Consider the following 110,354-nt stretch of genomic DNA (forward strand, 5'->3'; position numbering starts at 1 on the left):
TAATCGCAAATATCTCCGTTTGGCAAATATGGACTTATCGGTTTTTGCAAACAAACTCTTCATATATATATATATATATATATATATATATATATATATTTATTTATACCGCGTATAGCTTGTTTTGGTGTCACACACTTTGAAGCAATCCAATGCATTGTTCAATGGTATTATTTCTGGGAAGTAATAATTGCCTGATGATTGCACCTCATGGAGGTTGCATGAAACTCAAGAGTTGCAATAAATACGGATGAACCTGCAGTCAACCGCGTGAACTTGTTTCATTACTTATATATATATATATATATATATATATATATATATATATATATATATATATATATATATATCAAGAGTAAAAACAGTCGTATAAACACTGCAGACCTTTATCAAAGTAAGTCTGAACATAAACAATTTGACACAAAAAACTAAGAAGACGCATAAGTTGCCAAGATGCAAATAATAATAACAAAAGGCTTACGCTTCTCATCTTTTACCTTTCCATTTTCCTATTTCTTTTGTGACAGCATGCATTTTATTTTCAATTTTTTTTTGTCTATTTGTTTTTTTAAAAATATTTTTGAAAGGCATCAATCCATACTTTCTTTTATTGCGTCATGAGCTTACTTTAATACGCGCCTAGGTTTCCTTGCGTCATAATAACATTCGCACTTTATTGCTTTAGATTGCGCATCCATTCTTTCTTTCCTTTGTGGCATCAATCCCTAGCGTCTTCTTGGTTTCTTGCATCAAATTGTTTATGTTCAGACTTACTTTGATAAAGGTCTTTGACCGAAACGTCGGTCCAATTTTTTGGCTCCTGCGGTGTTTATACGACTGTTTTTACTCTTGATATCTATTTATTACACACCGACGCAGAACTTTCATATGAAGAGTTTGTTTGCAAAAACCGATAAGTCTATTTTTGAAGATTTTGAAGTAGGGTCTCTATCAAAAAGTACAAAATAATACCTTTAAAATGATGTATTGGTCACCACATATAAAGGTACATTTTTGAAGTTATGGTCAAAAGAAGCAAAAAATTTCTTATTATTCTCTTTATTTTTCTTGACGTTTAATCGCAAATATCTCCATTTGACAAATATGGATTTATCGGTTTTTGCAAACAAACTCTTCATATTTTGATGTTATATATATTACACTTGGTGTATATATATATATATATATATATATAGAAAAGATGAAGAAGTAGAGTGGTAATGCATTTTGACAGTCCAACAGTGCTATTTATTCAGACCAAATTTTCGACGAATACATTCGTCTTCCTCAGAGTCGACAATGACAATTTGGTCTGAATAAATAGCACTGTTGGACTGTCAAAATGCATTACCACTCTACTTCTTCAACTTTTCTATACTGGTACCAACACGCAGACTATATGTATATATAGGGAGAGAGAGGGAGAGAGAGAGTGCGAGAAGGGGTCTCCACCCTGTACAGAACCAGTGTAGCTCCTTCATTATTTTATTCAGTGTTAATGGGTGCAGATATGTTGTTCTATGTATACCAGTGAGTCATCTTATGTGTACTTCTTTACAGCCCTGATGAAGGTCTACAGAAAAGATCAAAATCTTGCAACTTGCTACATCCGTTGTATGCTTCATCTTCTTGCACTGTATGTTATATACCTATACATCATTTATGTGGTATATATTATATGTATGTATATATATATATATATATATAATATATATATATATAATATATATAATATATAATATATAATATATACCACATATATGATATATGGATAATAAGAAAGATAGATAGATAGAAGGGTCTATAGTAAATTGTGTATCAGTAACAATACTCATGATTTGTGATTGGTTGAGTTGGTACCACCTTATTGATAAGGGGAATATTCCTAGCCAATACGAATCTACGTTTTCAATACATTTTATTTCCCACGATAAATGATACATGCTCCTTTTTTTTTCACTATTTTAGCCAAAATACACTAAAAATGCACTATTCACCATCATGCAATTCCATTTCACCGAGGCCAAAGGCCAAGGTGAAATAGAACTGCAGGAGGGCTAATTTGTGTATTTTTCGTGCATGTAATCTAGTACAGGGGATTCAAGATTATGTGCTGTTTATATACAATATAACTGCACGGCTGTTTCTATGTATCTGCCTATCCACCAGTCCTCTTATATATCCCAATTGAATAAAATATGATTAATATGCGACACCTACCCACAACATAACATGCACACACACACACATTATACCATGCAGTATATACATACATTCATACACACAAATGCTTACATAAAACACATTGTCTGCTGAATTACATAGGGAGCTATCCTATTGTTGTTCTGTTTGCTCTGTGATATGAGAGCCAAAAGCATCTCTGCAAAATCAATTCTGCTAAAAAACTCAAGACATCTCATGTCTTATGTACTGTATATGTAACAAGCTTACTGTTCAAGAAATTACACAAATCATACACGAGACAAAACTGTTTACTCTGAATATCAAGTTATTTTTTCTTTTTGCACACACAGTAAGGCAGACATTAGGAACTTTCTCAAAAATTCCTTTCAGTACAGACACAGTTTTGATTCTCCTGTGAGTGCAGTTACCAGGGTTATTCATATTTTCAATAAATAATATTTCTTGCAAATCTGCCGAGACCAGAAATGTGATACATCTGTACTTCTATGATGCATCATTGACTGCTATGAGCAGGATGGGTAATGTCCGACCATCAGATCTTCTCACAAGAACAGACAAAGGGAACAAATTTCCCATAAAACTTACAAGGGAGGAATTAAAGAGAAGAATTCCTGCATATCTCCATACACCAATAAATTGCTTACTCTGAAATTGTCAGACATCATTTTATTGGTACTTCAAATTGCATCACTGTACACGAAGTTCTGAAGACATCACAGTTAGCTCTATCTTTTTAGAGTTGAAATAACTAAGATTCTACCTGAACTAAAACTTGATAAAATAAAATTTGCACAGCAAAATTACTTTTGCTAAATCAGTGGGTATGGTTTTCTATTCCAGTAGTGCATTCTAATGTAAAAAAAAAAAAAAAAAAAAAAAAAATTCCTACACTGCAGACTTTGAGAAGTTTGCAATAAGGGCCAATGCCAACAGTCCACTGTTGTACAAAAATTATTGAGAGAAATACAATTACGGCCCTCAAAGCAAGCAAGAAACTGATGTGAAGCTTCATATCAATGGAAGTGGGTGACTTTGAGAGCTACATAGGAAGAGGGGAAAAAAATAGGGGGTACAGTTTTCCTACCACTCTCTCACAAAATAACAATCAAACCTTCAATTCAAGTTCTTGTTTATTCTTTCTGTTAACCCTCACAGTAACTTTGTTCATATTTTAGCAAAGAGCTTAGAATCTTGCTGTTAGTGAATGAGTGCTAAAAAAAAAAGACACCTTTGGCTCTATAATCCTTGGGAATTGTTACATCTGAATTAGTTGGTACAACTCACACCACAGCTAGGGCATTTTGAATTAAATGCAAGTACAAAAGCTTGGGTAGTCACTGCCATATGCATCCAAGTAAAGGGTGTATTCAGAGTGTGTGATATAACAGGTACACTAGTTGTGTACCCCAGGAATATTGCCCCAGGAGTAGTGCAGAGCTACCCTTTCCAGTGCCATCTGGTATCCATTCACTTTTAGGCAACTCACACCGACAGAGGAAGCTAAGGGAGGGGAGGAAAACTATGTACGGTGAGAGAAAACTTTGGTGACAATTGATCCCTCCTTCAATGAAGTAACACCTCCAGCCCTTAAAAACAGTTCTTGTCTATTTAATGCTTCTTGTTGATATCATCTCCGACCCCCAAAGGGTCGCTTTCCACTCCCCGTAGACATCCTCTGCAGTGGGGCACTGAGTTCGATAAAGAGAGCCTTCTGGGCAAGGCCCTTGGACATCGGGGTGGTTGCGAGATCATAGTCGTCATCGTCATCATCATCGGGATCCTTCTTGATTCGTTTCTTTCTCTTCAGCTGAGCCGGCGAAGCCACAGTTTGGGTAACAGTTCTGCATCCAATAGCTCTGGCATGAGTGATCAATCTAGGTACAATGCATTGTAAACAAAGGGGGAAGGTGTGAAAACTTATTCTGGTGGGACAAAAATTATCCCCATCAGCCTACAGATTCATTCATTCTCCATCCATCAGCCCCTGAATAGCGGATATCATATCACATACAGTGCATTTCCATTATAACGAATATGGTTATAACAAAATTCCGGTTACAACGCAGTAAAAATTCAAGCCCAACATTATCTGCTCTTTTTTGTTCCGTTATATCAAAATTTCAATATAACGAAAGAAAACTGCCGGTCCCAAGGACTTTGTTATAACAGGAGTCGACTGTATTTGTTACAAAAAGGAATTACATGAACATAATTAATGCACAGCAATACTTAGAAAATCAAAAATGAAAGAAAGGGACCACAAAAAAAAAAAAAAACTATTTGGTCATCATGAACACAAAATATCAATTTTATGAAGATGTCATCAGTGTTATTGAAATTGCATCATCTGAAACCCATTCTGCACTGAAAGTGATTTAAAAAAAGTAAATTTGAGTAGAAAAAGAGCAGGACAAGCATCAGCTTATCATGCCTATCCTCTCTTGGCTGCTAGGGGTGTCTAACAAATTCATCAGAACTAAATGTGAAATGGCTGTGCAGTCAAAGGCATGCAAATCTACCAACTATTGTGCAAACAGGTACCCTGCAAAGATATAAATACAGTCAGACAACATGCTATCTGGGGAGAGATGCACACTTGTATATTAAAAGGAGCACTATTTGGTTTCAATTTTCTCTCCCACTCCCTGTTGTGAGATGTCAATAATATATCAAACGGGTAACTTCTGTACTTCTGCAAACCGATATGAAATGTATTCCTCTTCAAAATTGTACTTCAAAGCTACACAGGGAGAATTTCACTTCAGCTTTCTCATCAAAAGATGAGAGCTGTATCTAAGGTCACAAAGATTAACAGTGAAAATAAAACACATCCAAAGACAAGGAATGCAAATGGCTGGAATAAAATGAAACACTGGCATGGCTTTCTCTCAGTGATTGTGGAATCAGAAGTAAAAAGTTGTATCCAAACTAAAGCAGATTTCACTAGAAAACAACAAATACTGTATACGTCAAATACTTCACGAAGTTTTTATTTTCGCAAATTTCGCGAGTCAGGTGCTATTTGTGAAATTAAAGACACGTGAAAATAATGACTCTGATACTGATATGAATGTGACATGCACGTATACATTTCTCCGTTCAGTACAGTATTCCACAATCGCAAAAACTCAAACAAAACCAAATCAATCTAGCTGCCCATACTTCTTGACAGGGATGCCAAGGTCCTCGCTAAGGGTCGTGACCTCTGTGTGGAAGCTGTCAATTAGCTGGGCAAGTACCAGGATGTAAGAGAGGAGTTTGTCCTTTAGTCTCTTGGGCAGGAACCTATGATAAAATGGAACAAAGAAAATGTACATGCAGTCAGTCGCTTTCCCCATTCTACTTTTAAAACTCATATCACAATACTTGATACTAGGGACTTATTTCTTGATGTTTTAATGTCTTGATATGTGTGACTGTACTGTAAAATGAGGAATATTCGCATGCATCTTAATATCGCGAATTTTGCGAGAGCCAAGATTTGCAAAATTAAAATGCACACGAAGGCTTTTGTCTACACTATATGCATTGAATGCCATAGGCACTTCGCCAAAATTTCATGCCGTGAAAAAGGCTGTCAGCTCCAATTTGTGGAAATTTCATGCCACTAAAATATATTTTTTTATTTTTATTTTTTATTTATGTTTTATTGAAAAATTATACAGAATCACACTATTTACAACAATTAACTTGATTAGAATAACACAATCACTGAACAATGTAGAGGAAATGTAAAAAAGAACAAAAAAAGGCAGAACATTAGGTTACCATATACAAATCAGATCTTGTTCAAGAGCGATATTCCGAGATGGGGAAGGAGAATAAAACAAACAAACACGCAAATAAACTAATGAGTGACCAATTAACAGTTTCATCCTCCCTTCCAACTGAAAAAAAAAGTGCGTTCACTGCAGGGACTGGAACAAGCCAAACCAGGGGGCGAGAAGATCTACATTACCCAAACATAACTTGAACTTCCACAACAACTACACCTCCCCCCCTCCCCCCCCCCCCACACACACACCCCACACATCCTTGTCTCAACACATATACACTCACGCCCCACACACATACCCTTAAATGTAGATGTAGATCACCCCACCACCCGACCTGGCCCAATCCAGCCACAATGTACTCTGTAAGATGTCCTGCAAACCCTACATCCGATGGTAAAGTTTAAAAACGATCATTATCAATTCACGGGAGGTCAGGTCACGTCAATGCCAAAGAAGGCTACCATCTCAGAAATCGCCCCTGAAGAGCCCGAATTGACAACAAATGGCAGCCTTACTAGTACAGTGTATATTGTACTACATGCACTACATGCGGCTACAAATGAATAACGCAATATGGCTTTCTATATACAAAAAAAAAAACAAAACAAAAACGAACAAACAAACTAACTAAAATATCTTGTTTTACAGTATATTATGCTACGATTTTCGTGGTGGTTTATCTTCTTGAATTTGCTCACAGGCTCTTTATTGGGAAAATAGCAACATGTGAAAGGTATTAACAAAAACGAAAACAAATATTGCCCTAGATGCACTGTCCCAGGCCAGCACATTAGCAGTGCAATATCAAGTGACTGCTTGTAGTGGAGCACTGATACCATTGATTTGTTAATAGCAGTCCCTGTTATGGTCTAAATACTTGCAGTAAAATCTGGCTTATGTTATGCTTTTTTCAAACGAAATTGTTCGTTTGAGAAATCACACCTTCTGAAATTTTTTCTTATGCTGTTGTTGTAGTTTCAATTATTGTAATAATGAAAAGACCACAAAGTGTGAAATCAAGAACTCTTAAAAATTTCTGTATGTGAAATATAAGTGTGTACAGTACTTGATAGAGTGCTCCCTTAGCAGGTTAGTTGCTAGGTAACTACAAGTGGTACGGCGAATCACATCCAATCACCTGTCTTCTCGTTTGCCGTCTGGTGTCGGTACCATCTGTGTAAATGACTCAAAGAGGTGTATCCTGATGTCTCGTGGGACGCCCGGTAGGCATTTCTCTGGGGATGGACATTCGATTGACAGACAATAAGAAGAATACATGTATGTATATATGTACAAAAACATTGCAAATCTCTCTCATATCAGTTGTGTGATTTCTTGATCAATATTGTCATAAGCAAAGTCAAAACTACATTCTCAAAACTTGACGGTGATCATGTACATGAAAAGCATAAGACAGGGGATGAAATCAAGAGAGACTTGTTTGATTTTTTTCAGTATTAATAGAATGGCACATTGTCAAAATGTCATATTACTGGCCGTCAGACATTCCCTTGCCTAGATTTTACCTGCATACATGGGATACATTGTTTCCTATCATGAGTGTATGAAAGATATGCACAATTTCCCAATTTTGCATTTCTGACAGTACTATAAAAGTGGAAATTTTGTGCATTTTGCACGACCAGAAACTAGGTCGGGCAAAAATAAAAGCATTGTTACTTGATATAAATAACCCTATTGATTTCTTTTTTTTTTTTAATTCCACAGATGTAAAACATGTGAAATTCATCTCACCCAGCCGTGTGAAAAGTTACTTGCACAAACATTTTTATTTTTATGGTACATCATAGACTATGCTGGGACTAGATTATGCTCACTAAGTTGAAAAGCATTTCACTCCAGTGAATGCAGTCATGAGAATTTTCCCTGGCTCTCGGAGCAGAATATACAAGGGAGACATTCTGATCTAATGCTTACTGCCTTTCATGTCCTTTGGGTGTGTCTTGTGGAGCTGCATGAGGAAGGAGACATACACCAGACATACAGCTTGGGTGGTCTGGCGATCCTCCTGCAGGTGTCTAAGGCCAGTTAGGTGGTTCAATACATAATGGGGGTACCTGGAATATAGGTGGGTGAACATCATCCTGTTAATCCATCATGTCTTCTACACTGGTTTCACAACTTACACAATTTGTACTGGAATAAGTTTTCTATGTACCTGCATTGCAGAGGCTGTTTCTGGAGACTACAACGCTTGTCCTGTTAATCCATCATGTCTTCTACACTGGTTTCCTAACTTACACAATTTGTACTTGAATAAGTTTTCTATGTACCTGCATTGCAGAGGCTGTTTCTGGAGACTACAATGCTTGCAAATGGCTTTGCCCAACATAGCAGCACCTAACATGTGCAAACTGGATTCTAATCACTGATCTGCTGCATAGAAGAGCCTATTACAATGTCCTCTAAGGGTAGTAAAGTACTCATCCTTTATCATGCAGTATATTTTGCAGTGTATTCTAATTTTCGACCAATTATTCAGAGTTGACTAATGATTGCACAAATTTACCACTAAAACAAATTTTGCATCCTGTGATGCAAATTAGCTGTATATTTGTCTCACTAGGGTTAAATCTGTAACTTCTGTAAGGGGTATGAATTCTGCAGTTCTCTATTGCTATACAACCTCTGCAGTAATTGTCTTCCGACTCCCAATTTGCAAAATACTACCATAAAACCAGAAAGTTTTGTGTGCATTCTAATTTTGTGAATTTAACGAGAGGCAAAATTCAGGAAATTACAATGCATTCAAAAGTTTTTGTCTGCACTATAATGCATTGGACACCAGTGGCAATTAGCAAAATTTCAGGCTGTGGAAAAAGCTGTTGGCTCCAACTCATGAAAATTTCATGCTGCAAATATTTCTTACTTTACAGTATACTCATTAAACACATGGCATAATGTAGTATCAAACCAGGATGTCGACTAAAACTTGCCATGCTAGTTTACTGGTATCCTTAAATCCCTCCCCCACTTCATGAAAAAAGCATGATACACTGACTGTAATGTAAGCGAGACAAGTCCATTTTTAGGTAATAATCTGACACTCCATGCAAAGGTCATTGTGACACAAAACTGATAAGGAGGATTATGATTAGAATAAGCCCAAATGAATGATAAATGTGAATTTTGATCAATATTGGGTCAAATACAAGATTTCAAGTGTTAGATTCTACTCAAATGATGCATCCATCACTTTGCTATAAAAGGCTCTTGTTCTAAGGAAAATGAAGTATGTCAGTTTTGTTAGCCTTCACAGAGGGAAGGATCTGGAATGAAGGAAATGGAAACTATCTAGCAGTGTGAGCACAACTTACTTCTTGGAGGTTTTCCATTGAGATGCATTCTTCGTGGCACCATCGATTAATTCCTCCGCCAGAGGTTTGAGGACATCCCAATGTGTTGGTGATATCACTGGAAGATTTTATCATCAAGGAAAGCATCACTATTGCATAAAAAGACACAGCAAAGAACAGGCATCCAACTATCCACATTTTACAGCTACTGATTCGAGCAAGAGGCTAACAAAGCGTCTGATGCTCATGGAGACTGCAGCAGAATTTTGACAGTAAAACTGTAGTCCCGCCACACTTCAGAATTTCTTGGTACAATCCAAAGCCGAGGCCTGCAACAACTCACAAATTTACATCAATTCTGTAAGCATGAGGAAAAGACCACTTTAGATTAATCATACCATTAACAAAGAATTGTTCTACATGATTCTGATTACAAAAATTTGACAGGAAGTCAGGGGATAAGATGGAAAGAAATTTGTCACATTCAGGCAACAAATAAAACTTAAGGAATATGACCTAGTCTTTCTTTTTCAGTAACAAGATCTCAAACTAAAACCAAAATTCTGAAAAGATAACAACACGCTGGTCTCATCTAATCTAGGACATAAATAATTAATATATTCTAAATAGCTCTGCAATTACTGTATAAGCTCTTAATTTTGCCAAGATTTAAATTTTTGCAAAGTTTGAGACTCATAGTTGGACCGCGAATTTAACAACACATGAAAATGTCTTGATGCGCTAGGGTAATAAGGCATTTAGGTTTGAATACCGTCGGTAGACACTTGTCTGCGTATACTCGGGACTCGTGTTCAACGGGTTAAAAATTGCCAGCTGCCTTCAATTTTAGGTAAAGGATACAATCGCGAAGCTTGAAGACATCTTGGAGCAATGTAGCCGTCGGGTCATGTGGGGGCAGCAGATCGCTGGTACCTTGATCTTCTTCTGCAGAACAAAATGAAATATGATGAATAATATTTACAGGTCAAGAGGGTATTCATAGTCTTTGACCCAGTGTTCTAAAACCACTGGAGTAGCTTCTTTTCATACAGGGCTTAGATGAATAGTAGATAACATTTCAAATGTAGCATTTCTGACACAATGGCAGTATGCAATGACAGAGGTACTACGGGTAGTACATCGAAATTTGGGATATTTAATATATTGCCGGCAATACATACCACCACTACTTGCTTTGGTTTACACACTCATTTCATCCTCCTCTCATGTCTAGTTACCAACTAATCAACCTTAAGAAACTATTTCACAAACATCCAACTTCCTGTATCTATTTAATGTAGCCCTGTAAGCTGATGATTCATGGCCATCAACTGACCAATACACTTGAGAAGGAGTCACAAGACACTCTTGTTCTCATAAGATGTGCCATGAGCATCTATTCATGATGGATACTGGCGCATTACAAGTGTTCATATTATCATTATTATTATTAGTAGTAGGACACAGCTTCTGAATAAACCACTTGCAATCTGTTTACTTGATGATTTATTGTAAGATCCTCTTCACACAGACACACAGACAAACATACACACACACACACACACACACACACACACACAAATTATCATCAATTCACCGTAATTGCCATTGACAGGATTATAAATCAACAATCGAAATTTGTTCCCCCCCCCCCCCCCCGAAATAAAAAAAAATATATAGTTGACCTGGCAAAATTACATGTTATGAATACATTGATCTCTACAGAATCTTCCCTGTAAAAGGGGTCCAGCGCAATTACCCCCTGGGCAATTACCCAAGACCCTTCCCCTGACCCTAACCTTAATCCTAATCCTGAACCTATGACTAACCCTTACCCAAACTCTATACCCTAAGCCTAACCCTAACCCTAATCTTTACTCTAACCTTATCACTAAACAGTATTTAGGCGGGGAGTAATTGCCCTCGGGGGGTAATTGCCCCGACTACGCTGTGAAGGAAATGAAATGAATGAGGCATAGATACACTCACTGATGGGTGTACTCGACAAGCTGCCTGCATGAGATAGGGCCTTGGCAGCTGAAGATTCAAGGGCCTCTGATCCAACTTGCCCACGAAGCCGGGACTCCATGGCACGCTGCTTCCGAGAGCTGCCAAATGCTTCTGTCAATCTGTCTTGCTGAATTTGCCAAATACACATGAAAGGGGATTTATACAGCTATGTCAGCTATATGTTCAGTTAAAGCATCAATATTCAAATGATGCAGCATGCTTTTTAAGTTCTATACACATTTAATATGATTTATCTGATTTCAAGAACAACCCCTTAAACCAATGATTATAACATTGCTTAGCTTTTATTGCTGCTTACAAACCTGCTTCGGAATAATCTATACTTAATTAATAATTGTTTAGAAATGTGAATAGATTTTTGCAGGCATTTTTCAAGTTACAGCAAACTTGGTGTCATTCTTTTAGGATGTTATGCACTGCGACACCCCTTTCTTTTGAAATCTGAGATTATGATTGTACTTTTTGCAGGTCGCCCCAGCAACTCCAGTACTTACTGTGAGTTTGAAAGGGCAGAAGCAAAGACCAAAAATGATTTTTCTTTACCTTCTCCGCGTAGGACAGATCCTTTGATTCCTCCTCCTCCTCAGCCTTACTCTCCTTCTTCCCAAGCCAGGGATGGAGCTCCAAAAGCTGAGCGTCGTACACCTTCATCTTGCCCCGTTTCTTATCAAGCACACCCACAAAGTACCTGGCAATTGGAACAGTACAAAGAATAAGTCTTATTACACAATTGTTAATATCACAGAGATTCTGAAGAATTTTCACAGAAACACTGGTGAGTTACACTACATGGATCTCGACTGGTGGCACTGATTCTTGAATTAGGAGGATTTTGCTTCTTTTTTTTTGTCAGGACATGAAAAAATAGTTTGTTTCACAGAGTTTCATGCAGAATATTGAATGGGGACTTGGGAAGTCTGCTATCCTTGATCTTTATCCCACAGAATACAACAAACCAGATACAAAAATAATAATAATAATAATAATAATAATAATAATAATAATAATAATAATAATAATAATGATAATAATAACAATAACAACAACAATTTTTTTAAAAAGCTCACACAGAAAGAATCAATTACAACTGTACTAAACTTTTTTGAGAATTAATACCAAAACATTTGAGGAAAGGTAGTAAAACATACAAAACTGCAAATACAAGAATGAATCTTTACAGAGAAAGAAAATGAAGGTACAAATGATTGATTGACCACTCACTTGCACATGGAATTTGCCTTCGATGCCTGGTCTCCATAATTCTGTCCAACATACTGCATGGAGTCTCCGTCAGCCACCTGAGGAATTGAGCATACACTGAGGATAGTCTTACAAGGTTCTCATTTCCATTCAGCATAATGTATCATGGAGATCTCAGACATTCATTTTTTTTTTCTCCAATTTTGACCAAATATACTGTTTCTTAAAAAATATCATATATCTTTAGCAGCATCTATTATATTCCACATCTCATTTTTTGGTACAAGTAACCTTTTATACCTTCTCATTTTACGAATGATTTTCATGAAGTTTATCAAAACTTTAATCAACTTTTCTTACCAATATTCTTCTCAAACTTTTCCTCGGATCATCTGACTCCGAGCTCTTGAGAAGTGAAAATGAGGGCACCTTTCTCCATGTTCCCTCTGCATTCCGCTGAAGCCGGCCATGGGAGAATTTGGCTATTCAACACAATATATTGCAAGACAAACGGACGAAATACATTGATATTATGATTTAATTCAAATCATGCTCTAGCTTGTTTTGTGTACATTAGGGTCATTACATGAATATAAACTATGTCAGCCTGATGTATGCAGATTTTTCTGTTAGGGGCCTAGAGAGGAATTTACTCAAAGATTATGTAGCCATTTAAGTGACTTTAGCAGGAAATATTATACAGATTAGCCACAAAAAAATAGTGAATATAGGCCTTGTTTAAAAACACATTCAATTAATCCATTAAGGACGAGCTGATATTGCTTTAACACACATTCACCATAAACACTAGACAGAAAGATCCGCCTGTCAAGAGGAGTCTTTTATTTTTTTGACGTTAGGGGATTCCGTGAAGCCAGACACAGTCTCCGCGGAACATAACCCTGATGACCAGATATACAGACCGATCTTTTGGTCAACATAAACATGTGCCAAGTATACTAGGGACTACTGTATTAGTATATACTTCAAGTTCACGATCGGTGACGAGTTAAACTTTAGTAAATTTTGGCACTGACTGGGTTAGGTGTTTGGCTATTAACCCCAGGGCGCTCCTTGTACACAGTTATACCAACGCGTCGCGTTGGGGCTGCGTGCTGGTCGCATCAGTTAGTGTTTGGTCCACTTTGTCATTGTGTGGTGCCTGGTGCTAGGTTAACCCCGGCGCGGGGCGCTAGTACGTATTATATACCTCAAATATAGAATCCTCTCATCTGATTGGTTAAAAGGGGAGCCATGAAAATAACTGTGCCCCATTGTTGATCAAAATGACGTCATGATTTACTGTGCCCGGGGCACAGTTGATTGACTGTGCCCTGTAAAATACGTTTGGAGACAGACAGTCGCAACCCCGTACACATAGATCACGTCACATGTACGCACCAATGATACGACTGCCGCGCTGTCGATCAGCGTTGATTACGAATGCTACGGTATCTATATTTCGGAACCTATATTTTCGGTATATAAAACAAATAATGACAGCTTGATATTCGGGACACAGTTAAAATTATGTAGGCCCTCAGTGATGTGAAAACCATAACTATACCCTCAGCTTCGGGCATAGTTATGGTTTTCACATCACCTTGGGCCCATAATTTTAACTGTGCCCCTCATAGCAGTCATTATTTGTATATTGGGGTCGCTGCTGCGGTACAGTGCTAGGTGTGTGTTGGAGCCTTATCAGGGACTTTTTGATTTCACCCCCTGGACGGACGTGACCATCGAGGAAATGACGTCATTTTAAAGAACTGCGCATGCTCAAGGTTCTCCAGCATGTCCAACCCCAGAATCGCTAACGCATGTTCGAGGGATTTCACGTCCACCCAACAATGCCCAAAGATTTATGACGTGATGACGTCATCACATTGATTGCGCAACCAATAGTCCGCTAGAGGAGACGGGGGGCATGACGTCATAGCAGTACGTCACGAACGGCGTGCACTGAAATCGAAATGTGCGATAAATTTAACACCGCGGACGTGCCGAGTGGGCTACGGCCATTTCGAGCCGCTTTCGTACGAGACTGGCGGCCACCCCACGTCCACGCAATCAAAAAGTCCCCACAATCATGACAATTGGTGAAGTGCAGTAGAGGTGAGGAGAGCTTAATCATCATTAATTGATTTGCAAAAGGTATGAATAGAAAATAATACTTCAGCATGGACATAAGAAGACTGTGCGGGCAATACCCACATTAAATTGAAATCATTAAAAAAAAAACACAAACAAAACAGACATATTTTCAGCACCACAAAATATCTCAGGTGTGGGACAATGCAATAATGCTAAATTGCAACAAATCAACAGATTGGTTGTGTTATCTGGGAGTGAAATTTTAGTACATGTACCCATGTAGTTCATCTCACCAAGCGTGAACTTTTCCTGGTCTTCCTGAGAAATATATGAACACGAAGCCATTTTTGCTTTCTGAACTGGCCGCTGCTGGGATGGCGCTCGACGGACACCACTTCACACACTGCGAGAGCTCAACACTCGACTGACTCGCTGCTAGCAAATGTGCACACACACTGTACAATGCTGTTGCACATGGCTGTTGCACATGTGGCCTGGCTGTGGATATTGTTATCAGGTGATACTATGATAAGTGTCACGTGACTAGTTGTGTGCCGCTAGCAGCGCTATGCATGCTAGCTCTATATCTCTTCACGCAACTCGACTTGGTTGAAATAAAAACCTCATAGTGAATAACGTGCACGTTGTAGTCGGCAGGATAGACTGGGCTGCTGAAAACCACTTTTTTTGTAACGGGACACCTACCTGCTCATGCTGCCATCAAAGTTGCAAAAAGCAAGTAACGTTAGAATTAAGAGTGTACTTTATCTAGGGGTCCTTTAGTGTCTAGGCCTAGATGTAAATTATTCTTAAAGGGGCAGTACAGTAAATTTACTGGTTGAGGTGGGGATTCATGTTTTTTACATTAAGTGAGATAATGAGAAACCTCTTATGAAATATGAAAGAGCATGTAATTTTAAGAAGGATTCAACGTTTATTTGATGAAAATTGGTTTTCAAATGGCTGAGATATCCCAAAAAGTGATAATAGTATAAGACTAATTTACCCACACTACAGGCCACAATGCACAACTTTAATATTAGGATCCCTTTGTTTCACCTTGTTTTTGGATATCTCGGCCACTTCAAAACCGATTTTCATCAAATAAACTTTTGATACCCCTTAGAATTGCATGCTCTTTGACATCTCATTTTGATGTCTAGTCTAGAGTGGTTTCTGAATATCTCGCAAAACGTTAAAAGCTAAATCCTCACCTCGACCAGAACTGTACGCACCCTTTAAACACACCACCTTTTCTTCGGCTTTTCATAGTAGTACAATACTGTAGATCTAACACGTTAGGTCTATATCATCTACATTATTTTTTTTTTTTAATGGAAATTTACATGGATATTTTAAATAGGACTTAGGAGTGAGTGAGTGCCCGAGAATGATCTCAATTTAAAGTTGAATGTTGCAGCAGTGTGGGATCACTTGAAGTTGTAGTTTGCGTTATATACCTAACCCAGGCGCAGGGCGCTGCAAGGATTGGGGTCGTCGTCGCTGGTGCGGTTAATATTGACACCCTGAACATTTTACATTTTGTGTGGGCTTGTTTTCATATGTTTGTGCGTGGTAACTATAACGTTACACAGCCCTGTCGATGTCGCTGTACACGGGACGCCGTGCAAAGCACGGCGTCTGGTCGGGCTTTACTTGCGGGAGAGAAAGTGGCTTTGGATGATATTATTGAAGTTGAAGGTGTAGTAATTTCATTACATTTTAACAAATGTTTCATCCGCATTGTCATTACTGTTAACTAATTAGTAAAGTGATTTTACTATTGTCAATTTATTTTTATGTCAATCACAGACTCCTGTACAGATGTTGATTATCTGAAAAGAAGTGGACTCTCATCATACTTCTTGCATCTCTTGGGATTTCATTACCATGGCAACCATAGCAAGGGTGTGGTCACATCATATTTGGCCTTCAGTACATCGAGTGAGATGCGTGTGTTGTTACAGAAGCCCTGTACATCTATACAGCAAACAGGCCCATAATGGTAGGAATGTTTCAATTTTATTTTATTTATTTATTTTTTTTTTGCTGGTTATCCATGGGTCTGTCATTGTAGTACTCATGTTATTAATTAAAATTAATGAAGTACTCATATCATCAAGTAAAATTAATGAAGTTTATGGATTTAAATTTACTATTAAGATAACACAATCAGTCCTTGCCAATTGATAAGAAATTAACAAAAAAAAAAGGAGAAAACATTCTTCGCAAGCTATTCATGGACCTCTGTTTTGTGCCATTATTCATTTGATATCAGTATGATATAGAAATATAAATCATCATACTCCTGCACCAGTGTTTCTAGTATGACTGAAGGGTAGCTATTTTGATAAGAGTACTTTCTCATGTACATGGTGTTTTTTGTGTGTTTGTTTGTTTGTTTGTTTTTATTTTAGTAGTGCTGCTCTCTCAGAAGGCCCTATCATTATTTACCCCAGCATTGGCATGCAACTGTTTCTATAGATGGGCTAAGAGGAACATAGTCACAGTAGGCAAAACACCTTCTTCAAGCATATATGCTCTGAGTAGGATTTAAAACACGGTACTGTAAAAGTGGAAATTTCCGCGCATTTCGTGCAACCCGAAACTAGCGTGAAAATAAAAGCACGCAAATATTTTTGCTTGCCATATGCTCCAGTAGTTGATGTCTTGATTCCGCGGAATTAAAAACACGCGAAACTCTTCTTACCCCGCGGAGCGCGAAAAATTAGTCGCGCAAAGTATCCACTTTTACAGTATCTCCTGCTTTGAAGAGATCAGAGCAGTCTATCTCATAGTCATACCACAATGCTCCCATTTTGTTCAATCTGGCCCCAGGATGCCTCCATGTCCACCCCAAGGTGTCCACTGCCCTGGCTAACGGTCAAGCTGTTGTGGCCCTGGAAAGCACTATTGTCACACATGGCATGCCATACCCTGATAATCTGAGGTATGTAGAACAGTATAGAACAATAAAACATATATGGCATGGCACCAGTACTTGTAGCAAATAACTGCATGTTGGTAATGTGCCGGTACATGTTTTGCATACCTTAGGTATTTCATAAATTCTTAGATATTCACAAAGCTTTTATCCTCTACGCAATTATATTCCATCTATCTCTCCATCATTCAGGAGTAAACAAATAAAAAACACCAATGAATAGTGCTTTAAACAAATCTGCTTCTTTCTTTCTTATGTAAACCCTAGCAGTGTGTATGTTGACCAGGGTGCAAATATTGCTGAATTAATGGCTGCATTCATATCCACAAATCTACTGAACACATTTCATTGCATGAAAAGAAAATGATAGCTATACATGTTTAAGTTCTATTGCTATGACATTTCATGGTTGTGCATTTCCTGTCCAGTCTTTTCAGTGCAGATTAGAACTTTTTGTAGATCTACTTTTGATGTTTTATGCGGTTGTTTGCCCTTTATCAATAGTGCATCAAGTGCATATTGACAAGTTGTCACAGCAAAATAATCCTCTGTGGGTTTTCTCCTTTTTTGTCCCCGCCGAACGAGTTCGAGCAGGGGACTCTGAAACGGGCTCCGTACGTATGTGTGTCCGTCTGTCCGTCCGTCTGTGCGTCCGTGTGTGATCAAAATGTTCAATTTAAATTTAGGAGCCAATTTTGATTCTGTTTGCTTTATATGATAGCACTGCATGGGAGCTTTGAAACTTCTACACAGAATTTCAGTTGTGACCTTTGACCTTGACCTTTGACCTATATTGTACATTTGCTTCAAAATGCTACTCCTTCACCATTTCTAACCCGATTTCGATTCCGTTTGCTTTATGTGATGGCACTAGGTGAGGGCTTCAAAACCTCTACACAGAATTTTGACCTTTGACTTCTTTGACCTTTGACCTTGATTTTTGACCTATATTGTACATTTTGCTACAAAATGCTACTCCTTCGCCATTTCTAACCCGATTTCGATTCCGTTTGCTTTATGCGATGGCACTAGGTGAGGGCTTCAAAACTTCTACGCAGAATTTTGACCTTTGACTTCTTTGACCTTTGACCTTGATTTTTGACCTATATTGTACATTGGCTACAAAATGCTACTCCTTCGCCATTTCTAACCTGATTTCGATTCTGTTTGCTTTATGTGATGGCACTAGGTGAGGGCTTCAAAACTTCTACACAGAATTTTGACCTTTGACTTCTTTGACCTTTGACCTTGATTTTTTTACCTATATTATACATTTTGCTACTAAATGCTACTTCCGGCGGGGACATATATTACGCACCGCGTAATTTCTACTTTTCCTTGTTTGTTGTTGTAACTCCTACAGGACAGCACAGGAAGTGGAGAGGATAGTTGAGCAGACTGGTGCGACCCCTGCTACAGTGGCCATCCTAGGGGGAAGGCTGCACGTGGGACTCGCTGAGGATCAGCTGGAGGGTTTGGCCACCACTCAAGATGCCTTCAAGACTTCTAGGAGAGATCTGGCTTGGGTCATGAGTAGGGTGAGTGAGTCAGTTGGACTCAGTAGTACTGGTACATATGTTGACAGAGCTGCATCACCAGATACTTTGTCAGATTGCAGCAACGTTGTTATTAGCTGTCCTCTTATGGTCAAATTAACACACACACACACACACACACACAAACAAGAACAAACAAATGAAACACACCGCAGATTATGTAATTTACATACACATATTTACTTGCTTCTTGTTGTCATCTCTTTTTCTTTTATGTCTTTTTTGTTTAAAAAGCTCCAAATAGTTATTGTGATGTATTAAGCTTTTTAGAATGGCTGAAATTTGTGTATCATTTCTCTCCGCATTTGGAGCTTTTGGAGGGTTTGAAGTCAACATTCCTGAGATATGAAAATAGTGACTTGTTAATAATGTCTGTACAATTTCAGCGTGTTACTTAATAGGAATGTGTTCTATGAACATTCAGGGCTGATAATATACAGTGAAATTAGGCTTCCAGTCTATTTGTTCTATCCACCTGTCTACAAAAGACCCCTTTTTGTTTCCCTATTGTGATCACTGCAATAAAGTTTGACTGTCCATTTTTAAATCACTGCTGTGTGCACACAGAAACAAACAGGAGGAACGACTGTGTCAGCTACCATGATAGCGGCTCACATGGCGAGCATTCCCATTTTTGTGACAGGGGGGATTGGAGGCGTTCACAGGGGAGGGGAAACAAGTAAGTGGCATATCGAATTTTGCTTTCAGCTAATGTTGAGCTATTGATTGTTTATTTATTAGAATTTTCCATCCTTAGTTTGTGTTTGTCTGCTTGTAATATTGTATTTTGGTTTATGTACAAATATGCTGACTTACAGAAATCATCAGACAGTGTCAAATCGCAATACGCCCTTAATCAAATTTGGCAATTTTCAGCAGCCTGGTTTTTAAAATGTTAATTCAGTTTGATATATTTTCTTTTTAAATTTCGTGTTGTTTTTGCTGGTTCACAGGATTAAGAATATCCAGGTAAATATAAAGATTCACTCGAGACATTGTCACGATATTTGGTAGGTTTCTGTACAAGTATATTTCCAGTGTCGGTACCATTCTTGTATTGAGGTGTCTTTACCTGTGGATTGTTTGTCAACTTCTCAAGTTCATGGTGTACCATGTAGGTATGGATGTCAGTGCAGATCTGATGGAACTCGGTCGAACTCCTGTCACGGTCGTGTCAGCAGGGATCAAATCTATTCTGGACATTCCAAGAACGCTGGAATATTTGGTATTTTTGAGTTCTGTTATCTCAAGTTGGATTAAAGATAGATAGCACATATGCTTTTTACTTATATTACCATGATAACACAGAGAAACCTATAAATAACTTTATGTTTACAAGGTAGAGAGTTCTGAAGATGCTATTTGTTCACCAGGTACACAGATATTTTTATTCTTTTTAACGTGAAGCTCAAAGACAATGGTATAGTGGCAATATCTTCTGCTGTGTACTGTATGAAAAGCATGTGAATACAGAAACATCCCAAGAATAATGTTAGAAAAGTTCTGCTAGTGATGGCTTGCAAGGTGGTATATTTTACAGTACAATAATGTTTGAAAAATAACTTCACTCTGTGAAGGGTAACATTTTGGTTTACACGTAATGCAATGCAACACTCTTTATGTGCAGTTAATTCTCCCTGTATGAGAATTTATCAGAGGTTCCATATTTGGGTCTGATGTAGGCAGCCATTACTTGCAAGTTACTCATCAAGCATGCAATATTAAAATATGTTTGACCTTGCAGGAGACACAAGGTGTAACAGTGGCCACATATGGTGATTCAACAGACTTCCCAGCATTCTTTTCCAGGAGCAGTGGAGTCAAGTCCCACATTAATGTCAGGACGGCCAAGGAAGCTGCAGAAATGATTGGTGAGTAGGTTTGTCCCAAGCAAATATGAATCCACAATATTTCATCCTGAGTGCCTAATATTTGCAGATTCATGGCTCTCAAAACACACATTGTGAATATACATGATAAGATAAAGAGGATATTTTTATGTGTGGCTATGTAATCTTTTATACTTCCCAGGTGCTGACTGAGATGAAGCAAGCTTTAATGCAATGAATGTAGAAGGCTGAAAGCAAATACTTCAGAAAAAAAAAGGAGAATATTGATTATATGTTGCAGAATTCTTGAGAGATGAGTATTTTCTGCATCACCATTTGCACTTGCCTCAACTCTTTCTGCACATGGTTGATTGTTTCTACACCATGCCAATGATGTTTGAGTTAGAGTTCCTGAGAGGATTAACTTTGAAATACTAAGGAAAAAAAAAAAATTGGTAACACTTCAGTCTTGATCGGGATGGTGATTTTATTTGCTGTTGTTGTTGTTTGTTTCCTTCCAATAGATGCCAACCTCTCCCTGGGGCTCGGGAGTGGGACGCTCATTGCAGTTCCTATACCAGAGGAGTATGCTGCAGATGGGGAACAGATAGAGGGCGCTATACAGGATGCTGTGTCTGAAGCGAGGTAGCATGAATTTTCAACTTTCATTGTCCAGGGCCCAGTTTCATAACAGTTGTTATCAAGAACAAGTTACGATAGATGTTATAAGCTACTGAAATCCTTGCATCTGATTGGCTGAGAGCAAATTTGTCATAGAAATGTGGCAGTTGTTACTGATAACAAGTTTTATGAAATGGGACCCAGGTGTAAGTGTATGGAAAGAATTTTGTTAGTGTACTTTGCATTGCTGCATTGTTTGCATTGCTGCATTTTCTGTTTTTCTCTTTCAGTAGTAAGATCACAGTCTCATAGTGGTTGCATCACGGCTACAGAATGTTTGTTTTTCATAAGACACAGCTCGACATCAACGGTGGCCAGGTGGGCCCAGGGCCACTAAACATGGTCTTAGGCCACCAAATTCCAAAAAAGTTATTTTGTTTAATAGCTAAGAGATTAAAAATTCATTGTTTTGTTTCCTTTTATTTCAATTGGACCACTGTATTTCTTTTTCGAGCCACCAATATGTAAAAATCAAAGATTTTGGCAAAAAGTTAGTGTCAAGACTTGCATAAGATTTGTATTGACCATAAAGACTCGTGTTCATAAATGCACTGAGGAAAGAGGCAGAAAGTAAAGGAACTCTACAGTAAGGTGATCAAAAACAGCTGTTAAACAGAAGAGGCAGGAAGCCTGCGAGAGTAGCCACAGTGCAATATGTCACAGACCAACTCAAACATCATTTCTTTGTGATATTTGCAGGCCTGATTGGCACATGTGTGCCTGCTGAGCTAAAAAATACATCACGGTTGGGTCATCATTGCTTCAATGGACTGCCTAAGAAGAAAAAGAAGAAAAAGAGGAAATACTGGTAGTAGAACTGCATCAGGGTGATTTTGTTATGGTGGAAATGTCACACAGCTTTTTAGTGGATAGGGTAATCATGAGGGGTATGATAACATGATGAATGATGTTTTTCGGTATAGATACAGAGGGTCTTCACTGTCCATTAAACTTTTATAGGATCAAGATGGTTTGATGAAGTCGCATAAAGAATATTCACTGAACTCATATGAATATGTCATTGACAGTCCACTGTAAGCTGAATTATGTATCAAAATTATTCATCCTTATTTCTTGCTCTTTGCTCCTTTCAGTGAGCGAGGCATCGTGGGTAAAGACATCACGCCGTTTATTCTGAGCAGGGTCAATGAACTCACCGAGGGGAAGTCCCTGAAGGCCAGTATCCTTTTCATACCTCACCATCTCACCTGAGTCGAGCAGGAGGGTTGCTTCTCCTGACAATAGCCGGGTTCACACGTACAAATTAGCGGGATGACGATCGCGATGCTCATCCCGAGTTTTTTGGCGAGCGTCCACACGTACCAAATTAGTGGGATAGCGATCGCGATCGGTATCCCGCTAATTTGGCGAGCGTCCACACGTACCGAATTATCCCGCTAATTGCCGATAGAGATAACAGCAAAGCCTGCAAACTGGGTCACACAGCGCCCTTCTCTATCACCACCTGTGCGCACTTTCCTTTGTCCATTGTCTTTTACGCGTCATTGGTGTGGTTCGCGCGCTGTTGTTATTGTTCTCCAAAGAGGTGAAGGACCTCCTCGCAGAGGCCTCGCTGTTGTGATGTGCGCATTGCATGATGGGATGTAAAAACTCGAGATTCTAATCCCGACCGTTCACACGTACCAGCGCGGGGCCAATTATCCCGCTAATTGGCGAACCAGCGCAAGATTTCTTGGGATTAGCATCGCGATGCTTATCCCGCTAATTTTCGGGTTTTTTCTGTCCACACGTGCAAAAAACTCGGGATGACGATCGCGATGCAAATCTCGAGATTTGTATCCCGCTAATTGGTGTACGTGTGAACCCGGCTATTGTGAGCGTAAACTGTAAATTTCCTAAAAGAAAAAATATGATTTCAACCGTCCAACTTTATCATTCCACTAATTCCATTCATGCTCTGTTTGTATTCCCCTATTTATGGTACATTTATTGGACTGGTACATCATCTCTAATTGAATGAAAAAACATTTGAAAAGCCTATTGACAACTTCTTGTCAAAGTAGGTGCATTTCCTGTATGCAGTTAGGGCCAATAAGAAATGTCATGCTGCAGAGTCTGAATCATTGGAGTGGTGAAATCATCATACATGGCTGCACTTTTGGAGTTAAAAACCTGACTGGAGCTAGAATATCACATGTGATTTATGCCAAGATTGTTGCTGGAATACCCAATATCTCTGTTGTCTGGAGGTGTAGCAAATGTGATTATTAGATATCATCTGAATAGGTTATCGTCATGCGGGTATAATTAGTAATATGAATGCTGTCATAGATTTTCCATGACATATGAAAGCTTTGCATCAGATATGGCACTCATCAGAAACAATGCCAAGGTCGGGAGTCTCATAGCCCGGGAGCTCTCTTCAATACGACGGGGAAAAGGGGCTGCTCCCCAAATTGGCAACACCACAGGAAAAAGAAGTTTCTCGACACATGTCTGCCCTGGCAGCAATTGGGGCAGGCGCTATTTTTCCTCGGCTGCGGCTGGACGTCCATTAGTCATTGGTGCCAGCATCGTGGACTACAACATGTCACCTCGAGGGAAAGAATTGCAGGTTGTTGAGCTGTTTCTTTTCAATACTGTATACATGCCCTTTGGTGTGTTAACAATATAAACAAATCTGAATGAGCAGTGATTAGTTGATTCAAATCAGCAACTGTCAAGAACTGAAACTTTTTTATGGGCACACTGTTTATGTATGTTCAGACAAGACTACCATAGACCTACATCTCAAAAAAAAAAGTGACAAATTAGATGTTGAAGCAAATTGGATGCTATTTAAGAAGTTGAGGACAAGTCCCGAGTATACTCTGGCAAGTGTCTATGGAAAATGCATGTTGTAGCAAAATCAAACTGTCTTTAATGGCTTAATTATTGTTAACATTATGAATGAACTTCCCAGGAATAATTGAAAAAGCTGTTGTGAAATCTTGAACATATGTTTAGCTACATGTACAGTGTAATCATATGCAGGTGAGGGAGTTTCATTTATCTGTCGGCCTATTGCTGTTCTCTGTTTTGTTTCGTATTGCAACGGCATGATAATCTAAATTCGACAGAGGAATTCACGTTGTGAGATTCATTGATTTGTTCCAACTCTTTGTTTGTTTTGAGTACTGATTGACACAGAAAACCCCATAGCATTGTACACACTGTCTAAAGTCTCTGGCACAGTAAGGGTTAAGCTGTTTGTGGTCCCGGGGGAACATGAAACACAGGTTCTCACATAGAAAGCTCTGAATTTTGCCTGCTTCACAGTTTGGAGGATTGACGAATGAGGGCACCATAGCGGTCAGCTATGGTGGAGTGGGGCGGAATCTAGCCGATGCCCTGACGAGGCTTGGGGCCAACCCCGCCTTCCTCTCGGCCGTCGGGACGGACTTGGCTGGAGAGGCTCTCAGGAGTAACTGCAGTCACATGGTATGATTTCTCACTTGCTATCAGTCACATTAAAGCAGATGTCATTCTATCCTTCTTCCACTATTTCAATGCACATTTTATTGGGATGGTTTCCGACTTCCTTGTGTTGACCTTTTGGTCCATATCATCTTCCTCCCCCCCGTCACTTTTTTTTTTTTTTTCATTTCACTTGTGTCCAATATGTGTGTGTAAATTTTTTGCCAGTTTATAGGTAAAGCATATTTTCATTTATCAAATACTTATTTTTGAATATGTATTCTGTATTGTGTGTATATTGTCAAAAGCATGCTATTAACAGAATGAATAGAAAGATCAATAAAGATTATACAATTTTTTTTTGTAGGGTAATGACCTAGGCACACATTTTGAAGCTGAATATGAATCATCATTTCCAAGTCTGGTTTAAATTGCACCCTCCCATGTTAACAACCAAAAGTTTGAACAAATATAAATGAATAAGGCTTTTAATGTTCATGACAGTTTAATCACATTAAATGCAGTTTGCCTTTCTGATCCATTATTTTCAATGGTGCCCTTGAGGTGTGCATTTTGATTTATGAGACTGTTTTGTTTCTTTAAGGATTTTAGCCTTGTGTCTCGTCATGAGGATGTAGGCACCGCTGCATACTGCGCCATGCTGGACAAGAAAGGAGAACTGGTGGTCGGACTCGGAGACATGGATATAAACAGTGCCATCACCCCAGAATATGTGAGTCAGATGTCTTGTCAGTGGCTAGATATTTGTATTCTTTGAAGGTTTTCCATGATGGTAGAAGTTCTACTTGTGGATGGTTTCATAGCACACCATGTATTCTTTCTTGGTGTGAGTGTGTCCTGTAAAGGACCTGCTTAATCTTGACATTTCATTTAGCATGTTCTTACCATCAATAAAGAAATCTGAAATCTTGCACTATCTTTTATGGACGGTAAGAACATGCTTACTGAAATGTCAAGATTGAGTACCGCTAGGTCCTTTTCAGGACCATACTCACATCCAAAACAGAATACATGGTGTACTGTGAAACTACCCCCCACTGAAGGCTCTGTATTTCAGTGCAATGATTGTGTGTCAGATTGCAGTCACCCAAAACTTCCACATCTCCTGAATTTATAATCTGATGACGCTAATACAGTTGTGAGCAAAATCTAGCAGAAATTGCTAGTATTCAACGGCACAAAAGGTTTAGCCAAGTTCTTTCAAGTTTGCCGGGCTCATTTGACAACTTAAAGGGAAAGTAAACCCCAAGAACAATGTGGATTGAGGGAAAGCAGTAATATTAGTAGAACACATCAGTGAAAGTTTGAGGAAAATCGGGCAATCGATGCAAAAGTTATGAATTGTTAAAGTTTTGGTGTTGGAACTGCTGGGAAACGAGACTACTAGAGGTTATGACGTATAAGTGGACTACAATATAAAGAAAATATAAAGGGAAATCAGTAAAAATTCATTTTTCATGAAAATTATACATCCCCTCAACTTGATACTGACATATGTGAGGGGTAGCGCTTATTCCCCCTGCTTTCTGAAAGTGGTTAGTCAAGAGCTCTTTCATTTTGGTAGAAATAAAGATTTTTTTGTGAAATTCTTTTTATATTTTCTTTATATTGTTGTCCACTAATACGTCATAACCTCTAGTAGTCTCCTCATCCAGTGGTTCCAACACCAAAACGTTAAAAAATTCATAACTTTTGCATCAATAGTCTGATTTTTCTGAAATTTTCACTGATGTGTTCTACTAATGCTAATGCTTTTACTCAATCCACATTGCTCTTTGGGTTTGCCTCCCCTTTAATGTCATTGTTAGAGTAAAGGTAAAAAAGTTAAATTTAAGAAAATCCATTTCTGAAAATGAAAATCAGTAGACAGTGAACGTGTGGGATATTTCAAAGTGCTTGAAATGTAAGAAAGAAGAATTGCAGTAGTCAGTTAATATATCTCATCTTTCTGATCAAGATATCATTTTGTTATCTTATCAGAGAGAAGATTTACATCCCATAGCTTTGTTTATCAAGGGTATCTTGCTGTATGCAGCTGAGCAAAACACTCTGACATGAAGAATTAATTTATATTTGAGAGAACACAAAACAGAAATCAAGTTAAACTTTGAAACAATAGTGTTTAATGCAAGTGATACCATCCAACATGCTCTGAGGGTTCCATCTTGTTAGTCCATAATACTATATGCTCAACAGACTGGTGCCTCTCTTCCGATCACTCTTTTCTTAGATTGCCAAGCATGAAGCCACGTTATCCAGTGCCCGCTTTGTGTGCATGGATGGTAACATTCCAGCCGAGACAATCCAGTTTGTTTCAGCACTGTGCCACCAGCACAGAGTGCCTTGTAAGTGAGAGCATGTGTTTCTTTTCCTTCTTTTTGAGGGAATATTCATTTTGTGCTTTTTGTATTTGCATGAGGAGCAATATGCCCTTTTCTGAGAGGTTTAAGTGGAAGTAAGCAACCAGAACCTATATGAGTTGATGTGGCCATAGCTTGGTACATCAGATGCAGAAATTAGTGGTGCTTCAAAAGCCTACCGAACGAAGATCTGATTTTACATCATTTTGCCTACTGCTACTGTATGTAACTGAATGCCAGGAGGTGGCTATGATTGGCATGATATTCATTTTACGATATATAAACATGAAAAGAGAATGATCATTGCATTTTAGCTTCCCAAATAATTGCAGTCTAGACTGATGTATTTTCAAATACCAATATATATTTTACCATTTCAAGTGACACAACTCTTTCCGATTGATTACACATTGATTGACACACAATCACATATTCATGCTGCTAGAAAATCATACATCATGTTCTTGTACTGCACAGGCAATGGATACTCCAGGAAAACTTTTGTAACATCTGTGTGTCACAGTAATGTAAGAAGATCAAATAACTGCCAACTTTATTAGCAGTAAGCATTCTTAAAATCTCGATTAAATTCATTATTTCATTAAGTGTGGTTTGAGCCGACATGCGTGGTCAAGTCTGCCAAGGTCTGCCGGTCAGATGCCTGGAAGACTCTGACGTACGCCTCACCAAACTTCAACGAGCTTCGGTCGATGTATGCTACCCTCGAGGGGGAGGAGACCATCAATTTCCAGGGTCAGTCATCAGTTGGTGGGGAGGGGGTGGGCCGTCTCTGATTGTTGTACCTCCATTGCGTGTAACACCAGAACTCTTTGATGATGTGCAGATTTGTATTAAAAGATTAAACTTTGTTCATGCCACATATTTTGTTTAAATCAACTTCATCAACTGGTGATGCATAAGATTGAAATAATATTTAACGGAAATTTGCATGAGGATCTTTTCCCCGTGCTCTCTAATGGCAACAAGACAACAACAACAAAAAAAGGGTGGTTAAAGCATTATGTAATGTGATGCTACAGTACTTTCAATATTACTTTTTTCCCCATCCCCCAGATGATCCCTCCTTTACTGACAAACTCCGGGAGTGTCTGCAGCTGAGCCGCGTCCTCCTCCGCCATGTCTACTGTCTCATCATCACCCTGGGTGAGGAGGGGATCCTGGTCTGCAGGAATGCAGAGCCAGAGGACCAGTTTGTGGTCGACGCCCAGGGACTGGATGTAAGTCGGTTAAAGCATGGACCTATATGGACCTCTGGTGTGTGAGTGAGTGTGTGTGTGTGTATTTATGTGTTTTTTGTGTGCAGGATTGCAGAGCTGGAGTACCAGTTTGTGGTCGGCACCCAGGGACTGGATGTAAGTCAGTTAAAGCATGGACCTCCCTCTATATGTGTGTGTCTGTGTGTGTGTGTGTGTGTTTGTGTGCAGAATTGCAGAGTTTGGGTACCAGTTTATGGTCGACACCCAGGGATTGGATGTGAGTCGGTTAAAGCATGGTCCTCCCATTTGGGTGTGAGTGTGTGTGCATGTGTGTAAAGTGTGTGTTGATATGTTATCCCTTCTGGGACTAGAATCCCAACATACCCCTGACATGTCATACAAAGTGGTATCCAATGGTAATAAGAGTCTTGGTTGTTCTGGTCATACACACCCTTCTACCACATTTTGCTCACAGTACTTTGCATGCAAGTCCTGTCAAATCTCAGTTATCTGGCCATTATCTCTTTTCTGGATCTCTGATTTATCCAGACAATGGGCCGAATGCATAAACGCTAGCAATTGCTTATGCTAGCCTTTTACTCGAATCCGTATGCATAAAAACAAGCAATTGCTTGCAAGCAGAAGCTTTTGCTAGCAAGCACAAGCTATTGCTTGCTGCCCGCAAGCAATTGCTTAGAGACCAAGCATTTGCTTAAAAACGTATGCATAAAACATACCATTTGCTAGTTCTTGCTAGCAATTGCTTACGATTTTCCAAGCTCTGTAAAATGAGCTTGAGCTTTTGCTTGAACCGGAACGTTCCCTTTTAAGTATCATTTTCATATTTATGAAAGAAAGACCACACTTGTGAAGGAGTGGTATAAATCTACAAGAAATTACTCATAAGTAGTGTAAGAAACTTTTTTTTCATTTCAACAATGAGAATGTCCGGTGGCTAGCACGCAAAATGTGATGAAAAACAGGTAGGATGTCTGACTTCGGTGGAGAGCGAGGAGACCTCTCTCCACGTGCGATCTGGCAGATCCGGGCTGCTGTAAGCTGCAGTGATGGGAATCAGCCAGTAATACGTGTGTGTGTATAGATGTGTGTATGTGTCTGTGTGTGCATTTCATAGCTCTTCTGCTATGTCAGGAAATGTTTCCACACACACATGCCCTTTCAAATACATGCTGCCACACTCGTCTTTGTTCTTGTGTTCGCACAGGCGTGACATCCCTTTTGTTGAAAACGCAAGCAATTGCTTGTGCGGGACAAGCAAAAGGTATTGGCATAAGCAAAAGATTATGCATATGGATTTGAGCAATTGCTTGAGCTAGACCTTTTGCTAGACGAGCTTCTGCTTTTGCTTGAAGCAATTGCTTACAAGCAATTGCTTGTTTTATGCATTCGGCCCAATATGTGGCATGTGATTTTTTTATACAATACAAAAATGTCTTCAAGTACTCCAGTACTAGGCAATGGAAAAGTCAAGATATGAATACCGATTTCTATTCATATTAAATTTCATATCCATATCATTTGTAGTAATCAAACATGCAAATTTCATGCATCAAACATCACATGCAAATTTCATGTAATTTTTTGTCCTGATGATAAGTTGGAAATGCCTTGTGCATGCCCCCAACACAACTTGCTAGAAAGCATATCTTGCTTATCTGGCAATATCACTTATGTGATGGCCATCAGTCTAGACATCGCAGGATACAAGGTTAGACTGCACTACCCTAGTGATTGAAATCAAACCTTCACCTACAGTGCATTCACTGATGTGCATTTACTGTAACTTACAATAATTGCCAGAATCTTCATGAAATGAGCCCTGAATATCCATGTACAAACGTGGGTTGAGAGGAGCATTCAGAATAATGTGCTTTCGCAAAGACATAAATGCCGTGACAGAGCTTGAATTGTGAACCTTCTGATTGAAAGCACAGTGTAGACCACAACACCCCTTGACCAACCATCATGATTTCAGAAAGATTTCATTCAAATAAAGTAATGAATTTATGCCTTGCTTAAGTGATCATATTCATCAAATAACAGAGTATCTGTTTAATCAAACAAACAAACAGCAAACAAACAAACAAACATAAGAACTACTAGGAACAGGTAAATAAAGGGCCAATAATCACATGGAGTAGCTGCTTCATACAAATCATGCTTTTGCTTGTCGTTTTGTAAGAGTTTTGCAATAATTTATTTTCACAAGTAGTCATGTATTTGTGTGTGTGTGTGCACATTATGTTTGCTGCAGAACGTTGAAAATGATGGAATGTTTTCAGCCGTCCACTATCCCGCTGCAACGTCCCCTACCAGTGAGGGCAGTGTTGTCTCAGTGTCTGGAGCAGGGGACTGGTGAGTTCTAAATAAACCTTTCCTTCTTCGAACAGTAGAGGGAGCCTTTATGCAGTGTTTACATAATACTTGCTAATAAGATTTGAAATATCCTTGTGTCAAAATGATGTCTCTGTGTGTACTCCAAATTTCAATGCATGTCTTTACCACATCATTCATGCCATTCTGTGTCCTAAGTATATTCTATCTCTTGTTTTTGAATTGTTGTATGCATATTGTAAATATGAACAAATAAAGTTACTTCAATCTAAATCAGTTCAATGTGAAATATCAGATAATTTTTAAATAGTTTGACAGAATAAAAGGAAGTTTTAGTGCTTGAAACGCTATGTCCTTTATAATAACATGCTGGTAAAACCAATGTGGCTCTCAAACATTTACCAGAGGTAGTATCTCGTTTTATACTTTTATGTCTTCAATGTGTATTCATTGGTTAATTTGTTTTATTTAAATCATATTAGAAAATTATTCTGGAGAAATTACTGAAGTGCCATTAATATGACATTTGTATGCTCAGTTTGTGTGCTTAGTTTGTTATGGATTCTGGTGTGGTATGACCATTTCATTTGTGCATAAAAGCATAAAACAGAAGCTAGACCTTTCTGAGATCTTTCTGAGATCATGTGTATATTTTGTCAAAGCATAAGATGACGTATAATTGATATGCATAGTTCTGTGTCATATTTTCATATATTTCAATATTGATGTTTATAACAGCTTGGCTGCAGGTATTGTGGCGTGCATGTTGAGCGGTCACTCTCCAGACATGTGCCTCAAGGCAGGGCTACTTGCTGCCGAGCGGTCACTTCGGTCACCTCACGCCGTGCCCGCAACCCTCGGCACCGAGCTCACGTCGCCAGACTTTATTTTGGAGCAGATGACCTTTGAACCCAGCAGACTACAGTGATAGTTTGCAGAGAAGATGCATCTTCCATTACATCCCTCACAAATCATTTCTTGTCCTCTGATTGGTCAAGAGCATTGAAAGTGACGAAACATTTCTAGCACGAAAATCCTTATCCTGTTAGGGTCCAACTATTTACCTAGGGAAATAATGTCCCACTGGCAGTTTGTTATATGTACCACTAATAATGTCCTAATTCCATGGAAATAAAATGGCAGGGCGCAAAAAATTACTCAGACGAAAATATCCAATTTTACAGTATTTTGGCGTATGAGACAATATCGCATCCTGCTCATTGCATTGACATGAGAACAGTACAGTTTTTCCACCAACACGCGTCTTTGTTTTGCGAGAAGACAGGTTATGTTTTCACATACAAATGAATTGGTATCGCGCGCTGCAGACTATGCATACACTTATATGTGCAATTTTGTGTGTAGAAGATATGAACTTGGGTGATTGGTTAACCACGAACTGTACACAGAGTAAATCCTACGTACTTTGCTGTTCTTCTTGAAATAATTTGTGAGAGATATAAAGCAAAATGTGCCAGGCCGTTGTTTGAGCCACAGGTTAAACTGTGTCCCTTCTGTGACTTCAATAGTACTATTTTCTTTGGAGCTTCGCCCCTCAGAAAATAGTGCTCATGCACAAAGTTTTAACCCGAACCTCTCAGGCCTGGTATATTAGTATAATAGTTCATATCTAATAGAATCAAGTCTACTTTTTCAAAGATAAAAGCAACCTTTTTATGCCTTGTGTTCATGTTCACAAAATGGCATGTGGGAGAGTAATGAAAATCCTGTTTTGCCAATTTTTCTCCCACGTGATTATATTTATGGAGAAGCAGGGTTGGCAGCTTTATGCTGTGTGTGTCAAAACAAAATTCAACAATGCAACGTCTATGTGTGTGTGTGTGTGTGTGTGTGTGTGTGTGTGTATGCTATGCAGAATATCATGCCCATTAATCATTACACATCTAAAATCTGCGTGAACCATGTAACCACATGGTCTTACACTTACTATACTGATGCAGTACAAAAGATATCAGGAAATATTTTGTGACGATTTCGATATTCATGCCATTTACTCAAGTCTTTCAGCCACACATGGATTGAAGTTCAGTGCAGTAGACATGCAGTCAAGAGATGTGTAATACAATATAACACCCGTGATAAACTCTTTTATTTAGGTCCCAAACGAGCCCATGGCTTCACCCACTGACTAATGCTGCAAGGCGTTAAAAGCGTGTAATTAAATCTGTTCGACTGGACTTGTGAAAATCACAGAGAGAACAAGGTGTGCCAACAAATATGACTGTATGTCTTTACTGTATTTAGTAAGAATAAAAAAACAAAAACAAATATGTTTTCAAGTGAAAAATGTTTCTTTTCTGAATTTTCAATTAGCATAATTGATACATGCAATTTTTCCTAGATTGATTTTGCCTTCAAACTGTAATTTCTCTCTGCTCTACCGAGCTTTAATAGGCAGCCCCACTTTTAGCTGATTTTGCAAAGGAGGCAAAAATATTATTGACAAATTGCTGGAAACATTTGTATTTGTAAAAGGATTGACACATATCATGAACTGACATTCATAAACTCTTAACTTTTTTATTTTTGTGCAAGCATATGAAGCAATGAGCCTGTCTTCATGGCTTGTTGGTGTAACAGACCAGTGCCGTATATAGAGTCTGGACAACTGCTAAATTGGACGCCATGTCATTGCCTAGTGTATTACGTGTTTAAGGGTTAGTGTGTAGGCTCATACGTAATAATGAAAGCAATCCAAACAAGGAGTAATGAACAATTGGCACCATGTATAAGTGCACTTTGGTAATGACATGGCTCCACGAAGATCACAGGACCTGTTTTGACCAATCACAGGCTTCAAAACTCATAAGCCGAAAACTGAGTTCGCCAGACTCTCTTTATATACGGCACAGGCGTATAAACTCAACTGCCTCAGATACTTGTCTCTAACTTTCTCTCTCCCCAAGGCACAGATACTATCTTCATGGCAGTAATACATGTTTTACAAGCACTGTTCATTACAGTATAAATATTACTGTTTTGAGTGTTGTTGTTTCTTGTGTTTTTTCATTTTTGTTTTGTTTTGTTTTTGTTTTTTTTTACAACAAAATGCACTGTACCTGATACTAGTATAGTGCACAGAATTTCTTGGTCGGAGGGATGTCTTTATGCTGCATATCCACCGTAATTTGTAAAACCTGACATGTACTTCTGTGGTAGACACGTCATTCAAAAATTGATATGTATGTAGCTGTGTCTCTATGTGAAGAATCATTAATATTGAGACATGCCGTCACACACTGCCTTAATGTTGACTGTCTTTTGTGAATATGACTCATACAAGCAACTCCTGTTGCAACAAAGTCTTCAGGACTGGCAGTTTTCTTTCATCATATCAAAATTTTGTTATGTACCTGAACAGTAAATTATATAAAGATATGATAGATGATGCAGGGGCGGATCCAGGAATTCCGTAAAGAGGGGGCGTGTTTACAAAATTAAAGGGGGGGGGGGGGCGCACGCACCCCTCCCCCATTTTTTTCTTTTTATTTCTTTTGTTTCAACAAAAAATAAAGGGGGGGGGGGCGTGTGCCGGTTGCGGTCCTCCCTGGATCCGCCCCTGTGATGATTTTAGGGCCTGAATTGTGACTTCATCGTGATGAGAATTTTGTTATAATCGTGTTTGTTATAATGGGAGTGCACTGTATATCATGGAATTGTGAGTGACCTTCTGTATTCAACATTGCTATTTTGATAAATCATATTTAAAGTTATCAAAGATGAGTGTAGCACACTTCTCTTTATCTTTTCTAAAGAAAGGAAAATAAATGTTTGTCTTCCATATCAACGTGAAGACTTTGGACCCAAGCACTGATTTTAAGCATCAAATTTCAGTAAATGCTAGTATTTGAGCAGTAAATTGTGTTCTCAAGCTCAAGTTTAGTCAGGAAGAAAGTGGTGTGAGCACAAAGAATGTTAATGATTCAGATTGTTTGGAATGATTTGTGAGATGTGTAGCTACTAACAATACTGAAAGAGACACAAATGTAGGATTGGCCAATTAAAAGAAGGAGGAGGAGGGGGAGGGAGGAGATGAAAATGCTTAAAATTTCACCAGAGAAGATAATTATTGGATCAACAAGTCGACTTGTGTGAGAACAGTCAATGAGGCTCAACAAATTGGCTTACTGAAGACATCTGAAGAAAACACTGTAGACTGGATGTAAGGCTTCAGCCTGCCTGTCAGTACATTCCTCACATTATTGTATGTAATGATTTTCATTGAAATATGTGTGTATAGATAATGTAATTTGTGTAAAACACATGGTCTGATGAGTGTAAATTGTGGCACATGTTTGTGTCGTGAATACAGACTTAATGAAGACCGTCATTCAACGATTAAATAATGTGCATATAAGTCTGTTTAATAAAGAATTCTGTTTGAATGATAAGAGCAATTAAACGTAAAGTACATGTATCATGTACCAATATTCGGTATTATGGCATGTCATGGTTTTGTTCTCCATGTGCCTCTTGTCAGAATATAAGTTGTGTGTCAATCATTCTTATGTATGGTGCACTGCTAGTACTGTATCCCTAGAACCAAATGCACTGCCTAGAAAGATATCAAAAAGTATATTGAAACGAAGTATCTTCTGACCCACGTGTAAATGTTCTCTGTTGGTAGTCGTCGTTTGCACTCACTATACATGCATGATATTGTCAGAGAAATGCCCCAATAGGAGAATTCCACATCAAAATGAGAGGCATCTGGTTCTAGATTAGACTAGTCTCACTCTATCCTCACTTCTCTCTCTCTCTCTCTCTCTCTCTCTCTCTCTCTCCCTTTCTCTCTGTACATTATAATATATATATGTATGTATATTATATATACACTGTATACTGTAGGCCTACACATTTAGTCTCACACACACACACACTTATATAACATAATTATATACGTATCTATCTATATATATATATATATTATGTGATAAAAACCTAAAATGGCATTAAAACATGCGCTTTCCTCGCCAGGATAAAGCGTTTTAATGCCATTTTAGGTTTTTATCACATGACATGGATACATTGTACCTGTAAATAAAAATATGTACAAATTGTATATATGACAATACTTATTAAATATTGCAATTAATACACTTTGTACGTGAAATAATTATTTGTATTGTTGAAAAGGACTGGCCTCAACTAGCCTGCTTGCTATTGCTAGCTCTTTTTTTTACCAAGTGGAATATTCTTTAACTTTTGAGATGTTGAGTATTTCATGTTTGTTATCGATGATATTGTTTGGTAAATAAGATTTCATTTCATTTGATATTATATGGTTGGTTATTTTGGTAAATGAGATATCATTTCATTTGATATATATATATATATCCCCTATCGCTCTCGATTCCATGAGAACAAATGACTTAAATAACCCGCAAGGTCCTTATGATAAACCAACACCAGCTATTGAAAGTTGCAGATCTATCATCTATTTTTTAAGTAACACGCACACTCACACATTCACAAAAAAGAGAGATATACCGAGGACGACAGATATAGTGTTCCTTTTAGCTAAATTACGATTTAATGAAATTTAGTTTTCAAAAAAAAAAAAAAATGCCGTTGACATAATATCCATTCACAATAAGTATCCACGAGGAACATAATATTTGCGGCACGTATTTCGTTAAGTAGACACTCTTACCTTCACATTTCATGAAAGCACAGTGTCAATGGTCTGGTGTCTACTACGTCATTTGTGATATAACATATCAATATAAATGTAATATCTCAAAATACAACATTGGATGTGCAATATTCTCCAAACGTAATGTATTCAGAATGAATGATACACGTATAAAGTGCATATAAGTGCACAAGAAATCTACCCAAACCGTACATCATCAGTAAAAAATATATGCACTTTTTGAAAGTACATAATCTCTACCAGATCTGAAGTATTTTGTTTTCATCATCGCAACTATTTAAGATTTGCGCACCATTTGACTCAATGTTTTTCATGAGCTCCATTATCAGTTCATGAATTTGGAGACTGTACCAAATTTTTAGTCGTAATACTTCTCATCCAAAAAGAAAAAAAAAATGGAAACTATGAAAGCAGAGGATGTAACTTGTACGCGGATCTTTTCTGGGTAGAATTTAGATTTACATCCATAAATGAAATGGGTATAGCGGGATAGATTTCAACGTATACAAATGGTTGCCAGAGACAAAGAATGAATTATAATAACCTTATTAGTGTAATCACTCTTCTTGCATCGATTCATCTTTAACCCTTGCGTCTTTGCCATCGAAAATGGGATCCCTGTCGCAAAATCGTACCAAACTTTTATCGACCGTTAATTTAAATTTGAAGTTGGAAGAGAGAAGACAGTCTGCCTAGACGGTGAACTAACCTCTGTATATCGTATGGATCTGAATTGGACAAAAGGTGGAAGTGATAACTCAAAGGTGAGACAAAATATCACACGGAAGGTAGAGAGAACACTGAAGTGTACGGCTTGTGCTTTCAAAGTGCTCTTGTGAGGCGTTCGGTACTATTAATGCAGCGATAGTTCCAGAACGGAACGTAAAGCAGCGAAAACGCTGCGCATAAATTTGTTCTTCTCTCGCATAATATAGAACCACTGGCATGGAACTCGACAACTGCTCGACAAACAGTATCATCTGCAATAAACTTGCAAATCGTTAGTTTCATAATAAAAAAAGAATGGCAATGCTTCTATCAAAAAATAATCTCACTTTTTCTGGATCCAGCCAGCTTGATATGAATTAACAGGCAAAATCTAGATTTTGACAAAGTAACCCGCCTCCATATTTACTAAGAAACTTCAAGTTCCTAGGCGACAGCAGGTGAGCAACTTAAGGATACCTTTGGTCAACGAGATCGACTTCAGTTGAACGGCATCCTTCTGTAAAGTCCTTTAGATAAGGATTCATTTACGACTGCTTCAATCTATTCACTGTAAAATACTGCGCAGTACACAATAACAGCGCTTGTGTTCTGTCTTGCCACAATATCTATATAATAGATTAAAGCAGATTATGTAGAGCTATGCAGCCAAGAGTAGAGAGAAGCTTCCAATTTTTCTACGGCTAGGAATTCCTCGGATATATTTCCTTCTGAATCGTAGCCAATCAGAAGTCTTGACGCAACATGGTTCTGAAAATTATAGGAGTAAGTTGGCAGAAAAATATATGAATTTATATATGTTTAAGTGTATCGTATACAATTAAGCGGAATTTCGATAGATAGTGAAACATTGATTGAAGAAAGAAGCATATTGCTTTGTGCTCAGTGAAGATACCGGAATATAAATACTTTCGTCATTCATGACGTACGCTACGTGACACTGCGTAAATAAAATGAGTGATTATACAGAATATGCAAATTTAATGTACGATGTGTTATTGACACGTAAAGAAAAGTGCATCACAATAACTGCTATACTGAATAGACAAAAAACTAGTAAACATCCTTGAGTTGAGTTTTTATCGTGTGAAATTTACACTTGGTAGTGAACGACGTGAGGTATTTCCTGGAAACGAATCATCGCATGGTTTTGGTCAGTGCTAGTGCAGCTAGCGAAAAGAAAACGAGTGACATTTTAAAACACTGCTTATACGGGCACGGAAACTTGCTTTCGGTTGCATTTTTTTCCAAACTGTCACTAAGAACATGAAGACAACTACATGTATACAGCTTCGTTTTCAAAGACGACCTACCATTAAGTACAATTACGCTACAAGATTTCTACTCTCTACACAGCATTAAACGGGCTTCACATTATTTGTTGATATACTATAGATGATAGATAAATCTAATTTTGTTATCATTCTTTTCTAACCGAAATGAACAAAAACGAGCGTAATAATATTTTAAGGCATCTCATCGTGGTATATACATAAACAGTACTGACATGATAAATCGCTACGATAAAAACTTTGTGAAGCAACGATTCTCTTTCACCCTTATTCATTCATTCACTCACATATAAGTGAACCGTTAATTTTCCAATTGCGCCATGAATTGCTCAAAACAAAATCACATATACAAACAATGCATCTCTATGAATGATATGGCTTCATAGGTGATCATTAATTGTAACTGTACGCAATGAGAATTTTTCTCTTCATTTTCTATTGCACTAAGTACATCACATTCAGACAGCTTTCATAACATGGTAACAATTTTTGATAATCGCCAAATTTACTCACTGTCACTTCTCTGGAAGATTAAGTCATATGCTTCTCAAAAAAGAAAAAACCCTCTTTTTCGTCTCAAATCCCCATCTTACATAATTTCCAAACAGCAATCATTCTAGCTAATTTGTTAATGATAGACACTCAAAAGACAGCAGATAACTCGCATCCAAATGACAAAATGCTGCATTCGCTCACAGGGTATTGGGTTTGCTGCCCATACCAGCAGCATACGCGATTATCCCCTCCATACCACCACCGCAGAGTGAGTTGCACATACATAAGTATACAGACTTTTCTTCATTGGTAATTAGTTAAATCAGAGTTAAAGAGTTAATCAGTCATCTTGGAGCATGAATAAGGATTACACGTCCACAACATTTTGAAAGCAATTACACTCTTTCGGAGATTTCTGTTCGACGTTATCACCATTATGGAGTCAATGGATTTGAAGGTAGTAACACTCTCAAGCCATTCTAGATGTCCTGTAGCCATGGTAACTTTGAGATGAAAATGGCGTATGCAGCGCAACCGACAGTTGGATATACATCAGGGAAATTTCAAAGATCAATCAGGAAGATATTTGTTACAAATGCATCTCAATATGCAGATATATTTCTTCTTGCATTAGGGAGGCTTTCATATTATATCTCGTCACAAAGCAAAGAGAAATTGTGCTTTTCGGAATCTCCATCAAAATAAGTGAGACGTGGTAGCTATGCGTATCATCATGTGGTGTGAGTCTAAGTCGACGTGCGTTTCCATCTGACGCTGGAAAAACAAAAGGTTCCTTATTGAATCTTGCTTTAAAATCTTAGATAATTATGGTATCTTCCCAGATGCCATAATTATCCGAGATTTAGCTGAGATCCCAGCTAAGATTGGATGGCTTATCGCAATGTTAGGACATCACAAAACATGAGTGACGGGGTAATGCCTACCAAAGCCACATGAAGTATGATCTAGTTTCTTTCGGAGACACCTCCACCCCCCCCCCCCTGCCTTTAACTTATGATGACTTGCACAGTGAATTTACTGACTACTAACTGCCGATTTGTATATTTTGGTAGCATTGGCTAAATTGGGGGGAATTCATCAGATCGCTCAGACTCGAACGGATCGAACAATCGCTAATCCAATATGATTAGCTCGGCACGGTGGCACGGTCAGTTGCCCCATACCGGACCAATCATCCGGCGGTCTTGCACCCCGTAACCCGCGGCAGGGAAGTTCCCGATTAACTGTCTAATGCCCGCGTTAATCCTAACCCCCTGAAATAACCGCGCCGCTAATAGCGCGCCACCATGGACGCTAACTTTGAGGTTTAAAGTGACACCTTGGCCCGGGCACCTTGGGGGTTTGGTATACTTTGGGGTTTTTACCCCCAGTCAGGTAATCATGATCCATGACTTGAAATCACCTCTAAAGGGACAAAGGACTGAGTCTTTCGCTTTGAAAGATCGGTGTATCAGTTATCCTTTCATTTTTAGAACCGATCTGGAAACTACAGAAAAAAATCTCTTCTGCAGCCAATATTAAACGACATCTCTCGGTCCAGCTATCTAGAGAGGGCTCATTCCAATCTTGATATGAACAATGACACTTTGGGTAACGTTCGATTTTTTTTAAAATCGTTGTTGAACTTTCTTTCTCATGAATGAAGAAAGTTGATTTTTTTTTTTTTTTTGCCCAATCACCATGAAACTGTCTTTAGAGAGCTATTGTACCCGAGACTCGCCCTCGAAGTACGGAAAACGTTGACACATTCCGTCGCATGAGGGCAGTTTCCATAACTTACCATGGAGCCAAATGGACTGAATAAGAGATGTTTATGACAGAGACCCGGAAGCCAGCTCACTGGCTAGGATGTTGTAAACCAAATAACGTATTGTGGTAGTTTAGTGTAACGAGACCCCGCTCCATTACGTACGGTGTCTTCAAAGCAAATCTCTGAGTCTACTTTACGATTTTCATTGAGTTGTGTCTCATATTTGTGTCAGCGCCACAACGCCTGCCACGAAGCAACAAATTAATGGTCACGACTGGTCATCGGCAAGTGTCGATGGAGTTGTGCTTAGCTCAGTTCACTGACCATCAGTAGCCCCTAGCTTGTGCGTGGACGAATGAAGAAACTGCCCATACAAAGAGCATTAACTTAGTCCAAACCTAAGTACTCTTGGTTAGAACCGCAATGCACAGCAATATCGTAACCACACGCCTGGAATTGCTAATACTAAATAGGCTATTGACTTTGTAAGTATCATGTGCCTTGACGAATATTCTCTAACTCTCAAGCGTTGGTCGCTACAATCATTCTGTTAGGGGAAAAAGAAATTTTAAGTTGATAGAGAGTCGTGACGAAACTAAAGATTTTGTGTCATGACAAAATACATTGCCAAGGTAAGTTTGTCTGTATTCCTGATGATCTCTGAACACACTTTTTCTGATGCAGACAAAAAATCAAGAGAAGGGGTACATCCTTTTAGCCTTACACGTTTGACCGGACGCTGAGCAATACATGTATATAGCGGAAGATGACCCCTCGCCGTCTACAGAAACCATGGCAACAACGTCATCTCCCATTACCACGCCCCTCGCTAAAGAGTTGTCACTTAAAGAACTATGCACGCACACACTTACAATAATATTTCGTCGAGTGACATTTTACAACCATTATCTCACTTACAGATCGTTCAAATTATGATTGCAACAAAGTTACGAAACTGCATTCTCATTCAAGAGTCTGAAGTCGACTTGTGTGATTTTCGAGAGTTGATAAAATTACATCAATATCGGTTCAACGTTCTTAACTTCTCGCCATAAACCACATCGCTAAACAGGTGTCTCTTTACAGCGGCACATCCTTTGTCGGTGACCGCAGTCACCCTGTATGATGTCGGTTCACAATCTCTTGACTCACTAGCCCTCGGTCACTTTTGTTCTCCAGTCCATCTGGGCACAGCTGGGAAGAAACCAAAATCTTGTCCATCCAAACGCTGGAAGCCTATGACGCTTTCACACGAATCCTGCGAACGTTAAAATCCAAGGTTTACAGTTTTATATGACGATATTCTCACACTAATACTTGCAAACGTTAAGTACCTGTTCGATCTTTTGTTGGCATCTTTGGAAGCTAGAGTTATTATTTTCCCCTTCAAGAAAGCAGAGACGACGTCGCCTCCTCCCATATAGAGTTCATCCACAGAGCGGCTTCCGTCGTTGATACTGCAGTGTCGTCCTCATTGCCGTTACCAGCGTCGTTCTCATTGTCCACGGAGTACGGCCTCTCGGCCTCTTCCGCCGTCTCTTCGAGCTCCTCTTCGTCGTACGGGACGGGGTCGAAACTTCGCCGATTCGATTTTAGCTCACGTGATTCGTCCGACATGCGCAGTTCCTCGAGAGACGACGCGAAGGAGGAGTTGGAGGAGACATAGGAAGACGAGGACATGGAGTCGCGCTTATTGACATCCTTAATCACGAACCGCAGGATGTCGCTGCTGCCGGTACTCTTCAGCGACGGCGTGGGCGAAGCGGACGCTGGCGGCGGTGGCGGCGGCGGCAGGGAAGGCTTCTCAAGTGATTTATATTCGTTGGCGTTCTGACTCTTGGAATTGTACGAGGTCGTGGCCGACATTTTTCTCGTGCTGTTAAATTCCACTTTGACTGCCTGCTGATTCAGGCTGTTGTTGGTGTTTCGGCTGTACTCGTTCACGTTGTGATTAATCGTGTTCTCGTTGACAACGGTACCGTTTACCGCGTTTCCGGTTACCGCGGTGCGATCTACCGCGGTGCGATCTACCGTGGTGCGATCTACCGCGTTTCCGTTAGTGACATTTCTATTCACAACGTTCAGGTTTTGTGTAGTCCGCGCTGGCTTGATATCAATCCGCACTTTCTCTAATTCGACCGGTTCATCTTCCTCAACTATTGCCTTTATGCCTTTTAACTTCGAGCTCGGGGTCGAGACGCTGCCATTTAGTTGGAGGCTTGAGTCCGGCGACCACGACGTCGAGTCTGTCTTTTCCGATTCGTCGTCGAAATCATCGCCTTCGTCTTGATTGATCTTCATTTTCAGGTCGTGGATTTTGGTCTGAAGATTAAACAGAGTTTTCATCAGCTCTCCGTCTGTTTGGCGGAGATCCATCTGTAGCAGAAATATAATGAAATGAGAGAAAATGAAATTACTAAATGAGGTGCAAACTTAACGAAATGATGTCCAAATTTAGCGATGATACGGTTAAATTTATTGGTGTTCGAAATGTAGTCTCTTATGCCATTATTGAGGTAAAGTGTGATGCCGAGTACACACAAATTTTATCGATATAGCTTCTGCAATAGAAGTTGAAACACCATTCTCTTCCGCATATTTTCTGACACCTAGACAAGAAAAAAAAATGGACTTGTCATGCTTGTGGTGATTTCTACACCTCGCACAATGTTGCATAGAAAATACGAATGAAGCACGCATATTGATAGAGAATGGACACCTGATTTAAACATACATACAATATACACATCAATACTCGTAAACTTAAAAGTGACTTCTACCAACTTTCATTGGATGCTACTGGTAGTTTGATGTCACAATCACTACATAACCCTCCTTTATATGTTTGCATATCGGTCGACAAGAATGATAATAATTTATATGTAGAGGTTGAAGACGTGTAGACGCATGACCAGAAGACAGAAATATCACCTCTCCTTTAACATATTTAAGTTTTCGATTTGATCACTTTCTTGCACATTTCGCTATAACTTCGGATTCATTCTGATACTTTCTGATACTTTCATACCAGCTGATCCCAGGGTTCAAGTCTGGAGAATACCCGTTAAAACAACAACAACGACAACAACAACAACTAAAATCATTTGTAAACGTCATTTCCGCTCGCGCCACAAACCTTGAACCGACGCTGTCCCAAATGACAATGCGAGAGTTTACTTGGGGGACAGCGAGTGCGAATATTAGTTGAGGTAGCAGATGTGGATATTTTGATGAATTGACAGAAACTTTTTGAGTGTTCAGAAAAGCGACCACAAGGGAGTTGAGGAACAGTGAAAACTCTCACGAAAAATGAAGAGAACAGAAAGAGAATTATCCCCCATAAGAGAAAGAGGATAAGTCTACGTTATTTTGCAGCTAGTTGATGACGTTTATTCCTATCATGTGAAGCGCAAAGCAACACTTAAAAAGCTACCTAAAAAGCAAACACGCAAACAAACAACAAAACTGGTATGGGGACATGGTACAGCAAAGACGCGAAAAATGAAATAAACTGAGACACAGGATAAGGAAATGAAATATGACTAAAGTGACATCGGAAGAAGATGCATGGTGTGACGGCGAACATCGAACACAAACTAAACCTCCGGTAAACAACATGTATCACTTTCAACAAATGATGAATGCTACTAAATATAGGGGAAAGCGGGACGCGCACGTGTTGACGCGCACGCAATAGGCATTGTTTAATCCCTGCTCTGAATATAATTATGGACCTGTGACTCGCAGAAATATACACTGCCCTGAATTCCATTCCTGATTGAATTCATTAGCGATTGTCAAGATTAATTTCATTCTGACACATCCCGTCTGAGCCGCTGCCGCTCGGGCCGGAATGTTTTGAACCCATTGACAACTGTCATTGTTGTTGGCACAAACTTAATGTAGAACTCGCACAAGATACTGGCGGCTCACTACAACCCTAATTATCAAGCTATAAGACGTCATATAATTACAATTTCGGTGATTCATTACTTGTAAACCTCTATGATTGCACAAGGCATGTGTCATCGGCTTAAGAGCGAACTAATGGAACATTATCGTGCGAACTCAATGAAAAATAACAGGAAATTCGAGGATAAATTCAATTTCTCATTGTCGAGGCAGGAGGTTGTATTTAGCATGGGAAGTCCTGACACATAGTCATAATGACATGTTCTGACGAGGTTTATGATATTAAGGGGCGAGCACGTTACAGGTTTGCAACACGAAAACACACTAGTACTGCGTTCGATAAATCAAAATAAATACTAACTTTTCCCAAAGGTTGGCAGGAGGTACGTCTTAATAGATGAATTTACACGTCAGCGGAATCTAGAAGCAACTGAAATACGAGCAACCAGCTGAGGAGATTTGAGGGGTGAACGACTTCTAGTTGAGCACGCTGTACATGAACGATGACTTAGACTGAGAAGGGGGTGGGTGGATTGTATACAGATGGCAGGGAGAAAAGACGCCTCCTTAATCAATACAGGAATATTCATATGCAAGTAAAGTACAAGTCTTGATTTCGCAAATTTTCACCTTCGAGGGCGCGGGAAAAATGCGGTCTCATCGAAGCCTGTAAAACACAGTAAGCCATTCCTCCGAGCAATATGGAAACTCAAAATACATGCAACTTTATCAAATTTTCATGATTTACGAATGTTCGTGTGAATGGAAGACAACGGAAAACAATAGTTAAATACCACACGGTTTTATACTTCCGTCTGCCAACTAAGTAGGTAGACATTTCACTGTAGATCTTGACATCTTTATAATTTCAATTGTCATTGGCAACTTCAAATGAACTTTTGTGAAAATTGAGCTCATATATTTTTTCTATTTTGTTTTTCAAAAGGCATCTGCTCTGACATGACGTGTAAAACGATTGTTTCTCAAAATTATATCCATGATAACGGAGAATATTCTTTAGAATTGAGTTGAATTCCAGAATTGGGAAAAACACAGGAAAAAAAAAAAGAAAACTATTTTAATGCAGTGCACTCTTTCGCGCAAAATTCTGGAAACTCAGCCCACATTTCTGTAAAAACTTGTGGGGGTTGTTCGAAATGATCGTGTTACAACAATGCAGCAAAATTCCGAGGTCTCGTTAAAAGCCTGCATAAGGCACACATACACATGATTATGTACGCTTACTGTGAGTGGTAAGTTCTTCGTGAAATTTGCCGACTTTAAACATTAATCAAATGTTAGCCGAGGCACCCTGAACGGAAGACTATCGACGAAAAAAAAAACCCTTCCTGATGATAAATGAATGTGCCAAAAGCAGCAGGATGGGGGCTAAGATAAGAAACGCCTTTCAAATGGAAACGAAAAACCGGTAAATTCATGTCACAAAAATAATCTCACCGGAAGTTCTCACTTTGCGCAATATATGACCGGGAGCAGTTTTTTAGTTGTCCCCCCCCCCCCCCCATCGTTTTCTTTCCCCCACCCTCTCGTTTTCGACCCATACAGCTTCAACTAAACATCTTATGGAGTGACACTTGAATCTGGGAAAGATCTCCGAACGACTTTTTAAGCCCTAATCTCAGCTTTAACGGCAAAATACGAATACTATCGGGAGGACGTACTTTTCCTCGAATTTATCCCCAGTCGGGCACGGCCGGATATACATCGGTAAAGATAGCTCCACTCCCGGGGGACTATCTCCCCTCCACGACTTGCAGCTGAACAGGCTGCTCTACGAGTCGAATCACCATTCTCAAAATGCAGGACTAAAATTTTGCGTATCTGCAGAGAAATCAAATTTATTAACGTACTCAATTTTGTATTCATTTTCAGCTCTGAAAGTGATTGACCACCTAAGCAATGTATTCCTGATAATGCTAACTTATTTGGTTCTCAGTAACATGGCTCACTGATGGGCGATGCACTAACTGTGCCCAGCTGGGAACGAAAGGATGAATTTAACGTGAGCAAGAAAAATGCAGGTCTACATTTCTGTGATTGGTTGGATATTCATCCGCGCATCTTAAGCAAAATGAATCAGACGGAACGAGCGGAATTGATAAATTGGAGGAAGCGCCGAGAGGGGAAGATTTTTCATCGCCCGTTCATGAAATACAATAGTTTATTGCCAGCGGTGAGGGCGGGTGATACACCATCACCACGATCACGAGGGTTACTGTAATTCCGGCCAGTAGTCGTATAAACTCTCGTATATAGGTGCTGAAGAAATCGTCAATTCTCAGTAGCGACGCTTCTCGAGCATTCTCCCTACCATTCTAGAATTCTGCTTTCACTTAAGGGTATAGCTGTTGTAGAAAATCTGTTACATGATCTCTTGCACAAAACATCAGAGATTTCCCTTTACAGTTAAAATTCATATAAACATGTATGTATGTATGTAGGCCTATGTATGTGTACGCAGATAATAATAATAATAATAATAACAATAATAATAATAATAATAATAATAATAATAATAATGATAATAATGATAATGATGATAATAATAATAATAATGATAATAATGATAATGATGATAATAATGATGATAATAATAATAATAATAAAATCAATAATGATAATAATAATGATAATAATAAGGTCTTGTTTATCCAGGGTAGCCTCTTCAGTGTTGCCATCGCTCTACAAGGGGGCCTGCCATTATTACCATAGCGTTGCCAGGTACCCATTTATACACCTGGGTCGAGGGGGACATTGCGGGTAAAAACATCGTGTCCATAATGGCGAAGCACTGATGGGCGGGAATCGAACTCAAGTCATATCCACTCTATGCCACAGCACCCGCTACCTGTACGTATAAAATATACTACATGATTATAATTACAATTATGATTATAATAACAATTATGATTATAATCATAATTATAATGAATATGATCAAGATACGAATTAAAGGTTTTGAATCTGTTTTTTTATATCCCTGAAAACGTAATTCACCAGTATTTTTTGCAATTTTTCACTTATTTCGTCTCATTGCATTCAAATATAAGCCTATTCATCGGCACATATGAACATACTTGTTTTCATTGACCCAGATTCACACATTTTAGAGGAAGCTATAAATAGATAGACCCTTGTGTGTGAGAGAATCATAATGTATATGTGTGTGTCTGTGTCTGTGTGTGTATGTGTGTGCTTGTGCACGTGTCCCACAATTTATTACCCTGTGCTTGCCGTTGACCAGCTAAATTTGACAAAGGAAATGTATATTAAGGCAAATTTTTCATCACCCTATCTGGCTAGTTTCCCTTCGGAAGCACATCGGCAGGGGAAGCTGAACTAGGCTATATTACGACGTTCGTGGACCTGTTAGCCTCACCTCAAGGACTGTTTCCCAGCACATGAATCCTACTTCATCAGCAAAATAGTCACAGCTGGATGGAGTGATTGTTAAACTTCTACTTTATTCTCGCGGGGGCAGCGTTTTTAAAGAGCCTCTATACACAAGGGAGAAATCACTCGTCTGGAAAAATAATTTCAACTTAAGGCGAGAAACTGAAATCTATGTCTGCAGTTTGAGTCGAGGCTAGCTAAGAACTCGGCTGATATAATTTTCGTATTATAGAATAATACATCATCGGCTGTTGAGTGTTGTACAGGTGTTCAGTATGGCAATTATAATACATGCCGCTTTAACATCAACACCATTTCTGGTAGAACAAATCTAATGTAAAACATTCAGTGAGTAATCATTTATTATGAGAGAATTTGAGTTGCTAAATGGCTGCATTTATCTAGCCTTTCACTGCTTTTTGAAGAAACATTCTTCCCAACATTACTCGATTGCCGTCGAGCTTTCGCGTATTTATCGGAAACTAATGTATTGAGTACGGAACAATACTGAGACTGTCTAAACTGGAAGTTATCGTGGCGTGTGTGTGTCTGTTCCTCCCCCACCCCCCCCCCCCTCCCCCCATATAAATGGTGCAACTGGCATCCGTACATCGATTTCGCGGCATTTGCATCATAAACCAGTCAGGGTTTGAAGTCGGGGAGGGTGGAAGGTCAAATTCTGTTGATAGAGGGCGGGCGACAAACAATAAATTGGAGGAAGGAAAAAAGGCGGTGAAGGATTGCCCATTGTCCGTGTTGGCACGGCAGCATCGTAGTCAATCGGGAAGCCCAAGGAGAGACTGATTCAAGGATAATGTGTGCCAAATGATAACCTCTCGTCCCTGCTTCGATCCTGACTGTCAATGTATTGACTCCACTCTTCCATCCAAACAAGCGTGGATTAAACCTAACATGGAAGCCCCATATCGAGTGAAAGAGCCCCAAGATCAAGCGAATATTCACTTTTTTTATGCCTTCATTTCCTTTTTTTTCCCCACAGAGAACACAATCTCAATCAATTATAAACTTGTTCACGATATCAATAATGTGTGTATGGGGTGGGGGGGGGGGGGGGGAGGAGCAGTAGACATCAATGGGGTAGTGACGTCCACAAAGAATTATTACTCTGATCTGCGTCTCAATAACTTCAAATCTAGTTTCTTTGTGCGCAGATAGTTCAGCAGAATACACAATGTAATAAGGCTTTGGAATACAACGAAGGCTGGATAATGATACGTAGTGAATTTATAAAAAAATACATTCCATAAATTCCTTATCAACGCATCACTCCCAAATGTTAGTACCACAGTGACTGCTTACAGACATGTACCGACAAGCGTTGATATAAACCATGTACTCGATTGACGATATTGCTATCACTGGTAACCCTTTGGTATGCAATGTCCCAGGCATTATGAGCTTATGGACATTATATTATATTATATTATATTATATTATATTATATTATATTATATTATATTATATTATATTATATTATATTATATTATATTATATTATATTATATTATATTATATTATATTATATTTTATTATATTATATTATATTATATTATATTATATTATATTATATTATATTATATTATATTATATTATATATATATCATATCATATCATATTATATTATATTATATTATATCATATTATATTATATTATATTATATATCATATTATATTATATTATATTATATTATATTATATTATATTATATCATAATATATTACATTATATCATATCATATCATATTGTATTATATCATGCCATATCATATCATATTATAATCATCATATTGACCATGTCGAGAGAAGTAGTCTGGTTATAGTCGTCTACGACAACATCCGAACATGAATAAATGAAAATTAGCTTTTCTCGTCATGTTCTCGTCTCATTCTGTGAATAATGTATAGCTTTGAGTTCTCCGTCCCCTACCGTCATGAAGTGGTTTATTAACGCAGACGATCTGCTGAGTGGCGATTATCAGAGATATGTCTGGACCGAACAATACGTGGAAGCGATAGCTATCACTAATATTTGCTCGGGACTGAAGCGAATTGTAAAGTTTTACCTCGGCATGGGAGGGGCGTTTGTGTGATGACAACTGCAAATAAGCGAAACATTTTGCTGAACATTAAATGGAGGTGCGTCTCTCTGTTTGTTCTCCGGGAGATCTTGACTGGCCTTCACAAACTACAAACCAAACCAAACCAAATAAGACAAGACCCAAACTAAAATCTCACAATGTAAACAGTACTTTTTTTACCCCTTTAACTTTAAGGAAACAAGGGTTTATAGCGCCCTCTTCCGTCATCATTGTATGTTGGTTTCAACATTTCACTAGTAACGATGAAAATGAAAAAAAAAAAAAAAGGGGGAGGGAACTATGCTTTAAAAAGCCACAAAATGGAGATCGACCTCATCACTTGAGGAATATACTCAATATCATTTTGAATCTTCCTACCAAAAATGTATTTGAAGAAATTGTACGAATCTATATAACTCCATTACTTTGATTTCACGCTGTATTTCTCGTTTGTTCTTTCCGTTAATGCTGCTGTGCAACATTGTGCCAATGTAAGCCAAATTCTTGAATGTTTCGAATCTAATGGGATAGTTGTGGGTAACCGAATTTGTTGTTGTAGTTTTTCAACATGAGATCGAAATTTGCTCTCCAGGAGAAAAAATAAAACAACAACAAATACCCGTGGTCAAGCAAACTACCACAGCCTTGGATTATGTCACGTGACGGAAGTGTCGCATCACCTGACCTATATTGGTAATCTAAACCTTTGATCTGTGGCTGGCGACAAGGTCTTCCCTACTGTTTCGTCATAAAAAGCAGGGAATATGACCGGATGCTCCCACTCGACGGATAAACATGTTCAAGTGCACACTCCAAGGTGGATGATAAGTACTCCAAGTCTCCTTGTTCGATGTCATTTTTATGTCTCGTTTGTAGTCGAGAATACTTGACGAGTGACATAACAAACACTGCAGCAAAGTGTCAGCTCGAGGGACACCGCGGGGGGAGGGGGGGGGGGGAGGGGAGATGCTGCAAGGATTTTCATGTTTGCGGAGATATTAGAACACTGGATATCTTTCTTCATGGGCCTACGAAGCCTTGACATCTTCTACTCTGTACTTTATATATATCAAGAAAGAGGGAGTAAAAAATGGTCCCACATTTCTACGGTTGTAATGACATATTATTTTTGATTGGGGTTACTTGACGCACAGAGTGGATTTTTTTTTTCCCACTATAAATCGGCACGAGTACTCTTACACAAAAGAATGACACGAAATGGAGTTTTACAAAACGTTGGTAGAATTAATCAGATAGGAAAATGGAAAGAATGAGAAAGATTACAATGAAGTATATAATGATACCATATTAAAGCAATTACACAGAGTCATGAAGAAATAGTATATTGATAGGCAAAAGATATGATTTGGAGACCCATATATTGATTGGGATATAGGCCTATAGATAAAGAACTAGCGTGAGACAGAGAGAGTGAAAAGAAAGAGAGAGAGAGAGAGGGAGAGAGAGAGAGAGAGAGAAAAGGGGGGGGGGGACTGAATTGGTGTATACCACTCCAAGATTGGGAACACCATCACCCCTTCATTTTCGTATTCTTTTTTAACTGGTAGCCGTGATGTGTACGAGTCACTCTGCATGCCAAGGCCTATATACAAACAGATTATCACAACAGAATCCTTTGACGACAATTGACTCTGAAAAGATTAAAAATCGCTGACATTCCATGTCAAACCCTTTTGTTTGAATCTGGCTATTGTGCCACTGTTTGCACTGCACCACCAGATTTCGACATGGCCGTGATGGCGTGGATGTCAAAACCGTAGTTCAAACAGCATCTCCAATTAAACTTAGGAAATAAAAGAACAGCGAGTCAGAGATGTCAAACAAAATACCAGAGAAATGACGCATGATGAATGTGGGTCTGAAGAAAAAACACCCCCCCCCCCCCCCCAAGTAGACATTCATAATGGCGACTCTTTCGTGGCAGTTCAAGCGGTTTTATCAGCTGCGGAAATGCAATCCGGTAAACACACATTCTCCACGTACGAGGGATGGGTCTCGGAAGAATACTGAATTCAAACTGACTGACTGGTGTATCGTGATATTGACTATTTTAAAGGGGAAGTTAAGAAGACCCAACCCACCCCCCTCCTATGGATTCTGCTTATGTCGCTCGAGGATACATTGAACAGCACTGAAAGGGGAACTACAGCGATCTACTGCTATTTCGGGAAACGGGATTGAAAATAAAGCGCACGTGTAACACGGCAGATTTAGCGAGAGAGATCGAGAAAGGGTGGGTGTGTGGAAATTGAGTAGACTATTTAGAGTATGCTATGATTTAGAGAAGATAATATACAACATTGATTGTTATTGATGAAGATCAGAGAGCGATATAGGCAGTAATAGGCGTAGTACTTTACAAAGGAAAGAGGGGGAAAAGGTGAAGTGACGTTTCAAGTAAACGCGATTGGTATACAGAATCATTACAGAAGATTTGACGAGTGGTTCACTTATTGCGCAACCATTATAGCAACTCACATGACAAAATTGCTCAAATAATGGTTTTCATCCTAATGCGGCTTTGATTAATGCTCTGTGACAGCCTTTCGTATACTTTTTTTTTGAAGATGAATACACAAGCAAAAAAAAAAGAAAAATAGTATGAAGGGTTTCCTTTTAAAAATGTCATAAAAAAAAAAGCAAACCTTGCAACCATGACAAAAAGCGCGCTGCAAAATACACCACTTCTTCAGAAGGTGTAACCGGAGCGTAGCGGAGCGCGTTGAGTGAGACGCAATGTTCTGGCGATGTACCTCTCACGGTATTCACCTCGTCACATTCCCCGATGTTTACTGCCTGTTGTTCCGTTCTCCACCAATAAACATCTCAAAATAAATAGTCCTATTGACCTATATTTTGTACCCTCGGGCAACAATCCCTCCACAGTGAGAGAGGTGAATTTTTTAAGGTACGTATAAGGCCTACCCGTCTTGGACGGATATTATTTTGTGTCATTATGTCGCGACTCAAATTCAGAAATGTTCACAATGAGAACGTAGGCCTACCTATCGCTGCGACAACAGCCACAATACCAGCCATTAAGTATGTACACACACAAATGCCTTCATCAAAACAAACAACAAGCTCTGTGATAAATGCTAACAGCAAGACCTCTTCTTCGACCTAACATTGTTACATTATTTTTCCTACATACTGAATTTCAACATATTTCTTTTTCCAAACTCCCAAACTGATCACTAAATTGTAGAAATGTTTGCGTGGACACTCAGACGCGCGTGTGCGTCGCAATTAGCGTTGGTTAATCTTGTAATATGTAAAATCAATCGAAGCACGTAAACATACGGAAATCATGAAGTCGCAAAATGTCAATGTTGCATACAAAGAATGAAGAGCCACAATTGTTATTAACAAGAAATCCGCAGAAAGCATGAATTCAGAGGCACAACGACAACCATTTAGAGCGGTGTTACATGACAGATTATACGCCGTAACCTTTTAAAGTCCTCAAGATCTATCGAAACTGGTCCAGGTTTGGACAAGAAACAGAGAAAGAGTTCTCGGGGGAAATTGCCCGTGTCACCCTTGTTTACATTCCGCGCCCCAAAAGACTACTCAACTGCTTCTAGAAAAATATTACCATTGGCAATGAGGTCCCCCCCCCCTCTCTCTCTCTCTCTCCCTCCCTGTCTATTTTGGTTGGACGACAAAATGCTTGCCAACAGTTTACATGACGTCATAAATGACGTCACACTTTCTCCACATAGCACGCCACAATGATCGCGGCTCTGTCATGAAAATATTTACTCTTTCCCCCGCCGTTTCGTGTACGGAGGACCGCGGGATAATCTGTTTGTATGACTCTTAAAACAGCTCATCACAAACGGCCTTTCCATAAATACGCCCGCAACAAGTATACAAGACAAAAGCCACGCCAGCCATAAGCTGCCTTCGTCGACGACACGTCTCGAGAATTATTCACGGCTCCAAATTCGGAAGCTTTAGAATCTCTTCCGTATTTATAGGCGGAGGCATTTTTCCGCTTCGTATATCAAACATACGCACCAAGTCAGTGACGGTTGCCTCCAATATCTTACCATTGCTGATAAACCTTTGCCAGCAGCAAGATAAACAATCAGCAAATGTTCTAAAATGTTTGCGAAAAATCATTCGAAAAGGAAGAAAAACGAAGAGGAAACCTGTTATCGCTACAAACGGCATGTTACAGAATTTTACATGCTTGAATTACATCCGCTAATGCAATAATTTCAACTTCCAGAATGTTTCGTTGACTGCAAGTGTAGAGAGACTGATTAGCTACCCACTCAAGCAAACATGCCCTATAAATGGAAATTACATTTACTGTATCTACACATAGCACACTAATCGCTTTCGGTTTAAAAACACTAATGAAATTAAGAATTCTAAATGTTTAAGTTCAGAACTTCGCGAAGCATGTTATGGACTGAAACCGCATGAAGCTACAGGCACCATGGACACACACACTATATCTGACTGGATTTCCTTGTGCCCTTTCAACACTATATCTTATCAATCAAAGGGTGGGGACTATATGGGGGCAGATTGCTCATCATTATTAATACTTTATGCTAAGTCAAACACAAGGAATCTATGCCAAGATATAGAGTAGGAGTGAAAGGAGAAAGAGGGAGAAAGGGGTGATGGGGAGAGTCAGCCATACTATTAAAAAGTCTTTACATTAATACTGATTAACTTTAAAGATGTTACACAGTATCGTCGACAATATTGCTGACACGACCGCTCTGGCGTTCTGTGTCGGATGTACAGTAGTATGAAATCATATTGCGGGCTGCGAAGGCGGGCGAAACACAATCAATCTCGACTCACCCTGTCCCCTGCATATAAAAACAGTGACAGCATTTTGATACAGAATGCAATCGTTTGTAGAAGAATATCATGCATAACAGCCGTTAACCACTATTAACGACGACACGAGGATAGAGCTGTTGAGTCTATATGCGGCTCAATCATTGCCCATGCGATTTACTAAGGATGAATTCCAAACCAATCTCCTCCCACTCTTGTGTGCCCACGCGCTCTATACCTTCAATGCATGATGACAATTTCCAAGCCGAACCGTTATTTATTTCGGCATATTTACATTTCTTTACGCAAAACAAGCACATAACCTCGATTTTTGCGATAAGGTTACACTATCAAGATTTGACTCGATTATGTCCTAACGATACCTTATTTTTCTTAAACAGAATAATTATACTTTGGCCATTAGTAACTGAACATGACTGTAATCTCTGACATACATTTAAAAAGAAAAACTTTTTTTCTGGAAAGATAAATGGAATAGTCTGTCTTTAAAAGAGACTGTTGATTGTGCATGTTTAAGGTCAAATACAGTTACTGTCTTTGTCAAAATGTTTAGGACTTAATACTTTACACTCAGTATAACCCTGGAGAGTCATGTCCAACACCTATCAGTGTCATGGTGTTATCGAGTGGGGAAAAGCTTGTTGCTCTTTGTTATTATCGCAAACACATTGAATAGACATCATTTTTAAAAATTATTTTCTATATTTTTGTTGTACAAGAGTTGCAACGAGTTATACCACGCTCGAAGACATCAAGAGATGACACCAAATGAGATTGTGGGCAACATTTCTGGGTGATATTAAATCGATATCGCGTTCCGAAGTTCATGAAATTACATCTAGACGGAGTCTGCAAACCTCGTTTGACCGACGCTGAAGTAAATATTAGTTTTCTTCCCAGACTAGAGAATAATTTTGCCAGACAAGGAAGTGTTATGAGTGCTATTGAAGAGGTACTGCAAGGATGTACATGTATTGGGCAACCTCGCCTCTCAGTATCTTGATGCGGTTCATTTTACTTCAAGTTCGATACTACAAATAATTTCCTTGATTTCCCTTGATTTCCAAATAACGAAATAAATAATGCTGCAAATTGAACATGATGAATATCGCATCGGGCCTTATTTAACACGATAACTAATGAAATTATTCTATTTGCCAAAATGACATGAACTTATTCTCTATAAAGCCTGAAAGAGAGACTAACTCATTGTCTCCTGTTTACGAGAGAACCGTGTAGATTGTCACGGCGTGTCGCGTATGATGGAGCGAGCTAATATGCAGTTCTCCTTACAACGAGGATTTCTACTCGCTTGACAAATGCGGGAAGCAATTGAATGCAGTGTATTGACGAGGAAACCTTTAATTTCCAAACAGAAGTAACTTGCTGACCTCTACAAAAGACGTATATTTTTACCATATTAAATTACATGAGGAAGTAACTTGTCGATACAGAAACATATCTTTAAAACTGAAGAAAATGAGAACTATCTATCATGCATTCAGTCAATCTTTAAAGGACTGTGAAGATAATCATTACATGAACGTAATTACTAGGAATTTTAAGGAAATATCTGACTGATTAAACCGTAAAAATACCTAAATACCTAATAGCTCTCTCTCTCTTTTGATTATATTGTTATGCGCATATAACCCAGTTGGCAATATTCCCATAGAAACTGCGCAATGGGAAGTTCAAGTTATCATTATTATTATTAATCAATCTAAACTGCAACGATACACTTCGGCATTATGTAATACAGATATAAAATTATTTATTAGAGTATGATTGATCATGATAGAAATGAAATGTCATGTAGAATCAATCAGGAAAAGGGAAAGAGAGTCCGTGAAGAAACATTCGTGTGATCGCTCGTTTCAAATTGCACACTGGAATCTCTTCAACATGTCAAAATCACTCAGAAACCGGAACGCAATTTCACCAGCCCTGCACGACACGAAGACTTGATGAACTTTATATACGGGTAACAAATCAACTGTCTCCACCTGGGGTTTTCTTTCGGTTGAAGTGTTCTAAGATAGAAACATTGGGTTTTTTGTTCTCTCTCGTAAAAAAAAAGAAACTTTCTTCCAAAGATTGATTTATTTCTGACACGTTCACTGAGAGATTATACTCGCAACTCTCTCTTTCAAATAGCAATAATCTTCATGGAGACAACGGGTATGATTGTGTCACGGATCCAGAGGGGTGAGCAAAGTACAAACGTGAAGCAATATGACGCTTGTGTTCCTTTGAATAGGACGGATAATAAATGAAGTATCGAAAGCAAGAGAATATTCAGCAGAGGGGTGAAAGCTGAGCTGTGGATTTTCTTTAATTTGTCTCTCTCTAACAAATGAAATTTCATTTGTTAGAGGGAGACAAACTGAAGAAAGTTCACAGCTAAAATGAAGTATTGTTGCAATGTTATTTCGTTGGTATGCCACTTGGTCGAACTACATTTAATGTGCGTATGCATACTATGTCAAGCATGCAACGAGGTTATTTGGTCGCGCAATGAAGATCTCGCCAAGATGTAGACCTACTGTACTCTTTATGGCATCTACCTAATGCCTTTATACGAACGATCTACTCTACAAGGTAATGTGATACTAATCAAGTCTGAATGCACATCTTCCCTACAGTCTTGTCCTCTGTTTACCATACCAGTGGTCATTATAAGGTGCAACTTTTAGTAGGGACCCGTATGTGTTTAAAAGAGCCTCAATAATGAGCCAAGAGATAGGTGATGACAGAGCAATATCATCAGCGTCTACACTGTAGCTACCCCTCAGGACATGTCAACAGAGGAAGCATCATCATTACGTAATAAATAATCGATTACTTCACAATTATCCACGTCACGGCGGATGCTGGACCAATTAAACTTCGCAATCCAATTAATAAATCACTGAGCCACGAAAAACAAGGAACAATATAGGATGCATTTCATTCAAGATATCAGCATTCGTGTCTTTTAGGTTCAGCCCTATTTCATTATCGTGCATGTGTCTTGTATGACGGTATGAAATGAGAACGTGTATACTGTGAGGCATTGGTAGAAGATACCTTTTTTTTTCCATTGCAAAGATGATGAATATGAAGACGTTGAAAATAGAAAGATACTAAACTCGTATAAGATCATGGTTGCAAGCAATCCCGCTCAGCGATATTACCGACATGTTTTCACTTGACAATAATATTGCATGACAAGTGTAAATTGTGCGTGCGTGCGCGAGAGAACGGCCAGGGAATAACACCACGAGCATCGGGATTAATATCCGTTGAATCAAAGAGTTGAGGGAGAGCACCGACGCCAAAATGCCTTTAACAAGAACCAGGTCTTTCTTGTCCTCGGTCCTAGTCTAGCGACCTTAAGGGATAATAATAGTGTGACCGTCACTGACAGAAAAGCCCCCAAACATTTCAAATAAATAGAAATCCAGGAGTGCCCCCGAGTATTATCCTCGATCTAAACCCAAAGCATTATGTTCGTGATTAAGCGATTTAAAACGATTGACATGGCCTTGTTATTAATCACGTCTAAGTCAATTTAGGGGAAATAAAGAATATAAAAGGTGTACTTTCGAGTGATATAGTTACACCTAACCCGTCAGGAGGGAGGGTGTTACCTTCCGCAAACTCAAACATTTAGCAGACACAATCGGCGACGCACATCCCTTCTTATTTTTAAGACTTCATCTTGTCACAGTATTTGGCCTCGATTTGAAATCATGTCTCGCTTACATTGTAGTTACAAAACATACTGCGTAAGAGTCTACTGTTCGACGTAAACAACATGATCAATTCCCTTACCATTGACTAGAAGACTCACGTCACAACACATGTTCGTTTTATCACGATGACAAAACTCAGCCAGTGTCACGTATTATCTCCGAAGATAAGATCAGTGACTTGTCTTCGCTAATCAAATATGATAACAGACCATGCAGTCTGTATAGGCACATGGCCACGAATAGAGAACTTGCCTCTTTACATTGACGCAGTGCCGCTGCATGTGAACACATATCGTGCTTTGAAGGCTCGTATATTCGTTGACGTTTTGCATTATCTTCAACATCGCCATAGGTTCTACATTTCTGTTTACTTCCATCTGAACTTTGCGATGAAATTCAAGAAATTCTCAGTGTAACAATGTCCGGACTGGGAAACGAGATATCGGAATGTCATTGATATCTTCTGTCATATTTTCGTCAAAGTGGTTCACAAAGGGTATACAACTTTCTCTAACTTGAATTGAAGGTTTTATCGTGATATATCATGAATTGTTATAGAGTTTCATCCACTGTTTGCAAAATTTGTTGTCATTCTGCTGTCAAGGAGACTTGTTTCTTTTTGTGAAGGGTCTCTTGTCTTTTTTTTCTAAGAAGTGAAAAAGCCTCTGATTTATCAAAAAGAGTATTTGTACCATGAACGCACCAATCACGAAATGTGACCTGTGTTTTTATTGATTTACGTGTTCAAGAATGCTAATCCAACGCCATTTAACGTTCAACCACATCATACATGTACACTTAAAAGTACAAAGAAAATGGGAATAATTATGTCAAAAGGAATGTCACAGCTTGCAACAACGCCACAGAGGCAATAATCTGGTTAGGGGGAACACCAAAAGGAAAACGAAAGTAACATTAGGCTGCTAGGGGAACTCAGAAAGAGGCTGAAAGTATGCCTTTAAGGAAAAGACTTAGTCCTCATAAAGAAAACACAATGTAGTCGTGATCCTCGAGACAAATTCTGGAAATCTTACGCTTGACTTTCTTTTAAATGGCACTTACATAAAATACCATAAAGGTCAAAGAAATGGCTGGCCATCAGACTTCGCGTGATAACAAAGAGTTAAACCAGAAAGTGACCAACACACTGATCCAGATGGTTTACTCGGGCCTCGTCATGTATTCTAGCTAAACAAGGGAGAAGACCGCAAGAATTTAATCCCTTTCTTGTTAGAAGGACTGTCGGGACACTCGTACCGGAAAGACTACTCATACCAAATCTTGCGAAATACACTGCATACAATGTGGCGCCGCGAACCACCAGTTCCTGCATATACCAAAAAACCACTACACCTCCGCCCACAATACGCGTTGTGGATGTCGAAGCGCAATGCGCGGTCATGGCGCCCCCAGCCACAGCACAAAGTATGACGAGAATTGCCATCTCTATATCATAATACAGTATTCATCGCATAATCGGGACAGGTTGGGAGTAGCAAACACGGCCCCTTTAAGCGGGGTGCCCGATTTCGCGATGAGCACTCACCATACACTAACGGCATACGACATGTACATTATGTAGTGCACACACACACACACACACACACACGCATGCATACTGACGTACTGTACATGTACATGAATACACAACCACGCTACCCCTCGGCGCGACCCTGTAGCTAGCTGTCCCTGCATCCTCGCAATGATGTAGAGTAATCGCAACCGGGTTCGGCTTCTGTCACCTCTCTTCGAACACAAAATATGTGGATTAAAAGCTAGCACTTTCTTAAACATTCGTAGAATTCTTGGACACGTAGGGCGTTCTGTATAAATACATATCCACAACCATGGGAAATGATTACCCAAAACTGTACGATGTGGGAACGTCAATGAAAAGTCCTTCAATCATTCAATCATCACGGCTTGATTGTTTACTTGCCGCGATCACTGCACTGTACATGTGTTGTAGCGATCAGGCTCGCCATATATACACATGCACAGAAAAGCGAAGGCGGGCAGCGAGCTGAAATGTACGTGTACTGGATGGACGGAGGTCAAAACACACCAGTCCGAAGCTTGCTTTGTAAGTTTGATGTAAACGACAACTGATAGGGAATCTTTGAAATATTGTTGTGGTATTTTGGTAGATTTTTTGTGTAAAATATCAACAAAATCAAAGATCGCTTGAAGAAAAATTGTCCCGTTTATCAGAGGTCCCCGCCCGATTATCCAGTGAAAATAACGTGCATTGGAAATGTTTCTGGGAAGCGTCTGTCATTTAAGCGAGGTTCCCGATTATCAGATGCCCGATTATGCGATGAATACTGTAAATACACTTAAAAATTATACATGGGATATCCTGTCGGGAAACTCAGATTGAACGCAAGTGGCATACCTATGTTATGATACATAAGGTGTGAAATAAAATGACTGTGATTACCAAACTCGATCTACACTTGTATTCTGAAGAAAATCTAACGCATAGAGTCTGATTGCTTTAACTTTTTTTGTTCTCTCCCGCCAGCTTTCCTTTATTCACCGCTCTCTCCCTCCCCTCTATCTATCCATCTACCTTTTTTTTTCTCTATTTCTCTATATTTGTTTCTATTTATTTATAGCCATTATAGCCCCGTGATGGGCCAAAAAAAGTTGTTTTACCCCATTCTCTCTTGACACAGTTGTATAAATGGTAGCTGGCAATACTACGGAGTAAAAGCAGCCCCGTTGGTAGATCAGGACCTTCTCTGAACAAGCAACACTTAGGAATGGAGACCAATGTTACGTCACAATAATAATCATGGTTGAATAATATTATTTGATGGATGTCAATCTTCCTCCGTGTTACTGTTGAGCAACGAACTGAACGAGTGCATGTTCTTTGTGACGTCATGGTTGTGATTTGCAACATGGCAAAGAGGGACTTGAGTCGTGTTGTCTTATTCATAAGGTAGCAGGACATATTGTTCTTCAAAGCATTGTTTAATGAGATGAAACGGCCATGTTTGCATAAGTGGTGCTAGCATTCAAACATCTCATATCCAAAGTGTAAACCGTAAAGTAATATAGTATAACTCCGAGTCCTTGTCAACGACCACAAACCAATATTGATTCATAATAGCAATTTCCATGGTAACAAATTCTTTGTTCCTGTGCTAATTTAAGAACCAAGAACACTGGGTTAAGTCTTTGTACACAAACAATAAGTGCACTTCATCCACGAAGGATGGCGAACTTTTAAGTGTTTCACGGAACATAAACATGCCAAGGGACTGTTAAACAAGGCCCAGCGCTTAATATCATTTGTATTCTGTGTGTGTGTGTGTGTGTGTGTGTGTGTGTGTGTGTTCCATTACTTTGGGATTTTTTCCGATAAAAGCATAAAAAAACACAACTAAAGACCTCGACGAACTCTTTCAATTCAACAAACTTCGGAACCATGCCGTGACCATTCATGCAGTTACAGGGGATTTTACTCAAAACAGCTTTTGAACGGATTGTCTGATTTTCCTCAAACTTCACTGACGTGTTCTACAAATACATATACTGCTGTATTCACGGAATCATTCTATACTTGGGCTACATTCCCCTCCAACATCATTAATCTAAAAGCTTGGAAACACAATTACATTGCGTGCAATTATCTTTGACTACACCTGCATCCAGATGCTTTATGTCCCATAAATCTTCAATTGTATCGAATGTACAGCAACCACGGTTACTGTGAGAGACATCGAGTGCTTTCGTTTGTTTGAATACAGAATATGGTTTTCAGATAAATATAGAACGTCTAACTAGCAAAATGATTCAATTTCTCTTTGACTCATTTTATGCATACGATGTTCTTTGTCTGAATAAATAGCTATATTAAGAAGACGGCATGAACGAATATCACCTGAAAGCAAAATAGGTGGCTGCGAATTTGAAGGTATATAGATGTGAATAGGGGTAATGAATATTACGCAACAGGTAGACCTTGCAAGGTCGATGCTCTTTATGCGATTAGGATGCGATTAATTGGCGGTGGCGACATGATGTATTGACAATAATTATAGACCGTTTGGGTGACAGGTAGCAAATCTGCGTTAGCTTAAAGAATCCGTGACACACTACTTAGGAGTGTCCTGTCCTGCAAATCATCTTCCTTTGTCTGGCGTTATTTTTATTGCGATGAGAACAATAAAAACTGTCATAAAACAGTATCGTGAGCATTGAAATATATCTCCTTAATCCATTGTATGGACTCGATATGAGCTATTGTTTCTGTACTAATGTTCACGCTATTAAATGTACTCTGCAAAGAAATGAGTTGGAATGACACGAAAATACATGCAGGGGAAGTGAGGATATGTCTGGTGAGAAAAGAGAGGTATACATGCAGGGTGAGGAGGGATAGGGGACATCGACAATATATTCATTAATCTCCGTATTTCCAAGTACGTGGCACGTCATTTCTTTATGAACAAGATGCTTTAAAATACAATGACGTGACGTTCTCCCGGACTGACTGCGAGTTCATTCGTTATCCCAAAGTTTGCTGGGAAGATGAAAACTTGGACAAAACATTTATAGATAACACATATCATAAATGTCACTCTATCCAATCCACCACAGCAGTTGAAGCCCTGATTATACAACCTAACTATATCTGAATATGGTAGTGTACTGACGTAGGTATCACGATGAACAAGACAGTGATGCCGAACCAGCGGTAGAGAGGGAAAACAGATTTTTAATAGTGGGTCAAACCCGACCACGCCCATGCTCCGATGCTTTCCATACGTGATACATTCAACTCCTGCATTCTCCACCTGGCCTAATCTATGATACTGTCCAGGAAATTAGAATCACTGGTAAAATCCATTTCACGCAGTTACAGGAAGATAATTCCAACAAACAGGATATTTTGACGCAGAGTGACTGGGGAGATAAGTAGGGCAACTTGACAGTTCGGAGGACAATGCACTTGAGAGGAGAAAGTTATAGCAGCATGAGAGGGACAACCGCTAAGTGAAAGTTTTGAGCGAAAGGAGACGTCACGTACTGTTGATAAAGATTTGATCGAGTACATCATGTGCGAAAGTTAAAGTGAGTAAATGTAACAGACCTAAGTGACTTCCATGACATATTTAGCATTCATTCTACAGGAACTGAAAGGTTGTTGTTGTTTTAATGGGGATATCAACTTCGTAATTTCGCCAAACAGATAGGTATCCTTGTTCATAAATCGAATGAAAATGTTCGCGAAAGTAATTTGATCTTACCGACTTGTTCAAATAAAATGATTTGGAGAAAAAAAGTAAAATACAAGTATAGGCCTACTGCCGTCATCTACTACGTATCAAGCTTGTAGTTGCTTGTCGAGGATGGTGCGATCATTCATCCGCAAAGACACCATGGAACGCCGAATATCATCATCCTTATACAGACAAAAGAGGGAGCATTTCATTGATAAGGACAGGGCTTGCAAATGGTCCTGGATAAGACAATTCCCCTCTATATTACCCTCTGCACCTCTGGACAATATGCAGTTTTTCGTCACTTCTCGAGTAGACTCTTCAATTCAACTGTCCATGAGGACCATGAAGGAGGTGCCATACACTGGATGCGGTCATTGACAAAGTGGTGGGTAAAAGTGGTATTCTCGGATCTCCTTACAGAAGGTTAGTGACCAGCAGGTCGTGTGGGCGGGGAGGAACAAGGTGTGGCTGACCCAAGTGAGAGTGGCTCTCGGATTTCAGACCGTCAGATGAGAGGTGGTGTGATGACATCTGCGTCTGATATCTAAAGATACAGTAGTCTCTTCAAAAGAGTTCAGTTTGATTCTGGGCATGAATCTCGGCCATTTGAGTAGCAATAATTATATGCGAGGTAGCCATCCCCGGGCCAACAACCTCAACGTCACCTTCAAAAGGCTGACGGATGAAGCGTCTGACCATCGTTGGGCACTACTTCTGCAGTAAGGGAATCAAACCAAGGACCTCAAATTTGGGGACCTCACTTCACAACCACTGCGCCACAACTATGTTTTGTGATAAGTGACGATTAAACAAAAAAAAAAAAAAAATGCGTAGAGCGAATCTAGGATGTGATCTAGCAAGTACACTATATTTTTTTCTTTCTTTCTTTCTTTCTTTTTTTTTTTTTGCAGTGTATCACTCTTTTACCGTCAGGATGAATGAGATAATGCATTGGGGGGTCTTGAATTCAGGCTACAGAATGGAGAGGCTAGGATATCACGTTTGAGAGCGGAATGCTCATCATTTTCATATCGAGTCGCAACCGAAAGCAGTACGTGATATATATCAGGTTTTAAGTGCAGTTGTATACTGATTTATAAGTGTGCGCGCTTTTGTAAAAACAGTTTTGTTCTGGTGGTCTGACTGAACCCCCTTTCCTTTGTTTGGTCTCAAGATACACGGAATCAAAATAATTGTTGTTTTTTTCATATCCAAATTCATATTCAGAATAAAAAAGTGGTGATATTAAAGCGTGGTGTTCATTAACCTATTCATGACAGTTTTAAGGCGTGGTGTTGCAGCATGTAAATCTTATTTTCGCTCGCGCTACATCCCTCGGCGGCAGGCACTTCCAGTGGAAGGAAATAAAGTTACAAGTTATCATTAGCACCCACAACGATAAAATGTCAGTGTTAACATAACTTCTTCTCTCTTTTTTTTTTTAAATTTTCAATAGCCTCACTGAACTCTAGAAGACCCCAAAGCCGCAGTAGCATTATAAAATGTCCATCACGGCCTAATGCCTGGCTTGACCTAAATTTTACCTTCGCTAGGATACTCTCCATTCATCCCACTATTTCCCAAATTACATTTGCCTGATTACGTTCGATTGACGGCACCCATTCAAAATTCACGGTCCTAACATCCGGTAATTTGCGGCAACACTGCTCGGGAAAGCCACCCAAAAGCCATTCCATAATTGTATCGTGTGCCCTGGCGGCAAACGTTAATACCATTGGCAAGAAAACCAATCAATACATGTAGTCGGGAAATGAAATGTAGCAGCAACATGGAAAGTGGTCCGACAATCATCAATGTCCATGATAATGCATGTTTAGTGGAATTGCATTGCTTACTTCACCACATCACAATAGAGTCTGCGCATCTCGCTCAATACGCATCTTCATATTACGGACGGGTGTTTGTGTGTTCTTTCGTTTAGTTTAATGGTATTTTTCGTCAAATGTGGCAGCTGATTATGCATGTCAGTTGATGGCAGGTAAAATGAGCAATAAAGAAAATGTAAAAAGTTACAGAAAATACCACGGATATTCTGGAAGTTTTCATGCCATAATACTTTGTCACGCGATGGACAGTTCAAACAATAGACGGCAAGAATCTTCTGAGGAGTTTTAGCAATGTAGCTTATTTGAACATGGTTCATTTTCTGAAGGTTTTTGAAGCTCAACAACCTTCTAAAAGGGTTAGCAAGAGCACGGAAGTGAAAGGAAAGAACTGTCAATGATCACAGTGTCCCTGTATTGAATACAGGGACACTAAATGATCAGCTGTGCTTACGCCCTCATCGGCTGACAGGTGCATGCAAATAATGATGAACCATTCGGAATAAGTAGAATCAATAAAAGAAGGCAATATTGTCTGCGAAATATACCAACTATATGAAACAAGGTTTGTCCTAGAATTATGGTTTTATCGAAATCTTTGAGGATTTACCTACATCAAATCTTAGAGGGGGGGGGGGGCGGTGTAAGATGAACGTTTTTGTTCTCGCCATGTGTGCATCTCCATTTATTGTGAGGGTGAAACCATAGAAACTATGCAACAGTTGGATTTAATCAAAGTCAGATAATTGGGAAGGAAATCATACAGAGTTCAGTGTTCCGGTGAACTGCCCATTTCCTACTACTTGTTGTCCCATAATAGAAAGACGTTCCACAGGCTCTTAATCATATCTCGTTCCATTGTTCCCAATGTCTGCCTTTTAATTTGCGGTATTGTGGGTGGATGGAGCAGATTTTCACGGCTGGATCCACAGTGGGCCCAAGCGAGGGAACACCCCGTGTGGCGATGTTTAATAGACGTGTGTGGCAGGTGGCTTGAAACCACTGTATTCGGGGGAATTCCTTGAAAATAAAAGCTGAACGCTTTGGGCAAACAACAGCTAAGTATAAATATGGCAACTCATACCTGAGTGCCAATGATGTTGAATGAGGGCGGACTCGTCTCCTCTTGTACAGTCAACACTAAATCGATAAAAAAAATTGTATTTTTCTACTTGCGGTTACAATGAGTCATTATATTGCTGTCAAAGATAATGTTAAAATGACCTCCCCCCAAAATGTCAAATAAAACTTAGACCCATTTTGTTCGTGCAGCCAAGCGCAGAATAAGTTTGCAAAAGTGCATAAGTGTTAACAAGCATGCACTAGCATGCATATTATTATAGGCGATTCATAATCCTGTTACAAGAGCAAGAAACTAAATGACAATGTTGATCTAAATTTGTCACGAAGATCCAAGATATCTTGATGAGCATCTCTCTCTCTCTCTCTCTCTCCAAGATTGCGAGCCAAATAATAAGCGTCATTTCCCCTAAACTTGAAAAGCATAACATCTTAAAGGGAGCCAGTTGGCGGTTTTCTCCTGCAAGTTACCTTCTCAAAATACAGTGTTAAATCTCACCACCGTTATGGTAAAAAGGGAAAACATGATCAAACAATTCAAGAAGAACAAGAAGAATAATGTAGGAAGCTCTTCCATCCGAAAATGCATGAACGCCAATTCCAAACGAGGAATATATCATGATATATTATGAGCGTCTCCTGACACATGCCTTGGCTGTTTAGAAGTGTACTAAGCAACCTTGCATGCTTTTCTACTTTACTGAAAGCTATAAAAGGACAGTGTCGATAAGACTTTATTGCAAGTATACACTGCAAACAAAGTACCGATTATTTACTGTGATATTGTGGAGGAGGAATATCATCATTTGTATATGTTTCAGTCACATCGTCTGTTGTTACAAATGAACAATATCAGGTGCAAGTGTGTGGACTTTCGTATACCGTTATATTGTCATTCAAATAACCTGCTTAACCTTGAATATACTTTGAGGTTTAGACAAAATGAAAAAAAAATTCTATTCTTTCTTAAAGTAGCCGTTTTATTTATATTGCAACCTATAAGCAGAAAAAGCATGTAACCAGATTTACACCAAAAGGGGACATCTATATCATCGGCTTTGTGACTGTGGAGAAATTGGGATGCGGGTGGGGGACGGATAATCCGTCTTCCCTTCGATAAAGATGTAAAAAAATATCTATATATACATAATATATCACTTAATAATATTTCCTTGTGATGATATACTATACGTTAATGTGGTTAGACATATTGGTATAGCGATGTCCTTGCCATACGCTTTTATAGGGTGACGGAAGAAATCAAATTATTAATTACGTAACCGATTCTTCCTATGTGAAAGACTACTGTACGTCCTAGACTCATGTATGCATATAGTATAGATTTGAGGGCTAAAACACACACACACACACACACACAAAGAGGTGAACTGAAAAAAAAACCGACAAACAGTCTATGACGGGATGGGCATAAGGGGAGAGAAATGTTTTCGTTGTTGTTGTTGTTCGCTGTTTGTGAATTTAAGCCCATTTAGCCTGCCTTTTGTGTAGAAATAAAATGGCAGCGATCTTTGTAATGCTCGTTCATACGGGACTATAATCGTATTATGCTAGTAAACGACAACACACGTGTTCTTTAGTTCGGAATTTCAATTTACTGAGGTCACTTGTTGTTTTGTTGTTTATTTATTTATTTATTTATTTTCTTTTTTTTTGGGGGGGGGGGGGGTGGGAGCTGGCTACTAGCCCATTTTTTTACGCATCCCTGTAGAATATCACAATAGCTGATTTACATAAATGCTGGTCAGTAATAGGTCATAAAGCTATCACGTGACTAATCCAGCGAGGATGGAAATCGTTATGCAAGATTGTATTGCATATCATTATTGTACTCTATGTTACGTCACGTAATATGATCCCAGAATTTGCGACCGGGATGGAAAGAAAATAATCATAATGATGAGTGTTTACCTAGACCTTAACAATGGGCAAGTCTGTGCAATATAATAAGATATGGATACTGACGAGCATGATACGTGCATTATTTTATTCAGCGTACAGTCACATGTAAACCCTACATATATTTCTAGGGACAACAAACCTAAGCCGTTAAGTACACATAGCGGTGTGCCGTATTTACTTTTACCAGTCCTTATTCATAGTTGCTCTTCTTCAACATTTCTGTACAGATAAAGATAAGGAAAAACAAACAACGTATTGGGGAAGTACACAAGGTGACAAGTACACGTATTTACCCCATTTAATATTTTTTATACCTCTATATCATCGGCAGTATATCTATTCATTTTGACTTTAAGGACAGCCTTGATGGTTTTGGGATCCAGGAGACGGCACGAAGCTGGCTGGAAGTGATCACACAGGTCGTGGTGTTTGCCAAATTGTCATCGTCCGGCCGGCAAGTGTCACAAATCGAATTGTCCAAAATTTCCTGCACGGTTGACAACCATTTCAGATTCATAACGATATTTGGAATAAGTCTTCTGTGACATATTATATTGAGACTTATACCATAAGGCTGTAACAGTTAAAAAGGAAAAAAAATATCAGTGCATTTATACATATACACGAGAAAAGCATTTGAATAGTTCTGAGTAGGCGTAGTTGAGACATGCGATTGTAACATTGCGCAACACCTCTTTATAAAACAGAAAACCGACAAGAGGACACCATGACACCATGGCAGAAATTTCGGGTGTACATCAGGAGACCGAAACCCGCGAATCGTACAGCCCATGAGTCACACAGCCTACGAGTTATACAGCCCACGAATCATACAGCCCACGAGTTCGACACGAAGCAAACAAAGCCCAGGAGACCGACACATCAAGCCCCGTGTTGTAATGTCGAATTCGAGGGCTGTTTTTACCTGGCATGGAACTCATCAGGTGCTCATGGGCCTCATTTGCCTATAATAGTGTCGAACTCATGGACTGTATGACTCGGGGGTGTCGGTCTCGTGGGATGACCCCAGAAATTGTGCTCTGTAAGTATAGTCATGACATTGTAAAGTTCTGCGGGGATATGTTTTGTATGTTTGCGTGCGTGATAAGTATGGGGGTGAGTGTGCTCGTGCACGCGCACACGCAGTTGAACACACCTATTTAACATCTACAGAAGACAGGTGTCTCCACACAGAATTATATGTGCATGTGCATGTGGCTATATAATGTCCGCACAAGGTTGTGTGTCGTCACACTGTTTAACTTAATTGGGTGTCTGGATATGTCATATTATGACTATGGCATCTTGAAGTGTTGAAACAGTAAAATCAAACAAACATACATTTATGTGACCGTGTTGGTGCGTGCGCATACGTGCGCGTTTGTGTTACTGTGCAAGCAGTATTTGCAACGTCGCTGTTGATCGTTATCACGGTTATAGGCCTACTTGTTGGGTGTCTGAAAAGACCATTATTTTGATGATTTGTGGAGGAAAAAAACCGACAAAAAAGATGCCCACTTTTAACACCTCTCATCTGCCTCTTCCAAAGCCTCATCTGCGGTAAGCCATTCCATGAATCCATAATATTCTATTACCATGTCTCTCAATTCCCTGTAAACACAAGGGCGTCCAAAGCTTATCGCGCATTCTCTATAGAGTTCGACAGAATGTTGGTGAGAAATCCCCCGCATGATCGTCAAACCGTGCGTGAGAGGTAATTAAAAGAGTCATCGGAGCGCGCACGATTTGTCTTTTACTCACCCCGCATACTTTCGCACATGGCTGCGCGCTGGATCCTCAAACCGGATAGGTACCATCGCCACAAACACGCATATCACTCCCAATAACGGCACAAGGGTGTAAGAAACATTTTGATCGAATGGGGGTTCGTGCTAGAATGTCTACCATAACCTCTGTGTTGTATTATCATTCTCGTGACATACATCAAGTATGCCAGTTCAGGAGGAAGAGTATCGATTGTCACGAACTGTGTTTATAAGCATAGCAGAGGAACGTTAAAAGATATTATATCTTCATTTACTTCCTTATGCCAGGACAAAGAAGACTATGCGGTGATGAATAAAGAAAACGAGGTGAATATCCAGCGTACAATTCCTACACTCGGTCTACGAAGTATACCGAGAGTGCAAATGAAATGGGCAAGACTATGAAATTCCATGCATTCGTTTCGGCTAGAGCGCACCCGAGGCTGATTGTTTGCAAGTGACAGACGATGAAGGTTAAAGTCTGTCCCAAATCCGTCTCTTTTATTTTGTTTGTTGACTTGGAGGAAGCGTGTACAATGTTATCAAAATCTCAGATATGCATATAGCACTGCAGAATAAAACTCAATGCAGAGGTACCTTTTGTTTTGTTTTGCTTTATTTCTTTGATCATCACAGTCAATAATTTCTTGATTCAAGCTTAGGGATAATAATGCCAGCATGGTTACACTGGAGAGGTGCTGAAGGGGTCTTAGCACCTGCCTGGGCCCCATTTCATAAAAGATGTTAGGATAACAACTCTTGCTGGAATGACAACTTCCAATAGCAACAGCCAATCAGGAAGCTGGATTCTTGTCGTTACCATGACAATTGCCATTCCAGCAAGAGTTGCTATCAAATCAACTTTTGATGAAATGGGGCCCTTGTTACCTTTCAGTCCTTGGAAGAGGCACAACGAAGTAAAATCCGAAGTAAAATCTGAAGGCGATTATTGGTTATATTTCACTGATATTATAATTTCGTACAGCTCATGGATATACAGGAATAACTCCAACAACACTTCCTGCACAGTTGTCCTGGAAACATATACATCACGCATACAATACGGTAGATTTATATTCATGATATACTTTGTCAATACGACGTGACAGCTGTCTCTGTGACGATCTAATTTCATGTCTAACCGATAGAGTGAGTGTTATTTCTATTCAACGAAGATATTAAACAACCATCATACTAAATTCAAGGAATACTGAAGCTCTGAGAGACATAATAATCTTGGCAAAGTTATTATCAGTGCTTGTGCCTGTACTCCGACCATAGAGGTGAGACGAAAAGGTCTCACCTCCCTGCTCCGATACAACTTATATACTAGCTGCACACGTCTGAAGGCATTGGGAGCTAATGTTAGAACTTTGTACGCGAACACCACCACACGTATTCTTAAACTTTGTTGTTGCGTGATGGCATGGTATTTGACACACTGCTACGAAGGGCATGAATCACTGTTTGACCTAGCTTTGTTGGCAGAAGATAACAGACTATTACCAATAAGGGAAAATCTCAGTCACTGCAAATATACAACCAATTGTTTGGAGAGTCGCAACACATTAAGATTACTAGCTCCCTCCAGACATCTAAGTACACGTGCATTCATCTCCGACCTCCAACAAAACATATTTTTACATCCTCAGATTTAAATGGGTAAAGGGGGAAGAAGGGATGTAAATTCAAAAGCTATATCAGACATTGCCTAAATGGCGGTGTGAGTTCAAGCAATAATATTATACTCGTATTTCTTCTCTCTCTCTCTGATAGTACGACCGAATGTAATTTGCTTTAAAGTTATATGTCAGTGACTATTTGTTGTGATGATGATTGTACACACAGATTAAGATGTGGCGGATGTTTTCCGAGACGCGGCTCACAGGCGGGAAATGAAAATACACATCCCCTGTATGCCCTGGATCGTCTGGAGAATGTACAGCGGCTCCAGGGGTTGCAAGAAATAATCATAGTGTCATATCTTATGGAACAGGACGAGACGGCACTCTATCAGTATAATGTCGAAGTACAACCGTATGCTTGTACCTTTAGCCACAATTACAGACATGTTCGTCTGCGGAGTATCATGCCGTAAACCAACATAGGCCTTGATTCCCCATTAACATCCGAATTCCAATGCTGTCAAAATTGAAAATGAAAGCTCGCTCGAAATTAAAGCCCTCTACAAACGGTCCCAAGACCGCTGCTCTAAAATGAAGTCGAGTTGCAGCTGATAGGATAAAAAAAAAGTTTAGCCAAGCAGACACTAAGGTTTATGGCTCATTTGTCATATCCCGTTGATATATTGTGCCTTTTTCGTGACTATATACGATCCGAATGCGTCATTTTGTAGAGAGTATGTTTTGTAATCAATACACCTGCATGTGCTTGTTAGTGAGATGGTATCTACAGTTTGCGAATGGAAAATCAACTCGATTCATTCATATGCCTACAATAATACAACGTAAGGATATTGAAGGAGAGCGTATAGGACGTATTGACTTGGCATCCCTTTTGTGATTTTTTTTTTTATCGATGCTTAAATCATATTTCGGAGGCTAAGCAATGTTCGAGTGGGTTGAATTTTCGGATCATGCAAGGGTTGAAGACTTTCCTTTAATGTCATACAAGCTTGGTATAAATCAATCATAAGCAAGATTTCCATCTCGATTGATATGCAATGTGATTTCATCGTAGCTTTCATCCTTCGTATTTACGATAATGACGGGCACTAACCTCGCTACGCCCAAGACAGTACTGCTGTAATCATTCTTTTTTTCTTGTCCGGATGAAATGTACTGCACAGAGATTTCAACATCTGCTAGCTATCAATGACAACGGATTTTACAGTTTATACTCGTCGTCCTCTATAAAGACACATCATTCTGTGATGGTTCCATAAATGGGGGCTTGTCCGGGTCTATAACTTACGACAACCTTTCTGCTATTTGCACCATGCCAATAACCATGTACTATATCTGTTTCAAAACTTTACGCTTACTTGTTATAAGTCATATCATCAGGGGGTTTGTTACAAGTTACAAATAAAACTGAACAAGTATATGAAAAAGTCATGTAAACTTTCAATGACCGAAACAATTTACAGAGTATCTTGAAGTCTTCTGCTCAAATTGCTTTTTGATACTACTGCGTCTGACGGTAAACACCAGTTACGTTTCTATATCAGCTCTGTAGTGATGGAGCTTGACATTGGGTATTTGTGTATTGACATTCTTCCGAAAGTGAGAATCTGTTGGAAATGACTTAGAGCAACAGTCGCGCAGCTTTCTGTGCTACCAAGTCAATTTGAACTTCACTGCTCAAGTACAAGCCTGACAAGCACACGAGACTCCGCATACCAACGATTGATTTCTAATATGGCAGAACAAAAAGAAGCTTTATATCCACAGCAATTTATGGTGAAAAGGGCTTATTGCAGGTAGAACCACATGCTGATCTCGAGCAAAGGCGTGCAAACGAATTAGTGGTGAAAGCGCGTTACGATTTATACGGTTTGCATTACAAGCAAGGATTTCCGAAGAAATAATTCAACCCAGAAGTAAGACTACGGCTGCGGAGAACTTCTCATCTCCGAGACGGTGGAGGAGATTCACCATTGCTTTGGTCATTTTCTCGACAGGCGGGATGCGGCAACGGGAGATGCTTGACAAATGTTCGTGTATGTCATTCATATTAGATCTAAAAATACGCGCGACGGAATGTCTGCTGTCGAGGGTGTTTATGCTCCAGTGTGTGAGGGGAGAGAATCATATACAATGATTTACAGCCAAATAAAGAGAAACAAGGGAGGGAAAGGAGAGGAAGAATGAAAGAAAGGGAGCGAGAGATGCTGATAGGAAGACAAACATTCTGGGATGCCTTTGGATGGCAGAACCGACCGATGGATAAACGCACCCTTTCAACAGGGTGACGGGATGAACAGAAGGGGAAGACAGAGATAGTGCGAATGTGTAGAAAAAAACCCCATAATATAATATACTGTATATCATATATTATACATTATATTACAATATCATATAGTATACATTATATATTATATGTTATATATTATAAATCATATATTATATATTATATGTCACATATCATATATTATATATTATATATTATATATCATACATTATATACTATATATCATGTTATATGTTATATATCATAATTATATCATAATCAGAAGGGATATGTGCAGGAATTTGTACGTGGCAAATTCAATCGTGTCATATTGACATGCCTAACTTCTTGTGTTCAGATATGAATACTTCTCATATAAACGTCATGATCATAATCATCTGCTCCTTGTAAAACCACACTGAAAGGTACACCCTATCCCAGTTCTGAACTTCATATTTATGCTCACAATTATAGTCTCTGACGGGTTTAAAGGTGAAAATTGATTCGAAGTAGCCTCAAACAAAATAAAATCCTCACGCCTCGTTGGGCAGTCACTGATGAGGATGCTTTTGGTTATCTCCTTCCCTTATCACGTAATTTGTTGATGGAGCTGAATGGTTCCGGTATATGTTTTTCTGGAAGGTATAGTCTTGTTCAAGGTTTGCGAGCATGTAGAAAAGTGAGTCGCATCTACGTTCGAGGTACAGACTTTTCAAATCCTTTAGATTCGCTATTTCATTTGTCAATATTGATTTTGCAGGTTACTGGTAAAAACATTGTTTTAGTATATCATTTTTTGCGTATACGAGAAGCCCGAGTTTATCGTATGGAATGCATCAATGAGATTTGTGCACTTTGTGTTCCCTTCACCAGAGGGCGGGAATTACGATTTTAAGATCTTTGAACCAACTATGATAAGCAAGCAATTTCTGGTATATTTCAATACATAACATACTAATATCTCACAGACTAGGGCCTATACATCCTTACAAGTTTTCCAGTTGTCAGATGAGTATGTTGTTAGCTCATATTGATATACGCTCCAAAACTTCCCTCTTGTAATTGTGTACGGATAAGAAAGGGGGGGGGGGGTGGGCAAAAGAGAACGTGGTATAAGATGGTTTCTTGATCACGAATACCAACACCCAATATATGTTGAATAAAAAATGTCTCGTTCCGTCTACGGCACCCCAGCAGTAGAGACATGCAAGAATCATTAACTTGTGTTGATGGAAATGCAAAAACAGCGAGGCATGCAAGTAACGCAAACAAAACAGTATGTTAAATGTTATACCCTGCTACACAGGTTCAACTGTTAGCACACAAAATGTATTCCCAATTACGAGATTGCAAGGGGTGTAGAAAGTGATATGTCTGCTAAACCATGAAAAGTGTCAGTAATGTTAACAAACGTTTGTTCAACATGACGGCCAAACCGTTGACCACTCCCGTTATAACCTTTGGCTATAATTACGACACCATCGATAACATATCAACGAGAGACAGAGAGGGAGAGAGAGAAGAAATAGGCCTACAGTGTATTTGAAATGTTGGAACTAAGGACTGAGATCTTTTGAAGTCCGTCGTGCAATCATCGTGTCTTTTTCGCGTTAAATCCATGTTATGCACTGATTCCATTCAAGCGCATTGAGGAACCAGTTGCAGTGGACTTTGAAAGGAGCAACTGTATGCCCAGCATATAATTTCCATAACAATGTGAGGATGGTAAATAACAGTCCACCCCTTTAAGAGAGAGAGAGAGAGAATCGAACAGAGAGCTGTAAGTCAAACAAGAACGTTTCACAAACAAAGCTTGTGGGGTGGGATCGGGTAGGGGATTTCCACTTTGGTCTCCAATAAATCTTGAAGTACGAATAGAAACGTTTGGTAGAAAAGTCAGAAGTTTGGAAGTTGTACCTTGCTTCTCATGTGAATCAGCTTTTATAGTGTGCAAACTAGCATGATATGAGTTACTTTTTGTGAGTAGGATCTTTTGGCTGGGAGGTAAAAGTCAGAAGGGCTTTCCGCCTTGATATGGAACAAGTGCCCCCTTCTTTGCGATGTGTCGCCGCAAGGTGAGTGGGTTAAACACGAAGGATATGGTACCACACACACGCATGGGGAAATGACTCTTTAAACCCAAGCATACATGATTCCTTGTTCAACTCGCCACAGAGAATGCTCCTCAAGTTAAAAAAAAAAACCACTCTTCCTTGTCTACGTGCAAACCAAAAATAATATTTGAATTGTCCGCGAACAAAGGAACTCACATGGAAAAGTTCTAGCAATGACATGACTAAATTTGATAATCTCTTTCGGCGAATTGGTTTGCGCGCGACACACCAGGAATCCCTGCTAGCCCACAGAGCAGCAACACTCCGATGGTCACGGCATGGCAAGCCGTCCGGCTGACACAGTGGTAGAAATCATACTAAATTCCATCATAAACTCGCATACTGTGAAAAAGGGAACCCACGTAAAACCTTAGAGACATATCGATGACATTTTTTTGCCATACACACAAAAGATCAGCAATTGGTGGGCCCTACATGAATTGATTTTCGTCAGCCTAAACGGCAGATTTTCATTCATTTTTCGTTCTCATGTCCAGTGACAACGTCATCTCCTCTGAAGAGTCTGTCTACGCTGTCTGACTCATCTATCTCTCTTTCTCTCCTTGTTCACTGCATGAGCTCTTATGACAATCATGTAAAACTATGGCATACAGCTGATTACAAGGAAAAAGGAATATGGACTCATGCTCTACGGAATCTCTCTCCTGACTGACTGTCATATCACTTGTCATATATCCTCTCCTGTCGTTAGAAATGAGGTCATTATCTGTTTTATGTACTTCCTTGTGATACAGTCTATATTATCGTTCATTGAACGGCTATATTTCTCTTCATTCTACTGTCGCACAACCGTTTCCGATGTGGTTTAAAGATGGATGTCTGGTTGGTTGTGGCAGAGGTTGCATCGGTGGGCATTCAGTGGCCAAAGGGGGCACTTGTGGCGCGGTAACAGGAAGCCCGGTAAGTTGGTAAGAGGGTCGGTGGTAGAAGGGGGTACCCTGGGCCCCCGTAACGTGGTAGGCACCTCATACGGATGGTGTGTAACATCCGATTCAAATTGGATGATGCCCCCTCATCCCCACAATCTCGTCCTGCTGGTCTTCCAACCACTTCCACCTCTACAGTGTATGTAAGGCGATAATCAAACGAGCTCCACGCAAAAATCTATACATGAAAACTTACAAAACTACAGACTTTCACGTGAGGTCTTTCAAATAATATATATAGGGCCTTTTTTTAATTAAGATTTTAAATGTTTCCTCGATACGGGGTTCTTTGTTCTGGCTTCGATTATACGCAGCCCATGGTTTATCCAGGGTTGGTTTGTTTGTTTGGTGTTTTTTTTTTTGTCTGGGATGAATAATGATTCTAAAAGAATCTGTTTATTTGATATTTCAATTCTAATCGTCGTCGGGACGACACGACCAGTACGTGATGAACCGAAAATTACCACAGCTTCTTTCAAATAAATCAATACTAATCATGAATATATCATTTAATAAATCACATATGATTGCACGGATAGTTGCACTATACAAGACTGATCAGGCATTGATGTCGAATACTTACAAATGAGTTCAAAAGTAAGCACAAAATAATGATCTATTGACAGCAGAGCGAGGATCTAGAAAAGTGAATTGTAGTTTAAATGATGGATTATTTCTTTCCGCTACGTTCAGATCGTCAATCAACTTTTCGCCCGCGACCCACTTGGCAGTCACTGTTTCTTTAAAATTCATTCCTGCGGTATGCTTTCTTATCTGGCCTCATTTCAAAATCATTTACGCCCATTATCTCTATTTTCAGACGCGCGATTACGCATCGAATGAAAAACGAGGTAGAGTGACTTGCCAAGTTTTTCTTTATCTTGAATCTACTCACGATAGTGATCATAACACACCACAAAAACCATGTTCATATCCTGAAATGAGAGGCTAATATAAAATCTTGGCGGGGGAAATACATCGTTGACATTGGCGGTTAACTCTGTCACTTTCACTGGGAACTTGTTTGTGTACATCAATCTCAAAGCCAGTAATGTGCTGGACGTGAGAGGATTAAAGCGTGATGATTATCATAAATCGGCATATCAAGTAGAATCACCTTTTGGGTGAAGAAATCCTATTTTCTTTGTACTAAAAAGCTTTCTAGGGCTCTATGACGAGACATCGGTTGCAATGGGCATGTCCTGAGTTCGAACCACAATCATGGCTTCCAAGGCACGCGGAGGCATTCATCGTGTGAATGGATGATCCACGAAAGTGGAGAGGCAATATGCAGAATAACTGTCGCAAGACATGATGGTGATGCCTTGTAGCCTACTATACCAAAGAATGGGTGAAACACAACAAGGTGCATGGCTAAATGCGATATCGTACATTAACACCTTCTGCTATACCCCTTAATTGTCTTGACGACATATCTTGTGGGCATCTCTCTCAATATTCTCGGTGCGGATGGCTTGAAGAGCAAATGTGTGCAGGTAAAATATCATCACGTTGCCACAACGGTATGACGCAGATGGACGAAGGTAACAGAGATGTTGTTAGAATTGCTGGCGATCGCAGCTGTCCCTGGTGGGGCAGGTACGGGTGTCGCGTGCCTGCAGCTCCCCTGGTAGGATTTATGGCTGAAAACTCGCATCACATTTCCTCTCCATCAATACGAACGGGTTTCTTCGCGAGGTCCATTTCATTCTTTCATCGCACAGCTGCGCATATACCTAGTCTCATTTCACGACAGTACACAATGACCTATCTTTAACACCCCCCCCCCCATCATGAATCAAAGAATAAACATGCCTGACATCTTTGAAGTCACTATACCACAACACACTAAATTGAACGAGCAGAAACAAATATGATTATACTCCTGTCATAACAGGGAGATACCGCACCTTTTTTTTTTTTTTTTTTTTGGCAGACTCTCCCTTTTAAAGTTTTATTTTCTCCTTGAACGAAAATGTTTCCTCTCACAATCAGTGTTTTTCAAAAACAAAAATCACTCGTGCTCCAATTCCAATACAATGAAGTTTAACTGATGACATCATATGACAAGAAAATAAGGACAAATCAGAGGTTGAGCTCATGATTATGCCCAAGGCGAAGATTTTAGCTTTCAACGCGGGCTGAGACTACACTACACTGGATGTAAAAGAATTCCCACTGATCTCCAGCTAATCGTTTGCTGTGATGATCGGTCGAGCAGCTGTGACCCAATCGGGGCGAGTCTATGAGGGACGAGTCTACATAGAGAACATTATCATTGACGATATGGACAATGTGACAACCAACATGTATTTATAAGGAACGCCGCACTAACATGTTGCCACAGAATCGTTGATGATCCGGTAATAGACGTCTGGTTTATGACAAGTTCCAAGATTAGAAGTTATCAATACCATGTGAAGGATATTATTTGCTCTAGCTTCGCCCCGTATTTTCATGACTTGTTTGTCTCATTATCATTGTCCAATTCATCCACAGTATCTACACTGTCTTGTACTTGAATTTTTCTCCAGCAACGTACTCAGAAGCATGAAAGTACGCAAATTCTACAGTAATGGTTTACCCTATATGCATGAATGCAATGTTCAAAGCGGAAGTGAGCACAAATTGCAGGACAATATTAAAGTCAGGATACGTGACAATATAAAGCCATGAAAGATTTTTAGCAAAAAGAAAAAAGAAGAAAGATTATTTACATAATTCAGGCTATTCTTTTTTTTTAAACACACAGATATCATTATCAACAAAAGTGCAGAAAAAAAAAGAGTAGGTACAGCGGGATTCAGATGATACAGAAAGAGGAGGGGTAAAGAAAAAAAAAAATCTACCAATGTACACTGCAATGTCAATCCTGAAAGGAGTTGAGCTGACATTATCCTTCTGATCATGATCGACGGATGTACAATAGGAAGAAACAAGAAGGACCCCAAGAACAGACTCGTGGAAGCTGGATAGACAAGTGGAAATCATCTTAAATCTAATTACAGTGATTTGAAAGGTAAACAGCGGGACGCTTTGACAAGTAAAGAAGAACGAACAAAACTTACACTGCGCGAATTATGAGAAGTGAAGTAAAGTCTTGAGGAGTTCATGAAAATACAGCCTTCCTTGCCATTTTGTATCATGTCAGCACGCTGTGAAACTTGCTCGTGCCGTATTTCTAATACGGCAGTTGCTGTTCCAGTCACGGCTAACATGAAACCAGGATTTCCCAAAGCTAATTATAAGCCACATTGTTACTCGACAGACCCAACTCGGGCAAATCAAATTACCAGGGGTCATTAACAAGTAGGTGGAGAAAGTTAGGAAGTTTTGCTGTCGCATTAATCAGGTTTGAACCTCAATTAGTCAATGCCAAGTAAAAGGAAGTCTAAAATCTGCGGCAAGTTAATTGAATAGAGAGAACACTGATACAGGCTACTGTGTGGCTGTGTATAAGGACATGGGGAGCGTGTGACAGCCTAGGCAATGCGCCAATGCCATTGGCTTTTTCACGTATAACAGCACCACCAATGACAACAGCTTCCATTTGTAAAATTAATCCAGATAATGTTCGCCAAACGTTATGTGGAACAGCTTGGCAACTTTACAATCGAATGGCAGATTATAAGCGATATATGGAAAATGAAATCCGCTCGCTATAAACACAGTGTCCTATTCGTTTAATGATACCGGCGTAACATCTACGTTAGTCATTAAAAATAGATAATGCTATTTTCCTGTTCAGTATTGTATTACGATACAATACTTATTTTTTCATCACCAACGCGACAGAATAGTATAACATGATTTTGTATAAGATGCCAGATAGTTCACATGATACCAGGTAGATACCATGTTGGCATAACAGCAATTGTATATATGTATTATACAAGATCACAAATTGGATTGCATGATAAGATTTATATAGAACTACAGGGGAGATCATAATCGTCAAGCTCACAGCGGTCTCACCAGACTCATGATGAACAGTATAATGTCCTCTGTCCTCAGTGCTTGTGGGACTATGCATGAAGAGTCTCATCACAAAACGGATTATTTCTAGACATTTTGAAGTAGGCCCATCCCAGCAAAATAAAACCTTTCCAGTGATCATGGTGATACCAAACATGCTGCATAACAAGGAATATTCTTGAAATTATAATTAAAATGCGCTATATTTTCTTTTCATCTTAACTTGATTTTAGCAGATTTAATCGCAAACATCTCAAATTAGCAAGAATGGACATAACTCGTTTTGCCATCAAAATCTTCAAATGTAAACAAATGATATATCAAAAGACACAGATTGAGAAAGAATGATCATAAGTCTTTGTTTGACGATGATGATCACCGATTTTCACTGTGGAATGACATAGATCCCCATGGCCAGATATTTTGTTTGGGACACGGCACGGAGGCCCGGCACGGAGGCCCGGCACGGAGGGTTGTGAGGAAACTCTCATTTGCATGTGGAGAAGTTTCTTTTCTTGTTATTGTCTCTGACGGGGAATACATTTGACTGTGACAAATTGAAAACCCGCACTGATCGCCATATAAAATTTGAATGTGGAAATTCACATTTTCCGTTGCCATGAATTGGCTCAAATCCTCTCTGCACTGTACCAGGAATACTCAAGAAGGACACGAGTGCAATGACCTTGGGCGGAGTAAAAACGGAAGAAGTTTGGGTTATTCTCGTGAAGAGGCCGGAGGACCCCGTAATAATTAAAGGGGGAATAACGAAACCTTTCATTACAGGTTTTAGTGTAGTGAAATATCGACAAATATTGTGATAGACACGTATTCAATCTACACTCACAGATTTAATTAAAACTGTCTTTAACGCAGTGATCAAAATGCCCGTAAAGTTACTTTCCAAAAATGTATGCATGTACGAGTTATAAGAAACAGTGACAAGTATTTCATTGCATGTAATATTAGTGACGTAAAGGACTTCAGTTTAGAGTGGAAGAGCTAACTTGGTGTAGTTTTCCAAGCTAAATATGGAAGGTGCTAGGAAATCAAAGTGAATTATATCGGATAAACTTTTTACAAGGTCTGACCCCCTCCCACGTGATTCTCTGGCATGGTCGTTGAGGGCAGGGCATGACTTGCCCAGGTCCGGAGTTGACTCACAATGGTGGAAATGATTATTGACCCGTTTCCTCCGCCGCCTGATTAATTGTTGAGAATGACTACAGACAAAACGCGTGACGATGAATGGCCATATCTGATTCTATTCATGATAAGAGGGCCTAACTGAACATGTTTCAGAACGTGTTGAGTATTAAACCAGACATTGCTCTCAATATTATGTACCTCCCCTGTCGCGCTATGGGAGGACCTCCCTGTCAAGTCTATGTTATACAGAGCCGAGGCGGGGCGCTCATGCAGCCAGTAACATTCATGTGATACGAGTAAACTCGAGCGCATGGTTGTTCATAAAGAAAAGGAAGCAGACGTGAACGAAAATTCGATTAACGACGTTCCCGTCCGAAGTGACATTGACAAGATAGAAAGAGAGACACTTTGGGAGAGAGGGGGAGGGGGATGGGGAAGCGGTCATAGAGGAAGCGGGAGAGAGGGAGAGGGAGAGGGTAGAACAGTAGAAGGGGGGGAGGGTAGATAGGATGAAGCATTACGAATGGGAAGGTTGATTGGAGTAGTGATGGCGCTTTCAACGAATATCGAACGGGTCGCCGGACTTCCGTTCTGCTGTGTGTTAATGCAGAAACAGAGCATAAAAACACAACCGACTGCATCCACCTACACCCACCTGTGTCTAGATAAGGTCGAATACATATGATACTGATGCATGTTGCAAAATGAAAGACATGTGAAGCTATAAAAGAAGCAGAGAAAAACAGAAGGGACGACGAGTTTTTGCAAGGTGATCAAAGTGCCACTCCTGAACTTGAGGCTGTGATAGCTGTGATCTCTGGCACTCAGGTCATCAAACGCAAGGAGATGCAAGTTCCCCTATTCCAATGTATTCCACATCTCTGGAAACATCCTTGTAGTTTTGCAGAAATATTGCTTAGCTATAATTGTCTGTTTCTTTGAAAGAAAGGGATCATCAAGATGAGCTGTATATGTGTTTGTGTGTGTGTCTCTGTGTGTGTGTGTATGTGTGTGTATGTGTGTTATTAGCCTTCATTAATGCTTTTGCGGTAAAACACAATTGAAATGTTGTGAAGCAATTGTACCGTTCATCATGCACGCCTTATCCGTGTGCCAATCATAACACTACTTGAGGGGGTGTCCATGAATGTGGTTGGATCGATAAAATCATTACGTAGCCTTGCACAGTACGACAATGTATGCATTGTATTATCGATGGACTGGTGTGTGGTAGTTGGTCAGATAATATCAGCGGGATGCAAGGCACTGAGCCATGTTTAAATCCACAATCTATTGTCTGATGTCATGTTGGATATTGCAAAATTCTCTCTTCCTGCAAAGCCGACATACTGTGGCTGCTTTGAAACAGGTGGAGGAGACTGCTTGGCCGTTTAGAAGGAGATCTTTAAATACGAGGGGGCAATACACTTCACTGACCTGTATGATGTTGTCAAAGTTGGAACTCCTTGGTGAAAACCATTTCAGAAAATAGATATCAGGTTTATATAGCAGCAGTGACGATATTTTATGCTGACACAAGTCACATGATTATACGTACACGTATCTGTACAGTGATAATTATGTGATGGTCTGTATACGGATTATTATATACAATGAAATTCGCTTTCGGTTTCATTTTCACAGCTTCTGCATGACATATCATCTTTGATCACATTTCTTCTTATTATTTGTGCATAAAAAGGGATTATAGAGCTGACCCAATCGAAAGTCACACAGTGCATGTGAGATGACCTTTCACGAGCGCAAACGAACGGTGATTTGAACGGACAAGAGAAACAAAAAACGTGAATAGCTATCCTACAATATAGGATAGGTATATAGGTTTATAATGTATATTAAACACTATTACTTTAATTTCTTGCGCTTGCGTGACATAATTATTTCGTCACATCTTTCAATTGGCGATCTTTGAGTCGCTGCAGTATCATATCATTGTTAACGAAGAGGGGTAAACATCGTTAACATCAGTGTAAATGAATCTACACCTATGCTTAATTGTTGTCATGCTGTATTCGTGGAAACTGGATTCGGTTTCATCATGGAGATAGAACTACTATCTCCATGGTTTCATGCATAGACGTGAGCAATCATTCTGCCGTAAGCAAAACAATAAGGCTAACGAGATTACTAATTGGGTATGGCGACTTTTGTGCATCTGAGGAACAGCCGTCAGCAAGTAGCTAACCATCTATTTTCACTGCACAACTCATCCCATGTTTAATCACCCCCTTCTATTAGGATGAACAAGGTGGTATCAGAATATAACGCCTGTCATTAATTTTACAGGGACCTCAGTGCCAGCCTCAAAGATAGAAAGCAGTAGCCTATATACATTACACAAAGGCATAAAGGGCAATGACGAACAAATACATATCGCCCGTTATCACGTTGATACGTTTTACAACATAAATACGACTTTCAATAATACTATCGTGGATCGTTCAAGCTTTATGAAAAGAAAATCTGTGCATTTTACCTTCTCTCCTTTCATGCAATAAATTGTGAAGGTTTGTGATCTGTATGTGGGTGAACATAATCACCCGCATACGGCGCAGAATTACACGGTACACACTCTGACACAATATGTAACGTCATTCGCAGTCATAACACGAGGACATAATAGTATTATCTGTGTTACGGCCAATTTAGCGACCGAGTTATGTCTTTGTTTCGTAAAAGAAGGCAGAATGAAACACACAAAATCATGCAACTTCAAAGAAGATACAAGTTCGCAATGTCATTGAAATGACTTTGTTTTGTATTTTCGACTCAGGTTCCGGTTCAGTTCCGCATGGACAATTGGCAGAGTGTCACAGATACAACACTGCACTCTCACAAACGCTTTCCAACAAACACGTTTCTAATCATTTGGTCGCTTTACAAATTCTCCCCTCCCTCTCGATTTGAACAAATGCACACTTCTGGACAATTTCTGGAGGAATTTCAACGGCTCTGAACAATACTTTTCAGTTATATAACGCCACAATGTATTATTCTCTTTGTAAGGGTTAGCCTTGCTTTGCAGTTCGCCTAGCCAGAGTCCATTCGCGCGCTTTATGAAAGGATGTTAAAAGGAGAAAAGAAAGGGGGAGGGGAGAGGGGTAGAAAAGCGCACAAAAATAGGGAGGGTAAAAAGTTGTTTTTTCTTATATTTCGATGTGATCATCAGTTGTTGAGTTTTGGGGCGTTTGTTTAAGACCATGAATACACAATGACAGCTTGGGTCTTGTAGCTTTTAGCCTGTAAATGCAACATCTCATGTAAACAAGCAAGGGTTAGATTTTACGTAGATTTATAACATATATGGAATCCTATATCTCCAAGATATATTTTCCTTGTAACGCAGGGAAACCATAAAAAATATGATCTCTCTTTTTTTCTTTTTCTTTTTTTTTTTGCACAATAATGACAATGTTTGTCGTAATCATTTTCCGCGTGTAACGTAGACAGTCACACGTAGTGTAAACATTTGTAAGGTCATATCCCTATAGCTGACTTCTAATTCCCGCAGTTAACTCACATTTTTCGGATATGTATACATTTGTTTCAAGATAAATTCCTCGCACAAACCCAACTCAGTCCCAAGGTACGCCGAGGGGCGGGGCGGGAGGGGAAGGGAGGGCGGCGACATGCAGAGTATTTAGAGAAGTTAAATGAACGTTTTTTTTTTCTACTTTCAAACTTCAAGCATTTGTGACCGCCTCCATTTACCCGAGACCTGTCAGGAGCACATGATGGTATAATATGATATACAGCTCACTTTAGGTGGAAAGCCCACTTAGATCACGCTCTTGAAATATACTTTGTGGTGATTGTTAATGATGTACAACTGTATCTACCACAGCCTCAGCTATAGCCGCGCCTATAAACCACAAGGTGTAATACAGGGACACGTAGGTTCTTCTCAACCAATGTCAGACGTGCCTGGGAAGGTCTCCGCAATTTCATCAGAATCGGAGTGTACGTCGTCATAAACATGTCTTCTGTTTTCCAGTGACGATTCATCAGAGCATCAAATATGGCACCTGTCGAAAGTCTAGTGTCTTAATATGGTTTTATAGTGTTCTGATGGGAATATGGAGTGCTTTCAGTTGTAGATCACTTCACCGCGTTGTCATGGCCTTTCTTAGCGAGTAGTTACAGTACGAAGGGAGTGGCTTCTTTCAAACCCCCGTATCTGTTTTGCTCTGTGTGTGTGTGTGTGTGTGTGTGTGTGTGTGTGTGTGTGTTTTAATCCCACACGCGATGTACTGTGCATTTTAACATCACTTGAAAAAAAAATAACTCGCAAGCATACCCCCACACATCATAATGAATTATCTGTGTGGCTGGACCTTACAGAACACAAAAGGCAAGGATGAAATATCCCAAACAAGAGCTCAATCAGTCACCAACAAGGATATCCAATGCCTATAATCTCTCTATTGCTAGCCTTATAGCCATGTAAGCATGACCTGTATGTGTCATACTACAAGACAACGCACTTCACAGCTTTCTGTGGTCCCTCTATTGCGCGTTTTCACAGTCAGGTTCATCGATTGTCACGAGCGGTCACGGCCCATGCAGCTTTTGCGGATTAGACGAAGCCACCTGGTTGAGCGCTAGTTGCCCCCTTTCATTTCTCGTCATGGAACGAGACAAAAGCAGATGAAAGAGGGGGAGCAGCCATCTATCCATACAACCAGCCAAGGACATTGAAGGATGAACCAAAACCGACCAGCCGTGTGAGCTGGGTGACATACATGTAGTCATGATACAAAACACATACAGATTTTAGTAGCTCCATGGACAGACAAAACATAGACGCACACACGCACAATCACGGGACATTCTCCCTTCCTTTTTCACTCGATCACTTGATCGGTCAAAATCGCCGATTAATCCGCCATGAGCTTGCGCACAGATAAGCCTAATCGTATCAAGGAGTCGCCAGTACTATCACCATGACAACAGTGATCACTTCGTCCCTGCCTCCAAAGAGCGGGATGAGGCCACGGAGCAATGCAGGGGAAAAGAAAGTCCTAGGAGATAAACTCAACTTGATGTGGAACTTGGGCTGGCATTGAGCTTTCGGCTGGCGCTTGATGCTCAGAATAACTTCCCTGATTCCTGGCATTAAAGAATCAAATCTTATATCTGAAAAGAAAGAAAGAAATCTCAAAGTGGCCACGCAAGAGAAGCCTTATGATATCCAAGTTCGATAAACATTTTTTTTTTCTTTTTAAATGCGATGTCACTTTCTTTTTTCACTTATTGACTGCGGTCTTCCCAATGTTCTTCTCTATTTTTCTGGAGAATCTCGGGGTACATAAGTCGTGAATCTACACAGACGGGTCATGCAAGATGGCGGCAAGCGTGACTGCACGTGCACTTCATGCCATGCAAACGTCTGCAGTCGTTGTCAATATAATTTGACTATTGTTGAGGAGATGCACTATGTGTCTACAAAGGTGAATCACACCGGTGATTATACTGCAGGTGGTGAGCCATGCATGGTTACACTAAGTTCGTCATAATACAAATCGTTGCTTACTGATTTCGAGTCTCAAAGCGTGTAAGAGAGAATGGAGCAAGGTTCTTTCTCCTGTCACGCCAGGCCACCTTATAGGCATTAAAACATTACCCCTAACAATTATAAGCTTTTGAAATTATCATGAGAGACAATTACGTCATTGTCACCTGAGAAGCATAAGGGCGCAAACACCATTACAAAGTTTAAAAGGGTGGAGCCATTTGTTGTTGGGTTCTTTTTTTCAAAGTTGTCCTTGTGTACATAGCCTTAACGATTGCAATACTTCATCTATATAAGTGATTACATGTGTAGATTACTATATCAAGATACAGCCGTTAGGTTCTTCTATCAATGCGTCTTATTGTATCGTTTAAATCACACAGATGTATCCAATCTTCATTCTATACCCATGGTCCCTTTAAAATAAAACAGCCACAACAGACCCCCATATGCAGCAACACGTGTCATACCTACAACTGTAGGTCCTCGTACACCTGGATAACAGTCTGCAAATTGTCATGATATACAAACGATTCTAAAGAAGACTCAGTCTGTCTGGTGAAAGGAATCTACATTTTCTCATGTACACAGTACTTTTCATCCCCCCACCCCACCCCCAGAAATGAACAGAAGGAATGCAGATTTAATGAGGTGAGTGTACTTTAGAAATGCATGTTTCCTCATGTGCATTGTGTAATTTTACCGCAACGAAGGGCGCCAACATAGGAACTAAACTTTGACATTTAAATCCTGCTATTTATCCAGGCGAGGATTGTGCTTAAGCATCTCCGTTTTCCCCCTCATCAATAGCAACAAAATGCCAGAGAGGGATTGACAAAAAGTGCTTGGATGTTCAAATAATATGGGAAAACCTGCAGCGTGTGAAGGCAATAAAGCGAGGTTGAAAAGAAGAGTCTCGAATCTTCCCAGAACATTGCCTTAAAGAAAATACACTTTAGCATTGTTATGGCAAAGAAATCGGATTGGTCTATAGACATTACACTGTTTAATGCAGTAAAAAAAAAAAGCATGTGATATCAATACCACAGAAAGAATTTGTGTTTGGTTTCCGGTCAGTTCGTATGTCAGTGCTTGACCGAGCGACTGACTGAGATGTCAGTCGTATATAACGACATCCTACCTCCTAAAAAGATCTCCTAGTCCTACCCGAGGATAATCTGAGCGAGACGTACTCTTTGTGGGAAGAACAAATCTTTCCTACAGGACCATTTGGTAAGAACAGGACAAACTCGGACGAAAAATGATCTGAATTAGTTCTGATGAGCAGGTGCTTAACTATCATGACTATACTGATTGCGGGTCTAAGGCTTCGAACAGACACGTCGAGCCATATGAAAAAAAGGAGGTATGAGTGACAACACTAGTCGTGTTGAGTCAAAAGACCAGACGGGAATGAGATAAGTATCGACTTAGTTAGTGAAGTTGTTTTGCTTCTTACTTACTAGTTCGGGCGCCACCAAAGGGTCCAATCGGTCACGATACCTCAGACAGCCTGAAGGTGGTGATTTAGGTCATGTAGTGAGTAAGTGTAGCAACCAACCACTTGGTGCTGTTTTACTAGACTCCACGAGGTAAACAACACATCTTTGAACGCTTTTGGTTTGTGTTACCTTTGCGTTTGTGTTGGGGACAGTCACAAAGCAATTTAACAAAACCGCGGGGAGAGACCGGGAAAATGGGAATGCTTAGATGCTGTTGAAACATTTGCATGGGAGAAATCCATCTTTTTTTTTTTTAGATTCATAATTAGGCCTATATAACAAGTATAAAAAAAAGGAAGAGAGAATAAAATTGTATTACACTATCAACGAGGGGTAGAAAGGACCAAAAAGAGTGATACACCTGAGTTGGTATATTGCTATCCATTCCACGAGACAGTTTAAGGAAGGATATTGCACTATTGCGTATTTAGATAGATGTTAAAGAACTTTACGGTACCTTAAAGATTGAGGCACCGATGGTATAGATGTACGTAATATGCAGGAGATTGCGAAAGGGAGGGGGCTTGGAGTATTGAGGTTAATTCGGCACCGACAAAATTGAGGTGGAATTGACATTGTGGCAGTGGAGAGAAAGAGTGAAAGCGACTGAAGTCCGAGGGAGAATGAGGCACCCAGAGATGCAAAGGGTTTGCCGTATCAAGGAGATGGGTCCTTTTGCCACTAGTAAGACTGAGATGACAAGAAACTTGCTGTACTGATGAAGACGTACTGAGATTGGGGTAACCATGAAATGGAAATATCGACGATATCGTTATTCTGGAGGTATCGGCAGGAGATTCATAAATGCTTGGTTCAAGGGAGGGCAGCAAGGGGCGAGTGAGTGAGCAACGAAGAAGCCCCCCCCCCCCCCAATCCTAAAATCGACTCCCCAACCCAAAGCCTCTTCAAAACTAGAGCACCGATTACACCTGTTACATTCCAACAATCTTACCCCATTTTAACCTTGTCCGATAGGGGGAATAATTCTTCTGAATTATCTCGTTGGCCTGAGACTGGATGAAGGAAGCTCTCTCATCATGTGACACAGTATTGATCAGCATTCTAGCTCAAGAAAAAAGCAATCCTATCCCCCCTTCTCCTGTTCCTGTCATATCAAATCTAACACTGGCCCCTGTAATGATCCATCTATAGGCATGTTGATATACACGCGCCTTCCTCCGAGTGCTGATTTGTGCATGCGTGGGCACGTTTTCTCTCGTATAATGTAGAGTTTTTTGGGGTTTTTTTTCTGTCGGTGATTCTTGAACCCTGAAATGAATCTGAGGCTTTGAAACGAAATGCTCTCTTGTAAAATCTAATCAATTGTCAACACTAATGATTATTTATCATGTAACGTCTCTCATTTATATAGTCTATTCTTAATCATGACACCGGGTTTGATACTGTAAAATATGTATTCATTTGCAACAGCTAATTTCATGTCAAAACCTCTACATGTGCTATGAAACTGGTTCCTGATATAGATCTGCGAAACTTTATATTAACAGGCAGAGCTCGTACAGCTCTCATCCATTTTCACACTAATTGATTATATCGCTGCGGAATATATATATATATATATATATATATATATATATATATATATACTAGTATATGAGTTATAACAAGCATGGAGCTTCAAAGCTCCTTGTAAAAACACACGGAGCTTCATAACAGTGCACAAGATGACGATCATAAGTATAATAGACTTGTCTTGTGTCCTGTATGTAACACAGCTGCATTCTTCAAAGTTTTGGCTATTCTGATATCCAGTCGCTTTCATCTCCAAGTTGACATGAAACTTAGGACAACCATCGGTGATGGATGCCCGCGTCATTGGGGTCATAATCACGTCGTAGGCGACGTCGTCCCAGCCAGGCGCACGAGCTGAAATGCGAAATCAATGATCAAACTCGAGTCGACAGCTGATGGCCTGAAGATGAAAGCAAAGGGTCGTATGGTCATAATGACGTCATCGACTCGTCCTCAGGACATGAGGAAGGACATCTCAATTTCGTCCACCGACCTTTACCAGTCATAAACAAGTTCGGCGGAGTTAAAAAATGTCGTCCTTTCGCCTTGCTTGAAGAGACATCTCAACTGGCGAGGTCCAAGCGTTGTACGGTACACGAAAGACCCGGAAACCATGAAGATTGGTCGGATTTAGGGGTTTTGTTGCATGGTCGACGTTGACCCCGAATTAGCACTTTTTCGAAGAGACGCGTGGGGCAGATTTGAGTATCAAAGAAGCGGTCAAGCGGTTTGTTTTTGCTGCAATTGTTTTCTGTGTGCAAGATAAGCGGCAATCCGATAATCTGCCCGGAAGTCGTAAACATTGCCAACTTTTACGTCAACATGACTAAGATAGTATTGGATTGTACTCGTCTCCACGCTTACCGTGTATTTTAAAAGTTCTTTTCTTGTCCCGTTCATTTTAAAGCAACATGGGCAACGCAATGAAAATATCATGGTACGAGCTATATACTTTGGGCCTACACTGTACATGGAATAATCGATGGCACAATGAACGAATCGTCACCATAATGTTTTCAATAATCTATAAATTCACATGATATTTGTTTTAAAAAAATAATGAGCATCGAGTTTCTCATGTTTCCTGTCTTCTTTTCCATCTTAGCTGCGTCATATGAAGGTATAATGAGAAGTGCTGAAGATGAATGCCTTCAAATTTCTTGTAAGGAATATGATAGTAAGAGACTCTCTCATTTCACACAGACATTGTATCAATCAAAGCTGCTGATTTTAGTGATAGGGTCTAATTCAAACCAGCAATCTGCTGATCACCGTATATTCATGACAAAGACCCGAGCAGTGTTACCAGTTTGAGAACTCTCAGCCCCATTGTCTTACATGCTGCATGCATCCTGTGTTTTCTCTCATGATAGCATGTGTTATAGTAAGAGACCAAATTCAGCTCAATGGTGATCTAAAAAGTACCTCTGTAGAAGTTCCACTGCGCCACCATAATGTGGGTGTGTTTTAACATTACAGATGTATTTCTCCTCAGTCACAATAATCCTGTTATCAAACAACTCGGGGGGGGGGGGGGGCTCGAATATTTTTATTATTTTATTGCACTATTATTATTTTTTTCGTGGGTCAAATGGAGACTGTACTATATCGATGTCGGACAAACCTTGGTGTTATCGAATGGAAATCCTTTTTGAATGGAAAAATATGTAGGTGTTTTTGTATATAGATAACAAAAAGTCTTGAGGCTAAGCCGATAATTGGGCTGATACCATAATACAACCAAGTTCGCAGGTCATATAAAACCACATTCAATGACGAGCTTCCATGGTTGAACACCTTAGACGAATGTAACCGATAACACAGTGGCTAACCAATGGAACATGTGGGACAGTTGACCATAGAAACCTGAGCAAACATGCCTTAATTATGACACAAATATTGCTGGGTACAAATTACAATGTAAGTAAATGTAAATAAAGCATGCTTGGTCATCACCCGTCAGCTACCAGCGTTTTGCACAAACCGTTAATAATAACTGCATGCGTGTTTCGCTCCTTTAAGCCGCTATATTTGCAGTTCCCCCCGCTGACTACAAACCTGGTTAACCCGTGGCTTATTCGCCTAATTAACGTTTGACTCATGCTAATGACACCATTAAGGAACTGGCTTCATTGTTGGGATGCTTTTCTTCGAGGCATTCCCAGTTTTCAATTGTGTTATGGAAATAACCCGCTCCGCATCGCCAGTGGGTATGGCGTATACCTTAAGAAGTATGTGTGTCGGTATATAGTGCATGGTATACTCGCTTTTTATCTTGTGAAGGCTTTTAGCGCCAATTATTAGGCTTGGCCTTTGTTTGTTTCTGACGAGTTTCTGCGTATTCTTTTTTTTTTTCATTATATGACTTAATTTGTATCATATTGCATGCTCATGTCCACGTTTTGTCAGTACAGAAATAATGAAAAATACACAGTGTGAAGCTCACAAGTATATTTTGTTTACTTTTTTTTCAAATAACATTAACATTTTGATATCTCAAGTTACAATCATGTATCCTTTCATATACTATTACTATAACTATCCACAGCTAATGAACTCCTACCTTATCTAAGATTATCACCAAGCTTACTATTAAAGTTGCGATTGCATTTTTGATTAGTAAAATGTAAGTGCATCGATTATAGACGCAAATGTTAGTCCACTCAGACGTGTCTACATATAACTTCTCTTGCCCTGAAAAAGCTGGGAGGTGGAAGAGAGACTGTAGTTCTCATTCTCTCACACTCTCCCACATCTCTGGTCAAAGTTTACAAGTAGCTATAGTATTCCCAGAAGAGCTGTATTTGGCATATTGTTTATCCATGCTTTTTAATGGACTTCCCGCAGCCTGTGCAAGACGACAACGAGATCATAATTTCATGACATTTACCACTGCTAGGCTGTTGAGAAGATTGTGGCATTGCTCATGTGCGTGTGGGCGAACAACCCAGGTGGGGACCTAATCAAAATATGATTATTATGGGAAGAGAACTTGAGAGAAAATTTTGAAGTGCTGCCGAAAGAACCCGAGTTGAAGAGGGCAGGTACCTTGCCTGAGGTAACTCAATTTACCTGAGCATGCACACACAGAAATTGACCTGGGCATCCCTCTCCACTGAGCAGCTGAGGGAGTGGGAATTCGTCTGTGTGTGTATATATGTATGTATGCAGGAGTGACGTGGAATTATCGATGACTCATACCTTCGCGAGTCACACGGTTACAGCTTATAGAGGCGTAGTCTTCATCCAGTCAATATCATATTTATACATTCTGTACATACGGTATAGACAGAAACATACACCCTTACAAACACCGCAGTAAGTCTTTGAGCGAAGGATTTCTTCGCTACATCTACCGATTGAATTTGCCAAATAAAAAATTTGATTTCCTTCAGCTGAGAAGAAATTAAAATAACTTTTTTTTTTTTTTTAATACGGTATTCTATTACATCTGATGCAGATTTTTCTAAGTCTGCATCAACAACGCCAGTTTGTACCCCCCACCCCCTCCCAGGAACACAGATCATACAAATTTAGGTATATAATCTGGTTGTAGAAAAAAACAACCAAGTCCCATCAAGAAATGACAATGGACTCAATTAACATCAAGGTTGGCTGTCATCCTGGTCAAATTGTGCGATTGCATTTCAACAGTAGTGTAAACAGGCTTCGATAATGGTTGGATATACACTGACGGTTCGTCATTGCTCATCAATTTCCCATTGACCTAGGGGAAGAAGAGTAAGAATTTGTGTGTTTTGCAGTTTGATACGTGCTCCTCCACTTTGAATACGCGTCTGCACATGCTCACAGAAGACTTGGGCTAAGACTATCCGTTTGACACTCAAAGCAAAATGTTGAGCGAATGAGAGAAAAAAAAAATATTTTAGCCAGGTACTAGCATCTTCGTGATACTGTACCTTTGATATTGTTCATTTCATGCGAACATTTGGGAAGAGGTCACCATGCCAACAATATTTAGAAACCATCGCAAACAGATCTGGAGACCACTTATGTGTATTGTGAAAAACTTGGGTAAGCAAATGTAAGTCCTGATTTTATCATGCCCCGTCTAGTACTTTCCTTTGACAGTGCACACAAACGTACTGTTCAGGTAAAAAACAAAACAAAACAAAACAACGCCTGTCTTTACCCCTTGTAGCGTACAGTGATATGACATATTCCTCGTTGATATGAACATTACAGTCTGGTGTGAGAAACACATGCAACTCTTGACGTTTCACACAGCCGTCAACATTAACAATGCATTGTCATCCTTTTCATGGTCCAGGGACCAAAAGAAACATCCCTGGGCCAAGCAAAACGTTCCAACATCCGACAACAAGCCCCTTCGTTAGTCCAGGGAGGTGCGATCTCACCTCCCTGGTTAGTCTCTGGCCGAGGAAAGATCAAAACGCATTATTAACGTGCATCCGACCAGCGAAACATTTCAACATCCGACGAGCCCCTTCGTTAGTCTTTGGCCAAGGGAAGATAAAAACGCATGAGCCTCTTGGGTCAGGGGTGGGAAATGAATTACGAAGGCTTATAATAGGGAGAGAGGAGAGGAAAACTATAAACTCACTGAGATTGATACCCTGGGTACTCAAATTTAGGGATATTTATTGACTATCGCTATATCTGAAAAAGATCGAACTCTTTTTCTTCTTTTTCTTCTTCTTCCGACTCAACGGACAGCACTGAGTTATGAATAAATTTTATTTGTAAAGTTGGCCCTTCTAGAAATGCTTATATTTGTATTGAATCGACATCCAACTGACACAGAGCTCATCCGCTGCAAGGTATCCGTTCAAATCCCCTTCCGTCCGACAGCATGTAACCTGGCTTCATGCCTTACCACTGAGGCCAAAACACTCGAATGTTTTCCAACGGGGGGGGGGGGGGGGGGGGGGGAGTGGAGGGAGACGAAGAAAGAGTTTCCCTACAAAAATTTCCGATAGACTGACAAGAAACACATCTATTTCCGACAAGGAAATTTGGCATGACGAGTCGAGTTGAAGCAGAGTCGCGATCTACTTAACTACGGTAGTCGGTGCCTCTTTGCCAAACGAATAAATCTGGCACACCAATGTGCCTTTTTTGGCCCAACAAATAATAGACAAATGGCTGGAAATCTATACGCACTGTGTACACGATCGTACAAAAACAGGGCCAAGAAAACGTTGCGTAATTTGACAAAGGAATCAAAAAGCCTGCATGGCTAATTCTCTCTTATAAATACGTCTGGGTGCGGAAAATAGTCCACCTGCCGCAAGATTTTACCGACAATAATGCTTCAAGGAGAAAAAGGACCATGTCATTGTTCCCTGTCACATGTATACTCACGTTGTTCCGACTGTATTAACCCTTAAAATACTAGGCATGCCATGTAAACAGCTCAGCTCTTGTAAAATATTGAGCGATTGTTATTGCGGGCTTTACAGAGCACTAACTGTACCAAATCACGAGAAGGAAGGTAATCGGAAGGAGTTTGTAAGCTAGGTACACGTTGCCCACAGTGGGAAATCATTGCGCATGCAGAAGTCCTGTTTAGTCACTGGATTATCACCTTGGATCGACGGAAATGACTTGTCATCCAGTGGAGTTAACTTTAACTAACACGCGTGAAATGGAGATGAAATGTGTTGATCGCATCCAGCCTCTATACTAATCCCATCTGATTTTAACTAAATTACGAGAATAGTACGAGTTGGACCTGCCTATATATAATTTTAGTCTCAGTGAAATGGTACAAGTACTGTGGCGATGTGAAACGTTCATTATAGAAGAAAATTCGAGGCTAATGATAATATTGGTGGTAAATTATGATAAACGGAGACGAAGTAATAATAACTAATCATAATAATGCATAATATCCCGGTGGGGCAGGTCTCATCAATCTTTCCTAAAGCACTGTCCTTCCTGCGCGCTACAACTACAAAAGGATGTCGGTGACATAAATGGACTTGAATCATAATATACATGGGCATAGTAGTCAGGTACATCATACCTCCTTGATTGTAACAGTTATTTTCACGTGGTTCACAGAGGGTTTTCATGAGTAAAAGACATCTTCCAGCTTCCGTGGATGTATGCAACGCGCGGTGCTATAACACAGAATCTACTGAGCCCAAGTATATAGGTGCCAATTCTGTCAGTTGCACCATGAATATCTGTATTGCTTGCTCACAAATCGCCATCCCTGGATCAAATAGACTAATTTTACCCCTTCAAGATCCAGTACAGTCAGTTATCGCACAGCAGAGCTATTAGATAGTTTACCTTTGCTCTTGCTCTAACCTAACGACAAGTCGTGTTATGCCTAAAATCAGCAATGTTTTTAAGTTGTGTTGACAGATCATACTTATCTTTCCGCAAATGTTTATGCATGCTGGCAGTCGCGCGCCAAAAGGAATACATGAAACTATCTCCGTAAGAATGTCCAATCGGTGCATCACAACTTTTGACCTTCGGAATAGTCAACAGTTTTGCCCCATGGCAAGTTATAATTTCCCATTATACAAATGGGTTTGTAACACCCCGTGCTAAGAAGACTACAGGTGCTCTTGCACGTGATCCTGGTATTATCCTTATCGTGTTATTAATGTCTTTCATATATCATCGGGCGAATTTACAAGACTTCGTGAACGTGAGAGAATTATGTGATTTATATGGAATGCTCCATTATCAGAAAACCAGTGACAAGGCTCTGAATCTACTTTTGGGATCGTCCTCTGTGATGTACAAGAAAATCGTACCAAAGTGTCGTATCCATGGTAACCAAATACGATCACGAAAATTGTGATATTGACACAGAAATGACAGCGTGATGTATACATTTCTGTCACACTTCAAAAGAGCAAACATGTCAAAATGCAGGCGTGTTTAAAGGGATGGTGTAGTTTTGGTTGAGATGGGGGTTTGGAATTTGACTTTTTGCGAGAGATGGAACCACTTAGGAAATATTAAGAAGCACACCATTTTACGAGAAATTAAAGGCTTATTTGATGAAAATCGGTTTTGAAATGGCTGAGATATAAAAAAAGAGGTTTTAATAAAAGGTCACCCCTTTGTTTCGCTTTGGTTCTGCATATCTCAGCCATTTCAAAACGGATTTTCATCAAATAAACTTTTAATTCCTCTTAGAACTGGGTATGCTCTTTCATATTCTATAAGATATATTAAGTTGTTTCTAATTACCTTGCAAAAAGTTAAAAACTGAATCCCATCTCAACCCAAAGCGTACCCATCCCTTTAACCGTATACCTCGATAAAGTTTCAGCATCACGCAATTCAATACGTATACAAATATCTGGTATACATCTATAGAATCGCAGCTACATTGATAAAATATTTTTAACAGGGAGTGCGACCTTGTGTAAAGGGTGACAACACCAAACAACCTGCTCTTCGCTTCCTCATCTGAGAGTAAACATAGCGATTACTATAGCTATACTGCACACGGAACTGGACTGTCAAAAAAAATGAGAGAAAAAGGAATCCGTTTCCCGTTTCACACGTTTCTGTCAATTCAGTTAGAACCAACAAAAATTACGTCATATTTTGACGCATTTAACTGCTATGGAAGTTCCCCTTCAAACGTCTGGTTGCAGTAGGCAAGTGGGAGGCGCGCACTTGTGGGAATTTTGTAGGTAAACAGTGCACAGTGTTAAAAATAAAACAGGGGTTAAACAACAACTGATTACTTCAACATTAACGAAGGGTACAGTGTAACTGTCAACGATACAAAAGTTAATTCACTGAAATCACATCCTACTGATTATGTCGTTTCCATTGTATTTTCTCGTTCTGAGCCCATTTGCTTAACCTACGTAAGACGACAGAAGCTTATAATATCAGCAATTATATAGTGTTAGCACTTTGCAGTAATAACAGCGAACTATAGGGGTCTTGATGTCATCTTGCGAATACTGTCAGCTGCTACGTGGGAATAATTAAGTCGCTTGATTAACAACGCTCGGAAAGAGGCAGATACAATGATGCGCCTTTTAAGCTAAGCATTAAAAGCTTTTCTCCTTCATGCTCTTTCTTTCTCTGAATATTTTTTCCTTTATGTGTATACACCTGATATAAATATACCGCAGTCTCTGTTTTCGAATCGAGTTAAATCTGACGAGGATGAATCAAATCTGTTTTCAATGACGGATCAAAAGTTGGAAAGCGAGACACCCAGCTGCTTTAGATTACCTCGCAAACGCGGTTCAATGTTTCATTGACAGCTGACACCACTAATAACTGCATTTAGCCTCTATATCCCTCCTTCTGTCCCCATACCCTATCTGGCTGGCTGAAATACACTAAGTCAGTTTGACTCAAATCACAATAATCATTATAAAACGTATTTAGTTAGTCTATCAAACGTGCAACGTGATTTTTTCCCCTTCAAAGCACAGTAATATCTTGCTTGGAAATCATAAGTACTCTTCCAATGTATACTGGCGAATGAACTGCATTTTACAGAAGAATATTGGGTTCACATCTGCAAAGGATGTTAACTCCTTGCATCTACTGAAAGGGAGTATAAAAGTGACCACAAAAGGTGAGGATACAGAGATATCAATGTCGTCAAAGTCAATATCATCAGGCTTAGCTGTAGAATAACGTCTCAACAGAATGCGGATTGGCAAAGAAACCCCGCCTGTCTCTACTTATACATCTCAGTCACTAAACAGACGGAGAGGAAGACATTTAGACACTTTGACTAGGCAAACAATAGGAGATGAAAGGGAAAATACTGAAGAGCCGGAGATGTACAGGGAAGAATGCCAGTCGTTATCTTTCAAAGCGAATCAAAGACGTTCAACCAGGCGTATCGATTTGTTGGTGCTCTGTTCTATGCAGCGGTTTTACACGCAAGAAGGGATTCACCCTGACGCATTTATGCAGAGTGGGTGCTGCTCTCTCCGTTTAAAGAAAGAAAGAAAAAAAAAACACATTCTAAAACCGCTACATTCCGTGGATCGGGCGTAGCATTCTTATGCATGGTATGGCAGGAGCGACGTGAAGAGCGCCATAGAACGTCAAATGGCCTCCCACTCAGTCTAATTAACATTTAGACGTAGCGAGGCATAGGCCTACTAGTAAACGCTAAATGGCACTGGCTGTGAAATACACTGCCGCAAAACACACGCACAAAAGACTTGAACCATGTGTAGTGTTCTGAGTAAAATCAAACGAAAGAGAATTGTATTACGCAACTATAATGTCATTGCTATATCTCCCATTGTAATATCATAATTCTTGTCTCGATAAACCATAGAAGTATTTGATAATAGATGTTGGGATGCAGCCATAAAATCAGGGGTTACATACTGAATTATCCATTTGAATATGTTATATTTTGATTACGGCAATGTATACTTCGCATTCTTTCCTCATATAATATCTAATACAGCAAATCCTATGCCGTAGTGTCTACCAGTAGTGTCAATCTTCATAAGATGTAGACAAATGACATAGACCTCTACATGATACAGTCATTATAACTGCGTTCTGTACTCACCAATTCCCGTTTCAGCCATGCTAGAGATTCTCCTATCCCTTCGGGCTTTTTAGTAACAGCTCTGGTCATTCTCAAACCCTTGCCGTAGGTATCTTTCCTAGAATCCAAGGGAACGATATTTGGCACCTTACTTTCTCCAACTTGGTCCCCGAGGGATCGCGAGTGTTCCGACACGAGTACACTTCTTGTACCAGCTCCACCAACGCCACTGCCGCCGCTCCCCGTGCCAATCGATAGCCCGTTCCGATACCTCAGCTCGCTGTCGTGAATGTCATATCCAGTTTTCTGTATCCCGTTAAACTCCGATGGTTTGCTCACAGCTCCTCCGAACGCCCGATAGTCCATCGACTTTGTCGGGTCGAGTTCAAAACGGGATGAATTTTCGCTTTTACGGTGCAAAGAGTGGGGCGTAACAGGAACAGATTCCGGCATCTCCCTAGAGTCGTCTGCAGCTTTTTGCCTACGAGTACCACTACTGAAGGTGGGAAATCTGCGTTGTGGATTGTCGTCTGCGTGCGTTTGTACAGAGCGCCGCTCAGCCGTGTTGCAGTTTCCCACTGATTTGTCAACGGGCGTGTGCGCTGTACCAGCGATCGCTGAAGAAACCTCCCCTACGATGACAGTGTGAGTGCGCTCTTCATTGTCCGAGGCCGCTGGCGATAACAATGAGGTGTGCGGCTGAGTGTGTTCTCCGAGGTCGGATTTGCGAAATTTCCGAAGCGTTACGGGCCGAACAATGCGAATTCCCAAAGAGGCTGCCATGGCCCTCAAAAAAAAGTCCCGTCCCAACAGCCAGCACTCACTTACAAAATGGTCTAAGTCAACTGCCTTTTGTAAACAGTGAGGTGAATGGGTTAAGGGAAAGTGGAAGGGAAGGGAGGGGATGAAAGGGAAAGACGGATAAAGAAGCGATTATTCCACAACCTAACAAGATTAAAACACAAAACAAAACACAAACACATAATTCAAAACAAATAGATAACTTAGGAAGATTAGGTGGCCTTTTACAAGGAAATGTTTTGGAACACTGTCAGCCTCTTACTTAAGGAACATTATTTAAACATTCAAATCAAACCTTAGGCGATATTGGACGAAACACAATTCCTTGGATGTAAACAACCTGTTTACATTATACACAGGTGGTATTTTGCCTCTTATGTCATCATGACTTAAGTCGATTCTGAAATCTAAACAGTGAGTTGAGTCGAGAACGAGAAAAGACATTTGCGAGGGTACGACATTCGCCTCAACAACGTTCACTGTAACTCACTTCAACGAGGAATCCATAAACATGTTTACATAATATATGTTATCCAGGGTCGTTGTTTGAACGCATATACCCCGTGTCGTAGCAGTCCGCAAATCAAGAGGAGCATGGAAATCATTCCAGTCATTAGACAGGTAAACATCATGCAAAACTTGTGTAACAATGGTTGTTCCTATCGGATAACAGCGAGCTTTAGTTCTGCGACGCGAACGTCCAGACGACGCTATCATAATTATGCCAGAAATGGTGTTCTGCACTTGCGCGAGACAGCTGTTTCCACTGTCAACCCGGGAGGCTGCGTCGTAGATCTAAAGCTCGGTAATATCGGACCGAGACAGCTCTCACGAGATTTCCTGTATATTCAATTCAATTCGATTCGATTCGATTCAATTCAATTCATTTCAATTCAGTTCAATTCAATTCAATTCGATTCGATTCGATTCGATTCGATTCAATTCAATTCAATTCAATTCAGTTCAATTCGATTCGATTCGATTCGATTCGATTCGATTCAATTCTATTCAATTCAATTCAATTCAATTCAATTCAATTCAATTCAATTCAATTCAATTCAATTCAATTCAATTCAATTCAATTCAATGCAATTAATTCTATTCTATTCTATTCTATTCTATTCTATTCAATGCAATTCAATTCATTTTTCCACAAAACAAACAAATGATCTTGAGTACACATCGGTTGACTGGAAAGTGAAAATTAAACATAAGGGAATTCAAAGCATATCAATTATATATTAGCTTCAAACCAAACTTGTTTTGCACTATCTATGTTCTGAGAAAAAAAATGAGGCGTCTCCTAAAGAGCAGTTACTTTTATGCTGTGGACAATTCATGTAATCGACGCGAAAACATAACTTGTCTTTATTACAAAAGTAAGATATATACAGTAATTAAAAATAAGACAAAGAGAGAGAGAGAGAACAGAAACATATACATCAAAGCAGAAGTGCAGCAACATAAATCATGACAATGGCTGTATGATAATTATAAATGCAGATATTACATAATTATGGATGCCTACACACGCTGCTAATGACGAATCGAAACAAGGATGATCGAGAATGTGGCTTGGAATAGCTTGTGGTGTCAGTAGTCCAGCGGTAGTACTTATGTGTTTTTGAATTGATAGAATAGAGAATACGTTTCATTATCTGGGGATGATGATGTTTGAATTTCTCATAGATCACTTGTAGGTCAGTTTGAAACACTGGCTCAATAGGACTCAAAAAGAAGAAAAAAGAAGAAAAAAGAAGCTACATAGCAAACACTAATGAACACCAATTACACCAGGAACCAAAAAAAGGGCCCTATACATAAGTAGCCTACAATATATGAACAGTTATTATATTGAGTAGCACGTTGCAAGGTCAAGGGGAATATGGTGATAACCATTAGCAAAATTGCGATAAAATACATCATACTTCAGGTCGGCTTCTGTAGCCGTGTAGTGACGGCAGATGAGGAGGGAAAGGAGAGGGGTGAAGGAGGGGGAGGGAAGGGTGAGGGGGCGGGGAATATGGGAGGGAGAGAGGAGGGGCGAGGGAGGGGAGGTGAGAGGGTAATGACGGGGTGGCGAAAAGGGAGGGGAGAGGGAGGGACAACGGAGGGGAGGGAAGACGGTAGTAGGGAGAGGGTGGGGAGAGGGGAAGGAAGAGGGAGGGAAGAGGGTGGGGAGATGGAGGGATAAGAGAAGGGAGAGGGAATGGGGACTATTGGAGGGAGACTGGAGGGCAAGGGAGGGAAGGTGAGGGGGTAATGACGAGGTGGGGAAGTAGGGGAGAGGGAGGGACGAAGGAGGGGAGAGGGGATGGAAGAGGGGGAAGAGGGTGGGAAGAGGGAGGGTAGTAGGCTGGGACGGGGAGATGGAGGGGAGAGGGTGGGATGAGGGAGGAGAAGAAGGGAAGATGGTATGGGGAAAGGGGAAGGGAAGAGGGAGGAAAGAGGGTGGGGAGATTGTAAGGAGGGGGAGGGGAGAAGGAGGGGAGATGGTGGGAAAAGGGGAGGGAAGAGGGTGGGAGATTGAGGTGAAAGTGTGGGCGAAGGAGGGGAGAGGGGAGGGAAGGGGTGGGGAGATGGGAGTGGAGAGGATGGTTAGAGAGGGAGTGGAGGAGTGGAGAAGGAGGGTGAGGGGAGGGAAGAGGGTGGGGAAAGGGCGGGGAGAGGGAGGGGAGGAAGGGAAGAGGGTGGAGAAAGGGCGGGGAGAGGGAAGGGAGGAAGGGTAGAGGGTGGAGAAAGGGCGGGGAGAGGGAAGGGAGGAAGGGAGAGGGAGGGTATAAGAATGAGTGGAAGCGGAGAGGGCGCCAAGAGCTTGACACGAATCCCTCTTGTTTTAGTGTTCTTTTGAGGTATTTTATGTCCTTCTTTACTAAAGGAGAGGTGTCTGGGAAATCTTATTCACTGTAAGTCTTCCTTCACTTGCTGCTTTTCATTTTCGTTGTCATGATTTTGTTTTGCTCTCTCGAAATCTCCTTGAATATTGGTGTGTTTAATCCCCGCACAGTCACTTCTTCCTTCTTTTTTTTTTTTTCCAATAATACTACACGTGCCTCGCAACGTGGGTCTGGCCCTAAGGGATAACAGGACTGCCCAACAATACGTCTTTCAATAACATCGTGAATACAGCAGAAAGGAAAATAGGCTAAGTGGGAATGGTGCAGGTGTATGTGACTGTGTCTAATGTTGATGCATGTGTATTGTGTGCATGTGGGTTGTATGTATGGGAGACATGTACGCCAGTGTTTGCATGTGCTGGCAGCGGTATCCCAATATACGAGAGTAGGAGGCGTTGCTTTCAAATATATTTTACCCACCACGTCACGCTGCGTTTTCGCCAAAACTGAAAACAACAGCAAACAAACAACAAACAAACAAACAAACAAACAACAACAACAACAACAACAACAACAACAACAACAACAACAACAACAACAACAACATCTACAACAACCCGGAATATATGGACATTTTTTAATCCAATATAGAAAATGCACATTTTCTCTTCTCTCTGTGTGCCGTCAATCTAAATGCCGTTGAAAAAAAAAAAACATCATCTACATTTCAATTTTATTATAAATCTTTAGGGTTTCGAATGTTTACTTGTTTATTTGGGGTAAAATCTTTCTTTAAACAGTGGATAAGCGGAAGCGGCGTTCTCTTTGTTTTTGGTGTTTTTGCTAGTGCCGGAATTTTCCAATTTTCCGTTTCCATTCAAAAGCACTGGACGATTATGCCTCTTCGATATTCCACGCTCAATGATGTGTGATATAAAGGGGAATCTATCTTCGCTCAACCGTCACGTTATCTCTGTAATCTCCATTCAAGATGGCGGGTGTCAGAGGCGAAAACAGGGTATTACACAAAATACTGACAAACTGTTATTTTATCGATGGCATTGCCTGTCCCTTGCAGTTGACTTAGATCTACACATACATCCAGTCATATACAATTTATCAACTTATATAATTAATCTATGATTTCAATTTATCCTGTTTATTATGATGGTAAATGGGCCACGCTTCAGACTGTTTTGATCCACCGTGTATATCATGTGGTCTCATAAAAATGGAAAATTGGGAGAATAGTATACATCACGATACACTTTGTTATGATATAATGCGATCTAAACTTATGTATTACCAAATGAAAACAAATGGACACATCAGCCCACGTCACAGGCAGTCACGCACTCATCTTTACTTACGCACTCACGATCCATTCCCAATATACAGTATGCCCCCCCCCCAAAAAATACAATCGGATTTTCGCATTGATAACATCCAATATGATCAATCTGTCCAAATGCTACTTCATGGTCTTAAAATATAACATCTTAGCTCTATTTTGCAGAAAATCCCATTCAATTTGATTAAGCGGTTGTAGAGAAATGTGGATTATTGTAAAGCATGTTATGAGTCTGATTCTTCCAAGTTTAGCACTTGGATGCTCTAGGAACTGCATAATCAATGTGTAAACTCAACAGACAGAATTTGGAGGGAAGAGATTCCTGACATGCTCTACAAAATTCCTCATTTCTCTTTGACCACTGAAGCAAATCGAACGGGGTTTCCTGTATTGTGGGCAATGAGTTCTAGTTTCATACCCTGAAATTGTATTTTGATTGATTCACTATTTTAAAAGTTATTATTGCGGAGGGTCCTGTTGTATTTTTTTTTTTTTTGGGGGGGGGGGGAGATAAGGCAGTTTTCAGTAGAATTTTTCTTAGTTCATGAGATGGAAAGGGCTTAACCAATGGAAACGTCTCAGACATAGAATGCTCATAAACTGCCATTCTGAGGTGACAAAAATACTAACCAGGATACAGGTTTAAATCTGTCACGTTCAAAATTTCCTTCCTCACCCTGCCCCCGCCACCATCCCGAAACTAAATTTACGATTGTCCCTTTTCTATTTTCATAACTCATCTTCTCCCGTATAAAATGGAGTTTCATCCATGCCCTTCTCATGAGTATGTCTGAAGGCTTTGGCAACATCGACTGAGTCACAGAATGGGCGGTTATGCCTCCACGGTCACTTCGTGGACATATCCCTTGAGCGTCCTGCGTGGCTGACCGGTCTATGACTCAGGCAGACACATTGCTTATCATGCCCCGATAGAGTTGGGGCGGGATGATGACGACGGGAGGCCGAAATAAGCCGTCGGGGGGCATATTAATAGAGGGGACGAGAAGGCTTCGTGGCGTTCTCTGGGGCATGGGTATTGGGGAGTGGGGTGGGGAGGGATGGGGAAGTACGGGGTATGGGGGTATGGGCTAAATGATCGTGAATCAATTGACTGAGATATTCATATCCTGATGTGCAAACCCCTGTAGACAAAATTGCTTCCCGATGAAAGGTCCTGTAGTTAATCGTTCTTAGACACCTTACCAACAAGAACGTTTCGTAATTTACATTTTTAAAAAAATCTTATTTTACTGTTGGGAGCGTTTTCATTTTTTAAATTCTTTTGTTAGATCCGATGTCATGATTACCGTCATCACTGCTGTTATCGTACTTCTTCATCTTATTGGTAATCTTTGATTTTTTTTTTTCTTATTGTACCTACTTGACCTATCGGTAAACCCATCATCAATTTCAAGGTTTGAAGCCGCCTCATCTCATTTCACTTAACTGAAATATAGCTCACCAAAATCATATCTATCCATGTTCCTTAAAAAAAAAAACAAAAAAAAAACAAACAAACAACAAACAGCAACAACAACAACAAAACAACAACAACAACAACAACAACAACAACTTTAATCAGTATGTCAGTTGAGGAAAATACAGGTGTATGCCTGTAAAACACAAACAAAACAACAAGAAGAAACTAAACATTGACGTGCACGTCTTGTACTGTAATCTGAGCGTTGGTCGTTAATAGTCCGGTCACATATACTGGGGGCGCTTTACATAATGCATATCAACATCACATTGACCCGACACACAAGATTGTATATGGGTAACCGGAGTTCGATATTTTGCAAGCATATGACACTGTCATAGCGACAAGTGCGCATAACCCCTCTTTAATTTCTGATAAGGTATGTTGTTATTATCATTTACTATCATAATGATAGTAATTTAGCTCATACCACATTGTGTATAATGATTATGTCACTATGTGCTCATCAATTCACTTGTTGCTGTTTTTTTTTAGTACATATTCATATCTGTCTCTTTCTTTCTGTACTCGTTTATTTGCTTATTTCTTTATACTAGGAGTCATTATTTTAATCGATGATAAAAATGTTCTCATACTATCGAAAATTATAAGACACAAGTCTGTCTAGGAATGCCGGATATATGCATATTTATATATTATATATATTGTAAATGCAAATGCCATATTATATTGCATACTTTTGTCGGGAATGAAATATAATGAAATGAAATGAAATATAATGCTGGAAGGGGATGGGTCGGAATTGACAACCGGTATTTATTGAATTGGACGGTGTTGAACGTTTGATATTGATTAATCAATTAAATCAATATTAATTTTTACAAAAATGCTCGACAGATATCAATATAATAATGCATAGAAACTGGATTCAAAGTTTAAAAGTTATAGGTCGCTAGGTAGGCGAATTGAATAGCTCTCTTTTTATGCGATTCAGTTCATTTTTTCGTTCTTCGACAAAACACAACATACATTTCACACTTTTTGGTGACAAAAGAAGAATGTAATCGGCACATACAGATGAAAGAAAAAGCGTGTACAACGATGATGAGAAATAATACATAATTGCTATAACGAAGCACTATAATGACAAAATAAATATATAGGAGAACAGTTATATACTGAACATAAAATGGAGGGACCAACTATTAAGACAATGTTTGTAATATATGGGTCCCTCAATTCATTTCAATTCTATGAAGATCACACAACCTAACAAAAATTTAAAGTTCACAAAACAAAGCTCGTTGCTCGGTACAAACGAAAAAAAAAAAAAAAAAGAATCCAAGAATTCAATATAATTTGTAGAACACCATATCCATCCTCCCAAAATCTGCGTACTCTTGATGAGATATAAGGCTTCCTATGACAGCTCAAAAGTTGTGAGCGTGTTTATAAGTTGTTAATTGCTCTTTAAGAAACATGGATTTGTGGCTTCTTGTTCTTTTTTGCTTTTGTTTGGCTAAAAAAAATACTTGATTTTTATTCGCTTATTTCTGAATGTTTATAGATAACTTTGTACATCTTTTTTTCTTAAAGTAGGTCCTATTGGTAAAAATGAATTCGTTTCACGCACAATGTCAGGTCTGTCACATTTATTAACGAACAATTTACAACATCTCTCGTGACGACTAATGGAACAATTCAATTTTCTTTTAATGTTTACAAGCTGATAAGAAAAATGATGTTTAAAAAAAAATCATAACTTTGACTGAACAAAACTCAACAACTACTTCTCAGATGTAGATCATGTAGATAAGATTAAATGCAGGAATTATATGTAAAAACCTTATATGGGCCTATAATTTTAATATACGTGTTATATGTATAGGTATATATACATAATTAGAGAGAGAGATTGTATATGATATATATATATATATATATATATATATATATATATATATACATATGTATACATATATATATATCATAATACATATACATATACATATATACATATATATATAATATATATATATATATATATATATATATATATATATATATATATATATATTATTTATACATATATATGTATATATATATATATATATATACAAATATATATATATATATCACATATATTTCATTACACGCTAACAACTCTGAGAAATCTATACGAGTGGAGCTGGAAAAAAAATCTACGCTAGCAGGGAAGATAGACGATTTGGTTCTTACAGGAGCTGACCCTGTATAAATATGGCACGGTTGTCATCTACTCACACCAATCTATCTCGGTCCATATATGTTATAGAGGTCACAATCGAGGTGAACATCGAGTTCATGTCCTTCGATATCAACCACCATCCCCACTACGTATTCCTCGAGTAGCGGTATCACTTCCACTCCGGAAACCTCTGCCCGTATAAATATTCACCTTTCGGATATCCTCAGTGCCCGTGGCTTCTCACGGGTTCCCATGGATGGTTGGATGCCTCTTCATTTCATGTGGAAGGCTGCATTCAGCTTTTCTCTAAAAACGCATTAGCCTCTATATTGACAAACCACATGCACTTACACAAGAGCGAATTACTCACCTCCTTACATGGTTTATGCTTTCTCTACACTTGATATAACCAGGTATCACTGACGTAGTAAACATTACGGTCGCTGCATTTGAGCAGCCTTTCACAAAAACGCAGCATGCGACGAATTTCCTTATAGACTCATCTTGCGCATCCACACAGTCGATTTATTTCTCCTTCGTCAATTTATTCTACCTCCCCAATAACGCAGTGCTGCGTGTATACAGGGCCTATAATACTCCTGCGATGGTGGCCTCACGAAATATGTCTAGAGGAGAAAAGACGGTCACGGGCCCACAGCGTCGCCACTCGCTTCGTTTATCGGACCAAGACGTCCTACAGACGATGAACTT

General features: G+C 39.6%; 3 protein-coding genes across 3 annotated transcripts; 1 reads left to right on the forward strand and 2 right to left on the reverse strand.

Moving 5' to 3' along the window:
• Positions 1–2,491: 2,491 nt before the first annotated feature.
• LOC140239941 (DNA-directed RNA polymerase I subunit RPA49-like) lies at positions 2,492–15,042 on the reverse strand. The gene is made up of 11 exons (XM_072319759.1): positions 14,917–15,042; positions 12,890–13,011; positions 12,551–12,627; positions 11,873–12,017; positions 11,288–11,435; positions 10,160–10,243; positions 9,320–9,416; positions 7,920–8,059; positions 7,120–7,216; positions 5,368–5,490; positions 2,492–4,079 (listed from the first exon to the last, which is right to left on the reverse strand). The coding sequence occupies exons 1-11, from the start codon at positions 14,966–14,968 to the stop codon at positions 3,833–3,835; spliced, it is 1,332 nt and encodes a 443-aa protein (XP_072175860.1). The 5' UTR covers positions 14,969–15,042; the 3' UTR covers positions 2,492–3,832.
• Positions 15,043–16,682: 1,640 nt separating this feature from the next.
• LOC140239629 (uncharacterized) lies at positions 16,683–32,017 on the forward strand. Its single transcript, XM_072319461.1, has 16 exons — positions 16,683–16,686; positions 17,462–17,573; positions 18,931–19,105; positions 19,691–19,802; positions 20,242–20,348; positions 20,868–20,994; positions 21,477–21,597; positions 22,728–22,813; positions 23,958–24,208; positions 24,913–25,074; positions 25,655–25,783; positions 27,302–27,416; positions 28,038–28,184; positions 28,506–28,669; positions 30,924–31,024; positions 31,742–32,017. Exons 1-16 carry the CDS (start codon positions 16,683–16,685, stop codon positions 31,929–31,931), a joined length of 2,103 nt encoding a protein of 700 aa, XP_072175562.1. The 3' UTR covers positions 31,932–32,017.
• A 4,522-nt stretch (positions 32,018–36,539) lies between these two features.
• LOC140239884 (uncharacterized) lies at positions 36,540–101,472 on the reverse strand. The gene is made up of 2 exons (XM_072319700.1): positions 101,008–101,472; positions 36,540–43,340 (listed from the first exon to the last, which is right to left on the reverse strand). Exons 1-2 carry the CDS (start codon positions 101,437–101,439, stop codon positions 42,351–42,353), a joined length of 1,422 nt encoding a protein of 473 aa, XP_072175801.1. The 5' UTR covers positions 101,440–101,472; the 3' UTR covers positions 36,540–42,350.
• Between the last annotated feature and the right edge of the window lie 8,882 nt (positions 101,473–110,354).

This window comes from Diadema setosum, chromosome 16 (genome assembly GCF_964275005.1).
Source record: "Diadema setosum chromosome 16, eeDiaSeto1, whole genome shotgun sequence".
In the NCBI taxonomy this organism is placed as follows: domain Eukaryota; kingdom Metazoa; phylum Echinodermata; class Echinoidea; order Diadematoida; family Diadematidae; genus Diadema; species Diadema setosum.

Coding starts and splice junctions, on each gene's coding strand:
- LOC140239941 (XM_072319759.1), bottom strand. CDS start 14,968: ATGGCTTCGTGTTCATATATTTCTCAGGAAGACCAGGAAAAGTTCACG. Junction 12,628..12,889: donor AAAGTTTGAGAAGAATATTG/GTAAGAAAAGTT, acceptor TCAATTCCTCAG/GTGGCTGACGGAGACTCCAT. Junction 12,018..12,550: donor AAGGCAAATTCCATGTGCAA/GTGAGTGGTCAA, acceptor TCCAATTGCCAG/GTACTTTGTGGGTGTGCTTG.
- LOC140239629 (XM_072319461.1), top strand. Junction 19,106..19,690: donor TGGCTTGGGTCATGAGTAGG/GTGAGTGAGTCA, acceptor GTGTGCACACAG/AAACAAACAGGAGGAACGAC. Junction 21,598..22,727: donor GATGCTGTGTCTGAAGCGAG/GTAGCATGAATT, acceptor TGCTCCTTTCAG/TGAGCGAGGCATCGTGGGTA.
- LOC140239884 (XM_072319700.1), bottom strand. CDS start 101,439: ATGCCGGAATCTGTTCCTGTTACGCCCCACTCTTTGCACCGTAAAAGC. Junction 43,341..101,007: donor CATGGCTGAAACGGGAATTG/GTGAGTACAGAA, acceptor TTTCTGCTACAG/ATGGATCTCCGCCAAACAGA.